The sequence below is a fragment of the Mchenga conophoros genome, linkage group LG14 (assembly GCF_057382185.1).
Source record: "Mchenga conophoros isolate Kocher_MC1m ecotype Shallow Benthic linkage group LG14, M_conophoros_male_GT1.1, whole genome shotgun sequence".
Classification (NCBI taxonomy): domain Eukaryota; kingdom Metazoa; phylum Chordata; class Actinopteri; order Cichliformes; family Cichlidae; genus Mchenga; species Mchenga conophoros.
In genome coordinates this window covers 1,419,770-1,563,948 of record NC_140539.1, presented here as the reverse complement: position 1 = coordinate 1,563,948, position 144,179 = coordinate 1,419,770, and the positions used below count along the sequence as shown (strand labels likewise).

The window sequence follows — 144,179 nt, the reverse complement described above, 5'->3', positions numbered from 1 at the left end:
GGATGCTGTCGGAGTAAATGTGCAGTCATATTCGTTGTGTTCCCACTAGTGCTGTCAGCGTTAATCTCGTTGAAATGACGTTAACGCCACAACACGGCAAATCTCCGTTAACGAGCTACCGCCGATCGCTCCGTGCATGGGGCTAGACGGCCAACACGTGAACGAGCTAACTGCGCTGACGCACTAGCTCCCACCCATGTAATTGAGCATTGCGTGGCACATCCAACATACTGTTTTACTTTAGTCCATGACGCGCTTACCTTCAGGGTCATACGTCACATGAAAACCAAAATAATTCCAAACACCAGATCTGAATGAGGGTGGGGGAGGTTCAGTTTGCAATGTTGCAAGGAGAGCTTAACTTCTGTCTGCTAGCTTGCCCTGCGCTCAGTGGATCTGCGCTCGACTACTCCGCCTAGGCTGCACTGTCGAGCGCAAATCCACTGAGCGCTCAACACAGACAGCATAGTCAGAAGGAAAGTTGATAAAATAAATTAAAAATTTTGTATTGTTTGATACATATGCGTACCAAACCGAAAGCACTGTATCGAACGGTTCAATATCGATACGAATATCGTGGCACCCCTAATATATATATATATATTTATTATATATATATAAATTTGATTTTTTTTTCTCCAATTCACCAGGTCTGTAAAGTTCAGTATGACTGTGGCACATGATACAAGAGAATAAATACAGAAGAATAAAAACTTTTTGTGAATAACTTTACTCTTCTTAAATATAACTCAGAAAACAAGTAAAAGTACAAATGTGTACAAGTTAGACTTCCTCAGTAAGTTTACACTCTTTTGGAGTGATTTTAATTGTGTGTTAAAGAGAAAGAGATTAGGAGGTAAAGTAGAGGATGCAGAGTCCATCATCACTGAGGCCGTCTCTCATGCATGAAGTCCAGGGGCCCGTTCTTCGTATGTCGCTTACTACATCCAAGATCAAATGACACATCCAAGACCAAATCATCGCGCTAACTCTGAGCTCGCTAATCCGGTTCTCCGAACACACCTGCTGTTGACGATTAGTACAGCTGGATGAAGTAATGTGAGATCACTGGGTGGCTTAACAGGGGCTACGCATCGATAGTAGAAACATTGATCGGCAACCCTTTGATTGGTCGGCGAAAATGTCGAAGGAGAGCGCTCGGTATTTTTCGGCAGCAGAGCAAGAACTCCTGAGTGAGGGATTTCAGGAGTTTCAGAGTTTAATCAGAACGCAAGGCAACACTGCAAAGGCTGCAAAAGCAAGGAGAGAGGGCTGGCAGGAAGTTGCTGACAAATTAAACTTGTAAGTGATTTAATAATAACAATAATAATGGAGTGGATTTATATAGCGCTTTTCAAGGCACCCAAAGCGCTTTACAATGCCACTATTCAGTCACTCTCACATTCACACACTGGTGGAGGCAGCTACGGTTGTAGCCACAGCTGCCCTGGGGCAGACTGACAGAAGCCAGGCTGCCATATCGCGCCATCGGCCCCTCTGGCCAACACCAGTAGGCGGTAGGGTAAATTTACTGTATTACACTATATTATCCAATATTATATTATATTATAATATGTTATATCATATCCCCTTTCACATTAGAGCCACAACAGGACCCACTAGAACATGGGAACAAGTAAAAGTGAAATATAAGAATATGCTACAGAATGGTAATATTTATCACTTATATTGCTTTTCGTCTCTTGGAAAGAGACCCTGAAATAATCTGTTTATTTTTTTCATAACAGCAACCAAGAAAAGGGCAGAGCAACAAAAGACAGGTGGTGGTCCTGCACCCCCTCGTCAACAAGTTGGTTAAGTGAATAATACCCTCACGGGAAAATCGATATCTCTCTATGAGCACACTGTCGCGCTGAGCTAAAGGATCCTGTCTATCCCGCAATATACGCTGAATTCTGAGGACTCTCCTTATCAATCTTGCACCTTCCGCAATGGGTGGCTCACGTAAACGGACAGGACATGGCTGCGACAGGCTTCCCAAATCCACCTTCGCTTTTATAGCCGTGGTCTCTCATCTTGATTACACAAAGTAATTTACAATTACTACTCTGAAATATGGATTACATCTGTAATAATCACATACATGTAATAGAATGTTAATAGTACATTTCCCTTTTTTAGGAAATGACCTGTATGTATCTGTGTGAAATCAATAAAAGGATCAAGTGCTGCATTATCTTTAGTTACATTGATGTTATTTATTTATGGTGACACAGTGGTGGAATATCGCTGTTGCTTTCGTATAAATGAAGCGGACATACCTGCGTGGCCGCGATCTAATCCTGTTTACATAAAGTAAACCTGCTCCCACACATTTGCCACACAGGTGTAGATACTGTAGGTTCAGTGAATGCTGAAATTGCACTGATTAGAATATACTGGACATTCAAAGCTAAGAGTCAGCGCACTGTGTTAGAGGCTGGGATTGGATGAATACATCATATATACAACCTTTGATCATCATTTATGTCCAGTTGAGAATGAATCAGTGCACTCACATATTAAATGAACCGAAATCAGTAGTGTGATCTCCAGTCTTCATATATTGAATGAGAGAACTGACAGCTGTTATTTTAATCAGCCTGTCTCAGTTGTTTTAACTCTTAAGTATCACAAAGTAATGTAACATCTGGACTGACGAGTTTACTGTCAGCATTTTAATCGCTAGTTTAAAGGCTGTAGGTTGCAGCCGTCGCTCTAACACTGTATGAATGTAACAGGCCTCAGTGCTGGTTCTAATAGTCTGAGCTGCTTCCAGCTTTATTTGTGAAGAGCACAGCAGCTTACAAAACACGTAGCTAGCTCGTACAGCCGCGACGTAAAACTTTCATAAGCTAAGATGACCTTAAAATAACGGGGCTACGTGCGGTGATGCTAGCGTTAGCCATGTTAGCGTGTTACCTTCAACAGGTGGTCAGACTGTATAAACAGGCACTCAGTCAGAGGTTGGCTCTCCGTTTTGCTGCAGGGTCCCTTCATTCTTCACATATCCGTGTCGAGCCGAGTGTAAATCCCGAGGCTGAACGGCCTCACTATAACCCCCCTCCGTCAAACTCTACACTTAGTGCAATCAGGCTAGTACTGTTCACCTGGCAACCGTCAAACCCAGATTCACTGATTGGACTGCCAGATGGATAAGTTGCTCTACAGAACATCTCTTGACTGCTATATATTCCAGAGGCAGTGTGCTTCTCACGACTGCCCTTTGCATTGCATGGTCCATGGAAACCCAGTGCATTAAGCTTCTGGAGCTAATCTGAAGGCCACATCAAGTTTGGAGGTCTGTAGCAATTGAATCTGCAGAAAGTTGGTGACCTCTGTGCACTTATGTGCCTCTCTCTGATTTTAAGTGATCGACCACTTCTCAGCTGAGTTTCTGCCATTTACAGTCACTTCTATGTAACGATAAAAGTTGACTGTGGAATATTTAGTAGTGAGGAAATTTCACAGCTGGATTTGTTTCACAGATGATATCCTATCATGGTACCACACTGCACTACAGTGAGCTCCTAAGAGCGACCCATTCTTTCACAAACGTATGTAGAAGCAGCCTGCTTGCCTTGATTTTATGCAGCTGTGCCCAGCACAGTCATTGGAACACTTGATTACAGGGATTTGGACGGGCGAGTCAATGTGTGTAGGTACCAACACACCACCTGTACAACAGGAGTACAGTCACATGCGGCTTTCCTTCCTCTGCTGCTTGTAATTGAATGATTGTGAATAAGAGATGTTTTCCTCAGTAATAACACCTCTGTCCTTATCACAGACAAGATAAACTTTGTTTCTTTTTAGGTAAGCTTATTAAAAGTCACTTCATTGGTATGTTTGTTAAAACCCTCCTTAAATCCAGATTAAGCTGTTCAAGATTCAACACAAGCATGGAGATCTTTGTGAATAGGGTTATTTGCAAAGATTAATTTGACTAATATTTCCACTTGCATGGTTGGATGGTAGGTCACAGTTGATCTTTCATAGCATAACTTTACAGAGAATTAGCGAACTGACTTTAATTGATGGTTGTTTAATTTATTTAATTGTAGGATGAGTGCAATGAGTTCAAATATCTCTTGTTTATTTAGTTGTATAGAGATTAGTAATTGTTAATTAATGGAAGGTGTTTTTGTTGTTATACAGATGCTCATAGTTATTTATTTGTTAGTATATGAAAAATATATAAAAGGAGACTTAACTGAGCTTATGCTGTGTAAACTAGCTCTTCATTCTGTTGATGCAGCAGAAGGCAATTTCTTTTCAAACAACTAGATTGAAAAAAACAACACAAAATATTGCAACATTTTTAAACTGGCCTGTAGATACTCGCACAGAGCTTTCTTCAGATCCAAACCAAAGTGGCAACGAGCACAATCCAAGCCAGACGGCATAAATCAATAATTTGAACTGAACAAAGAAAAATCCCTGTGATCCTTTAACGTTCCACACTGTTCAGTTCAAAGTGGAGGAAATAATTGTTTGATCCACTGCTAGGGTTTAGGTTTGCTCACTTACAAAGAAATGAACATTCCAATAACATTACATGAAAATTATTAATTGACTTACATGTCACTGAGCAAAATAAGTATTTGATCCCCAACCAAAACATGGCTTTTGGTGGAGAAAGCACGGTGGTAAGAGGGTTGTTGTAGCTGGTCACCGGGTATGCACACACCTTAGGAGGGATTTTGGTCCACTCTTCTTTACTGGAACTCTGAATCCTTTCATTGTCTTGTTGCTGCTTTGTACTTCAAACTTTCAGCTTCCTCCATGTATTTTCTATAGGACTGAGGTCTGCAGACTGGCTAGGCCACCCAATGACTGGAAAGTGCATGCCACTACTTTGCTGCCTTGGTGGTGGTTATAGAAGAAAGAGTTTCTTTTAAAAGTTAAAGTTATGGATCCTTATTTTAAAGGGAAAGAGTCCACATAGGGAAACATGATCCTTCTCATTTCCGGCCATTTTAATTACCAACCCTTCTCTAAATCCAGCCAAGACTTTGTCCCTAACCCGACTTGTAGAGACAAAGGACGGTGGTTCTACACCAGCGGTCTCCAACCTTTTTTGCACCACAGACTGGTTTATGCTCGACAATATTTTCACGGACCGGCCTTTAAGGTGTCGCGGATAAATACAACAAAATAAAACCGGTACCGAAAAAAAGAAGATTTTTTTCATAACACACTTGAAAAGATCAAGGAAAACCGAGTTAATGATAAAAACGATAACAAAATAACGCTGAAAACCGATAAAAACCCTGAAAACTATACATTTCACACCTGAGCCTCAACTCTCGCGGCCCGGTACCAAACGACTCATGGACCGCTACCGGTCCGAGGCCCGGGGGTTGGGGACCGCTGATCTAAAGTGCACTGACAAATCACGTACTGGTATTTGATTTGAAATTACTGCTAAATGTGTAGTATTTAACCTACCTGGTACACATTGTACACACTCCTTCATTACTGAGGGGAAAGGAGACAACTGAGGAACAGATAGCGCTGTCTTATGACGAGCTAAGAAATCATCCAGCTTTGCTCTCTGGACAACTGTTTTTTCTTTTTTTTCTTGCAAGGTTGAAGTTTGGTAGAAAATACATTCATGATCACACATATTTCCAAAATGTTGTCAGAGCAATGTGCAGACTTTCCTGATTACCCACTGACTGAACACAAATACAGCTAAAAACTTTAAAAAAAAGAAAGACCCTGTTTTTTTTTAAATTTTTGAGTAGATTTAATAAGAAATGGTGAAATATGCAGGTCATCCATCAAAAGCTGTCAGAATGGGCCTCTCTTCTTCTCCCTGTCCTACCTGCAGCTAGCACGATGAATGGAGCTGGAAGCTGTTAGGAAAACACCCTCGTCACGCCCACACTTCTTTATCTCTGCTCCTCGTAGCATCATCATGCTTTCTGTCGTTAAAGTCTTTAAAGCTGGGTCACACTGGCTTTTTCTTTGTACTGTTTAAACTTTGCGTTTTACGTTTGCTGATATTTGGATGAACATGGCTACACTTTAAAAGCCTGTAAAAGTCACTGTAAAATCTATAACATCCAGAAGCAGGAACAGCTGGTGTTAACAGTAAGTTAACATGACTGTCACACACTAATGTTTTACACATTTTGGTTTCTTTAATATTTGCACACCCTGAAAGGACAAATTCTGGTATTATTTTAACGCACTGGATACCCGACATAGTCCGAGGTCATCATCGTAGCTTCCTCTGACTGATTTGTTTGAAAATAAAGTTGCAGGTATTTAGTACTTTGATAGTCTTACTGACCATTCAATGAACTTTATGTGCAAAGCAACATATTAAAAGAGCACTCTGTTGTGTACATTATAAGCACTTTATCCATCCCACTTTGGATGGAGCAGCTCTCATTTCTAGAAATATGGACAAATTTATTAAACCCCCCAAACTATGACTATCCAGAGTTGGGACCAGGAAGCAGAGTTGCAGTCTTACACGCCTCTCTGCAGCTTCTCTCTTCCTGCTACCCCCCCAAAAACTCTTCTCCATAGAGACTGTGTCAGCTCCCAAACAGACAAAAAACAAACTAAAAACCAGCAACAAACAACTTAAACATAAACAATTACAAAGAAAGAACAATACAGTATCCACATCTGAACCAAAGAGTAAAACAGTGAAATGTGGATTATTAAATATTAGGTCTCTCTCCTCCAAGTCTCTGTTAGTACATGACTTAATAATTGATCAACAAATTGATTTACTCTGCCTTACAGAAACCTGGTTGCAGCAGGATGATTATGTTAGTTTAAATGAATCAACACCCCCGAGTCATTCTAACTACCAGAAATCTCGAAGCACAGGCCGAGGGGGCGGTGTGGCAGCAATTTCTCACACCAGCCTATTAATTAATGAAAGACCAAGACAGACTTTTAATTCATTTGAAAGCCTGATGCTTAGCCTCGTCCACGTGAAACTCTTATCTTACTTGTTATCATCTATCGTCCACCTGGGCCTTACACAGAGTTTCTGTCTGATTTCTCAGACTTTATATCTGATTTAGTTCTCAGCTCAGATAAAATAATTATTGTGGGTGATTTTAACATCCATGTAGATGCTAAAAATGACAGCCTCAACATGGCATTTAATCTGTTATTAGACTCAATTGGCTTCTCTCAAAATGTAAAAGAACCCACCCACCACTTTAATCACACTCTAGATCTTGTTTTAACATATGGCATAGAAACTGAACATTTAACAGTGTTTCCTGAAAACCCTCTCCTGTCTGATCATTTCCTGATAACATTTACATTTACAATAATTGATTACACAGCGGTGAAGAGTAGACTTTATCAAAGTAGATGTCTTTCTGAAAGCACTGTAACTAAATTTAAGAATATAATCCACCCACTGTTATCATCTTCAATGCCCTGTACCAACATAGAGCAGAACAGCTATCTGAACGCTACCCCAACAGAGGTCGATTATCTTGTTAATAATTTCACCTCCTCACTACGTACGACTCTGGATACTGTAGCTCCTGTGAAAACTAAGGTCTCTAATCAGAAGTACCTGACTCCGTGGTATAATTCTCAAGCACGTAGCCTAAAGCAGATGACTCGTAATCTGGAGAGGAAATGGCGTGTCACAAATTTAGAGGATCATCATTTAGCCTGGAGAAAAAGTTTGCTGCTTTATAAGAAAGCCCTCCACAAAGCCAGAACATCTTACTATTCATCACTGATTGAAGTAAATAAGAACAACCCCAGGTTTCTCTTCAGCTCTGTAGCCAGGCTGACAAACAGTCAGAGCTCTTCTGAGCCAACAATCCCTTTAACGTTAACTAGTAATGACTTCATGAACTTCTTCACAAATAAAATTTTTATCATTAGAGAAAAAATTACCAGTAATCATCCCACAGATGTAATATTATCTACAGCTACTCTTAGTACCATTGATGTTAAGTTAGACTCTTTTTCTCTAATTGATCTTTCTGAGTTAACTTCAATAATTACTTCCTCCAAACCATCAACGTGTCTTTTAGACCCCATTCCTACAAAACTGCTCAAAGAAGTCCTGCCATTAATTAATTCTTCGATCTTAAATATGATCAACCTATCTCTAATGATCGGCTATGTACCACAGGCCTTCAAGCTGGCTGTAGTTAAACCTTTACTCAAAAAGCATCTCTAGACCCAGCAGTCTTAGCTAATTATAGGCCAATCTCCAACCTTCCTTTATATCAAACATCCTTGAAAGAGTAGTTGTCAAACAGCTAACAGATCATCTGCAGAGGCTTATTTGAAGAGTTTCAGTCAGGTTTCAGAGCTCATCACAGCACAGAAACAGCTTTAGTGAAGGTTACAAATGATCTTCTTATGGCCTCTGACAGTGGACTCATCTCTGTGCTTGTCCTGCTAGACCTCAGTGCAGCGTTCGATACTGTCGACCATAATATCCTATTAGAGCGATTAGAACATGCTGTAGGTATTACAAGTACTGCGCTGCAGTGGTTTGTATCATATCTATCTAATAGACTCCAATTTGTGCATGTAAATGGAGAGTCCTCTTCACACACTGAGGTTAATTATGGAGTTCCACAGGGTTCAGTGCTAGGACCAATTCTGTTTACATTATACATGCTTCCCTTAGGCAGTATCATTAGAAGACATAGCATACATTTACACTGCTATGCAGATGACACCCAGCTCTATCTGTCCATGAAGCCAGATAACACACACCAATGAGTTAAACTGCAGGAATGTCTTAAAGACATAAAGACCTGGATGGCCGCTAACTTTCTGCTTCTTCATTCAGATCAAACTGAGGTTATTGTACTCGGCCCTGAAAATCTTAGAAATATGGTATCTAAGCAGATTCTTACTCTGGATGGCATTACCTTGGCCTCCAGTAACACTGTGAGGAACCTTGGAGTCATTTTTGACCAGGACATGTCCTTCAATGCACATATTAAACAAATATGTAAGACTGCGTTCTTCCATTTGTGCAACATCTCTAAAATTAGAAATATCCTGTCTCAGAGTGACGCTGAAAAACTAGTTCATGCATTTATTACTTCCAGGCTGGACGACTGCAATTCATTATTATCAGGAAGTCCTAAAAACTCACTGAAAAGCCTTCAGCTAATCCAAAATGCTGCAGCAAGAGTCCTGACAGGGACTAGAAAGAGAGAGCAGATTTCTCCTGTTTTGGCTTCCTGTTAAATCCAGAATTCAAAATCCTGCTCCTCACATACAAGGTCTTAAATAATCAGGCCCCATCTTATCTTAATGACCTTGTAGTACCATATCACCCTATTAGAGCACTTCGCTCTCGCTCTGCAGGCCTACTTGTTGTACCTAGAGTATTTAAAAGTAGAATGGGAGGCAGAGCCTTCAGTTTTCAGGCCCCTCTTCTGTGGAACCAGCTTCCAGTTTGGATTCGGGAGACAGACACTATCTCTACTTTCAAGATTAGGCTTCAAACTTTCCTTTTTGCTAAAGCATATAGTTAGGGCTGGACCAGGTGACCCTGAATCCTCCCTTAGTTATGCTGCAATAGACGTAGGCTGCCGGGGGATTCCCATGATGCATTGAGTTTTTCCTTTCCAGTCACCTTTCTCACTCACTATGTATTAATAGACCTCTCTGCATGAATCATATCTGTTATTAACCTCTGTCTCTCTTCCACAGCATGTCTTTATCCTGTTTCTTTCTCTCACCCCAACCAATCACAGCAGATGGCCCCGCCCCTCCCTGAGCCTGGTTCTGCCGGAGGTTTCTTCCTGTTAAAAGGGAGTTTTTCCTTCCCACTGTCGCCAAAGTGCTGCTCATAGGGGGTCATATGATTGTTGGGTTTTCTCTGTATGTATTATTGTGCAATCTACTGTACAATATAAAGCGCCTTGACGCGACGTTTGTTGTGATTTGGCGCTGTATAAATAAATTTGAATTGAATTGAATCTCCTATCTACCACTGTTACCAATTTAGACCAATCAGTCTAATATGTGTCTATGTTAGCTGGGGGGAACCAAACAGGCACAGGAAGAATATGCAGTTCAATGTCTTGTCATGGTATGTTTCAGTGTGCTCAACATCCCACAAATTTCACCTCTGGGGCAGTTTCTGACAGACCAGTTTGTACAAAAAGCCTCGTGGATCTCTGCAGGTTTGCATCATAGTTTCTGTGGATGATTCTCACCAGCTTTTTAAACAAAGTAGGAGCCTGAGAAACTCGAATCAGAGGGAAAGGACGTTTTAAGCAGTTCACATTGAGCACCGCGGTTCATGCAGCACTTTAAACATCTGCAACAATGGCTTTTAGGACGTCGCCAAATAAAACGTGTCCATGTAACGATGTATGGAAAAAACAAACACACCTGAAAGGGAGAGCCATTAACACTCCTTACATCTTACTGTGTGCAACTATCAAATAACTCCAAACAAAACAAACAGTTCAACAGTTATTATTTCATTTTGATTTCTTTAAATTCAGTTTTATTTATTTCTTGCGTTTTGTAAATGTTTACTTTTAATTTCATTTTATTCATTTCAGGCTGGTTTATGTGGCTGATGTTTCTCAAGCACAACATTAACTATCAAAGAGCCGTCCCTGTGTTCATAACGATCTGCGTCAGAGTTCATTTATGTTTGCGTTGACCACACTGACAAAGATGTTTTCTGTGTATTTTTTATTTTATTTTAGTTTGTATGCAACATCATTTCATTCGTTTTTTTTTTCTTTTTTCTATTATGATTATTTTATTTCAGTTCATTGCATTTCTCTAACATGTATGACTAAGATGCCATAGGCTTTGTTAAATCACAGTATTTAATGGTCTGAGAAGGAGAGAAGGTTGAGCGTCAGCTGATAAAGACATTATAGGCACATTGTTTGTAAAAATAAAACACTAAATATACTTGAGTAAGGACAGATCATTAGAAAGACTGAACCTGAGTTATTGATGAACAGATACAGATTGATGTTTGGCGGTTAGCCCATCCTGGCTGTGAAAGGGATTAGAGCCCCTGGAGCCTCGACGCTGGTGGTGGAGATAAAGGAGGCTTGAATGGAGCTTGAGTGATGAGAGGTGGAGATGGGGAGGAGGTGGGTTGCACAATGGCATCTGCGAGGACAAAGACAGATGCACACTGATATTTAAAGTACGTGGCATGAACGCTGATTGGCCTGGAGAAGGCCGGGTGAAGGTGATTGGACTAGACCAGTGATGTCACAAAGAACTTGACGGCGTATAAAGTTTAGATTTAGCTGGAAGCACCTGGGAGCGGACACATGTGAGACCATAGATCCTCCTCTTGAATTTAAGTCGCCCTAAATAAGAGCAGCTTTTTCTTTCTGCACTAAAATTCCGTTTTCAGTCATTAAAGCAAAAAAAAAAAAAAAAGAATTCCCATTGCTATTAATATTATAACTTGCCTGTTACTATGAGACAGCCTTTACAAGAATAATGTAAGATTACTCTTTCCAGTTTCTCCATGCATGCTTGAACCATAGCGTTCAGGAGATCCTTCCAGTGTACAGTCCATGAAAAAGGAGGGTGAGGGTGGTCTGATAGAACGGCGTCCTTCAAGTAAGGTCCAAGTCTGGAAAATGCAAATGGGTCAGCCATAATGATCTAGAATCAATAATGACTGGTGAGGTGTGAGTATTGCAGCTGATAGTCAGAGGATTGATGAATGCTCTTAACACTGGAAACTGGATATAATCAGGAAAATCAAGAGGAAACTTCCAATGCTGAAGTGTTAAAAAACTGCAGTTTTTCTAACAGCCATTTGAGGGTCCTCCAAAAAAACCCTCACGTACTAAAATGCTATGGTAGCATCACAGCAAATCCAGCATGTCCAAATTAACACTGCCAGATTTGATTTCAACACTATTAAAGTGTCTATATGGGTCCACACCAGAGAGTGTTAATTTAACTCTTTTTGGAGAGTTGGTACGTTAACTCTGATTTAGTGTTAAACACCAAATCTGTCTGGAGTTGATAATTTAACACTTGGTGTTAAGAGTTTATATATTAACTCTCAAAGAGTATTTTAGTTTAACTACGTAAGAGTTATCTTCTAATTCATTCTAAAAAGCGGAAATTTTCCTGTTCTGAACTTCTAGAAATTTCTTTTGGAAATAAACATTTACTAAAAAGATGCAATGGTTTTTGAAAAACATTTATTCTGAACTGTGCACCACAATTTCAAAACATTTTCTGAAAGATGTAACAGTATACATGTTCTCACTTTCATTAGAATTTTGTTTATCAAAAGGTCTGACATGGTAAATGCAAATAACAGCATTCTCATCACTTATTTCTTCAATACAATATGCATGTCCTTCATTCATCCCTTTGTGGAACTTCAACGCACTTCTGCTCTCCCCCATATTCCATCTTCACAAGCATATCCTTTGTGGAGATTGAATAAAAATTAGTTGACACTAATTAATGGCACAAATAATCCAGTAAACAATTGCAGCACAGTAAAAAAAAAGAAAAAGGAATCCTCTTTGAGCCATTACTTGTGTAAAGTATTTTCCCAAAAGACAAGGACACAGGCAACAGGTAATACTGAACTAAATGTAAAACCTCAACCTTTTTCATTTTTACCTAAACCGTGTGCACAAAACTCTGGAGGGATCTATGCTAACGTAGAATCCAGTCAGGACGTCAGCTACTGCTGTTTGCTCGTTTTTTTTTTTATGGGCGATCGTTTTCAGGCTTCAAGCAGCACCATTATACCAACATTTCACATTCTACACATTGTTTTAGGTGTATTTGACCAAAAGTTTGACTGAAAATTCACATGCAAGCTTTTTTTCAAGGCAAACAATACCTTTCAGCTAGCTAAAACAGAATATTGTGCTATCAGCGAGCAACATGGCTAATGCCTTTCACACAGCTTTGTCTCAACTCCAAAGAGCCACAGAAGTAAAAGCTCATAATAATAATTGAAACAATCTTTGAAAACATGACTTACCAAGCATGGCAAACAACTCAAATATGTAGAGCAAAATGTTCTGAAACGGCTTCACTTCAGCTTCGATTGGAGCCGTGCTGGGGGCGGAGTCTGTGAATTTACTCTGTTGGTGTCATAGCCCCTGTAGGAGTTCAGAGTTAAGAGGTCAAGAGTTAATGTTTCCATTGTAACACCTCCAGATTTGACAGAGAAACACTCATTTTTAACACTCGATTTTAACTACTATCATTTTACACCTCAGAGTTACATTAAAAGAATGTGACTCTGCTTAGAGTAAAATTAACTCTACTTTTGCAAGAAGACTATTAACACCAAAACATTTAACACTTTTGAATTTGCTGTGATGGTACAAAAAAATAATATTTTGCTTTTAAATTGATGGACTAGCGTAAAAGTAGCACAGTGGTCAGCACTGTTGCCTCACACCAATAAGGTCCTGAGTTCAATTCCAGCATCAGGGTCATTCGTGTTCTCTCTGGGTACTCTGGCTTCCTCCCATAGAGGGGTTGGGTTAACTAGCAAGGCTAAGCAGAAGAGAACAGATGGTTTTTATAATATTATCCCCTGTTAAAACTTTCCTTTTTGATAAAGTGACCCTGAATCCTTAGTTATGCTGCAATAGGTGTAAGCTACTGGGGGATTCCCATGATGCATTGAGTGTTTCTGTCTTCCTTCTCTCACCTCAACCAATCACAGCAGATGGCCCCGCCCCTCCCTGAGCCTGGTTCCGCCGGAGGTTTCTTCCTGTTTTTCCTTCCCACTGTCGCCAAAGTGCTTGCTCATAGGGGGTCATGTGATTGTTGTGTTTTCTCTGTATGTATTATTGTAGGATCTACCTTACAATATAAAGCGCCTTGAGGCGACTGTTGTTGTGATTTGGCGCTGTGTAAATAAAATTGACATGAATTGTTATCCCAGCTGTGCAGATGATGATTTCTTTCATGCATTCGGATTCTTCTTTAAAGTTAGAAAGAAGATGGCGCCGGTGAGGTCGGCTGCTGTCACGACTGCTCCGACCACTTTTTCTTTGTCTTTGTTTTTTAAGTTAGTTTTCAGCGTTTCTAAATCGACAAAATCATCACCATTGGGTACATTAGGTATGACAGTGACACTCTTGTTTCTATTGGTATACAATGTACTCACAATTCGAAGTTTTTAACTCCGGATCCGAGCTGGCCGAGTGAGATCTCGAGGGAGAACAAAGGGAAGCGGCGGCGGCCTAGAGGGAAGCGAGCCGGCGTCAGGAACAGGCTGAGAGCTCGTGCACACCGCACACCTCTGCCTAGCATCCTGCTCGCCAACGTCCAGTCACTGGAGAACAAGCTTGACGACCTCAGGGCCAGGATAAAGTTCCAGAGAGACATTCGGGACTGCAATCTCCTCTGCTTCACCGAGACATGGCTGAACCCAGCGGTGCCGGACCACGCCATCCAGCCGGCCGAGTTCTTCTCGGTTCACCGCATGGACAGGACACGGGACTCGGGGAAGTCAAGGGGAGGCGGCGTGTGTTTAATGGTGAACAACAACTGGTGCAACAGTGCGAACGTTGTTCCTCTCACACGCTCCTGCACACCAAATCTGGAACTACTGTCCATCATGTGTCGTCCTTTTTATCTACCTCGGGAATTTACATCGGTCATTGTAAGTGCCGTTTATATTCCACCACAAGCGGACACGGTCACCGCCTTATGCGAGCTGCATGAGGCACTCACACAGCACCAGACACAACACCGGGACGCTGCGCTTATTGTGACGGGGGACTTTAATAGCGCCAACCTCAAACGCGCAGCGCCGAACTTTTATCAACACATCACCTGCCCCACCAGGGGTGAAAGGACACTGGACCACTGCTACACTACGGTCAAGGACGGCTACAAGGCACAATCCCGCCCTCCGTTTGGCAAATCTGATCACACTGCCATCTTCCTCATGCCAAAATACAAACAAAGGCTGAAACAGGAAGTTCCGGTTCAGAGGAAGGTCGCGCGCTGGACGGATCAATCGGTGGCCGTGTTACAGGACGCACTCGATGACGCAGACTGGGGCATGTTCAGAAACAGCTCCGATGATGATGTCAACGTGTTTACGGAAGCGGTTGTGGGATTCATCGGGAAACTAGCGGATGATACCGTGGAGACAAAGACTATCACAACGTTTCCCAACCAGAAGCCGTGGGTGGATAAAACCATCCGCGACGCTCTGAGATCCCGCACCGCTGCCTACAACACGGGACTCACGACGGGGGACATGGACCCGTACAAAGCCGCGTCATATAACGTGCGGAGGGCGGTGAAAGAGGCGAAGCAGCGCTACGGGAGGAAACTAGAGTCACAACTCCAACAGAGTGACTCTAGGAGCCTGTGGCGGGGACTAAGGACAATAACGGACTATAAAGCACCAACAACCGGTATGACGAACGCGGCCGTGACTCTGGCAGACGAGCTGAACACTTTCTATGCTCGCTTCGAGGCTGCAGCTAAGGTCTCCAACAATGCTAGTGTTAGCGGCGCTAACGGCTGCAGACAGGAAGATACTGCCAGCACCGGAAACGTGCTCGTCATCTCCGAGCATGAAGTAAGCAGAGCCTTCAAGAGAGTGAACACCAGGAAAGCAGCAGGACCAGACGGCATCCCAGGTCGTATCCTCAGAGACTGCGCATGTCATGTTTCGGCCGTGTGGCAGGCAGGATGAGGACCCAAATTGCAAACTCACAGACACGGGGGATAAACTCAAAATGCAGCTTTATTGCTGACAAGTGATAAACAATAACGATGATACAAAAGCAATGCAAAACTACACTAAACTGGGAAAAGCTAAAGTAACATATACCGGAAGACACGGGGAGAACCACACACGGCATGAGGGAGAACGCGACGCCGAACAGAGGGAGACTCAGACAGAAATACACAGAGGGTAAACGAGGAAAGTGGGCACACACGGGGAACACAGGTGACACTGATAATCATAACGAGACAGGGCGGGGTGAACTGAACATGACATGTACAGGCACAGAGGTTCAGACAGGAGGAGAGAGAGCACGGGGAAAACACAGACATAACGGGCTGGGGAAACATGAAACAACCACAAAGGGAGACGAGGGCTCATAAATACATAGAGGGCACACAGGGGGGAGAGAGCCATGAAGGGAAAACACTTAGGGAACAACACAACAGGGCAACTCAGAAAACATGGCCTAAATAAGGAACGAAATACAAAAATACAAGGAACTAAGAATACTGGGCCCACATGGCCCAGGACCATGACAGCGCATACCAGCTAGCTCCTGTGTTCACTGAGATATTCAACATCTCTTTATCTCAGTCGGTGATCCCCACATGCTTCAAAGAGTCCATCATTGTTCCTGTCCCGAAGAAACCCCACCCTGCTTCTCTCAATGACTATCGCCCTGTAGCCCTCACCTCAGTAGTGATGAAGTGCTTTGAACGCCTGGTCAGAGACTTCATCATTTCTTCACTACCAGACACACTGGACCCACTACAGTTCGCTTACCGTCCAAATCGTTCCACAGACGATGCCATCTCTCATCTCCTCCACACATCACTCACTCACTTGGACACTAGAAGGGGGAATTATGTTAAAATGCTCTTCATAGACTACAGCTCTGCATTTAACACCATAATTCCCTCCACACTCACCACCAAGCTGGAGCATCTGGGACTCAGCTCATCTATGTGTCAGTGGATCTCCAACTTCCTAACTGGCAGACCACAGGCAGTAAGGATGGGCGGACATGTCTCAGCCTCCACCACTCTCAGCACTGGAGCCCCCCAGGGGTGTGTTCTGAGCCCCCTGCTGTACTCTTTGTACACATATGACTGTGTGGCCACTACCAGCTCCACCACCATCATCAAGTTTGCTGACGACACCGTCGTGGTGGGCCTGATCTCTGATAACAACGAGACGGCCTACCTGAAGGAGATTAGGAATCTGGAGAACTGGTGCCAGAGGAACAACCTCCTTCTAAACGTCAGTAAGACAAAGGAGCTGATAGTGGACTTCAGCACTAAGCAGGAGAGGAACTACCAGACCCCCGTCATCAACGAGTGCCCAGTGGAGAGAGTGGACAGCTTCAAATACCTCGGAGTTCACATCACGCAGGACCTGTCATGGTCCTGTCACATCAACACCGTGGTGAAAAAGGCCCGACAGCGTCTCTACCACCTCAGACGCTTGAGAGACTTCCAACTGCCCTCCAAGGTGCTCAGGAACCTTTACTCCTGCACCATAGAGAGCATCCTGGCGGGAAACATCTTAACCTGGTTCGGGAACAGCACCATGCAGGACAGACGAGCTCTACAGAGGGTTGTGCGGTCAGCTGAGCGCACCATCCGCTCCGAGCTCCCTGACCTGCACTCAATCTACAGCAGGCGGTGCTGGACCAAGGCCAGGAAGATGGTGAAGGACCTCAGCCATCCCAACAACAGACTGTTCTCTCTGTTGAGGTCAGGAAAGCGATTCCGCTCCCTGAAGACCAACACAGAGAGACTGAGGAGGAGCTTCTTCCCGCAGGCGATACAGTCTCTCAATCACATCACCACACAGTACTGACCCACACATATACAGGGAGTGCAGAATTATTAGGCAAGTTGTATTTTTGAGGAATAATGTTATTATTGAACAACAACCATGTTCTCAATGAACCCAAAAAACTCATTAATATCAAAGCTGAATGTTTTTGGAAGTAGTTTTTAGTTTGTTTTTAGTTTTAGCTATTTTAGGGGGATATCTGTGTGTGCAGGTGACTATTACTGTGCATAATTATTAGGCAACCTAACAAAAAACAATATATACCCATTTCAATTATTTATTTTTACCAGTGAAACCAATATAACATCTCCACATTCACAAATATACATTTCTGACATTCAAAAACAAAACAAAAACAAATCAGCGACCAATATAGCCACCTTTCTTTGCAAGGACACTCAAAAGCCTGCCATCCATGGATTCTGTCAGTGTTTTGATCTGTTCACCATCAACATTGCGTGCAGCAGCAACCACAGCCTCCCAGACACTGTTCAGAGAGGTGTACTGTTTTCCCTCCTTGTAAATCTCACATTTGATGATGGACCACAGGTTCTCAATGGGGTTCAGATCAGGTGAACAAGGAGGCCATGTCATTAGTTTTTCTTCTTTTATACCCTTTCTTGCCAGCCACGCTGTGGAGTACTTGGACGCGTGTGATGGAGCATTGTCCTGCATGAAAATCATGTTTTTCTTGAAGGATGCAGACTTCTTCCTGTACCACTGCTTGAAGAAGGTGTCTTCCAGAAACTGGCAGTAGGACTGGGAGTTGAGCTTGACTCCATCCTCAACCCGAAAAGGCCCCACAAGCTCATCTTTGATGATACCAGCCCAAACCAGTACTCCACCTCCACCTTGCTGGCGTCTGAGTGGGACTGGAGCTCTCTGCCCTTTACCAATCCAGCCACGGGCCCATCCATCTGGCCCATCAAGACTCACTCTCATTTCATCAGTCCATAAAACCTTAGAAAAACCAGTCTTGGGATATTTCTTGGCCCAGTCTTGACGTTTCAGCTTGTGTGTCTTGTTCAGTGGTGGTCGTCTTTCAGCCTTTCTTACCTTGGCCATGTCTCTGAGTATTGCACACCTTGTGCTTTTGGGCACTCCAGTGATGTTGCAGCTCTGAAATATGGCCAAACTGGTGGCAAGTGGCATCTTGGCAGCTGCACGCTTGACTTTTCTCAGTTCATGGGCAGTTATTTGGCGCCTTGGTTTTTCCACACGCTTCTTGCGACCCTGTTGACTATTTTGAATGAAACGCTTGATTGTTCGATGATCACGCTTCAGAAGCTTTGCAATTTTGAGACTGCTGCATCCCTCTGCAAGATATCTCACTATTTTTGACTTTTCTGAGCCTGTCAAGTCCTTCTTTTGACCCATTTTGCCAAAGGAAAGGACGTTGCCTAATAATTATGCACACCTGATATAGGGTGTTAATGTCATTAGACCACACCCCTTCTCATTACAGGGATGCACATCACCTAATATGCTTAATTGGTAGTAGGCTTTCGAGCCTATACAGCTTGGAGTAAGACAACATGCATGAAGAGGATGATGTGGACAACATACTCATTTGCCTAATAATTCTGCACTCCCTGTAGTTCTTACACACACACTGGACATTCTGGACTTTGTTTTCACTTCATCACTTAAATCACTTTAAGCATATTTGCACTGCACAAGACATAATGTGGATTGCACAACACTGGTCACTACATTCTTCATTTCCAGTTAATACTTGTACAGCTGCTGTTATTGTGTATATATTTATTTATATTTCTTCATACATTCTTATATAGTTCTATATTGTGTATTTTGTTGTACAGTTATTTTATTTTCAACTTTAATTTATATATTTTATCTTATTCTTTCCCAGTTAAATTTACCCTTCATTCTAATTTGTGTTGTACAGTTATTTCATTTTTAACCTTAATTTATATTTTATTCCTTCCTAGTTAAATTTACCCTTTTTAATTTTTCATATTTATTTCCTATCTTATTCATAGCCTTTTCCTTTTTTGTTTTCTTTAGGTCACGAGCAGTTGTCCAAGCATTTCACTGCATATCGTACTGTGTATGACTGTGTACGTGACAAATAAAATTTGAATTTGAATTTGATGGATATTTGACAGGTGTGCCGACGCTGGCTGAGCAGAAAATGAGGCTTCATTAAACTCCACAAACATGAGTCACCGCCCATGTCAATCTCTCCATTGTATTTGGGGTGTCGGTGTGTTTTCTAACATATTTCATTGAAATATCTGATAAATAATATGGTGGTGCGGTCATACCATGTCACACTTCATCAAACAGCATTATTTTCACAAAACACTGGTAGGGAAGGTTTGAGTGCAGAGTTATCACAAGATCATCCAAGGTTAAATCTGATTCAGAAATACAGAGCGAAAACGTTTGTCGTGTTTTTACCACTGAAAGTTTATAAACTGTGTTATTGTCTTTGACATAAAAAACAGAGTTTGTTGTTTAAAGAACTGTTGGTGAAACCTTGTCGTGTCAGAGACGGACAGCAGTCAAATATTACCTGGTGTTTCTATTTCTGAGCCACGCTCGGATTTTTAGTTTCCTGCTGAAAACTGCACTGGGTGTTTGTGGGTGGACTGTGAAGTTTATGTGTCCTGTATCTGTGCCGGCCTTTCTGAGCCGAGCTTATTGTCCTTCCTATTCAGAGACTGTTGTGCTGCTGATTTGACTCCCCAAGGACTGAACTGTATGTTCCCAAGCTAACCTACTCTGACTGTAACTCTGCCCAAAGACTGAGCTGGAGGTCCTCGTTCGCTCTGGTCCCTCAGATAATTCGGAGCTGAAACAGCGGCAGTCCCTATCTCCTGTAAAGTTGGCAGGGCGATCTGCTGAGCAGCTCCAGCTTCCAGCATCTGCTGTGAATTCTGCATATTCGAGTTACTGGATGCCACCAGCAGGCTCCGTTATGTAGGATCGTTACCATTTCATCCTTTTTGTGCCTCACATTGAATGTAATGGTCTTAGTTAGCTAACGACCTGTGGCTGTGTCGTGTGGCTTTATTTTGGTCTGTTTTTTCATTAGGTACAGGATAGAAAAGGGTCATTTTCTGGCACTCTGTCACACGTTGGAAATGATGCTGCAAACCTGTAAACAAAATGAACCACTGTTGGAAAAAGCAGCCACTGTAGATGATGTTTTGGTGCACGTATCCTGTCGAAGAGAGGCCCAGTGACTCATGCCTTTGTTAATGAGCTGTGCTACATTTTGTTGTTGCCTGCCTTTTTAACAGGGCTGTGTGGGTTTTTTCTTATGTGGATGACTGGTGGATGATATCATAAAGCAGGCTGCAGCAGATGTTTCACATGGCATTTGGACAGGCATTTCTGTGGCTTACTTCACACAGAACAAATAATGGACCAGGTCTGGCTTTTGTCCTGAGTGCTGAGGCGGGTGAGAGGTGGCTTTTTAAAATCCCCATCCCATCTCTGCCTTTTCACAGGCATCAAAGCGTAGGTCACTTTTGCCATTTACCTGTATGGCAGTACTCCAGAGACTTGTTCTAATATCCTCTAATATCCTCTCCTTTTTATTTCTCAGATAATTCAGCGGCTCGATCATCGATTTTAGCATGACAGAGGGTGTTTCATTTCTGTTGGCAGACCCCATTTTGTAAAGAATTCACTCACAGATCTGTGAGGTATTTTGGATGAAAGCCCTGAGAAACACTTCATGCTCTAACCCTTTTTTCTTCTTTTTTGTTTTCTTACTTGGGTAGTTGAGCACAAAGTCTAACATGTTTATATTAAGCATTTCAACACCGTCTTTAATAAAACTGACATTTATGGCACAGATTGGTGAACAGTATACAATGATGGACGAAGTGTCAGGATCTGGGTGTGAAAGATATTTTCAGACCGTGTCCTCTCCCTTTTTTGCTGACTGGAGGAAGTTTGATTCTCATGGTTTGTTCCAAAGACATTAGGCTTCTCATAACTGAGAGGCAGATGAGAAAAGTGTTAATGTCCAAATCCATCTGTGACGTGTGACAGCCAAGAGAAAGCTGACAGGAGAAAAAAATGGGGAAATATGGGGAAAGGCTGTTATATTGAACTAAAGGTTAGCTGGCATAATGGATTTCATGTGACTTTAAATGGTTAAACTAGGCCACTTTAAATTGCATATATTCAAACTAGTCATTATTGCATTGATTGCTGAGAAACTGTCAGTCTGAAACTGGAAACACTCCTACAAACCTGCATAGGTGGGGATTGAGGGAGGTCTCACAGCGCAGGTTATGTGGGGAGAGGAACCATGGTGCACATTTTGGAGCAGGATGGAAGACTGCTCTTAGACAGGGAAGATACGAATGGTGTCATGACAAGGTCCCAAAGTGTTGGCCGACATTTTGGAGCAGCAGCAATGGAGGAAACATCAAGTTTGGGCAAGACCAATGCTATCCATCCAGTTCATCAGGGAGGGCGAGAAGCCTTCATCCTCCAAGCAGACCAGGAAGGGTCAGCAACATCATGGGAGATGAGGTCCGATCTGGGAATGAAACTTCACCTTCCTCAGGTCATGCACTCTGTGCAGGCCAGTCAAGTTCTTCCACACCAAACTCGCTCATCCATGTCTTTATGGGCTTTGTGCACTGGTGTGCAGTCATGCTGGAACAGGAAGGTCTATCTATTGTGAAAGTAATCAGTGAATTTGATGATTTGAACAGGTGAATGAATACTTTAGCAGTGCAGTGTGTGTGAATACCAAACTTTATTATAAATTGTCCAAAATTTACAGGCATTCTTGGTATCGAGTGGTTGCGCATTTGTGACTTTAATGATCCCACCAGTGTTCCTCTACCACCACCAGCAGGACAGACCATTCTGTTTAACAGCTACTGTTTAGACTGCCACAGAACTGTGAACAGAAATTCAAAGGCAGGTAATGCAACCAGTTTGACCAGTGCTGGGTCTCCAAAGCAAAGCACATCTCTCCAAGCTCCCTCTAGAGACGGCTGAGCTCCACACAGATCGTCTCTTTTGGCTTCACAGTTCAGTTTCCGATTCTGGACACAGCTAAGTGTCTGCTCTTTTTTACCCACAGGCAAATGGACAGACAACAAATCAGTGCAATATGTGGTGCACTCCAGTCCACCGGGAGTTCACAGCTCTGCCACTGGCCTCTCACCTTGCTATCTGCTCCTCCCAGCCCAAGAGAGCGAGCTGACCTGTCCAGCATCACCTCCAATGCTGTCGTCACCTCTGTAGGATCACTAGGGCTGCCCTACTAAGAACCCAGGAACAGAATAAAAAGCCTCACCACCACTGACTCCCAACTGCTCATTAAGTTAGAAAGTTAACTGTTTTCCAAAAATATTTCCTTGAGAAGTGAGTCCATGAAACTAACCCCTAATTTCATTGGTCTGCTTGAAATTAAGGCACTCGTTAATTCCGTCACTGTCCATCTGAAGCAAACCTAGAAACATCCACAAGTCCTGCCACAACACCCGGTTGAAGCATCTCTGAAAGAAAGAAAGCTTTCAAAAATATAAGTTGACAGATTTATCAGTATCATATCTCTATCACTGAGATACTTTAGCGGCTGCAGCCCCTGTGGTGTTTAACAGTCTGAGAACAAGTAAAGTTAAAAACAAATATGATCCAAGGTCAGGGAGTAAAAATAGCTGCTCTGTCATATCCAGTGTTCTTGAAAAAAGTAATGCCTTAAAGCAATGGAGTATGTTACTTAATTACTCAGCAGAGAAAGTAATTTGTTACATTATGTATTGTCTCATAATTACCATTTAACAACATAAACCTGAGGCTAACACATGCGCACTCAGTTTTACCATCACTCTGCTTTGCTAGCTTGGTGTTAGCATGCTGCCTGCAAAGAGTCAACGTTGTGTTAGCAGTATTGCACAGTCCTTTCTGTCCTGGAAGCAGTTTGCACATCACACTCTTCTCTTTTTTGCATCAAAAATAAAAGTGTTGTCCAAAATGCCCGACTGTAAGTAATCTCCACTGCAGAGCCTTTATTGTCTACGAACTTGTTGATCTTTACTCTGGCACATAACCTCATCCAAACCAAGTTAGGTTCACAGCGTGATTTACCATGGCTTTGTAAGTGAAGCACCTTTGTAGTACAAAAAGTATGAATACACATGTACGGATCAGCTCAGCATGCAATGATGATTCAGGGTTGTGTAGAACAGCTCAAGAGTCAAGAATGTTAACTCAAGTAAGACGATACCGAGGTGTGTGAAGCAGGCTGCAGTTATATATGAGTTGATTATTGTCCAAAATTACCTCCCTGGAATTTTAAGTAAATGTTGGACAGCTCAGGGGTCAAGCAGTCAGCTGACTCCCATCGATGATGAGACAATGCCTAAGATGGAACGCAAACAGGGGTCGCTGTTAGTAAAATATGAAGACCAAAAAAGTTGCCAAGCCAAATACAGACCTGTGGGATAATTTGAGAATTCAAGCTTGCTATGAAAGTGTACGCAACACCCCATTTTGCAGTTTTTGCAGTAATAATTGTTTAGGTTGGATGAAATAGTGCAGGACATACTGCTCGCAGTTTTGTTATGAAAATGTGCAGCAGCAGCTGTTCATTGGAAATGCATTAGTCATTACTGGCCACAGTTACATGTTGCATTAGTGTATGTGTCTGTTAATGTTATCCACAAAAATAAATCATATATATTGATATTAGAGTGATGTGATTTATTGCTGATACAAAAGTCTAAAACATGCAGAGGAATTAAAACTTTAAGAAACAACAAACATCTAGCTTTGAAACAGAAAAAACCCACATTTTCTACATATGCATTTCAACAGTGGAGCTCTCAGCGTGGAAAGCTTAAGTGTGTTACACACAGGTTCATGCTATCACCTCCAAGTGGGTCCTGTCAGACTAAACTATTTGGAATGGGGCAACATGACAGTGATGCATTACAGAATGCGATGGAATGATGAGGAGGGAAACCTGAGACGGGCTGTGCGTTCCTGTGCACAGTATTTTCACATACACCCATATAAACTCCTGGACTACCTCCATGTTTAATGCCAGGAAGTTTGGGTTATTTTGTATGCCAGGCAGGCTTGTTCTGTTCTGTTAATACTGCTGGGCAGGAACCGGGGCTGGGACTGACATGTAGTGATGAACTGTGCTGAAGTGGGGGGGAGGGGCTCTTATCATAATCTCATCCTTTCCCAGTACACAGACTGTTGCCCAATGTCACTGGGATGGTAATATATGAATTATCTACAGTGATGAGTGTTATGTGACTCATTACCAGTGATGGGAATAACGCCGTTACTTTTTTCAGGAACAAGTAATCTAATATTGTTACAATGCCGTTACAGGTACTAACAGGAAAATGTGGTCCGTTACTATTTTTCAACAGACGGTTGAAGCTGTCTTCAGTTTACCGCATCTTATATCAGCTGCACGGAAGTAGCTGTAAGTAATCTGGATGCTACAGCTCTAAGCAGCTGTGCGCGCACCCGCGGATGGCAGTCACTTTCTTATGGCGTTATTTTTGTGCCGCTATTCTGAGCTCACGTAAAAAAAATTTGAGTGCACGTAAAAAAAAGTTTGCAGGTGCAAGTGTTGTATTTTGAGAAGAAATTTATTTTGAGCGAAGAAAAGCTGAATTTGAGTGAACAAAATTCATTCCTGCGTGCAAAAAATGTATTTCAGTGTTTGCTATCATCCACGCACACACACACAATCACACACACACACACACACACACACACACACACACACACACACAACAGCCCCTCTCACTCTGTTTTTGCATTTGCGCTCGCTCGCAATGTGTTACTCGCGCTCTCAACATTTCTGCCCGTGCGCGCTCAACTCTTTCTCTACACCGTTATATTTGTGCCACAAAGCCAGCCAATCACAGACTTGGATGCAAAAATATCTGATTGGCTGTTTTGGTCTCCAATCAGCTCGAAATGATGAAATGCAATATCCCAGAATGCATTTCATCCAAAACTCAAACGAGGCAGTGGCGGAGGAACGCAGAGGGGCGGAGTTTGAAATATTACTCTGTCTGGGTCCCAAAATAAACTTTTAAGATATTTTCATGCGAGAATGTTTCTGTGTAAACTTCAAATATCTGCTCGATTCATCAGGACATCACATATTTGCATAAGTGCTCTGACGTTTTCGGAGATAAAATAAACCAATTTTGAATACAAAGATTGCTTTAGAAGCAGAAATGTTGCTACTACATGTGTATCCTAAAAATCTTAAACTAAGAGCCCATCAAATTAAGTTTATGGATTATTGTACATTACAGGCAAAATGTACAGTTGCATTAAAATGGAAAAAATCAGATCCTCCTGCTATTGGTGCTTGGATAAATCCTTTGGCACAGTGTATGGCAATTCTCAAAGACAAGTTAACATATTTTGATGAGATCTGGAAGCCATTTAAAAACTTTGTAAAAGAAGTAAACATCGGACAACTGCTGCAGGAGTCTGGATGAGGGGAAAATTGTTTAGTCTGTGCTAGCTATTTCTATTTCTTTTCCCTTTTTGTTTCATTCAATATCTATAAATGCCACATATTGTACTACTGTATGCATATTTCATGTGTTTCTATTTGATGTAGGTTTGGGAGAGAGCAGAGATGGGAGGTGAGGCGGGAGTGTTCTTATTACTGTGGCATATTACTGTGAAAACAAACCTTTGTATGCTGTTGCAAAAAGCAATAAAAACATTGTTTAATAAAACTATGCTGAAGTCACAAAGTCTGGTGCTGATTATTAGAAGCTCAAAAAGCACAGATTGATAAATACTTTGGATTTTTGAGTAATGCAGTCGAAGGAAAGACAAAAATACAACAAACACTGTCTTTCCATTTTTAAAATTGAGAACCTGAACTCTCAAAGGGCCTGAAAGTGGATTTCCCCAAACTTCAAAACCTACTAACTCAAAGATTATTGCTGTAAGAATCCTTCATATGAAATCTGATCCCTGCAGTGGGCACAGGATTGGTTTCTATGATTTGGACCCCCAACTGTTCGTTCCTCCTTCACTGCCAGAACCACTTGTTTCAGGGTTATTTGCCTCAGAAGTTGCCTTAGTGGCTTGCCACAATCCCTAACCACAAATCCATGACTACATCAATCAAACCACTGCTGAAATTTGTTGTCAGTATGCTAAAAATCCACAAAACGTGTCCATATTGAGCTGTGCCCAAGATCACACGAGCTTTCCTCTAAAGCTTCATTTTGCAATTATTCTGAGAATTCAAATGTTCTTATATGACATAAGCGCCTCTGATTATTTGGCTTTGATCAGTTATTTGTTGATCATAGGGGAGTGGATCCAGATGCTTTTCAACCTTCCTGTTTTTTCACACATGAACACTCAGCGCTCACTCTCCTGATACAGTCTGGCAGTTCACATGTGCAGTGTAGGCTGAAATACTGGGTAGAGTCCCAAGAGCCAAGAACCTTTAAACAGACAAGCCCACATAAAAGAAAGACCCTACTTATTGGTTCCAGTACCTGTGGGCCCAAAAACAGGTTGCAGCTCTCAAGGTCTTCGTGTTCCTAAAGTGTTTGCACATTTTACCACAAAATATGGTAAAAAAAAGAAAGAAAGACGTTTTATTCATAAAATACGACCTTAAATGGTTGAACAACATAGTCCACTGAAATGTTCCCACCAATATTAGCAATGCAAATCAAAGAATCAGCTTTCATCGACATATGTGCCACAAACATCACATCATCTGTATTCATGTGTAGAAATAAAAACACAGTTGTGTTGTTGTTAAAGAGGGAGAAGTTTAGAAAAGAACTACTTTGACATATTGTGATTATTGTGGGTCTCATAACTTTGGACAGATGCTTTGCTATTCCTGGTTTTTATTATGAAGTGGAAGACTTTTGCATTTTGTGTGTGATCTGTAAACTTTAATGGAAAATCTAACACATACTATTGATAACAGAGAATTTAAAACATTGTTTATATTTAAAAATGGGGTGTTTGATAAAAGACGCTGGATTACTTGGAGAGGACATTGCGCGACTGTCTTATCGCATTTACTTCACAATAAAATGAGTTGACGCACACTCTGGATTTTGTTAATGCAGTTACATGATTGCTGTTTCTTTCTTTGTACGAGACGCTTTGACCAGACCACAATGTCAGACTCTCTCCTCAGGGCAGGTTTTTGACATAAGAGCAATGTGTGATGGGAAGCGACAAAGAAAAGAACACATATGTTTGAGTGGCTGGGAAGTACAGCAAGTCATCCACCAATCATATGGTTGAACCAGGGGTTGCTCTCTGAAAGGTTTCCTGATTTGGACAGAGAGCACTTAGATATGGGGATGAGACATGTAGTATAAAGTGCTTTGAGTAGAGTAGAAAAGTGTTGTATAAGAACGAGTCTATATGCAACATTCAATACAAGAATAAAGTCCAGAAATTTCACATTTTATTTTTTCTAAACTCTTAGCAGCAGAAATAGATTTTATTGATCCAACTGTTCTTTAAATTATTGTGATTAGCAAATGGACAAAGACTCTTTGGTGGAACATTTGTAAAGCATTAAACCTCCACACAGCATCACAGGTCAAAGACAGAAAGGTCTCCACTGAGGGTGCACAGGGGCTGACCGGCCCGGTGGTACCCCCAGGTGGGCGTGGCTGTGCTGAATGCAGGGTTTCCTCTCACAGGTTTATTTCAGCTCATGCATCAGAAACTGCACAATAAGACTGTGCATGACATTCAAACAACACGAATAAGCCAACAGTGCTGTATATGGTTTTACTTTGGACCACCTTCAGTTCCCATCAGTGGAACTAAAGTGGTCCAGTGTGTGGTGTTAGACTGCTTTGAAGACATCAGTGATTAATGTCTGTGTGAAAGTGTTCTGCTGTGCTGTTATGTCACTCCCTGCGTCTCTCTTGCTCTCTTCAGCGTGACACCTGATACCTTCCAGACTATGAGGATCGTGTCACTGGCATCATCGTGTGATGTTTCATTTGTTATAATGCGACGGTCTTTGATCCTGTGCTGTCGCATTGAAAACAGACGCATGAATAGCAGCGGTAGTGAAAGGAGCCTTTTTACTGCCTATGTGTATGTGCGCTCGACTGCATGTTTTCCTTACAGCACTGTGTTGTTAAAATGCTGTGACACACACACACACACAGTTTCATGGTATGAGTGTACTATACATGCACAGTTCCTGCAGGTGAAAAAAATGGAAGCTTTATGTAATATAAGTCAACCCTGTGATTTAGATAGAGGTGCACGGCCGAGATCAAACCAGTGACTCATATGAAAATGTCATTTTGGCACAGCGTGGCAGGGGCAGTCACTGTAAAGATGACCTGAAACTACAGCTAGCTGTTAGCTCACATGTGACGCTTTTTGAAGTAGAGATTTAGACCCGGATAAAACAAAACACATCTGGTGTTTGGGTTGATGGACCAGGCCGCTGTATAAGTTCAGCACAGGTAGCATGTATGAAAACTGTTTAATTAAACTATATACCATAATTACTGAGACTAGTAGCAACGCATTCATAGCCAGTTTGTATCGAACTATGTTAGTTAGGCATGGATTAGGAAAGCAGGTTCTCTAAACCAGGTGTGGGGAACTCCAGGCCTCGAGGGTCGATGTCCTGCAGGTTTTAGAGATCACCTGGGGCAACACACCTGAATCCTGAACAATTAGTTCATTACCAGGCCTCTGGAGAACATTTTAATTTACCCATTTAAACGAGCTGTGTTGGATCAAGGACACATCTAAAACCTGCAGAACACCTCGAGGCCTGGAGCCCCGCTCTAAATAAAAGCGTTCATTGAAAACTTACAAACAGTCAACTTACCTTAAACAGTGTTAGCTGTATTAGTGCACCAGTGACCAGTGTTGGGGAGTAACGGAATACATGTACCGGCGTTACGTATTTAAAATACAAATATGAGTAACTGTATTCTGTTACAGTTACCGTTTAAAAAGGTGGTATTCAGAATACAGTTACTTTGTTGAAATAAATGGATTACACGGCGGTCTTTTCCTGTTCCATACGTTAGGCTGCCCCCTCTCTATTTTTGGTAAAACCCAAACAAAACACGGGAGGCTCTAATGTCTGTGTCTCAATCTAACGGCCCAATGTCAAGTCTACTTGCGGCCGCATAATGACGTGAAGAAATATTTTTAAAAATTACTGTTCAAAGATTTTTTTAATATGAAGGCAACAGGCAGAGTGTTACAGCCCAGTTGTAAGTAAGCTGTTAAGACTCGACTGTACTCTGTGTTCGTGTTTCCTCTGAAACAATAAGTTCTGCAGGAGCAGCCTTTCAACGCCTCTCTCTGTCTCTGCTAGCAAAGTCGACCCAGACAACAAAATGGTAAATGGCCTGTATTTGTTTAGCACTTTACTCGTCCCTCAGGACCCCAAAGCACTTTACATATCCAGTCATCCACCCATTCACACACTGGTGATGGCAGCTACATTGTAGCCACAGCCACCCTGGGGCGCACTGACAGAGGCGAGGCTGCCGGACACTGGCGCCACCGGGCCCTCTGACCACCACCAGTAGGCAACGGGTGAAGTGTCTTGCCCAAGGACACAACGACCGAGACTGTCGACTGTTCTCTGGCTGACTGAGTCACTGTGGAACGTTGCCTCCCCTCAGAAAGACTCATCAGCGTGGGCTGAGGTGAACTGCTCTAGTGTAAACTTGTTAAGCAAACACAGCGTGTTATGATTAAACTCATGCTGTCTCAGTGAAGCGCGATATGCGACTTAGAGCATAGCAGCTGGGGAATGTCTCCACTGTCGTCTCCTCTTGTTGTTGTTTTTCCTAATTTCTCCTTTTTTCTTCATTGCAACTTTTCCCTCTGCACAGTTTGTTTCTGTCTGGCCGTCAGCCAGCGTGGAGCAGAGGCCGCTCCGCAGGATCAATGCCCGCTGGCAGCTTCGGCAGATTCTAGCCATCCATCGGTCCCGTCTCCTTCACATCACAAAAGACAGTTTTGTTTTGAGAGGCAAGCAAGCATTTAAAATGTGCAAGGTCTCAGAGTGGAAGTGAATTAGTCGTTGTTGGTGTCTTGAGTGGGACAGCAGGCTGGATCTCAAAGGTGCTGCTCTGTTTTTCATTAACTTGACCTTTTCTGGCTGGTGGAGCATTCAGTTTGTCACTTCTGAGTATACAGCTTTAGCACAATCTGTGCTGTCTGCTTTGGAAAACCTTGTTAAATTCATCAAGTCACGTGATCTGTGCACATGTCAGGGTGCAAACACGTTTGCTAAACTGTTGTTACAGTCATGAAAATGCTCCGGCTAGGATGACAGACACTACAAAGAGCCGGTGACACTCGTTTCTCTCTTTGCTCTCTGCTTTTCGTTACAGCCCAGATGATTGTTGAAACATTGGAGGAGAGGGTAACTAACCCAGCCCTTATTTTGTAACATCTCCATGGCAACGTAAATCTATGTAGGCACTGGAAAAACCCCAATTTAGACCTTACCATTTTTTTTCTTTGAGGGGAACAACAAAGGGGAAGAAGTGAGAGACTAATGCCTCCTTATGTCACTCAGATGTGGTGTTAGATAGTGTGCATGTTGTTTCTGCTAACACTGAGTTACACAGTCTTAATTGTGTGTGTCAGTGTGAGACGCTGGCAGCAGTTGCCAGCTGTCACTTGCGATTAGGAAAGCAGCTGAGTGTAAAACATATGAAAGCGACAGTGTTTGAACAGTTACATGTGTTTTCTTCTTCAGCCTTCACATATTAAGTCTGGTATTAAATAAAAGATTAAAGTACCAAGTCTCACCCAACACAGGACAACTGTACTTGTGCTACATACTAATATACAATATATACAGTACACAAAACAATATGCACTATTGTGTGCTGTTATAAGCAATGACAACAAGTTTGAAACAAAGCCTAAACCTGACCCAGTGAGAATAAGAAAAAAAAAGCCAAAAAGCAGTTCGATTAAATGCAACAGTTTTAACCCAATTAAAATGCCCATTTTAAGAGCAGCGATCAGCATATTTATAGTACGGTAGGAAAACTGCATCTTTTGTTTTTCATAACTCTGGGGTGTGGAGATCCCGGCTGACAGTTGTCCCAGGATAACGAGCTGTCTACTGGGCCTCAACACTAACCACAGAATGTGAGCCAGATGTTACCACATGCTGTGTGACGCAGCACATCCAAGCAGTAAAGTAGAGAAAAATTCTATTATTTTATTAGATTAATAATTAGCGCTATTTGAATGATTTGTCTGGACGTTGGATCTGGACATGTCAAAACAATAAGGACATCATCTTCATCGTTACATCAAGCAGAAATCTCCGGGGCTGAAAAGCTTTTTGTTTGAATTTACTCATTAAATTTATTTATGTAACTCTTTACAAACAACACGTGGCCAAAGTGCCGCACAGCAGAAATATCAGCAATGGGAATAATAAATACAATAAATAAATAACAATAAAATACCCACTGAGTGAAAGGCCAGTGAATAAAAACTGAGCTTTTTACCTGGATTTAAAGAGCACCACTGATGTAGACGGCTTAGTGTGAAGTTCAGCTGTGATTTAGGGACTGAGAGCAAGCTCAGCTGACCGGAGAGAACGAGGGGGCGTAGGGCAAATTTACAGTTGCCAGACCATTTAAGGATTTAAAAACCAGTAAAAGGATTTCAAAATAGATCCTAAATTCAATTGGAAACCAGTGCAAGGAGGGCAGAACAGGAGTAACATGCTCAAATTTTCTTTTACCAGTTAAAAAGCGTGCCGCAGCATTTTGCACCAGTTGCAGGTGTGCCAGAGTGCCCTGGCCAGCCCCTCGGGCCCCCTCGGGCTTGGCAGCTTTTTGATGGACTCTTTATTTGCATCACTGTCTAAAACATTGTGATGTTAACTAACTACTGACTGTTGGCCTATTACAGACATATACTTGGTATTTCATAGATATTTCCAAATGGAACTTTTTGCGGTGACATGATGACATGCTACGTGTCGCTCTGCAATTCTTTCACGATACCTTTTTTATCAATTCAAAGCAAAGGAAACAAACCAAAATAATAAAGTTATATATAAATGTAGACATTGGACGGCTGTGTTTGATGATAGGTTCATAATCAGAGCTGTGCTGAATCACCACCGATGTTGTGGACAAAAATGTTCTAATGTTATTTTGTTTGTGTGGTTTGAGATAACAGGAAAATAACAGTGTTTCATCCGTTTTTGCTGGGATGGAGCGTCTCACTGCAATTATCTGACAGATCAATAAAGTATATGCACTCCTGCATTTATTAGAACTAAAATAAGAATGAGGCACCAATACGCAGAACCTGCTTTGGAGATGACAAGTGATTAATAGACAGTTAACTAATTGTCCATCCTATTAAATAGCCTTTGAAGATCATGAAAAGCCTTTTGTTGAACATTTAACACAACTTGAAAACTGGTGTTGTGTTTGATAAGCGATTGAAGTTGGTCAAAAGTTTCAGCACGTCTGATTTCAAAGACTGCTGGACAGATTTCAGGGCCGACACTGTACATGCTTTTCCACAGAAAAACATTACATCTGAAAATAGTTTGAGTGAAGGATCTGAAAAGATGAGCATTTCTGGATCATCATCTTTATTTGTGCAAACTGGTTAAACAGGATCAAGAGTTTGTTTTAACTATGTTGAAAAACACGAATATAAATACATTCATTGTAAATAAGTGCTGCTGAATGCATCCTGTAAAGGTTTCATTAAAAACACACAATGCTGAACTCACACATGTGGCTGTGCTCTCGGCTCTACTTCAGCCCTTCAGTGCTTCACTCTGAAACAAGCGAACAAACGAGACCAAAACATTCTTGTGGCTGAAGTCTTCACCGTGAACCCCACAGTCACAGCTCGCATCCTTCAGATTGATGGATTCAAGCCACGCTCTCGCTTCCTTTAGAGGAAGGGCTTCTGTGTAACCCGAAGCGGTACGAAGCAGGCGCCAGTGAATTCAGCTGAAGCTGTTTGTGCTGAGTCAGATGTGAGCTGTCCTGTATCCAAACAGTGCTAATAAGCAGGGATCGATCACAGCAAACTTTCAAACATCGTTACAGGCAGAACGTCCGAGTCATTCAAAGAACAGCTTCAGGTGTGTGAGAGAGCAATCATTAACTGTGAGCTTCTGTGAGCCCATAGGTTACACCTTTAAGGTAAAAAGACACGTGCAGGACTACGTACAGTAAGAAAGAACTACGGCTTTACAAATGAAACCCACAAATGGGTGTTCCTCAGTAAGTTCCTCATAGCTCGTTGGTGAGCTGTTCTTCTTCAAGATGAAATGACAAACAGTATAACAGATGGGTTCTTGAGAGCTGCTTTTCTCACAATCTAGGTTAAAAAACAGATGTGATAAGTTGGGTTGGGTCTGACTGTGAAACTACACGCTTATTAACTAATTACTAATGAGCCAGTGAGCATGTTGCTTCATACCACAGATAATCCCACAGATAAAGGGAAGGACCGATATTTACACACAGACTTTAGTTTGCGTTCAAAACGAGGGACCAAGCCCAGAAACTAAGCAGGAAATTATTGACAGAGGTCAGGACAGAAAGCAGCTTTCCCATCTACAGAACCAGAGGTCAACCACAGCTATTGCCAGATGCAATGCAGGTTTAAAGCACTTCCGCATCGTCCATGCTTCATATATCTACAGAGACAAACAGTGTCCAACACTAGACAGGTATTCTCAGACAGGTGGGCAAAGGTTTGAAGATCTCTGCGTCATCCTGCAGCTGTGCAACTATGTTACTATTTATGGAAGAAAGTCTGTTTTAAGAATATGAGGTTCTGGCTCAATATAAGAAGCCAATGGGAATTTCTGTGTATGTAGACAACAACATGTCTGCAACAGCAACTGAAGTTGTTTATCACAGTTTATTGTCACATTTTGACAAACTTAATCAATTCAGCTGCAAACCAATAGCTGCTGTAATAAGATGGCAAAGACTCGTTTTTATTGACAATTTGTTGCTGTTTTCATGTCCCAAAAGTTGAAGACTCAGCTGTGAGTGGTGCCAGACCTGGTCCTGTTCTTCAAAAACCCTTTTAACAGCAAACAACCTCCAGCAGAGCCAGGCTCAGGGAGTGGCAGCCATCTGCACTTCCACATTATTTTAAGACAAATCAAGCAGATTGAAGATCTGGAGTTGATTCCAAGTGTTGATCTTTAGCTGTCCTCTGGAACTCTGAAGACATGATCTAAAGAGATGATAAAGTAAGATGAATGATATGGTACACTAATTTTTTTGTCAGTTCAAAAGGTCGTCTGTGTCTACAAATATATCATATAGCTTGTATATATAGGTGTGCTGTCTTGTTTTTAAGCACCGGCCTCTGTATCGGACCTGATTCTGTGTTCTGGGAAAAAAGAAGAAGGATCATTTGTTCTCTGGACAGCTGAGACACACACACTCTGTGCGTGTGTGTGTGTGTGTGTGTGTGTGTGTGTGTGTGTGTGTGTGTGTGTGTATTGGAAAAGAACATATGTTAGTGACTGGTCATTAGCTTGGTAAGTGCACTATAGGACTAACCTCACATGTGCTGCACTTTGCAGACTTCCATTCGTCAGAATAACACATTATCTTGAAAGCTCCTGAAAGCACCAAGCATCAAATCATTCCCACAGCATGGAAATGCATGCTTGAAACCTTCGGTGGGGAAAAACAGTGGTCACTGTGTGGACCTGCCATTTCTCTCTGTCTGTGTGTGTGTGTACGGTGCGCTGGGTTTTGTGCAATGCCGGGACCTCACCTAGATTCTTGCCTTCTAGTTTTCGGAAACTGTCGGAGAGCCACGCGTGTCTGTGTGGGAGCCTGGGATCGTCACCGCCGTGTAAGGTCTGATCATCGCACACTGTAAATAAACTGCAGTTAACCTGAGACGTGTTCATGACAACAACAACCAGGCAGAAGTCCCCGAAATCAGGAAAGCCCAAACATCATTTACTCGGACACAACTGACCTCTCACAAGACGTTAATCATAACCATCACAAATTATTAACCCTGTAATATCCACCATGTGACCAGCAACCTGATTTAGGTTCAGGTCTTGACAGCGTGGCAGGAATGATGCTGAAGATGTCGTTAATTAATATTTCAGTTTTAAATGTGACCAGTTCATTTTTTCTATAGGCGGTATATCACAGGCTTCAAAGATCTGCAAATTAAACCATGAGTGAAACATTCCTCACCTTTGGATGCTGCCGGCCTCCTTAAGCCTCTGACAGCTGACTGTCTCTGTGTTTGTGCCTCTCAGCACATCAGTTGGTGAGCACAGCTTTTACTACAGCAACATCATATCACAGAAATAAACTGCAGTGGTGACAGATTCAAGTTCACATAAACAAGGAGTCTTCACATGTCGTGGACAGAGATGGGCAGTAACGCGTTGTAATCCGATTACTTTTTCAAGTAACGAGTAAAGTAAGGGATTACTATTGCAAAATCGGTCATTAGATTACCGTTACTTTCCCGTAGGAACGCTGCGTTACTGCGTTACTAAAACCGTGATTTTTTTGCGAGAATGTCTCACGACAGTGACGTAAGCGAGTGCGACGTTCGTGACAACAGCTGTGTGCAGATCAACAATGGATCATATATCGAGTGCAGAGAGAGTATGAGCGTGCAGCGTTTAAAGCGTGGAAGTACTGACCTTACTTTGAGTTTGATTCCATAAAAAGTGACAAAAACATTAGTGTCCGCTGTGCGTGGGAAGAAAACTTCTTTTTACAGCGAAAACCCCTAAACTTCCAACAAGCACCGAGTAGCTACGACGTAATGGGAAACTCACAGAGAAACTCGTGGATTCTTCCACTGACCGCGGCACACCTGCACCAGGGTAAACCTCCGCCTACCCCACTCCTGCTTTACAGGTGAAAATAGAGCAACAGGACCGCTGAGTCTTTGACTTTATTTATTTTCTGCTGTGTTTTACTTGCATCTATTTGAAAGACTGAGTGTAAACACACAAAATATTTTATTTTATGTGCTGGAATGTGCAGAAAATAGGTTTACATGTTAAACTGATTTCTTCCAGTCAGAGAATGTTGCAGATAATTAAATTTTTGCTTCATGCATAAAATTAAAAGATTAAAACTAATAAAACAAGTTTTAAAAAGAGACTTTTCCATTTGATTACATTTTGTATGATGGATTATGCAGAAAAAGTAGAATTGGGCTGAAAGATCTATTGTTTTATCACCTCTTCAGGTTGTAAATCGTGAAACTGAAGTAACTATTCATCAGTCCATAAAACCTTCTTCCAGTCTTCAGTAGTCCAATGTTTCATGGCCCAGACGAGCCTCTTTTTATCTTATTCTGACGTCTTCTTTCTTGCTGCAGCTCGTCCTGTCAAACCTGCAGCTTGAAGTCTTCTCCTCACAGCTGAAACTGAGACTTGCTCACTACGATCACTGAGCCGCCTATCACCAGAGATGGGCAGGAATGCGCACTAAGTACTGTACTTGTTACAAATTAATTAGATATTAATTTGGGGTTAATATCTTACCCAAGGATATTCGGCATGCAGACTTGGGGAAGCCAGGAATCAAACAACCAACCTTCCGATCAGTAGACGACCTGCTCTACTGCCTGAGCTACAGCCATCCCAACTGGTAGTGTATATCTGAAATTTAAAATCTTTAAGTTTCTGACTCTACTAAATTATACTTCTTTAGCATGTTTTGATAATAAGATAAGATAAGATAACCTTTATTAGTCCCACACGTGGGAAATTTGTTTTGTCACAGCAGGAAGTGGACAGTGCAAAAGTTATGAAGCAAAAATTAGAATACAATAAGAATAAATACAGTACACAACTATGTACAGTAGAGAATAAAATATACAATAGGATAAAAATAGAATACAAATGCTGTATACAACTGAGTAAAAATACAACTTTGTCAGAGGGTTTTGCACTTAGTCTTATTGCACATGTGTGGATGTGTTTGATCAGTTAAAGTCTTTATTATGGAGTCTGACAGCCGTGGGGAGGAAAGACCTGTGAAATCTCTCCGTCCCACACCGTGGGTGCCGCAGTCTCCCACTGAAGGAGCTGCTCAGTGCTGTCACAGTCTGCTGCATGGGGTGGGAGATGTTGTCCATCAGGGATGACAGCTTAGCCGCCGTTCTCCTGTCACTCACCACCTCCACTGGGTCCAGAGGGCAGAACAGAGCTGGGCCTGCAGATCAGCCTGTTCAGTCTGTTCTTGTCCCCAGCAGAGGTGCTGCCGCCCCAGCAGACCACACCGTAAAAGATGGCTGAGGCCACCACAGAGTCATAGAAGGTCTTCAGGAGTGGGCCCTCCACTCCTGAAGACCTGAGTATCTGCAGCAGGTACAGCCTGCTCTGCCCCTTCCTGTAGAGGGCGTCTGGATTATGAGTCCAGTCCAGTTTGTTGTTCAGATGAACAGAAAGGTACCTGTAGCTGTCCACAGCCTCAATGTCCATATCTTGGATGTTCAGTGGTTGCAGTGGAGGATGTTTGTGTCACGATCCTGGGTCTTAGGACCCAGTGTTTTGAGTTTTAGTTCATCTTGATGTTTGTAGTATGTTAAGCTCATTAGGCCTCCTATGTTCATTTGCTTATTAGTTTCCCCTCGTGTTTCCAACCCATGTTAAGTCTCCCCTGCTCTTCATGCGTTTCATGTCTGTGTCTTACGTTGTCAGATGCCCGATTATTTTTACCCTCGTTGCTAGCCTCAATAAACAGCTTGTTTTGTTTATCCACACTACGTTTTGGTCTGCGTTTGAGTCCTCCTCTGCAACACATACGGTCTGCCCCAGCCAGACCGTGACAGTTTGTGCCTGTGGAGGTCTACCAGCAGCTCCTTGGTTTTATCGTTATTATTAATCAGATCTGATCCACCCTGGTGTTAAAAACCAAACAACCATTAGTCTCTGTAGTTTTTGCCACAGTGCCCAAAGTGCGTCTTTTGTGGCAACATTAAAACTGTAATGGGTGCTTATGCAAGCCACTTGTTATTATCCATAGTAAATTTGCAGTTATTGAGACACATAGTTGAACAGGGAGGAACTTAGGCCAGACAACAGAGCTGTGACAGTGACGGTGTTCAACCTTTTTTTCCCAAAAGCATAGTTTTTAAGTTCAAGCGTGTTTGTGCATTAATTACTTATAGGCTGGTCTACTGAAATTCATTAATATCACGTTGCTCTATAGTTCCCTTTCAGCTGAAGCAAGAGAACTAACTGGGACTAGAAACAAGGACAATGTTTGGCACTCTGGTTCCTTCAGCTGGTTCTTCTATTATGGAACCAGCTTGGATTCCAGACTCTTAAGATTAGGACATTTATTTCTAACATTGCAATGTAGCATAAAGATGGTCGTTGTGTTGTTGGAAAATTTATCTGGAACCACTACAGATTGTCTCATATGGGTTTTATGACTTTCTTATGACTGAAGAACTGAGCCTGGGTTATTACATGTCAGCGATTGAGTGAGTGTACAAAGACTCTGTGAAATCAAAGGTGCTCTGCATGCACTTCTTTGATGCCTTGGCTCAGCAAAGGAACTTCACAGCCAGCTGTTTACAGCACTCCACATGCATTTCATTCTGTAACGCTGGTCATTCTGATGTTGTGGTTCAGTCAATGTAAAGAAAGGGCAACTTAAAGCCTCACAGGTTCCCATGAACTGGGAAACATCAGCCCCTCATGCTCATTAGCCACGTGAGTGGGGCCTGAATAGATGGACAGGCCTTCATTTGGAGAAGAGGAGGGGGAAGTTCAATCAAAACCCGCCTGATTCTTGGCTGAGGCCCGCGTCAACTGCTGTGTTGTTGTGTAAAGCAGATAATGTGATTTCCGGACAAGAGTTCTCTTCACACTTCTCTGCAGCAGCGGCCCACTGTGAGGTAAAACTCCTTAAGATGAGCTCCAAGAGGGAGATTTTCTAAATACACTGGACTTAAGCTGACATTCAATAGGATCCTGAGCCATTCAGGATGCTACAGCCGGGTCCATTAAAGTGGCTAAGAACTCACACAGCACTCCTTTATTTTTAAGCACAGGGTGATACGAGGTGATGAAAAGGGCGGAGCTGTGTCAGCCAGTGGAGCGGAAGAGTAATGGCTGATCTAATTTCCACATACACACTCAAATTAGAAATTATGTTATTGCAGTGTCACACAGGAATGTATTCCCAGTCCCTCGTGGTAAACTCGGCCAGCTTGTACAGCAGTTGTTTTTATTATTAATGCTAATTCAAACCACTTGCATGAATCACGGCTCTTTGTATTATGCTGGACCCTGTCGCATCCCATCATTATGTTCTAAATGCTGTTCAGCTCCATGAACCTGTATTTAACATTCAGAAAATGGCAAATAAATAAATAAATAGCCTAAAAATGAATTAAAATGTTTATTAAAATTCATTATTTTTGCACTTCCCCCAGTGTAACGGTGAAACTGGGGGGGGGGAAATCTTTTAAAATATGTTGTGTGCTTGATTGGTGGTGAGTAAAAAAGGCCCAGTTTATACAGGCATGTCTCAGTCTGTTGTCTGCTTTACTCTGATTAATGTAACGATGATGTATGAACATAAACATACGTCACTGTGTCAAAGAAAACTTCAAACTAGCAATTAAGAACTTGAACTCACCGGCAGAATAAAATCCGCCCCCCGACATCTACACTGTCCAACTTCTGCATTTGACCTGAATATAATGTCTGCAGGCCACGACACAGAATGCAAGTTTATTGTTCTGAAAAAGCAAGTTCACAGGACTCTGTGCAGTCTGGGAAAAACTACACGCACCATTACTGCTGCCGTAGGAATCGTGAGGGTAAATAGCATCCAAGTGCACTTGAGCAGGTCTGAACACCTCTATGTAAGCAGATGTTCTGACGGTTTGCCAGTCTTGAACATTCGTGTGTGCATTAACACAATGCCAGTCTTTCCAAGAGTGGCCAGCTGTCACAGTCCTGGGTCATTGGCCCAGAAGTTAGAGTTCAGGGAGCTCACGATCTTTTCTTTTGGATTCTGAGATGCGGTTTATTTTGCAGCTCTGTGTGTGCAGTGTTGTGAAAAAATGTCTGACCGTTCCTGATTTGTCACACTTACATGTTTCAGAGCATCCAACTAATTGTAATATTAGGAAAAGAAAGACTGAGTAAGTAGAAAATAGAAAACGTTTTTAAAAGATGATTTCATTGATTAAGAGACAAAGGTTATCCAAACCTAACTGGCCCTGTGTGAAAAAGCCCCTCTTATTAAATCATGAACTAACTGTGGTTAACCACACGTTTGAAAGCTGAATTCACTAAATACACTCGGGCCTGACGACTAGCAGAGCAGTCCAATCAAGAAATGACTTAAAAACCGACTAAAGATCTGAAAGAGCAGCACATCACGTGGCGATCTAAAGAAACACCCGAGAAACAAGGCCAGTGACATCTATCAGTCTAGAAAGGCTTACAAAGCCACTTCTAAGGCTTGGTGACCAGTGAACCACAGTGAGAGCCATCAGTCAATCAATCCAGAGTCCAGGATTCAACAAAAAGAAAGAGATCGGCATCCATGGGAGAAAACCACTGTTGACTGAAAAGAACACAAAGGCTTGTCTCAAAACATCTTGATGATCCCAAAGAAAAATATTCTTGGTTCAAGCACACTTGGTCCCTGCAGCAGGATAATGGTCCCAAACACACCAGCCAGTCCACCTCGGACAGAAAAACCGACTGAAGACTGTGGAGTGGCGTAGTCCTGACCTGAATCTGATTAAAATGCTGTAGCTTGACCTTAAAAGGTTCATGCTTGAAAACCCTCCAATGTGGCTGAATTACAACAATTCTGCAAAGACGAATGAGCCAAAATTCCTCCACCGTGCTGTAAAAGACTCAGTGCCAGTTATTGCAAATGCTTGATTGCAGTTTTGCTGCTAAGGGTGCTGCAACGCAGCTTGGTCTTTTTCACCCGTAATAATTATAAACTGCATTCAGTGTTTTTTGTGTTAAAAAACAACTGTGCACAACTGTAAAGTGCAGAGAAGCTTTTTGTGTATTTTATGATGTGATAATGTTAAACTATGTGAGTAATACAACCAAAAGAAACAAATTTGGTGTTCTGCTTTAAATAATCTCAGCAGGTATTTGTGTTTAGATATTTGCAGAGATGTTTGGCCTTCATCACACAGCTGCTCAGAACAGTGATGGGAGGATGATGATTTGGGCCATTTTGCAGCCACAGGACTCGATTATCTTAAAATCATTGAGTTGCCCATGCATCTTTGCATGCATCTAGAGTCACATTTGAAGCCATATGTGCAACATCTAAAGCTTGGCCAACACAGTCTGACAGTCCAGTCTCACCTGACTGAAATGCTTTAGTGGGATCTTAAGAGAGCTTTGCAGAAGTGAAAGCCAACAAACTGCAAAGAAGCAACACTGCAAAGAAGAGTGGGCCACAGTCATGCAAGTCAACTCCAAGTTATTACCTGTAAAGATGCTTCTACAAGCTAATGAGTGATGGGCATGCTGCCTCTGTGACTGCACGGCCTCACAGTCAGACTCACAGCAACAGTGTAACCTGAGCGCACAGACGATTGTGTTTCACTCATCAATATTTTAATATTAATCTAATTACTACAGTTAATATGAATGGTGTCAGACAGGAATGCCGAGACAACCATTGCTGGGCTCTGCAGTTGTCCGACGGTATTCAGTGCTGTTCCAACAGGTAGGTATGCAGGCTTTTCAAGAGAAACTAAACCTAAATTACATCAAACTTTATTGCTGGTTCAACCAATCCACTCACATCATCGGGTAACGTAATCTCCCCATCCTGCAGATTCTTTTTATCGCCCAAGCAGAAGTTCCAAGACGTAACATTCAGTCTGCACACGGACGGCCACGCTCACCAACCCAGCCTGTCTGCAACACTCTGCGCCCAAAGTAAAACACATTAGTAATATATTATAATCTCACTACAGTTTGTTTTCTTCTCAAGAACTGAGCTGTGGGTGAAGTGCATCTAGTTTGATCTTTGCAAATCCACATATTTGACTTGGGTGTGATTCAGGCCAACAGTAGATAGTCATGTGGCCTTGTGCAACTTTACAAGTCAACCTTTAGGGAACTGATCTCAGACGATGCTCTGGCACAGACTGAACACTCTTCATCACATCTTATCTATAAAAGCAAAACGAGAAAGAACATCTGGTTTACTGGCTCACAGTTTTACCCATGGAGATCTAGAGGAGTTTGAAGCATATCAGTAACATATTTGGTTTAGCTGCACATTTACAGAGGAAGGACTTTTGGCTGAACAATGCCTGCTTTCGTCCTTTACAGACTGACATGCTGATCGTGAACTTCAGGCATCCAAATGAAGCTAATGCATTTCAGACTGGGAGGTAGATGCTACCCTCAGAAGGAGAGAGGAAACGAGAAGGCTCAGTAAGCATCTCCATTTCCCACACCTGCCACAGGAGGGTGTAGGGCAGGGGTGGGCAATCTCAGTCCACGAGGGCCGGTGTCCTGCAGGTTTTAGATGTGTCCTCGAACCAACACAGCTGATTTAAACGGCTAAATTAGCTCCTCAACATGTCCTGAAGTTCTCCAGATTCCTGGTAATGAACTAATCATGTGATTCAGGTGTGTTGACCCAAGGTGAGATCTAAAACCTGCAGGGACACCGGCCCTCGTGGACTGAGAGTCCCCACCCCTGGTGTAGGGTCTGCAATGGCAACGTCCTGGAGCACCACCAAGTCCAGGGCAAACCTACACATTAGGAAAATGGATGGATAAAAAAATGAAACCCAAACACGATGATAAAGCCAGACAGGATTACCTGGGTACTGGATGCTATATTTAGAAGTGGTTTACAACAAATGTCTCTTTAAGAAGAGGGAAACTTTGTGCTAAAGTCGAGTGTTTCCTTGACATATGCACACACCTGACCTCCTCCAGGTGTGGCTCTGAGGCTCACTACAAGTGAGCCTGACTTTGACCTTAGCATCATAATCAGAGCGCGATGTTTTAGGGTGAATCTGACCCCGTAAACACGTCATTACTGTTGAGAGACCTAAACAAAGGACCACAGCTAGCTGCTCGCTCTTTCCAGTGTTCACTTATGAGGTTGCAACCAAAAATCAAATTGACAAAAGAGATAAATACCCTGTGGGCCAAAAGGACTGCAGTGGGATATTTTACCCACAGCTGGAAACATGGTCAGTTTAAAAAGGATGAAAGCGTCACATTAGTACATTTTTCTCAGTGCCTAAAACAGGACTTTTATTTGTGTTAGGTAATCACAATGCCAAGTTTATTATGTAAGCAGCAAGTTGTGGGTGGGACACACAAATGCACATGTGCTGTGGACCCTACACAGGAGAGCAGCTGAGTGTTTAGCACACGTGTGTTAGGACGATCGTTTTTCTTTGTATGAACTTGTGCTGTCACTGAGTCCAGTACCTGGTTAAGTGTCCATTTCTCTTAAATATTGCCACAAGGAGACACATCGACCTGATTCTAGGTAGAAATGAAATGCACACACCTGTGTGTGATTCCCTGTGACAGCCTGCTTCAGCTAACCACACCTTCTAAAAAATGTTAAATATTATGGCTAATAAGTCCTTAGATGATTGGAATGATGGTGTCTGCCCAACAATGCGTCAGGCTCGCTCGCCAGGCCGGTGTGTTATTACAGCACAGTCGAGACAAGGGAGCTTAAATCAGCAGAATACCAAAGTAGATGAATGAATGTGTTTTTATCTGTAGTCATGCTTCAGTTGAGGAAGGGCTTAAGTATCAAGACTGTCTCGTGTGGTGGAAGACTGCTTGGCACAGCAGAAATATGATGTAACAGATACCAACAGGAGCGCTTCACCAAACATCCAGCCAACAACATGTGAATGTGGAATATCTGAATATCTCAATACTTTATTGTATTCAGCTAGATGAATGTATACATAGTATACAATACAAGGGACAACAGTTAAAACAATATTATATGTGCATGAATAATAAAAATAGCATCACCACCTTTTAGATGGTGTAACTGGTCCCTCTAAACAAACACAAAAAAGGTTTCTGTTAAAGGACAGAGTCGATCAATGCAAACTTCCAATAAACCCAACATTTGATCATCATGCATGAATTTATGATTCAAAGTAGAGCAACAGCTGAACCCGACTTCAGACTAATCTTATACTTTAAATATTTAATTTGAAGACAAAACAGCCAGTTTTGGAAGAAAGACGTGAACAGTCTTTGATGTGAGTCAGTTAAGGTTATTATTTTCCTCCTTATCTGATTGGACAGACCTGTGAGACCAGCGTAATAAAATGAACCTCATTGTCTCAGGTTGGGATTTGGGTTGGAGCTGGGGTCATTACTAACCACCAATCAGACGCCAGAGGGTTAACGTCTTAGCATCTACGTATTTGATTGGAATTTTCACACGTTTAACATGCAGACGTTTCAATTTGTAATAGAAGAACTGCCAAAATGCATGTAAGGAATTAATGTGAAAGGGAAACCATAACCACCCGTAAATGGTTTGCTAGTGGTCTGGTGAATATTGCGAGGATAATGGCGAGTACAGACATACCAGCACGCCGTGGATCAACTCTCTGTTCAACAACACATGTTAACGCTACACCAGGGAGGAAAAACAACAGGAGCTGCTTGGTGATACATGTGATCCGTTTGTTTCCATAAGCTTCATCAGGAAAACACATTTTTCTTTTTGTAAACCACAAAGAATAAAATGTAACACTGGAGGAAACGGTCCAAAATGTTGTGTTATGAATGTAGGCAGATATAATAAATGAGCAAAAACAACAACAAAAAAATCGTTCCCTTCCTGTTGCATGTTTGTCACATGTTGTGTTATATTATTAAACACATTTAATAGCAGACAAAGATGACCGTAAATAGAAAATGCAGTTTAAATAATGATTTGATTTATTACGAGACAACAGGGACAAAAGCCGCCTGGCCTCTGGTGAAAAAGTAAAAACCTAAATATTGGTTGGGCCACACTTGGCTGCAATCAAGTGTTTGCACAAACTAACAACGAGTGTTTGACGTTGTTGTGGAGGGATTTTGGCCCACTCGTCAGTTCTTTCCGAGTTGTTTTAATTCAGCTACACTGGAGAATTTACATCCTGTTTAAGGTCATGCCACAGCATCTCAGCTGGATTCAGGTCCAGACACTAACGTCCTGCGTTTCAGGTCATTTTGGCTCAAGTGGACTTTGAGGGACCATCTGACAGCCGGACAGTCGCCTTCAGGATTTCAGCAGATTTCCTGATTCCATCAGTGTTGGCAAAGCAGACCAGACACACTCCCAACACCAAGACTTTTCCTTTTATCAAAGGTTGTGTTAGTTTGACACCAAATACTGAGACTTGAACTTTCCAAAAAGTTTTTGTCTCACCAGTCCACACTTGGGGCTCATCGAGATGTTTGTGGACAATGTGAGACCATCCTACATGTTCTTTTTGGTCTGCAGAGGTTTTCTCCTTGAACTCTCCTTTGCCTCTTTCATATGTTTGGATCATGACCTCCGAGCTAACTGAGTTCTTTAATGTTGTTCTGAGGTCTTTTGTGACCTGCTGTGTGACTCACTGACACACTCTTAACTTTGGTGAGCTGGCCACTGCTGGGAAGGTTGATCACTGGTCCAGGGTTTCTCCCATCATGGGTAATGGCTCACGCTGTGGTTTTACCAACCTGACACATTGTGGTTAATCAGAGTTAATTCGTGATTTAAAGAGAGTGATTTCTCACACAGCTAAGTTTGGATAACTTTTAAACAACAATTAAAAACTGCAGTTTGTATCTACTGAGGTTTTCTTTGACTATTTCTGCTGCTGGCATTTTACTTTTAATGCTCTGTTCTTTTTAAATTCTCTGGTTGGGAGTCTCATTTATATTTTATCTATATAAATTTATTACAAATATTATTATTGACTTATTTTTTGCGTGCAGTTTTAGTGCTCCATTGTCCTGCCATCGTCTCTGAGCTTACTCATTCTGTGTCCAGTCGAGGATGTGGCTCGTCAGTAGAAATATATCTATCCTGCTAGATTTTCATCCCAGGAATTTTCCCAGGGGACTAAAGACAAATGTATCATGTCCACAGATAAATGTACAGCATGGCCCATCTGTCAGTGTCTGCAGGCGACCTAAAATGTGAAACCTTGGACTGTCTGCACAGCAAACTAAACTGGACACCATGTCGAAAGATGCTTGTGTTATATTCCACATTCTTGGCCCCATGTTGTTAAGCAGTTGCACAAGTGTTTTGTTTTTCATACACAAAGTGCTTTCGGGAGATTCTCACAGTGCATTCAGGTCTTATTTTGACTTGGAGGGATTTCTGCTGCTTTTACCACTGAACCTTTCTGTTGAGTTCAAATTCACTGATCCCTCGAAGAGCAACTGGAAGCAGCAGCTTGAATGGTTCTTCCCACAAAGTCTGTCACTGAAGCATTTCTTAGGCTCCAGTTTACGTCAAAATTACATTGCTGTCATAACTGGTTTAGACGTAGTGATAACATAGCAAGACAGTTATGATTTCTTTTTGCAATAACGGATTAATTTCCATAATCTTTAGAAGCTTTACTGAGGAGGGAAGCAAACTACAAACGTCTATTGTTTGGTCTGTAAAATGCAGGCAAACATAAGGCAGTGGTTTCACGTCACTAGTTTTGTCTGGTAAACCAGTCAAAATGCTAAATTCACTTAGAAAGTGAAGTACATTATTGTACATTTAAAGGTACAGTGGGTACAGCTGATCGTTTCTTTTGTGGTCCCTTGTGGTTTGTGCTTTATGGAGTGTCTAGTCCTAAACCATGTAACTGGAGGGATGCAGCCACAAAGCGACGGGAATAATCTGCAGAAAATGGTCTGCGGCCGATACAAACACAGGCACATTTTCATATGGGTTGTCTGCTTAACCAGGAGAACTATAGCCTTTTATTAGGTGTACATTTAGTGTATGCTAATACTGACTAATTGGGAGGACATGAGTGCATGTACAGAAAAGTCAACTTTGGCCGACCATCACCTTCTGAAATCTGAATGTGTTAAATCTTAAAGAAATAAGGAAACCTGTAAAATAATCATTTTAATCTTAGATTTGAAGGTTTTACTGAATGTGTCTACATACGTGAAGAAGCCGTGCAGCCATGTATGCTTTCATGTATAAGAACATATATGTACTTTAAAAGATACACAAAGTTACCTGGAGGTCCAGGTATTTAGTCCTAGTTTGTATATTCATGCAGGGGTTACCTAAAGGAACACAAATGGAATTTGACTCTATTTCTGAAGGTGAGTGGGGTGAACAGTAGTTCATGAATTTATCAATCCACCATTTCAAGTTTTTACCTGATCTAAAGCCTCCTGGAGGTCAGGGTTTGTCAGTACCAAGCCAGCTTCAGGTTGAGGACAGATATGAAAACCACTCTGCAGAGAGCTGTTTCACTGTGCTAAGGCTTTGTGCCAGCTTACAGGTCTTTGGCAACATAGAAGAAGCAGCTGAACATGTGTTGTTGCTCTTTGCACAAAAGACACACACATTAGAAACAGCATCATACTGACCGACTACATTCACTGTATAGAATATAATTTCAGCTCAGCTCGAAACTTACTAATACTTTGGTCATTAATTCAGGAATTCTTTGATGTTTAGCTAACCTCTCATCATCCACCAGGTCACCTGTGAGCCATCCAGAGTGAAAGGAAAACTTAACGCAAAATTTCACTCTGTGACAGGGCTCGTACAAAGACAGACAAACACACGCGCACGGTCAATTTAGAATCGCCAGTTAATCTGTGTGTCCACCGCACAGACACGGGAGACACACCCGAAATCCACACAGATAGGACCAGACTGGATTTGAACCAATCAGGATCCACCACACCACCATGTCACCCTAACACTTTCTGAGTTTCTGTGCTATTTAAACCCGTCGCTAACCCTAAAGAGTCACTAATGACCTGGATCTGTTTCTTTTTGGAGACATATAAAGCTGGGTTCTGTGTTTCATTTGTCCATATCAGACAACAGCCCATCGCACACACCAGTAACTAAAAGGAAAACGAACATGTAGAAACTGCATGGATCAAGGAGGCCTTAAATGTGACATATACAGTACCATGTTTCACATTTTCATCAGTTCCTCAGTATTGAGAGAAGTCCAGTACACAGGCAAGACATCATCACAGCACAGTAATGCTTTTGAGATCGAATCTCACAAACTTTCATGTCCTTGCTTTGAGATCTCACCCTGTGTAGGTATACCAAGAAGTTTGTGAGCGCTGTGTTTACAAGTCTTTTGAACGTTTCCGACAGCGATTAAAAGTCTTTATGTGCATAACGGAGTCTTTGAGGATGCAGCAGCTCTGCTGCAAACTCTAAGTCTTAGAAGGTCTTTTGTATATGCAGGCATCAGGTCATCGGTCCTGGAAGAGGTAGACAAACCACGAGTCAAACCTCCCGCTGCAGGTTTGACAGTTTGGGAGGGGGCGGTCTCCTTCCTTTCTCTTAGGGAATAAATGTCTGTCCTTCAGACCATGGAAGACGGCCCTCTCTGGTGTAGCCCCTTCAGTCACAGTAACAGTCACCTGACACAGCAAATGAATCATTATCATGCTGATTAGGGCTAAAGGTTCACTTGACTGCTGAAGGTAACCCCCCAGGCTGCGCCTGCTCAGCTCTAGCATTGCCTCAGATTGCACAGGTCCAGCTCCTGAGGCTTCCTTTTCCCAGAGCAGTGCTCTCTGGGCAGATTCAGGCCGTTCTCGGTAATACAGCGCACCAGCCGCCTTTTAAAGCCCCTCCCACATGACTTGGAGCAGTGAGACCAAGTCCCAACATCCCACACGGGACACGGATCCCCGCATGCTCTTACTGACACGGGCCGGTCAGCACCATCACAGTCCACAGCAGGACGTCCATCCACACTCTGGCACTGTACCAGCCTCTTCTGCAGACCACTCCCACAAGTCACTGTGCACGAATCCCATCCACCTGTCACCCAGTGACTCACGGGTCTCTTCCCCATCACCTGCTTCTTAGACTCAATTTTGTTGTTATCAGCCAAGACGCTGTTCTTTGATTTATGACTTTTTTCTTCTTTCCACAGAGTCTTCTCCTCCTTGCTCTCCTTAGCGATGTAGAAGGAGTAGCGTACTCTGGGAGGAGTCATCTTCCCCACAGAGAGCACCTCCACAGTCAGAGGCTCCACCAGGGGTCTGGTGGCCTGAAGGATCTCCACAGATGTGGAGGTACCGCTGTAGCGCAGCAGGCTGCCCTTCACCAGCAGGTCACGCTCAACAGCTGACACCACGTAGTTGCCGTTCAGGAGGTACTTCCCGTGGCGGTTCTTCACGGCTAAGTAGTTTTCATCGCTGACCATTCCTCGGTAGCCCCGTTGACGGATGTCAATGTTGGACGCCCCAACGGGCAGCATCACCACAAAGTTGTAGCCATGGCTGCAAATGAAAAGGTGTCAAACACTGATGATGTCCAACCGAGTGGTTTTAAATTACAAGTGCCAAAATATCATTAATACAAACTAATTAGGTCCCATGTGTTAGTGCACAATGCAAACAACTAAACTTAGCACAATGACAGAATCCAGAATAAGACCATGTGCCATTTCTACCAGAACCAGTCTTACCAGTACATCTTCAGCCAACTACTCTCTAAACACAAGCTTTCATTTCCTGTTTTCGGGTGCCAAGTATAGCAGAACTTCTTTTTTAGGAGGTGAATTGTGTTTGTGTACAGCGAGTCTTTCAGATTAAATATGGGTTGAAATGTAACATTTGCATCTTTGTTTGAAGCTTTTTATCAAAATCGATACTTTATCTTTACGATTTGATTCCACTTTGCTGATGTACTGAATTTAGAAACATTCTGTCACATGGAGCAATGTACTAGGTAAAATTTGTATGTGGGGATTACTTACACTGGCTTGGTGAACAATCCTGAGACCTTCTTGCAGCCTTGGTTGTCCCCACCACATACACCACACTTATCAAACTTCCTGTTAGAGTCCAGCTTGCCGTCACAGCCTGCCTTGATGCATTTTCCCTGAACGCACACAGACGTAGTGTCCGGGGAACAGGGTGTCCCATCCACAACCTGCCACATTCACATCATGCATGAATACACACATCAGAGAGAGCTACCAGCCTTTGCTTTAAATAAAGCAGAGCCATAAATCACTACAAACCAAGAAGCTTCCCCAGACTGATTGCCACAACATGTCAGTGAGACGTTGGCTTGTATTTCTGCTGATTTCATAAAAGGTTGCTGAGAAGCCACAGCTGTGCAGTGATTCTGTCTCTCCATCTTTGACTTTCTCACCACTCTATTGATTCTCTGCTGCCACCAAAACATCACCTGTCACTTTAAAAGTGATGGATGTAACCATCATCTCCCAAAATGTGAATAAGGCCAAGCAGTGACACACCAACCTTTCTAACTCAAAGCTTCAGCGTCCCATCAGGTTTTGACTCCTGACTTCTGAAGTGTTAAACACTGAGGAGTTCAGATTCATTATGAAGCATAATAGTTGATAGGCCGGTGTCATGTCTGAGCTCGTTACACAGATACAAGCGTGGCAGGACTTTCATTTTGAAATTAACTGCAGCATAATGAAAGCTAGCAGTGCTGATCTTTGTACTGTGTACAGCCATCACTTATCTTTCATTTAATGAACATAATTTGCGTTCTTGAACACGTTTTTCAGTGTGTTAAGAAAGAGTTGATAGAAACAGATACAATCAGAATTGTTTCCTGAGTGGAACGGCTGAAAATCAGATGCATACCTTTGGAGCAAGGACGTAGAAGTATCCGGTCCCATTGGCACGGCAGATGAGCTTGCATTTGTCCTTGGGAGAGATGCCTGAATATTTGGGAACCCAAACCACAGACGAGCCCAGCCGATTGGTGTTCAGGTTTAGGCCGTTGAAGGCCTCGCACTGCTCCTCGCGGAAGCTTTTATCTGGAAATGAAGCAACAGCCTCAAATTAGATGTCTGTGAAGGTTCTCAGTCATCCAGGTCATTGTAGTCAAAGGAGCTTGCAAAGAAAAGCGTCTGGACTTCTTTAAGTTACTTGAAGACGTTTCACCTCTCATCCGAGAAGCTTCTTCAGTTCTAAGGTCAAATGGTGGAGAGTCCCAGATATAAACCTAGTGGGAGTTTCCCCCCACAGAGGGACAAAAGGACCCCTGATGATCCTCTAATCGCCTGAGCCAAGGTGTGAAACTGGGCGTGGGTCTCAATCAGCCAGAGTTTCGGGTGTGTTCATTGTGAAACCTGGCCCCACCTTATCATGTGATTTCCTGAGGTCAGATGGCCCAGGATGTGAGTGGGCGTTAAGGCGTCTGGGAAGGATCTCAAAACTGGATTATAGATGGCAGACAGTTGGTGTCGTAAGCCCCGCCTCTGTTCAAAGATGGTCGCTCACAGTGGACATAGATGGCTTCTTTCACTCCTCTTTCAAACCATCAGGCTTAGAGGGAACATGTTCTGCCCGGTGGTGTTCCTGGACTGCGCTGTGCACATTGAAGAGAACGGCAACCTCAACATCGAAGTTTACCGGAAGCCCACACACACGGACCAGTACCTCCTCTTTGACTCCCATCACCCTCTGGAACACAAACTTGGAGTAATTAGGACCCTACACCACCGGGCAGAACATGTTCCCTCTAAGCCTGAAGGAAAAAGAAGGAACACACACATGTAAAGGAAGCACTCAAAACCTGCGGCTATCCTAAATGGGTGTTCTTAAAGTCAGCAAAGAGGCACAGAAAAGAAGACCAGACACCAGCGAGGGAGGATAAGAAGGACAGACGCAACAACATTGTCATCCCCTATGTAGCCGGTGTATCAGAGAAACTCAGGAGGGTTTTCTCCAAGCATGACATCCCAGTGTATTTCAGACCCAGCAACACACTCAGACAGAAACTGGTTCACCCGAAAGACAAAACGCCAAAACACAGACTTAACAATGTGGTGTATGCTGTACAGTGCAGCGAGGAATGCTCAGACCTCTACATCGGAGAGACCAAACAGCCACTTCACAAGCGCATGGCACAACACAGAAGAGCCACCTCCACAGGACAAGACTCAGCACTCCATCTGCATCTTAAGGTCAAAGGTCACTCTTTGAGGATGCCAATGTTCACATTTTGGACAGAGAGGACAGATGGTTTGAAAGAGGAGTGAAAGAAGCATCTATGTCCACTGTGAGCGACCATCTTTGAACAGAGGCGGGGTTTACGACACCAACTCTCTGCCATCTATAATCCAGTTTTGAGATCCTTCCCAGACGCCTTAACGCCCACTCACATCCTGGGCCATCTGACCTCAGGAAATCACATGATAAGGTGGGGCCAGGTTTCACAATGAACACACCCGAAACTCTGGCTGATTGGGACCCACGCCCAGTTTCACACCTTGGCTCAGGCGATTAGAGGATCATCAGGGGTCCTTTTGTCCCTCTGTGGGGGGTCACTCCCACTAGGTTTATATCTGGAACTCTCCACCATTTGACCTTAGAACTGAAGAAGCTTCTCTGATGAGAGGTGAAACGTCTTCAAGCAACTTAAAGAAGTCCAGACGCTTTTCTTTGCAAGCTCCTTTGACTATTCCCCAACTGGTTGGAGGCAGTCATTGGCAGCCTCTGTAAAACTGATTGCTGGAGTCGCAGCCACGCACTACAAAAGGACAGTTAGCATTGCTGGTGTTTGCTGCTGTTGCTGTGTAAAATTGGTTGACCTGTTGGCTAAGCAGCACTGAAACTGTGAAGAGTGGGATACAAATCAGACATTTAATCTGCCTTCAAATTAAAAGTTGACTGTTTTGCTGGATTTAGTGGTAAGGCACTTTTACTTTGAAAGCAAACATTCTCCATTTCCGATTTGTAGCACGTTTTCAAGTTTCATTGCTGCTCTGTGGTTAATATCTGACATCGTGGCATGTTTTATAGAAACTAAAGTTTGGAGGTTGTGTGACTGATTCCACCTGGTGACAGACAGCAACAGGTCCAGAGTAAATGAGGTTGTGAAAGGGTCCTCGACCAGCCTCTAGGCCTGTGTGAATGAGCTCTAAGCTAGCCAGCTGTTAGCTTGCAGCAGTGCCGTTTTACTTAAGAACCAACTAACTTTTCATTAATTAAATAATCTTAATGCTGAGCTGACTTAATTTCTTCGAACACAGAGCAGAAACTGTCGTACCAGGTTAGCACTAGCTAGTCCCATTAATGCTGCTGTTTCTGTGCTTATGAAAACTGTTAGCAAGTAAGCTAACAGGAAAATGACAAAGCAAAGTCTATGAGGTATTTATACACCTCCCTGACTGTTTTTAAATTTTCTGACTAAAACTGAAGAAAATTTTAAAAATACTGAACACATGTTTGCATTTTAATCTAATGCTAATCTAATACTTGGATATAGGCTTAAGGAGCCCTCCTTGGGGGATTTATTGCAGGATTTTGCCACCTTCTGTTTGAATTACTTGCCATCACTGGACAAAAATAGTTATGGTTGCTAAGGTTTATTTTTATGGTGAATGGTCCGAGGATCAGCGTACCTGTGTCAGGACAAGGGCTGAGGTTACAGGAACGGTACTTGACACGAAGGCCGTAGCAGTATTTGCCTCCGTTTTCAGGGACAGGGTTGTTGCACTGTCTTCTTGCCAGCTGAACTCCGCCTCCACAACTTCTGGAACAGTCACCAAATGAACCCCACTTCCCCCACCGACCATCGACCTGAGACAAAAGAACGATCAAAGCTGTTCACTAGTCTGTGACAAAAATGCTGGAGCAGGATGGGATGCTGCTTTCTTTCCACACCCCGTCTCACCTTGATGTGCTCAGTGCTGTTCTTCACAGAGCAAGCCCCCTGGTAGCAAACCTTGCCGTTGCCACAGCTTGTGCCATCGGCCCAGGGGAAATGTCGAGTTTGGCAGACCAGCTGTCCTCGGGCCTTTCCCGTGCACCACAGCTTGGAGCAGGGCTGCATGTAAGGGCAGGGTTTGGAGCCGGGGCCAAATGCAAGCTCACACTGACGGTGCAGGCTGTAGCTGGAGCCGGGCAGGTTGTCGGGCAGTGTCAGCTGCTTCTGAGGCTGGTCCAGCAGACAGTCTCCTAGAAACACACCGAGAGTAACAGCAAAGCTTTATTCGTGGAGTGATCAGTTTCTTTAAATAGCTAATCAATATTATTACAAAAGGAGAAAAGCCTTATTTGCATGTAGGTGATGCTGATTGAGAAAAACCTGTTATGTAGTTTATCTATGCACTAACAAATGTTTGTAGCTGTTCACTGAGCTCACTGTTTCTTACACCCTTGAATGTTTTGGTTCAGTCTCTTTACTCTCATCATTTTGTGCAGCAGGAAATGTGTGCACTACACTACATCACCTACCCAGTACCAAACAAAGTCTGCAGCTAGCATACGAACACTTTGCAGCTAAAAATGGGATGAGGATGTGAGGCGGTGACGAGAGCAAACACAGAACAGATGAAAGAAATGTAAATTGTGCACTTGTGTTTACCAGGTGGAAAGAAGCATGGCTGTCAATAAATTCAAACATTTCAGCACTGAATGTTGCCGGTCCTCTTTTCTCAGAGTCTGGTCATAGTTGAAAAACAGCTGCGACATGAAAGTTGAATGAATGTCACAGAGGATAAGAGTCTGACGTGTTCACTATGTCACTAAAGAAACACAGTTTAAATGTACAGAACTGTATGGGAAGTGTTTAAAAACAGGAAACAGGCTCTGACAAAGCCGGTCTGCCTGCACGGCCACGCTGTTCTTTGGGCTCCTGTTCATTATTATCTGTATTTGTCTTTGCAAAAACCTCGTCTATATTTCTCCCCTTGCAAGTGATGGTCTGACGCGACCTTTATTCTCCGAAACATCGAGTTCAGTTTTTGGCGTCATAACATAGCTGTGGACGGGACATCGGGACTTGGATGATGCTTCCTGTCACCTGAACGTGTGAAAACTCATTCGAGGTCACTGAGCTTCATCAGTCAGTGGAAATTTAATTGAAAATGTAACCAGTGTGCGTTCACCTCACGCATTCATTTTGATTTGTTTTATATGACACTGACGCTGAGGTACATTTAGGTAAGTTAATGTAAGGTCCTGGCAGGGAGATAAACAATGATGCACGTTTAACATTATGTCGGACTTAAACCTGCAGCATCAAAGCCTATGGAAGACAGGCACTGCTTGAACTTATAAATAATGTGTGAACAAGCAGAGTGTGCTCTGCATGAGACGGTGCAGACGCCTGATCGTGTTTAGTTTAAGCTAATGACTCAGCACTGTTAGCTTGTTCAGGTTCATTTGCTTGTTTTAGGAACGGCAGTCGTTGGTAGCTGGAGATTAGGGGTGATATAATAAATTAGTACATTTAATGACTTCACTTACAGTCACCCTCAGGATGGTTAATCACTCTGTTGGTGTATTTATAATCCAGAATAGAACAAATGTGTATTGTCATTATAACAGTGTTACAGTGAAAAAGCGTCCTGCTTCTCTGCTGTACGTCAGGGCGTGTAAAATAAACTGAGAGAAAGGTAAACACAGGTACAAATAATACTGGAAAAGGAAAATAATACATTTTATTCTAAAACAATAACATAATATAGAATCTGTATTTTTAATGTGTGAGCTGTACGTCCTCCAAGAAGGCAGGAGGAAAGAACAGGTGATGTTCACAGTGAGTGGGGTCCTTTGTAAAACAGCTGGAGTCAGTGGGGAGCTGTGACGCCGTCACCACCTGCTGTGGATTCTTGTTGTTCGCTGTGAGCAGCTGGTCAACCTCAGCACACGGCAGCAGGTCAGGAGTGTTGAAGACTGAGGCTACGTCCACACTAATGCGCTTTCGTTTGAAAACGCATCATCTTCTCTGCGTTTTGGCCGCCCGTCCACACTGAGACGCCGTTTTCCCCGAAGGAAAACGCAGTGTTTAGAAAACGCTCTCGAAAACGAATTCATTTGGAGACGGTGCTTTTGCGTCGCAGTGTGGACAGCGAAAACAGAGACTTTCAAAAACGATGATGCACTTTAGTCATGTGATGCAGTCACGTGGCCAATTAACCTAAGATAGCGGAGGACGTTATACAGCAGTTGTTTTGTTTGCTCTCAGTTTTGTCAGCCCTAGTATTCTCACTCGCTTTTGCACCTTTGTACTTTTGTGTTACTCGCAGCAGCAACTCCACCTCGTTGCTAGTCCATTTAAAAAACCCGCTGCTTTTCCTCGACATCTTGCCGACGTTTCAAAGAGCCGGAAAGTAAATAAGACAGAAACGAGGCAGGTCGAATCTTCTTGCGTTTCACGCGTGCGCAGTAATAAAATGTGAGCGTTTTGGGCCGTTTCAATGTGGACGCACAACTCTGTGAAAACGACAGAAAACGATAGTGTGGACGCCGAGTGTTTTCAGACAAAAACGGCGTTTTCAAATCTATCCTGGCCAGCGTGGACGCAGCCTGAGAGAAGTTGAGTCAGCAGGTGCTGATGCAGACGATGGATTTGAATGTGACGATCTGTTGTGAAGATACTCACACCTACCACATATTCCCTCTCTACCTCCTCTCTGTGCAGGCAGAGGACCGACAGCTCAGTGCACTTTGAGTTCCAAACTCCACTGTTTCTTTATTCCCGTTAGGTCCAGGTTATTGTGACAGCACTAGTCTGTCAGATGCTGCTTCACTGTTCAGGAAGGCCTGAGAGAAGGTTAGTCTTATTGGAGCTTGTAGGACTACAATGACCTCAGTCCACTGATGGCACTGGGTGTTTTGGCTGGAGGACAGCCGGCAGCTTGTAGATAGACATAATGTGTTTCCTTATCCAGAGAGCGTAGGAGGAAGTTTATGAAACCGTGTGTGAGGTTACAACTTCAGAATTGAATAGCTGTGCCTGCTGAAGCAAGAATGTCCACCTGTGTTCTCTAATATCAAGTAATATTCCATAATAAATGCATCGATATTATACTTCTCATGTCCTTGGCAGTTATTGCTACATTAAGGTAAACTTGGAACCATCATATATTCCATAACATATGAGAAACGTCCTCGGCTCTCTTGATCCATGGCCTCACCGGAGAAATCTTCATGATGACTTTATGGTCTCAATCACTAATTTAAGGTCTTCAAATGCAACACCTGCATGTTCTCCTCTACCTGCGCGGGTCCTCTCCAGGTGCTCTGGCATCTCCCCACTGTCCAAAGACGTGCACCTAGTGGTGGCACAGGCTGCACCTTTCACCTCATGATTGATAGCTGGCGTATCGTTCAGCACCACATAAGGAGAAGAGGATGGGTGAAGATTGCAGCCCCCAACAACAAACAGGTGATATCATGAGGTCTATGTACATCGTTTACATACAGTCGGTGGTTTTCTCTGATTCTGGCTCAAAACTCTAACATGTAGTAAAAAAACAAACTCTCATCCAAAGAATGAAACATGAAGACCACAGGAAACAGAACCCAGACTGAAAATCAACAGAATCCAGATGGGACGTCCACCATGTCTCTTACTGATGTCTGACCGGCAGATAACACTAATCACTCTGTTAACTTGTCTTTTAGAAATTTGCTCTTGGCTAGAAATGAAGAAACCGAGTGATCCGTCAGAAAAACAAGATTTCTGGACGAGGATCCAGAATTTTCATTTCACGTACACCAGTTAAGTACAACTTTTTTATCAAATCTGAACTGATGACAACTTAACGTCATATATGAATGAAATGCTGTGGCCTTGCCTCGGCTGTTCACCAGTCATGTAAAACAACTGTGTGACCAGTTGGTCCACATCAAGCCTCAGCATCCGCGTTCTGCCTGACGACAGGTGAGTTTCGTTTTCACCTCGATCACATTAGGGGGGCGTGCTAAGCCGTCAACAACCACTAAAATGTTGCCCCTGCAATGACAAACAGTATTTATATAAAATTCTCTATAACCAACATCTTTATAGTTTGTAAAGTCATTTGACTAATTACTACGTGTGCACCTTTTAAAAGTGGCCTGGTTCTAACTAAACACTCCAGTGATAAACTTGCTTTAGATAAATTGCTCCGACTTTTTAAAATAAAACAATATGATTGTGAGGCACAGTTCAATAACTGAATCCAAATGATTGAAAACATGTTAAACAGAAATATCATTTGGCATGAAATCAAGCAGAAATTACAGGCAAAAAAACCATTTTGTGGGTACAGTCAGATTGCTACCAGCTGAGAGCTGGATGACGACGCCTGGACATAATTAGATGTTAATCAGAGTCCAGAAACATAAGCAGGAAGTGTTTACTAACCGTGACCTCTGTCCAGGAACTCGGTAACGATGGCTGCACTGCACACAGACCAGGGTCGGCTCCTGTCTATCTGAATCAGCGTGGGAGACATCATGTGGTTGTCCTTTAGTTTCCCAAATACCTCCTCACATGCCTTCACATTGTCATGGGGCATGTTGAAAACGTGGCCTGAGGGAAAACAGTGGGAAGAGGAGGACTCATTTTGGTTCTGTTTTCAGTAAAACACGAGCACAATGAGTTCGTGCGGAGATAAAGAGAAATGCGAACATATTAATGCAAAGACAAATCGTTTACATACACACAGCAGCTCTACTCAGTCATCTGAAGCTGATGTCAGGAACAGAGCACTTTATTTCCAAAGGAAATCATTACGTTCCCTAAATACAAGCAGTGCCTTCCAAAATAAAAAAGAAACATAAACTGTGGTTTTAATGCGGTCGTTCATGAGACCGGATTATTTCGAGGGGGAACTTGTGTAATTACTTAACATATATGAGGACAGTGTAAACCAATGCCTCTCCTGGGCCTCTCGGGTTACTCGTGCATCTGGTTTCAGGCTAAAGCCCTCTGTTTTTCAGCAGGTTTCTCAGCGGTCACTCAGTCTCAGGAGTTTTTACAAGTTTGTGCAGTTTAATGCTATCTATTACTAAACATTAAGGCAGCAGGCGGAGAAGAATTACCTATTTATGTTTTCATTAGGAGTCACAGATTTATGCTGGTAATTTAGCTAGCTAATAGGCTCTTCACAAATTCTGGAAGAATTTTACAAAATGAATTTATTATGGTGCACAATCACCGTAATACATTGAAACTAGGATTTCATATAACCTGGTAACTGTCATGTCAGAATAAAAACATTATCCAGAGTATGTCATGGTTCTGGGTCTGTGAGCCAGTGTTGTGTGTATTTTAGTTTTATTTAATCGATTACTGTATTTTTCTCCATGTTTCCTGTCTTATTTTGAAAGAGTGTTGTGGTCTTTGGTCATTGTATTTAGTTTCACTTCCCAGTAGCGTCATTAGGTTCATGTGTATCAGCTGTGTCCTCGTGTGTTTTCATTACCCTAATCACCCTTGTGTGTATTTCGCCTGTGCTTTTCTGTTTAGTTATTGTCAGGTCGTCTGTCATCCCCCCCATAGTCACAGTCACGGTGTTTCTCAGTGTTTCTGTTCGTTTAGTTTTTATGTCTAACTCCTGCCACCAGGCAAATAAAGGCTCGCTTTTCATTAAAACCCAATCAGCATCTGCTTTTGGGTCTTATTTCCAAATACACCGGCGCACCCCGCCGCGACAGAGTAAAAACGAAGTGATGTTTGTGGGTTGCGTAAGAGGCTAAGCTAATGAGGCTAACCTGGCTACAGCCAGCCTAACAAAGAAAAGCACTGGGGGCAGGGCTAAGAGCTAGCTGTTTGTGCCAAAGTGTACTTTGTAACAGTACTCAGTAGAGCTTGGATGAAGCAGGCGAGCCATTCCCAGTATCTTCAGACCTTTATGCTAAATTGCTTGCTGTAGCTAATAGCTAACTCACAGACACAACATTAGTATGAATCTGCTCGTGTCACTCACTTCCACCCCAAATGTTCGGAGATGAACAATAGTTTATGTATGTAGTTTACAATTAGCAGCCACTGCTGGACATACCAGTAATATTTCCTGTGCTTTCGTTGCCCCTTTCCTTTCCACAGACTGGCTGGACTGTTAAAGATATTGCTTTATGATATCAAATGAAATAGTTGAGATTTTTCACAGCAGCCATTTGCAGCTGCCAGAATACAAAGTTACATGGTGTGGCTGCTCGGTGAAACACTGAGCGCTGCTTTTGATTGTAATGATACTGATTTTCAAACACAGCATCAGATGAAGGCAATTAAATCATTTGACAGATTGAAACCCACCAGTCCCCCAGGATCAAGACCAAGAACCGCAACCATACAATTCACCATGAAAATAATAAGTCCCACAGGCCGGGCTAGTCTGCGCACTGATTATGCACATACAAGTTTGTCAAGCCCCAAATAAAAAGTCATTCTGTGGTCGTGTTGGTTTAGCATGAGGTGCATAATGTGAGAAAACTTCTGACCGAGTTCATGAGCAGTCGTGAAAGCCGAGGGTAAGCCGTCATCCTCGATGACGGAGCAGCTCCTCTTCGGGTCGCACATGGTCCCAACATCAGCCATCCCCAGCGTATCGCAGGTCGTGGCTCCACAAAGATCCTGGTGACACAGAGACAAATGTGTGCTTCTTTATTCTCATTGGAAGCCTGAAAAATCAGATTGGACTCGGGCCATGTTCCAAACATGCTATGTGTGGCTGGGCCCTGAGCAACACATTGAACAGACCATGAAAGGAACTAATTCAAAGCATGTGGGAGTGTGGTTTGCTTATTCCCTGTTCTTAAAATATATTGAAGCAGAGGGTCGGGGGAGATGGGCTGCCACAGATTTCCTCTTTGTGTTTCTGTACAGAGGTAAGAATATACCTCCAGCGCAGCGCAGAGTGGAATAAATCCACAGGAATCTATCTGACTGTGTTCATCGCAAAGTCTGTTCCCATCTACTCTCTGCTTACATTCACCCATTCTTAATTTACAGAACAGTTCAAAGTAAATTGTTGGTTTTATGTGAACATCTGATGTTTTTATATTGATAAGAATCAGTCTGTTGTTTTATTTGTTGTCTGAGCACCTTTATTAAATATATATTTGTCCTGATATGTCCTGTTGTACCCTCTGTACAACATTTTAGAGAAAACCTGTAGTTTCGGAGCACCCAGATGCCACCAAATGCAGGTTTCCCCCCGAAATGCAGACAGTACTTTAACCTACACTTGATGTAAACTTCACAGCACTCCTTCAAAGTGGTATTCAGAGTAAAACTCCACAGTCTGCTGCACCAGAACTGAACACAGTCGTGTGCCTTTATGGTGGCTGCTGGTTCTAGAAAAGTAATTTGATTGAATTGCAAAAGTGTCATGATTGAAGTAAGTTGTACAGAGGAGTCGTCTGTACTCAAAACAAAACTTCAAGACAAAAACTTCAAGACAAAACTTCCAAAACCAGGATGATCCCCACACCTGTGCCCACATTTACAGCTGTGGTGTTATCTTCTAGCTATGCTGTTAATGTGGTTTGAGAACAAGGAGGACAGATCACTGGTGGTTTTGTCCAAACTGAAACATTTCAACAAGTGTTGGGTTGGTTTCCATGTGTGACACTGAGGGTCCCCAGAGGAGCTCTCCTTTGGATTTCAGTCGTCTCCTAAATCAGCACCAATGTGCAAAGATTCAACATCGAGTATCAGAGGTGTTTATGTTCCTTCCAGAAGAACACTGATGTGTTGCTTCATGAGGTGCTGGCCTTGCTGTAACCACCAGTGGATCAAATTTTGAAAATGGTCGTTGCTTTAATTTATGGCTGTGTTTATATAAAACTGGCGTTCCCATCAGCCTCAGGTGTATACTGCGCTTGTTGTTAACAAATGTCAGCGTTACAAAGTGATGAGTTATATAGTGTGGTTTTTCAAGCGATCGGCTGAAGGAAAAGGAAAGGCCCTTAAGGATCTTTCTCCCTCTGCCTCAGTGGGATGCAGCTGCTGAGCAGGATGCATCCAAACTTACAGCTGTGTCAGCGAGCATGTTGAAGTTAGCTAGCGAGACAGCCGACAGGTTGGACTGTGCATTTCGGAGTGATTTGCGTGAATCTTCGCGGGCTGATAATTGCGGTCTGGCATGTGCTTCCGATTTTGTGATAATGACACCTTTTGATGGCAGTGCTGCTTGTTCTTCTGGCTGCTCTCTGTAGGGGTCACCATGGTAGATCATATCCCAGCATCCTCCTCTCTCACACCAACCCTTTGCATGTCCTCCTTCACTATTTCTATAAAACTCTTCTTTTTCTTTTACTCAAAATGTGGAGCTTCCTTGCAGCTCTACAATCAACACGCTTTGTTGAACATACCTGCGATCCGTCCTCTGCACTTGTCCATCTCAGCTTTGCCTCTCTTTGCCTACAAACACTTCTGTCACACATCACAAAGTCTCACGAGCATAATGTAAACCTTCCCTTTACAAATCAACCCTGACACTCGCCCCACCGACTCCACCCTGCCAGCACTGCTTTACTTCTGCTTTCATCTTCTCTCCATAGCATTTCCCCATGCTATCTTCCATCTGCTTCCTTTTCTCACTACAGATTCCAGCGTCGTCCGCAAACATCATAATCCACAGAGATTCCTAGCTGACCTCATCCGTTAGCTGGTCTTGCTGCCAGCAAAGCGAGCCTCAGAGTCAGTAGTGTACCACAGTTCTGGCCCCTTGGCTGGGCCACCACCACCACAGCTCAGAAACCACACTAGCGAGGTTTCAACTCAAACTGTCACTCTGAGAGACATTACCAAGCTTGTTGCTGGTTATTTGTTGTGGCTATGGTGTCGTGGTTAACCACACTTACCTAATACAAACCTGATGGCGATAGAGCTAGCACAGCCAGAGCTACATTAGCCAATAGGCTAACACTCTCTGTGCAGTCTAACCAACGTGTCCACGCTAACACTGTTTATTTTTGATAACTTAGTAACATGACAAGTCACAGATTGTAATGTAACAACTCACTATGAACACTAAGTGACACTAACAAATACAAATTGGTGAATGAGTACGACGTTTCCACTGCTTACGTCCACATTAGTCTGTGACTTTAGCTTAGAGCATCGCTGCACACGCTGCACCTGCTTGGTGTTCAACATTACAGCAAACTGTATTTTCCCACTGAACAACTTCTTGGAATAATGGCCACAATTCAACGATTATCAGTAATTTTGTAGCAAAGTTCTGTCACGAGGCTCACTGAAAAGGTTTCTTTGTGTCTCTGCTTCATTATGTCAAGTCAGGAATGATTTTGTGGCCAAGTGGCTTTCATGTACCTGTGTGTTCCAAGTAAATATGAAGACAGCTGAAAATGAACTTGTTAACCCAGTGTTGGCCCAGTAAGGCTGTAACACACACTGCCAACCATGTGTACTCCACACATCTTAGACTTCATAACCTATTGCATTATTTTTTCCAATGCAGCAGCTGGAGTCACTGTGCCCTACAAGGACAACAGCACTGGACCTGGACTTTCCTATATATAACAGTGTGATTAAGGGATGGTTCCCAACACTGGAACAATTTTTCATTCTTTTTGACGTAAATGTTTCTGTATGTTGCTACGTGTTAAGCAAAGGAGGCCGACGTGTATCAGACCGTCAGCCAAAGTGGACCTAATGGAAAAATGACCCCCGATAATGAGCAGGCATTGAAGAGGGGGAGACGGAGAAGTAAGAATCAGCCAGTGTTTACAGCTCTGGTGACCACATGGGATTATCTGACAGCTGTGAACAGGCTGAACTCTTCAGACGGTGCCAGCTTACATCAGCTTGAATAAATGAGGGAGTCGTTGGAATTCTAGCTGGATTCTTACAGAGTTTTTGATAGTATGAAGATGGCCACTACAGGCAGATAGTAATCCAGTTCTTATTCGGCTGAGGCAGATAGAGGTGAGGTCTTTCATGGAAAGAACTGGCTCAGCTGGTCTTTTCCACTGACGCACTGCAGCAGCCAACAGAAAAGGGGACTCGCAGAGCTGTGCAAGTCCTGGGATGTAGCTGCACCTATACTGAGCCTACTGATCACTAGTGATGGGTAAATGTGGCAGCTGTGCAGGAATCATAACAAGTCTCCACAGTGACACTGGCCATTTGTGTTATCATCACATCTTGATAACGATAGCCTGTGACACAGAGTCACAGACAAGCACTGTTGCCGCCACTACTGCTGCTGCTGAGGATTACTCTTAAGGTCTCTGGGAGTTTGCATCGTCGTCAGGCTTGCTCTACACTCTAACAATCAAACCTAGAAGCAACAAGTAAGCCACCTTTTAAAACTGGGGTGATAAACACGACAACCTTAATTAGCTGTGGTCGTGTGAAATGGGTGTTTGAAACCCTGCAATGCTGGAAAGTCAGTATCAAACTACTGGTTACAAACTCAGGGCCCCTAGTCTATTTATACCACCCACTAAAGACATACTAATCAAATAGTTATAAAAACACGAAACAACCACAGAAATGCAAAACAGCTCAAAAAAGCTGTGAAACAATTACAAGGAGGTGGAGAAACACTAAATCCCTGCAAAGAGACAGTTTCAAACAGCAATGCAAAGAAAAAAGACACAGAGACGTAGTGTCGAGATGAAGAGACGTGAAGTAAAAGCAAAACAAACAGAGACACGAAACGACCTCAAGCAATCAGCAACAACTGCAAAGGGGAGCAAAGTACTACGAAAGATACTACGAAACACAAACCCACATGATGCCCAAAAGAACAGCGATGAGGCCCAACAAAGACGTGTAAATGACTACAGAGATGCAAACGACCCCAACAAAAACTCACTGTGTGACGTAAACAGACGCAAACATACAAAGAGACAATCAAAACATCAAACAACCTGAGACAGACACACAATGATTACATCAATGGTCTCAAACTTACATGAGCTGTGGGCCACTGCTGGCACTGTCGTCTCATTGGACGGACACTTTATGTTCAAGTAGTACAAAAACAAACAAATAAACAAGAAAACACCCACAAATATTTCCTAAAATGTTTTGTTTGTTTGTTTTTAAAATTTCAAATACTGTATAAAAAGAGCAAACTGCAAACGTGAGCACAGATTTTAACTAACTGGATCCTTTCATTGAACACACACACTGGTGCTGTCTGTGCACACGTGGCAGCACTGCTGCTGTCGTTGTGTCCGTGTTTAACAAATCAAACTGCAGACATGTGTGTGAGTCTGTCACTGAGTAACGCAGCCTCAGCGTGTTTGTGCTCTCTGCTCATGTCGCCTTCATGTTAAATCATTTTGGGCTTCTTAAAGAACTTATTTTAACATTGCACTCGACAACAAGGGACAAACTGCGTTATTTCTTCATGTCAGCAAGTAGGGCTGACGTGGTCCACAAGTGGCCCCCGGGCCACAGGTTTGAGACCCCTGGATGACACAATGCATCTACTTCAGCTACAGCTGTGTTTTAGTCTTGGTGTCTAAGTGAACAGGGGGCCCTGTATGTGTTTGTGCCCCAGACTCCAGGATCTGACCATCCATCCATGAGTGCAGTAGTTCTGTTCTCTGCAGCAGCCACATCTCTAATGCAGCTCTGGCTCTTTGACCTACCTGTTTGGTGAACAGAATGGCTGTGTCCCAGTACTCGGGGTGCTTGTCACTGTGTTTATTTAACTTCTTCTGCCAGGAGCAGAAGTTGCGCAGAGTCAGAGCAGCATTACTGGAAACCTTCGGTCCCTTGTCATCGTCGTTTATCACCATGAAGCCCACCACCACTATGTTTATGGAGTTGAGGATGCTGGGGTGCTTGTAAAGCCTGGCTGCTACTGACATGAGGGTCAGCACGTAATGCTTTAGGCCATCCCCGTGAAATTTAGCCATAGATTCATCTGCCACAACCAGCACCTCCACAAACCTGGGGACGGCGGCGAACCTCTTAGACCTCCCCAAGGAATTGAGCACAGTCTCGGTCAAGCCGTCCGTCTCCAGTTCTCTCATGTACTTGTATCTCTCCAGGGAGACGGTGAAGTTGGTGTCAGGTGGAACTTCACACCTGCTGGTGAAGTTTCCAGCTGAGTGCGCTGGGCGTCTGCGGCGGCGAATGATATGCGTCCTGTCGAAGGAGTTTCCACGCACAGAAGCGGCCCCTGCGTCTTCAGTCTCGGTCTGGCTAATAAAATATTCCACGCCGTTATAGAAGAATCCCCCCTGCAGGCCTTTGCACAGGCTCAGCGCGGCAAAGGAGTCGGGGTCTGCGTTGACATAGCCGGAGTAGAAGCATTCCCTGAATTCAGAGCCTGCAAAGGTGTCGGGTGCTGAAACACTCCCAGCTGCAATGAAACTGGAATCTGGAGACAGATGGAGGTAAAAATCCTCTCTGAATGCACGAAGTCTAAACACGATCTCATCTTCATTCATCTGCTCGGCGCGCCGGTGCAAATACACTCCGGGCTTTTTCTGACTCAGGCGAACAGGTCTGCAGAAATCGACCTCCATGCAATGTGTCACCTTCAAATAAAGCAAGAACTGCGTAAAAAGAACGAAAGAACTGCTCGGCATCGCCATCTCTGCTCCCACTCGGGACAGTCCGCCGTTCAAGAAGTTGTGCGCAATGGCACCAAGCTCAGCCCATGCGTCTTTAAAAAGCCTATGCACTCGCGCGTCCTCCCTGCTGCTTTCCCATCTTGCACCGTTTCCTGTCTGCACGCGAACTTCTCTGAGCTGCTCAGTTTTAAAGTCGCGCTAAACTCGAGCATCGCTGTCAAACAGAAATCTGAGTGCGTGTGCAGGACGGAGCTCATTGGCCAGGCTGCGCGCTTTGTGCTGCAGAGCGCAGCCACTTGTAGCTCTCCAAATATTATTGTTGCCGTACAGCATGAGCGACATGAGCATCATCACCACGCAGTCTGCTCAGACAACTCTGAATCAGACATGTTTCAGAAGAGCACACAGAGCATCACTTGATCAGAAATAGATACACTGATAAACGTTGGTCATGAATTTCAATCTCATCAAAACATCAAGCAGAATCATTTACATGATATCATTGGATTAGGTAATAACGTGTATGTCACTTTAATGTTGCAGCTGGAGGTGATTTGAGTGACTTCAGCACTGCTGGATCAGTACAAGGGCATTAAATCTGTAATTTAATAAAGTACAGCAGTGAATGTACAAAGTTGGGGGTAGGGAGGATGGGCTCCAGCAAAAAAGGATGAAAAACGTATCTAACAGAGATCGATTGATTTGGGAACAAGACCAAAACCCTCCTAGAATCAAGTGTTGCCACTGAGGAGGGCATCATGACAGTAACGACTCTAATATTATTGAATGGTACCACACGTCTCCAGCTTCTACTAAAGAAAACGGGGAACAAGTGAAAACAGAAACTTGATTTTTGGGCAAACAGCGACACCTAGTGTCTAACGAAGAGTGAGCACAAACGCTCGGTCCTTGTGCTTTGGCGCCATCTGCTGGTACATGTCGTGATCTGTACATCTGTTTGGGGTGCAGGAATTTTTTGGCATTTGTTTTTGATTATTTGATGAGTTTAACATTCAGTTCAAATGCAGTTTTTTATTCACTGTGTGTAAAATCTTGCTTTATTTTAGTATTTAAAAAGAAGCTTCTTCAAACGTCACATATTGGAGATATGAGAAGAATAACGTTCATCCAAAATCATCACTAACGCGATTAGACGTTTCCCAGTGTTCGGGGTCAGTTCCAAGAAAACTCGGCGCCTTTCTTCGTCTTGCTCTTTTGTGCGGAGGATGAAGCAGGCCGGATTTGGAGAGGGGCGGGGTGGGGGGCTCCGGGCCCTGTGGGGGCCTGCCACTCACACACCTCCGAAATAACTCGCGTAGCGGACTCCCAGCTATGCGTAGTATAGATGTCCTGTCGCTGCCATACAGCACGCTGGGTTAATAATAGGAGCGCGGTTGTCAAGCTGTTTCAGAAGGGGGGAGTGTCGGCCCATTCTTATTGGACCCGTTTTATCCTCGAGTTTCTCATGAAGTGTGAGTGGGAGGAGAATTTCCAGCAACGGAGGATATCAAAAATAAGCCCCCTCGTGTCCAGAGAAGAAGGGAAAGTATAAATACCCCCGATATGTCCAGACTGCAGCGGTGCTGGTGAGCGGCAGAACAGGGAATGATAGCTGGTCGAAGCTGAGTGGGACTGGGAGCTCACTTTCATTTCAGTAGAGACGTTATTGCGACTGCAGAAGAGAAAGGACATCATCTTTGTTAGAGTCTTTATTTTTGATCCACTCTTCAGCGCGTTTCTGTCTGCAGACGATGTGTGCCACTGCGTGTTTGCTCTTTTCGCTCCTGTGCGTGGTCAACGCGGCACTTGCCTCTTCGTTTGAATCAGAGGATGTTGTACCTGTTCGGATAAACGCAAGAACCAGCGGGCGCTTCTGGAAGAGAAGCGAGGAGCAGCCGAGGTTTGTCCTCAGTGCGTTTGGCAAAGACTTTACTCTAAACCTCGTCCCGGACACCAGCTTCATCGCGCCTTCCTTCACCATCCAGCGCGTCAAAGCCAGAGACGTTGAAACTTTACGCAGCGCTCCAGGTGCCCGAGCCGTCCCCCAGAAGCTTATGAACAGGTCAGAGGAGAGCGAGGGCCACCTGAGGAGCTGCTTTTACTCCGGGAACGTGGATCAAGATCAGAACTCACTCGTGGCTGTCAGTCTGTGCTCGGGCATCTTTGGCTCCTTTGTAACGGAGGGCAAAGAGTATTTGATTGAGCCCAAACTCCACGGCGGCCCGGGGCCAGCCTCTGCCGAGGAGCCGCACGTCATCAGGAGGAGAACATTCAACGACAGCAACGGTGTTTCCCTCCCGTCTGATCACGCGGCCGTGGAGCAGCACAATGGGGAAAGTTTTACGCACGGCGACGGTGACGCAAGGAGGGAACCACGCCGGAGACGCTTTGTCTCCGCGCCACGGTTCATAGAGACCCTGGTGGTAGCAGACTCAACCATGACCCACTTCTATGGAGATGAAATAAAGGTCAGACGCCATGAACTCATTCTTTCCTGCACGCACACACTTACTCGGCGCCCAAACAAAGCTTTCTTTAATTTCTTGGCTTAGACTCTTCCATAAACAGGCCGCTGTTGTAGACGTCATTCCATTACCCCCCCCCCCCCCCCTTTTTTTTTTATTTTCCCATCCTGTCTGCAAAGTCAGGATTCACACACTCGAAAATATAAAGGCAGGCATATGTTTTTCTCTCCGGCTGCATAAAACATGTTTTGTCAGTGAGGGACCTTGGGCGGAAATCGATGAGCTCCCTGTTTTTCACAGAAAGATGTCAGGCCAAAGAAATGCAAGAAATGCTAGAGCACATTCCTAGGGACTAGGTCACCATTTGGCAGCAAAGCCTCAGCATCACCAGGAAGACTCACAGCGCTTTTCCATTCTGCCTTTACTCCGTGATTCTTTAAATCAGCCCTTCTCTCCCGCATAAAACCTTCAGTGTTTAAAGTGCACTAAATGTTTATTACGTCCTCCTTCCAATCTAAAATCAGTCCTGGTTCCAAACAAAGCTGAACCAGTAATAAGTAGGACTGTGCCAAAGTCCGCACCAGCCAAATTCTAATCTGTTTGTGTTTAAGTCACTCCTCAGCTGCCAAAGTCTCCATAGTATTCCCCAGGCAACCAGACACAAGGTGAGGAGAAAGGTTGCACTGATAAACTTGGCTCACAGTGGATTTTCCATCCCAAATCACACATTCCTTTATTTCTATGCAGTTTTCTACAAATAGGGGCCGTTTCAGTGATTTGGTTTCCGCAGGCAAAAATCAACATGTGGTTCCGTGGGTGTGCTCACAGCACATGTGGAAAAACTTTCAATGTGGGACTATCAACCCACCCTAGAAAAAATGATTTCACTGAGAATACACATCACGGCAAAGCCGCTCACACTGTCTGTGATTTGGCAGCTCTGAAACACGGTGACACAGCAGCTCAGTGGAAATCCCTGACGCGTCTCCTTTAATGATAATAATAATTCCAGGCAAAGCACTTTACAATTCCACTATTCATTCACACACTGGTGGAGGCAGCTACAGTTGTAGCCATATTGCGCCATCGGCCCCTCTGGCCAACACCGGTAGGGTAAAGTGTCTTGCCCAAAGGGCACAACGACCAGGACAGAGAGAGCAGGGGGATCGAACCGGTTACAGATGAGCTTCCCGATCCCCTGAGCCACAGTTGCCCCATGATTGTGTCATGGGACAAGTAACTTTGGGGAAAATGATTTCAGGCCACAGGTGCAAATACATGTCGGTTTGTCTGCCTACAGCTCTGGCCATCTTGTATGATGTTGGCATCCGTTCCTTTTCTTTGTTTGCTGCAGCAGTAACATACAGTCCAGGACAGCTCCACATATCAGCCAGTTTAATTTCCATTGTAGAACACACATGTGCTCAGTGAGTAGTACTTCATAGTGTTTATGCTTTTATTTTTGTGCAATTACTGCATTTGGAAAAAGTCTCTTTTCCATTTGAAGGCATCAAACGAGGCTCGGCACGTTAGAGCCGAGCTAACCAACACACTGGCCCCTCTACACGATTACACATGCACATCTAGTAAGTAAGAAAAGGCAAAAATGTGTTTGCAATCTGTTCAAAATTTTATAATGAAGCTTGTCCCGCAGACACAAAACATCATTAAAGTCTCCTGGAGTAATATACCGCACACACGCACACGCTTTCTTGTCAAGATTTCATAAAAAAATTCTCATTACCATCACGTGTATGTTTATTATAATCCCACACTTGTGAGGGACAGCCAGCCTGGCTCCAAACACATCTGTAGGCTGAATCATAAATATCCTCTCCTCCACAGCACTACATCCTCACCCTCATGTCCATGGCCGCCCAGCTTTATAAGCACCCCAGCATAAAGAACTCTGTGAACATGGTGGTGGTGGAGATGCTGGTGGTGGAAGATGAGGAAATTGGACCGGAGGTCTCCAGCAATGGAGGTGTGGCTCTGAGGAACTTCTGCTCCTGGCAGCAGCGCTTCAATCCACCAAGCCAGAGGCATCCCGAGCACTACGACACTGCCATGCTGTTCACTAGAGAGGTGAGGAACCAGCAGACGAGCATACATCTGATTTTGTTATTTTTCTCATTTTTTGTTTTATTTGAAGCTGTTTAGGTCTTTGAAATAAAACACAGCATCATCTGCAAATAAGGCTTTAAACATTTATCTTTTAAACAAGATGAACATCTTAACAAGAAGTCATTAACTACACTATTTATAGCTTTTAACTGCACAAGTTCAGAGAAATGCCATCATTATCCCTGAATAAAGGCATTGTTTAATATCGTGCAATTGAAATTCTAAGATCGCGCGACGACATCTGGACTGTGCAAACGAGTACTCAGCCATTTAGTAACTGAGACACAATTAAAACCTACAGGCAAAATTAAGAGTTACTGTGAAGTGTTCATTAAGTCATAATTTGCAAACGGCAGTGGCCTGAGAACTGATCCTTGAGGAACACCGGAGTATTTCAGGTTTCATTGAAAGGTTTAACAATGGGAAGTGATTTAGTCATGAAGCAAAAATGTAAATGCCATCCATCCATTCGCTTCCGCTGATCCTTTTCAGGGTCGCGGGAGCCTATCCCAGCTGTCATAGGGCGAGAGGCGGGGTACACCCTGGACAGGTCGCCAGTATGTCAGGGCCAACACACAGGGACAGACAACCATTCACACTCACATTCACACCAAGTGGCAATTTGGATTATCCAATTAACCTATCCCCACAAGCTGCATGTCTTTGGACGGTGGGAGGAAGCCGGAGTACCCGGAGGGAGCCCATGCAAACACGGGGAGAACATGCAAACTCCACACAGAAAGACCCCGGCCTGATGGTGGAATTGAACTCAGGACCTTCTTGCTGTGCGGCAACAGTGCTAACCACCGTGCCACCGTGCTGCCCAAAATGTAAATGCTAACAAATAAATTCTATTTTTTTAATGTTTTATTGAACAAATCCCTGTGTGTCCTGTAAAAGGTACATGTATTTCTCTCACTGCTGAAGGTGGATTCTCATGTTCACATAAACTCAATGTGTGCCACCTGCTAGCAACCAAAGCAATAAAGGAAGTTAAAGAAGGAGAATTAATGTATGATTCTCTAAAACAGAGCTAAGGCTAATGCTTTTAAAGGGGATTTATTACAGCTACGTTATATTATTAAAGCAGTTCTTTACGTCGTAATGGGACTCTGTGCGACGCTTTTTCACCGACTAAATGAACTACAAGTTTATGGCAGCCATCCCAGCGACCCTCTCCCTCCTTTTAAGCCAAGTTTCTTCTGATTGGCTGCTCTTCATAAATAAAACCCACCAAGTGGGTGGGGCTTGTACACTCACAGCAACAGATGGTAACAGAGATGAGTGTATTAGGGATCTCTGCTCACAGTGACATCATACAGATCCAAAAGTAGAAAAAAAATAGTTTGAAGTAAGAAAGTCAGATTTGACCTCACACGGATTATTTGTTACTATTTGAAACGTTCATCATGTTTAATGTTAGGATCCTCTGAAGTAACACGTGTGTGATACAAAGTAGGTTGTGTGCCCTCAGCTGGACGTGTTTAGCAGTTCATGCAGTGTGTGTGTGTGTGCGTGCTAGTAAAAAACACCTTGACACAGAGTCAGTCACCACGATAGGTTACAGCAGTCAAGCTTTTTCTTCAAAGTGCGGTTTTGCCGTGCTTCACGGAGGATGGACGGTCCTCTCACCATCACGTTCTGGCAGATTTAGTTTCCCGTTCAGAAGACAACCAGCAAGAATGAGTCCGAAAATAATCTCTGGTGGAATTCAGTGCCCCGCCAGCTGTGGGAGCATAACGCGGTTTCACAGGCAGCAAAGCCAACCGCCCAGCAATTATCTAAGCCAAAGTGCCACACAGTGGCACAGGTGCGCTTTAGAGCAGCTGTAGTGACACTTGGAGGTCTCCCAGCTGAAACAGCGCCCATAGAAAAGAAAAACAACCCATAGAAAAGAAAAACTTTCGAGCTGTCAATTAAAGATGCTGAAACCAGAGATGGAATAATCTTTTCCAAGCTGGGGAAATGTCAAAGCAAAGCAAACAAACTGTTCTTTATGGATGCTTCGACAGGAAATAAGTTCACAAGTCCTCGGGGTTTGAGTTGCGATTGGCTTGTTCTGCTGCATTTGGCTGCCTTCTTCCATCTGGTATGTGCGTGTTGACAAGGTGTTAGCAGACAATACATTAGGCGAGGAACTTCTCTATTATTACATTTTTATAGCTAAGTGCCCTGGTTTGCGGCTCGATTTGATGACAGGCTTGGCATTTATCCGCCTACAGAATGACGTTAGCGTGTAAATCTGACCCCGGCTCTGAGAAATAATGGAGAGAACATATGGCTTTGTGCTGTCTTGTGCTGGATTGTTGAAGCGGCTTTTCTCTGGGGGAAACCATCATTCACGCCAACCCGGGTTTCTGTTTGTTTTTCCATTTCCGCAGAAATACGCTTTGAAATGCAGAGGACAGAAGGCTCCTCGTGGATGAGCTAACTTTAGTGCCCCTACAAACGGTCGAGCTTTAGTATGTGGCCTGCTCGGGGTTGCAAATGCGTGCTGTGCAAGCCGCAGTCAAAAGAGAAGACTGACGCTGCGTAAAACGCAAAGCTCGCGGCGGGTTGCATGCATTGGAAACATGTCACTCGTGCATCTTTGCGGTCTCACCGCGTGTGTGTTTGTACAACATTGCGGTTTGAGCTCTGACCCATACGTCGAGTCTTGCATCTGCATGAAAGGCATGGTTTGCTGTTGTGGAATAAGGTGAGCAAACACAGACTGAGCTGCACTCAGTCCCTGTTTCCAAGTCCAGATGTCTTTCCAATCACAGAAGGTCCTGCCTCGTGTTTTTTAGAGAAGGCGAGGCCGTGGATGCATCTGTCCATGCTACACAGAAATAAGGAAAGATGTCTGATATAACACACGGCTGCGGATATTTATTTGCTTTTGCTTAATGATGGAAACACTGAGTAACATGCTTTTGCTTGTTTTAATAGATGGTGAAGGTTATATAACAGTCATCAAGGGTTGCTAATATATTTACTGTATTTGACAGAATAATGGCTTTAAGTCTTTAACAGTCCAGCCTGCAGTGCCATATATCCACAAGCTGTCACGCAAATATTTGGGATGTATAAAATATTCGGACGTTGCCTGTTTCAGTTTGAATCTTTCAATTTAGTTTGAGTGAAACGCAGTTTTAGCAGCAGTGCAGCTGTCCCATTACCTTTGCTGGCCACTGCCACTTCCCTCCAGTGTATACTGGTTCTTGTCACATACTGTACATAGCGCTCCAACTTTATGCAAAGCTGCACTCGCTGAGTTAATATGCAGCTAGCCACCAAACTATATCCACACAGGAGGTGGTTGTAACACCTCAGGCTGCTACTGAGTGTGCATGAAAACTAGTCAGAGTCCAAGCAGGTCAACACAATCAGGCTTTTTACTGCACAGAGGACGAAACTCGGTTCCCAGCTCCACGTCACACTCACGCTTTGTAACAATCTTAAAATTGCTGCTTCGTTTACTTTGGCATAATGCACATTATATAGAGATCTCTGTACATACCTTTACTGTAAGAGGACTGATTGTGCTAGCTTCACTCTCCAGAGGCTCATTCTAAAAACCGAATATTGTAACAAGCAGCCACTGATGAAAAGTTGAACCAGTGATTAATTATAAACAGACTAGAATAAATAAGCAATTTAGCAAAAACGAAAAAGTTGGTTCAAAGTAGAACGGAAAGTTTAAAGTGACCAAACAGCTGACCTAGAAACGAAAGGCAACTGTGCTCACGGGACACTTTGTTTGAATTTGGACCCTTTTTGTCTGTTTTAATTCTTCGTGGCACAAACACGAAACGTTCCTGGAAACATTCCTCAGCGATTTTGTTGTTACTGACACAATAACATCACACAAGTGCTGCAGGTTTGTCTGCTACACTTCCGTGATGTGAGTCTGCGATTCGAGAACATGCCAAAGGTACAGTGAACTCATTGTTGTGTTCAACAAAGCAGTTTGATATAACTGAAGCTTTGTGGTGTGCCGTCATCAGAAGACGTGCACATAAAGGGCTGCACGTGGTCAGAAAAATACCCAGGTCATTAATGCTCACCGGTCCGGTGATGTAATAGGACAAACTGCTAACACAAGGCAGGACGGATCCATTCTTCCATGTTGTTTACATCAAATTCTGAACGTTGCAGCAGAAACCGGAGTGGCACCGAGCGTCCTTTTTATTCTTTCTTCCTGCTGGAGTTTGAAGTTTATGGAGCTTCACTGAATTCCAGCTTTATCTGGAGAACCCGTTCCCCTCCTGTATTTGAAAAGCCCAGAAGGAGAAGCCACCAAAGTGAAACTACGAACATGTAATCGTGGAGAAACAAAGTAGCTCTTTTTTTCAGTTTATTCAAATCTGACATTTTTGTTCTGTGTTTGTGTTCCAGAACATCTGCGGTCAGAAGAGCTGCGACACGCTGGGCGTGGCCGATGTCGGGACGATGTGCGATCCCAAGAGAAGCTGCTCGGTTATCGAGGACAACGGCCTGCAAGCTGCCTTCACAGCTGCACACGAGCTCGGTGAGGTCGCATTGGGGGGGCTGACGCGATCCTCGGCTTTATGGAAAAGCTTCTTAGATCGAGTTTTCAGTCATTCCTAAACACTCAAGCACCTTCAAAAACTGTCACCTCCTGCAGGTCATGTGTTGAGCATGCCTCATGATGACTCCAAGACGTGTGAGAGACTCTTTGGGGATTTGGGAGGTCATCACCTGATGGCGCCTGTGTTCGTCAGCCTCAACAAAACCATGCCTTGGTCGCCCTGCAGCGCGCTCTACGTTACCGAATTCTTTGACAACGGGCACGGTGAGGCACACTGCAGCTTGTTGCTCTACAGCAGACATTAATGTCTTGTGCCAGTGTGGCTGCCTGCCACGCTGTGACTCTGTTATTAGGGCTGACTCAGAGATGTATAAAACATACGCTTCCTCTCATCCTCTCGTGAACCGAGGCTTTCCTGCTTAAACGTGCCGCTCCCCTTAAATTACGGGTTGGACGCTCAATTTATTTCGCCCGAGGTTTCCACATCCTGCTCTCTTTCTTTTGCCTTACCTCTGTTGCTCCCTCTCCCCCTGCCTTGTTGTGCATCTTGTATTGTTTGTATCCTTGCTAGATCTGTCAATGAACCTTCTTTTCCACTGAGTCATAATATGGACTTCTTCCTGTTCCCCACCTCCTCGGCCAAAAGCAACAGCTGGTGTCAGCAAAATATGTTCTTTATCAGTTGGAAAATGTTTCCAACAAAAACTCATGTGGCTGAGAATGTTCATTCCGAACCGCAGATGTCATTGACAGCTCCAGACAAAAGCTTATTGAATGCAATAAAGATCATTAGAGGAATAATGGAAAATAATCAGATTTGGATTACCTGTCAGACGTCCAGATTCAGAGCATTAGGCTGCCTATAAACATGCACTACATCAGTTAAAGTGAAATTATTCCGTTTTATAGTCAGGACACAGCTTGCACTGAATACTTTCCCACTGTTGTCATGCCACACGCAGCATATTTACGATTGTCACTGTGCCGCGAGAACCACAGTCTCCACAAACCCCGATATAATCGGCCTCATACGGACTTGTTTTGTGCTGTAACCACAGGGGACTGCCTGCTCGATGTCCCAGAGAGCGCCATGCCTCTACCAAAGGAGCTGCCAGGCTCCAAGTACAGCGTGGACCAGCAGTGCCAGCAGATTTTTGGAGAGGAGTTCGTCCACTGCCCCAACACCTCCGACAGCGATATCTGCAGCCAGCTGTGGTGTCAGGAGGAGGGGACGCTGGAATGCTCTACCAAGAAGAGCCTGCCCTGGGCTGATGGCACCCCCTGCAGTGCCAATGGAAGCTGCCTTCATGGCGTCTGCGTGCCAGTCTATGAGGCGATGAAGCCACTGGTAAGCCTGAGTCTTTTTCCCTGTTTTTTAAAAGACACCTTACTAAGTTACATTTGATGGCAGTAAAATCCTTTGCTTTCATGAACAGGGACCGGAAGTATCTCAGCTACCAGCTATGAACACCAGCATTAGCTCGCGGTATCAGCTGTGTAATTCTCACTACTGAGTCAGTGCCCCTCCCACACAACCTCTTTTATTTTAAAGTTTGACCTTTTTATTGTATTATTGGTCAAATATTTTAAGTATTGCTAGCAGGAATTTTATCTCACAACACAAATACTGCATCCAAACTTGCCGACTTAGCAGCTCTTATTGAGTGCTCACACATGATCAGTGTGTACATTGAAAGATATGCTTGCAGAGTACTGTGGAGAAGCCTTAGAAATAAGTTCACCGTGACACACAACTAAGAAAGGGACACAGTGTGTAGGTAGATGTGCAGAAATGCACCTCCTGCATGCCTGTTTCACATCAGTGCACCTGCTGCCTTTGTGCCGCCGTGCTAGTGAGCCTGATTTTTGTTTTTTCCTCGGCAGTCGGTAAAAAACAAAAAGTGAGGCTGACGTTTGTTCATTCAGCTGTTTCCCAACACATGAGCCACACCATCCTTGTAAGGCCATGAGGTGATTAGGCTTGTAGTGGCCATGGCGACAACATAAGGTCACGATTGCTTTTGGAAGAAAAGAAATATCAGTGCAGCTTTGAGACCAAAGATTTTCACACGAGGGTCAGAATTAGGGCTGGGTATCGCCACTGATTTCTAGAATCGATTCGATTCGATTTGAATCTGGGAAATTTTGCCTCACACAGTCAGAAATATTATAATTCAGATCTGTACATTTACATATTTTTGTATCTATAAAAAGGAAGCTGACACTTTCCAGACTTTACCAAAGGTGTGAGCATCACAGCGAGGCCTTTGTGTCAAAGTAGCTGAGGATAAACACAGAAACACATGAAGGAGATTTTCCTGTTCTGGGATTTTATAAAAATATTCTGCAGTAGATCAAAAACAAATGAAAATCATTAACCAGCATATGAACATCACCTCTGAAGTTACAGCAGTTTTATTAGAGACACGGCGTTTTGTATTTTGCATCATTTTAAAAAGTTTACATTTGTTTAGAAGCCTGTTGAACAGCAGAAATGAGGTTTTCTTTTCGGAAGTAAGTAAAAGAAAAAAAACAGCGGCTGACAGCCTGTAAACAACGGCAGACTTGTGCGTAACAAGCAAGCGAATAATGAAGAAAACAGATTTTTAGACGGGAAACTGTTCGAGAGAGAGAGGGAGAGAGCTGTGCATGAAGTGAGATTTTATCCTGGTGGAAGCAAAACAGTAAAAGTCAGAGTGAATCCATGACGATGTTTATGTGAAGCGTAGTTTGGATCTTCTTTGGCTGCTGGTTCGGTCAATATTGTTTGGAGCGACATCAAACTAACAGCTTTAGAATCAGTGAAAAAAGGGCGTGAACACAAAGCTCGACCCGCCGACACATCAGAGTCAGCGAGCTGTCGGCTTTCAGCCCCGACCGTGCCCGTGCCGTCGGTGAGAAAGTCACATCTCACTGATTCTGATCCGCAGGTCCGAGCTTTGTGTTTACGTCTCTGTGCAGAGTCTGTGCTCCTGCTCTCATTTACTGTTTTAGCTGTTTGGTGGTTGTTGAAATTTTGTGAGGTTTAACCTGAGATTCTGGCGTTTTGGGCAAAATACATTTATATAAAAAAATCGATTCAGGAATTTAATGAATCGATATCATGTTATCCAAGCCGGAATCCATTTTAATCGATGAATCGATTATTAAAACCCAGCCTAGTCAAAATCCTTGGTTTTCCAAGCTTTTTTCTGAAGCACGTGTTTTTTCAGTAACCCTTACAGTCTTTGGACCCTGTTCCCATCTTCTTGCATGTTGCATGCTGACGTTGTTTATTTCACTGGCTCACCACCAAAGAATGTTCACAGTGTCTGATGAGTCACTTCCTTTCAACAGAGTAATCAGGTTTGTAGTCATAAAGCTCTAATGAGGCCAGCATCCTCAGCACATTTTGGAGGTTTTGCTCATGCTGCGTTAGATAAGCTGTGGATAATGCACGAGTTGTCTCACAGTTTATTCTTAATCTGATGTTCCAATGAACATAAATGCACTAACTGCATGTCTTTGGCGTGTGGGCGGAAGCTGGAATACCCACAGAGAGCCCACGCAAATATGGTAAGAACCATCAAGCTCCGCCCCAAACTGTGGATTCAAACCCACAATGATAGCAGAGAGATGACAGCAGATAGCAAAGCTAATACGCTAACAACAGACAAGTGATGAGAGTCAGCAAGGCCAAAATATTCCCTGTGGTGGAGAATCTCACTGCTTCCATAATACAAAACTCTGCATGTTTGTACAAAGTGTTGCATTAGCTGAGACCTGACTCGTTTTCATAAATGCTGCCATTTCAAGTTGAAGTACAGACATTAAAGGGCTCAGAGAACGCATTATAAACTGAGCTGTGTCTGACTTTGGCGAGTTGAAATGCAGATCCTTCACGATACCTTTTTAGATTTCCTCAAAGAACATCTCAGCATCTTATTTAAGGTCGGTCGCCTTGATACCTTCTCCTTATGTTCTGAATACACATCTGTTTATGAATCCAGACATGCTGGCCGTTGGGATGTGGTTCAAGCTTATAAAACTTCTGGAAAGAACAACCTTGCTAGCAAACACACATGCACACGCGCACATACTCACTCAACGTACAAACTTGGAGCATGGCAGGTTCTACTAGCAGTGAGTGACACATGTGGCAGGAATGTGGGTAGAGTCAGACAGCAGGCGCGTGCCGAACTTCAACACAGATTTAGCCTCGAGTCGCGGCATGCCAACACGCTGTGCGGCCTCAAACCCAGAAGCCCAGACTGTGGTTTAGGCTGCACAGCTGACATTGCCTTTGGCTCAGAGCACTAACCAACTACTCTGCTCTTTTTTTCCTGTGTGTTTTACCGCAGATGGTTGTGGACGGCGGCTGGAGCTCGTGGGGACCGTGGCAGCAGTGCTCTAGGACGTGTGGAGGTGGGGTGGAGTTCTCCTACAGGGAGTGCACTAACCCAGTGCCTCAGAATGGAGGGAAGTACTGTGAAGGGCAGAGGGTCCAGTACCAGTCCTGCAACATACAGCCATGTGACAACAATGAAGGTAAGGGTCAACGTAATACAGCTCTCAGCTTTCAAATGAACAAAGAAACAGCTTCTTATATCGCTTGTTCCCAACAAATGTTTGTCCCACATCTGCACTTTCCATTGTCCTACATTTGGCCTTGACTGGCAGCATTGACCCGGGGTGAGTCTGGCTGCCACAGACCTACTGTAGATCCGCTTTATGCAGGCCAGATGTTAGGTGTGTTGGCATATTTGGGCGAGGGTTGGCCCCACCGCACGTTGACCCCACCTTATGATGTTTTGGCCACAGTTTCCAAACCCAACCCTCACCATAAGCCACAGGAACATTAGGCCACAGGATGTGATCCCCGAGTGCCTCTGCCAAAGCCCAAGATCTACATCGCAACCTTAAGAAAAACTCTCTAAACCTGCTCTGAAATGTGCTGTGTTCTTCCCCAGGCTCCACCGTGTCTTTAGAAATGAAAATTAAGCTTTGCAACAGATGGACATTTTTATGAAGAAAAAAACAAAACAAAAAACTATGTACCAGCTCGTGTTCAAACCACTCCACAAACTCTGGAAGAAACTGTGTAATTTAAACACATTAAGCTTGGTTCTATCTAGAACCTCTTTTCTGCCAAAGTGCTGCCAGTGTTGTTGACCACACTGCAAATCATGAGCAGGAGAACAAAACAGGTGCTTATAGACATCTACCGACCACTGATGTCAGCAGATCCAACTTTGTAGTTTTGCAGTTTTGACTTGTTCCAGCTTTTTGCGACATTCAACTGTCTTTTCTCTACAGAGTTGTAGATAAAAGACAATTCATTGTAGATAATGAGCGGGGACAGCAGAGCAGGCTTGGATTAAAACTTGTGATATTCCGACTTGAGCAGCAGAGCTCGGTTGGGGCCGGGGTAACACAGGGATGGAAACAAATGACGAGCTGGAAGCTAAAAGTCTGACGCTGCAGACATTACAGATGGAGCTGCAGGCGAGAGGAGACGAGGGTCGGGATTCTGTAACGAGTAACAACAAAATAAGAAGTTGCATAAGCACGCAGCAGGCTGGTGGTGGCAGAGTTGGATATTTGTAGAGAGCTTGATTGTTGTGATGAGGCACAGCTGGCACAGATCTGCTCGGACTCTAGAACAGCTGTTTGCACTCAGATGATCACAGGCCGACAGGGAGACGGCACTGGAGGCAACAGGGGGACGCTCAATCGAAAAACAGCATTTTCTAGACTGACCCACAGCCTGCATATAAAAGACAGATGTAGGTGCTGTGATTTGAGCCATCTTGTAAGCAGGGATGGGGGGATGGGAGTGCGGAAATGACCACCCATGCAGCAGGGACATGTCAGCGACACTAGTGTGGACACTAATTTACAAATTAAGACTCATGTTGTAGACATGAAACTAAAGACTCCAATGAAACATCTTCACTGAGGGCAGACCAGAGGAGTCACTAATGTATCACTGTAACCAATAAAAGAACTGCAAAAACACACCATATGGCCACGCCTCCTAATCTTTGAGTCAGAGTGTTTTACAGTCACGCACTGAACTGTGTGGCCTGCCTTTAGAAACATTAGCAGAAGAATGGGTCGTTGTAAAGAGCTCGCTGAATTCCAGTGTGGTGCTGTAACAGGATGGCACCACTGCAACAAGTCAGTTCATGAAATGTCCTCCCTTCTAGATATCATGAGATTCACTGTGAGCGTGAATATTGCAAAGGGGAAGCTTGTAGAAATCTCCCCAACTCGGCCGTGAAGCATCCTCCATCGCCACAAAAACTGCACGCTTCAAGCATGGCTGAGCTCCTGTAGGTGCGATGTGCAGCTGGCCCAGTACGTTTGTCCATATAGTGTTTTCTAATCAGGTTTTATGTTTTGATGCTACATAATTAATTGTTGTCCACCAGCCTGATCCAGACTCTGCTGGTGTTCATCTATTTTTCTGCGTTGCTCTAATGAATATAAACATACAGTTGATCAGGTGTTCGGATTATACAAATAATATTGTTTTGGTAGAGTATCTTAATTTATTGTTTCTTCATGTTAGGTAAAAGTTTCAGGGAGGAGCAGTGTGAGAAGTACAGCAGCCCCAACTACCTGGACCACAACGGGAACGTGAAACAGTGGATACCAAAGTACGCTGGTGTTTCTCCCAGAGACAGGTGCAAGCTGTTCTGCAGGGCCCGGGGCAGCAGTGAATTCAAGGTGTTTGAATCCAAGGTACAATAACGTCACTCGACAGCAAATCTCAATGAAAGGAAAGCCAGTAGTCTGAAGCACTGGTTCAGTTTTTTAAATCAGAATAGTGGTTTTAGAAAAGCGTCACTCATTCCTGAAGTCCCAGCTCTGCTTCATAGCCAGTGTCATAACCAGCTCCAACATCATGACCGTGACCTCCATCCACTGATGAACACCCTGACATGATGTTGAACTGTATTCAAAATATAGTTGAATGGGACATGTGTAGTGACCCACCGATGCTTGCTCCATCCCTGCAGGTGATTGACGGGACCCCCTGTGGCCCTGACACCACATCTGTGTGTGTCCAAGGACAGTGTGTGAAGGCAGGCTGCGACCAGGTGATAGGATCCAACAAGAGAGTGGACAAGTGTGGAGTGTGTGGAGGAAGTGGGCTGACCTGTAGAAAGATCACAGGCTCGAGCAACAAAGCAACGTAAGCCGATCAGATCAACGATAATGCAACCGTTCTCCGACTTGTATCCCCATGTGATGTCTGTGTTGTATGTGTAAGGTCGGGGGGCGGGTTCATTCCACTGCAGGGCGACCTGCCACTACATGTGGCGAATAAACTTTGAACTTGAACGTGATAATAAAAATGATAAAGCACTAAAAGGCTTAGACAAATATATTGATGTCTTTCCTTCTACTGTAGTTAATTAGTAGATTAATTGATTGTGTTGTTAGATCATATTTCGCCCACTATAATACAAATCTTTTTTTAAATTCTACTTGCTTATGTTGTACTTGAGGCCCATTCACAAGAATTTATTCACCCCAAATATCAATTTAGGTCCTTCATAACGTTTGGCCCAGCCATTTGTGGTATTCTGATTATCTGTCTCATTTTATTTATGCTTTTTCTGATCTACTCAACATAGTTTAGATAAGATTAGTAGTTTCATACATGTTGGTAGGTTGATTATAGTTTCACGCTTCTTCTGTTTCAAACCAAGTTCATCTCCTTTCACCTGGAAGTTCTAATTAATGCACAGATAAGATATTCTATAGTAAACTGTTATCTGTTCTTTTTCTTCTCCATCAGCTATGGATACAGTGACATTGTCACAGTTCCCACTGGCGCTACTAACATTGACATCAAGCAGCGGAGCCACCGAGGAATCAAGCACGATGGCTACTACCTGGCTGTAAAGAGAGAGAGTGGCGGTTACATCCTTAATGGTAACTTCTCCGTGTCCACGGTTGAGCAGGACATTCCGGTGCTGGGCGCAGTACTGAAGTACAGCGGCTCTTCCACGACGCTAGAGAGGATCCAGAGCTTCAGGCAGCTCAAGGAGGCCATCACCATCCAGCTCCTCGCCACTGCAGGAGATGGTAGCCCTCCCAAGGTCAAATATACTTTTTTCATCCCTAAAGATGTGACTTTGAACAAACCCAAGGAGAAGAAGGGCTCGTCCCTGTCTTTGCATATGATTCGTCCGTTTGGCGTGCCTGAATGGGTGCTGGGCGAGTGGTCTCTGTGCTCCAAGACCTGTGGATCCGGGTGGTCCAGGAGAAACGTTGAATGCATGGACGACGAAGGCTTCCTCTCCAGTCAGTGTGACAAAGACCTAAAGCCCATAGACATCAGGCCCTGTGCAGATCTGCCCTGTCCCATATGGCAGATGGGACCTTGGTCTGCCTGCTCACGAACTTGTGGTCAGGGGGAGCGCCACCGCAGCATTTTCTGCATAGACTACACTGGCAAGACTGTTGAAGCAGAACAGTGCGATCCAAGAAAGATCCCAGAGCCGGTGTCTGGGGAATGTTTCAACCAGGACTGCTTGTGAAGAACACGAGTACAGCGGACTCATGGTCATAGTGCACTTATGAACAATGGATGGATTACTGAACAGGTGGACGCACCAAGAATAATGCTGGGGTCCATTAGATCAGGGACAGTATGACTACAAACACACACAGAGCGATCCACAAAACCAAAGAAATGATAATTATGACCATTCTTTTTCACCTGCAAGATGTTTTATGCCTTTCAATCTGGAGGGTCCTGTTGTTACGCAGGAGTGGCAGTAGTGGCAGTGGTGGTGGGTGGGGGTTAAACGTCTACATCCCAGGGCCCATTGCCTCATAATCCATCCATCTTATCGACTGGTTGCATCAAATCACATCAAAGGCTTTTAGCTGAATATTGCTATGTCATTCTGTTGACATCATTTGACAACCACTATTGAAACAATGGAAATCTACCTCAGGATGTACATGTGATGCTATGCATAGTTGCTAAGAGAAGGTGCAGTGTGTGTGTTTCCTCCAGAATGACAGATTTAGTCCAGCTTAAAAGATTGTTTTTGGAGGCCGTCTGCTATTAACAGCAGTTCGGTGGGGCTAGAACAATGAAACCTGCTGTCAGACACCAGCACAGTGTAAATATACCTCGTCCAGCTGTAATCCACAGAATCAAGCCCCTATAGAGCTTTGATCGAGCCACTTGCCCTTAAATAAGGTACGGACGTACGATCGAGGCACTTGTGTGTGATTGCTTCGTCTTTTCAAACACACATTAATGTAATTTGTGTTAAATTCGTGTGACGAGGACGTCATGGTTTTATCTGGAGAGTTAGTATTGTTGAGCCAAACCCATAGCTCTCACTATATTTACTGGCTGCTGGAGCCAACATCAAAAGCTAGGCATTTCCCACACTTTGTACATGTATTAGCCTCGATCATGTCTGGTCTTTCTGATCGGACAACCCAACGACAGACCACTCGACCCCGTAACGTAACTGTAGCCTTGTTCCATGTCCACGTGCATCACAGTGTAGTTGAGCAACAGCAGTACAACCAGTCTGCAATATTTTATTTTGGAGGTGTTATTACTAAGTTAAGTGATAAGCATATTATCTATCATGTATATGAAAAAATAACAGTAATTTTATTCATTTTCCCTTTAGTTCATGCATCATATGCAAATGTTTGCAGATGTTTCAGACTCATGTGTGTATATTTGATTTCTTCATTCCTGTTGTTAATTTACAGTATGTTATAAAAGAGATGGAGGATTAGGCCTGTATCCCTTCAGTGAAGGAATATGCTATTATTACAGCTTCCTTTTTAAGCTATTTATTTTTGTAAAGTTTTTACCTTGGACATGTAAGTAACATGGCAGACGCTGCTGTCTTTGAGATAATTGTCTATAAAATGGTCAAATAAACACATTTATGTCGATGTGTTGTTCTCTTGTACTGTGAGTGACCCTCCACAAAACATCACTAAAAACATATTAACATATTGGCATTATTAACTACGCATAGAAATTTCGAGTGAACATTAGCGATAAGGACTCATAAATTTCACAAAATATTTCACGTAAGATCTCCAGTATGGAAGCCCGTTTCCGCCACTAAAAGAACAAACAAAAAAACAAGTATCCATAACTCGAAATTTCAAGTTATTAACTCAAAATTTTGAGAAAAGTATTTGAGTTATTTTCTCAAAATGTCGAGTTAATAGGTCTAAATTTCGAGAAAATAACTTGAAATTTCGAGTTATGGATCCTTTTTTTTTTTTGTGGGCTTCCATACTCCAGGGTTCATTTTTAGGCTGAACGACACTAAAACTCGCCACAGATGTGTGGAATTCTTTTAGGTGCCTGGTAGCTTTTAAAAGTTGGGTGAGGCAAGTTTTACAAACCGAAACCTTTTCCAAAGTTCTGTAAAAATCCTCCCACGCTGGAATAACTTCTCCGCTCAAATATTTCAAAGACAGCCATATAAGAATATATTCAGTAGCTGTGGTTAGGGAGGAACCCAGCCACTTAACAACATCCTGTTTTAACGCCTGTTATTCTATATTCTGAGCTTGGTTGATGTTAAAATCATAATAGTTCAAAAATACCAGCATGACCATAATCACGTTATCCACAGTTCAGTTTGACTTTCAGTTGGTATGCAATGTTTCAGCAGACCGTAGAGCTTTATCACGCTGAAGAAATTCAAAGTCTGAAATGAAAGCTATTTAAAAGAAATAACGAGAAACTCTTTTGAATGTCAGTCAAATGATGACCAAAAAATAACTGTTCAATCTTTCTCCTGTGTAGGAGTGTTGGGGGCTGTTCATATGTTACAGTCCATCCATAATGATGGTTGTCGTCATCTTGTTTAGTTAATCATTTAATTATCTTCTTACACCAGTTCAAATGATTTATTATTATTATTATTTCTGCTTTTTTTCTGGCATTACTGGGAAAATGGACCTCAGCCAAAATGCTATATTGCATTGCAGAAGGTGGTCAGGATTATCCTCTTCACCAGAGCTCAGATGATCCAGTGCTCTTCACCAGCTTCCCCCCAGCAAAGTATACTGAACTAGCCACAAGTGACTGATAGAAAATCTCCTGTACTGTGCTGCACAGACCGAAGCACCTCAGCTTCCTCGGAGTTTAGCCTGTTGTCGGTCTATGTACTCTTCCACCACATCAACATCCTGTCCCAAGATATTCACCAGTTGTGCAGCTGTCCTCTTACTTCATCTCTAGTCTTATTCAGATACAGAAGACTTTTCTCCGACTCCATAAAATCACCCACTGTAATACTCCTGCCCATCACTAATGTCCAACCACTGCAGATTCATTAAGAGTATTTCTGCAGGTGGCATGACCCCGAGTTATACTGAAAGTCAGAGGTTTACATGGTTAACAGGAGCTCCTGAACTGCACACCATCATTTTATTTAAAAGTTACAATAAATAGAGGCATCAAGAAACACAGGATGTTGTAATATAAAAGGATTTAGAAGAGTTAAAATCACAGATTGTAAGTAAAAGATTATCAAATTACTTTAAATAATAGATGTGATAATATAAAGACGAGAAAATGTACAAATACAGCAGATTTGCACATGCTGTGATTCTATGAACATCTCTATAGAGAAAATATAAACTTCACACAAATGCATACAAACAGTGGGGACCCCCAAGCTGCCCCGAGGTGTGCGTACACAGCTTAATGTGAGACTTCCTGTTTCTGACAGTACTGTACAGTACAGTGGGAGATGCGCGTTGCATTGTGGGGGTACAAATACAGCGCAGAAAGGACAGCGGGGAGCACAAAGGGGTAAAAACTGCACCTCGGCAACTTTTAACACCAGCCTGCTGTAATGTGAATTCATGTGAGCCTTAATTAAAGCGCGACTTTTGGCGGCTGGCAGGCTGACAACTGCTGGAAGAGCGAGGAATGTGAAGGGAGCGGAGAAGAGCGGCAGGGCACACCGCTGTCTCCAACTGCTTTGTCAGCTGAGCTGTTTGCGACCCGAGGCCCATCCGTTATCACAGGCCTCACCCGAGAAGGTAAACTACCTTCGTCCGCTGTGCCTGATAACGCTAACCGTGGTGTGTATATTCCTGTCTGGTTGTGTTGCTTTCTCGACACTGAAAACGACAGACAAACCAACTAAGAGCGCCGTGTTGTCTCAGCTATCGCTAGCTTGGCAGCTAATGCCAGTTAGCTCCCGTGGAGCAGCTGCGTCAAAGTGCAGCGGCTAGTCTGCGGTCAAAACGGAAATGGGAATACGTCGGCTTCAAAATAAATGAAGTCAATTAAAAATGTTCTCTTATTTTGTATATTTCTGTCTTAGTATTTATGCAGATTGGTAAAATCTCAGACTGCAGTGCAGTTCAGAAAGCTAACTTAAAAAAACACCACAGGTCTACCAGCAATAGTTGTGAATAACACATGAATATAAATGATGACTAGTATAAATGGCTATTATAGTCATATAATAGAAATAATCACTTTACGTCGTGCAAGTTGTAGGTAACAACTGTGTTTTAAACCCGTTGAACGACACCAGTAACTGTCACACATTAACGTGCCCCATTTGCTTCAAATGATTTGTCAGGTTCGTTTGGCTTTTATTTTGAAAATTCAAATCGCCTCCTGGCAAACTCGGCGTCTGTTTGACACCGTTAGCTAGTGTTTGCTAAACTGTGATTGTTGTTGCAATCATGTTCACGGAGCATCTTGTCCACTTGAAACTGAGATGCACACACACTCGAAACACACACACACAGTCGTTCTTTGTTTGTTTGTTTTATTCACATTCTCAGCTTTCTGCTGTTATAGTCCTGCACTTTGCTCACTTTGGCTTCATGCAATGCAATTAGTATAAGTACAGGATGAAGGCCACGCCCCCTCGACCCTGTCGTCTGTCATATAGTCATTATTTAATCAGTTGCATGCAAGCTTATTTGTCTTATTATTCACCTGCTAATAAACTAATAAACAGCATCAAAACAAATCCAGAGTCTAATGTGGGAAACAATCATGCTCACTTTTAAGTAGCTGTTACAAAGAAGTATATTTATGCATTTTTCCTCCAGAATTTGTGTTAAAAATAAAAATCTCTTTCAGAGTGTCAAACCTAATGTTTGAACTTAACATGAGGATCAACGTTATTGTGGGGTGTTCAACAAGTCATTTTGAAATGTTCTCTAAATTAACTTTAGAGTGCCTCCATAGTAGGGCTGCACGATTAATCGTTAGAAAATCGCGATCTCGATTCATACTTATGTGCGATCTCATTTCCAAATGACAACGATTTTAAAAAAAAGACGACGACGACTGTACCGCATTTTGATCCGGGACGTACTCTGCATGAAAACAAGCGCTCAGGCTTCCTGCTCAACAAATGACGAGGGCGGAGCCTTATACCACGATACAGAAGCTGTGCTGTGTGATGCTAAAATTAGCAGGAAAAAACAACGGAGAGCACGTCAGGGATGACGAGAAAGTGACAGGAGAAAATCCGTCCCGGTCAAGCGCTTCCCTATACACGTCGAACTCCCGCAGGCACAAAGAACTTACGGAGGCTATCACTTATCACCTGACCAAAGATATGGCTCCATCAACACTGTGCAAAACGAGGGATTTAGGAAAATGATCAACACCCTAGACAAACGCTACACAGTGCCGTCCCGCAACTATTTTTCTATTGTTGCACTACCTGCTCTGTACACGCAGCGTCGAGCAACGGTGGAGACGGAATTTCAAGCAGTACAACATTTTACGGCAACGACAAAATGTGAGACATTTGTTGTTTTTATGTTTATTTATTGTTTTTATGTTCAGTCTCAACTGTTACGAAGTTGATGTGGAGTTACTAAGTGCAATAAATATTTATACTGGAAAAGAGAATCGTGAGAGAATCGTGATCTCAATTCTAAGCCAAAAAATCGTGATTCTCATTTTATGCAAAATCGTGCAGCCCTACTCCATAGTGATTTAAATAGTCCTCTAATGAGTGAAAGGGCCTTGGTCTGATCACAGGAGGACACAAAGTGAGGAAGAGCTCCTGGTGTTAAGAAAAAAAATCTCTTGTGAATAAGCGAGCAGCCAGAAGTTTACCAAGTGCCCGTGCACTTTAAAAGGCTTTGTTCCTCTGGACGTTACAGGATTCTCCCATGAATTTCACTTCAAAATTCTTTCAGTGTCTCTGTCAGAGGAAAGTTTGACGAGGCGGGTAATATCATGAGTTAGCACACCGGGCAGATGCTGCATATGTGGAGGAATAACATTTGTTATTGATTTTTCTGCACACGTTTTGGAATAACTTGGGCGTGGAAAGTTGAATAGTCGATGCAATTATTTCTTTTCTTCAAATACATCTTCTCTCTTGTTTTTTATCTAGACGGTAAGAAAGATGGACATAGCTTCCACCATCCTGCAATCTGAAGGCCACCAGGTGGCAACAGGTGTGATTGTTAAGAGACTCCCAGTCTTACAGAAGTGTGTCGGGGTGAAAAGGCTTTCTTATGTTCGTCACCCATTATGAGTGACATCACACTAAATAAAAAATTAAGCCTGTTTTATAAACGTTGGTCAGCTGTGGTGTTTTCCACTTGATCATTGGCTAATGACTTACAGTCACAGGCCTGTCCTGTGAATCCACGGGCTCTGCCTCACGTTCTACTTTTAGAAACAACTGAGAGCGTAGTGCTCTATTGAGAAACCAGAGAAGCTTTTAAGACAGGACGGGGCCTGATTGTTCATAAATTTGAGAGAAGAAGGATTTTACCCTGAATTCTGGATTGAACCAACCTGGCTGCAGCATTTTGGATCAAGTCAAGACTTTCAGGGAGTTTTTAGAAGAACCTGAAAATCTGAAACAGGATATTTCTCATTTTAGCAACATTGCACAGATTTAAGACATGCCTGTTGTGAAACCTGACCAATTTATTGCTGACATTATTTGCCAATTATTTGCATTTACAACAACAGTTGAATGAAGAATTTAAAATGTAGAGACACCCTTCAACCATGTTGTGGGTGTCCAAATTGCCTAGTTTGCCCACCAAAGAGGATTGTGCAGCGTCGCTGTTGAAAACACGTACTGTGAATGCTGCAAAGAGAACAGCCAGCGGATTCAAGCAGAGTCACGCAGACTGTAAATAAATAAGAGTGCGTAACAAACGTTTTATGTTTCTGCGTCTGAATGAAAAAAATATTGTCTGGTATTTTGAATTCACTCTTGAAAAGGATTTGTGTCGTCTGACTTCATAGGTAAATGCACAGCAATGCAAATATAAATATATAAAGAAGAAGTAGAGGTCCTTGCACTCCGGAGCTCCATGATTCCCTCGAATCAGCCTTTTTTCTTGTGAAATGTCTGTTTGCCATCTCAGCTTCATGTTAAAGAACATTGATTTGAACAGGTTAACAGAAATCTCTTCTTCGGACAGGAGTCTAACCTCGTGGTGGAATTAAAGCTCGTTTTCTAATATGCTCTGTGTGCTGGTTCAGACTCCTGTTGCACCACCGCAGCCCAAATCTATAATTCACTTTGCCTTTACTGGGCCAACATGGCCCAAGAGTATTTTCCTTTGGTGAGGCCGTGTGAAGGAGAGTGCGCTCTCCCTGTGAGAGCCCCTTCACTCGAGCTTTTGTTTGATGGAAAATCTCATGCCTCAGAGAATCCACGTCTCGCAGACAGCTGCTCGAGCGTCCTGCAGTGCGCTGGCCTCCACATGGGTCTGGCTCGCATCGCCGCGCATCTGCTTTGATTGTTGTTACATAACTTGGCATTTGGTCCTCTGCGTTCCTACCCCTGCCTGCTTTCAGCCCCCCTTCACCTTCCCCTCAGAAAGCACCTCGTTGTATTCCTCTCTACCTTTATCCACTGTCCTCTGAACATCGAGCACTTGCCTGTCCCCCTCTGTCTCTGCTCTCGACGTCATGTCTTGCAGGGTAATATTTGACCCCTCGTTTTGTTTCTGTACTTCTGATTGTTGAGTAAGTCAGTGATTCCACACCCGAGTCTTTGACAGCTCGGCCTGGATTTGACACATTGACAATGATTTAAAGAATAATCATGTAAAGTTTGGGTCAGTAGAAAAGTCTCAAACTAAAATAAAGACAAAACAGGCTCTTAAAATGTCTTCAATGTCCTGTTGCTTCTTGGTGTTCAAATTGAAGTGCGATTACTTTTTGAAGTTGTCACATTATTCATTCTGCATCGTTCTTCTTTGGTCGTCACACACACTGTCATTTTAAGACATAGTGATGTGGTGTGACACACTAATGTGTCATCTTCTACTGGTCCTCTGTAGGGCTGGGTATCGCCACTGATTTCTAGAATCGATTCAATTCGATTTGAATCTGGGAAATTTTGCCTCACACAGTCAGAAATATTATAATTCAGATCTGTACATTTACATATTTTTGTATCTATAAGAAGGAAGCTGACACTTTCCAGACTTTATCAAAGGTGTGAGCATCACAGCGAGGCCTTTGTGTCAAAGTAGCTGAAGATAAACACAGAAACACATGAAGGAGATTTTCCTGTTCTGGGATTTTATAAAAATATTCTGCAGTAGATCAAAAACGAAAGAAAACCATTAATCAACATATGAACATCACCTCTGAAGTTACAGCAGTTTTATTACAGACACAGCGTTTTGCATTTTGCATCATTTTAAAAAGTATAAATTTGTTCAGTATTGAACGGCAGAAATGAGGTTTTCTTTTCGGAAGTAAGTAAAAGAAAAAAAACAGCGGCTGACAGCCTGTAAACAACGGCAGACTTGTGCGTAACAAGCAAGCGAATAATGAAGAAAACAGATTTTTAGACGGGAAACTGTTCGAGAGAGAGAGAGAGAGAGAGAGCTGTGCATGAAGTGAGATTTTATCCTGGTGGAAGCAAAACAGTAAAAGTCAGAGTGAATCCATGACGATGTTTATGTGAAGCGTAGTTTGGATCTTCTTTGGCTGCTGGTTCGGTCAATATTGTTTGGAGAGACATCAAACTAACAGCTTTAGAATCAGTGAAAAAAGGGCGTGAACACAAAGCTCGGACCCGCCGACACATCAGAGTCAGCGAGCTGTCAGCTTTCAGCCCCGACCGTGCCCGTGCCGTCGGTGAGAAAGTCACATCTCACTGATTCTGATGCGTCGGCGGGTCCGAGCTTTGTGTTTACGTCTCTGTGCAGAGTCTGTGCTCCTGCTCTCATTTACTGTTACTGTCGATTATTAAAACCCAGCCTAGTCCTTTGGAAGTGTAACAGCAGCAGAGACAGCCTGATGACTACATATAAAACAACTATTCAGTAGTCATCATAGCCATGAGTAATGACATACTGCTGCAACTATCAAAAGTATAGTTTATAGTATAACAGCAACTACATGAGGATGGTGATATTTTGGTTGGTGCTGTAATCTAACCTCATTCATTTCATTGAGGTCATGCACTTCCTCAGCTCCTAAAATGTGTCTGTTTACAGTGTTTTTCTGTTGATTGCTGATTTAAGTGAAGTGAAAACCAGATACGTGTCAGAAAGTTGGGGAGGAGGGCAGTGAACACGAAGGCGAGATAAGCCCTGACTCTCGCTGTTTCTGATCTGTGTTGGAAGGAAAGCTAATCCTTGCACACCTACAGAACTGAACCTCCACCAAAGGATGTCTGTGAATACAGAGCAGGCGAAGACACTCCCGGGCGGCAGCGAGCTCACGGCTACACCTGCTGAAGCTAACAGCCAACAGAAGAGCCTAACTGGTCTCCGACCCGGACCAAATGCAACAGCTTGTAGAAAGAAAATCAGTTTTAGCGGTCTTGGCCTGAGCTGAACTGAACAGTGATTTAATTTGAGCTGCTGTGAGGGAATGTGGTGTGATTGACTTATAACTGATTTATAATAAACAACAGCTTTGTGTCATAAAGTGAATACAAGAAAGGAAAATCTTTTCATGAGTGTTTTTCTATTTTCTCTGTGGCTCAGGAGGCCGGTGGTTTGATCCCTGACCCTCCCAGTCTGCTTGTCAGTGTCCTCGTGCTGATACAGAACCAGAGTTTCTCCTCATGCGTTGCCTGGAGTGTGTGAATATGTGAGAAACTGGTACCTGTAGACTCAGAGCTCCTGAAGTAGCAGCCCTTTAACCAGATTCCTTGTTTTATCTGTCAAAAGTCTAAAATCCACAGACATGTGTAATTAGTCGTGCACCTGACCAGCAGCTATACGGTATATCATTTTTACATTGTTTGGTTAAGGTTTAAAAAGGATCTTGGAGAATATCCAAAGTATATGTTCATTCACAGCGATCTGTTTCTTTTACCGGTAGAAAGGACTGGCGCGGTAACACTACTCTTTTCCAAACGGAGGCATTTATTTATGGCTTTTTGTCTCTGCAGGACACGCATCCTTGGGATAAAGAGGAATTCCAACATGGGGGTGAAAACCTTCACCCACAGCTCGACCTCGCACAGCCAGGAGATGCTCGAGAAGCTCAACGCTTTGCGCAACGAGGGTCATTTATGCGATGTCACCATCCGAGTCCAAGACAAGCTCTTCCTGGCCCACAAAGTGGTTCTGGCCTGCTGCAGTGAATTCTTCCGCTCCAAACTGGTGGGCCGGCCAGAGGAGGAGGACAAGTTTGTGTTGGACCTTCACCACGTGACGGTTAGCGGTTTCGCTCCCCTGCTGGAGTACGCCTACACGTCGACTCTTTCCATCAGCACGGAGAATATCATCGACGTCCTGGCAGCTGCCAGTTACATGCAGATGTTTGCTGTGGCTAGTACGTGTTCGGAGTTCATGAAGTCAAGTATTCTGTGGACTCCGGGTAACAACAATAACAACAACAACATGGGAGCGGATAAACCTCACGAATCGGCACCGGAGAGCGCCTCGTCAAACTGTGCCCTGACACCGCTGGATGGCAGCGTGTCGCCGGTGTCTTCCGATTGCAGCGTGATGGAAAGAAATGTTCCCATCTGCCGCGAATCGCGAAGGAAACGCAAAAGCTTTGTGTCGATGGCTTCCCCCGAGAGTCCGCTCAAATGCACTACACAGATGGTCACCACCTCCCCTCAGATCCCCAACCCATCGCCCTCGTTCTCAGACAGCGCAGCCCAGCCCGTGGAGTCCTCCCTGGCCTTCCCCTGGACTTTCCCTTTCGGTATCGACCGGAGGTTTCACTCGGACAAATCGAAGCTGCCGGAGAGCCCTCGCTGTTTGGAGCAGGGAACCCCGGGGACCTCGGAGGTAGTGGTTGGCCGTCGGCTCAGCGACTTCCTAACGTGCGAGAGCTCAAAGACGGTGTCTTCACCTGTCGCAGCGGAGGAGGAAGATGTAAGGGTGAAGGTGGAGCGTCTCAGTGACGAAGAGGTCCAGGAAGCATCGTCACAGCCAGTCAGTGCCTCTCAGAGCTCGCTGAGTGACCAGCAGACGGTGCCGGGGAGCGAACAGGTCCAAGAGGAGCTCCTCATCAGTCCACAGTCCTCCTCCATAGGTGACCGTCTTCGTCCTACCTTCACGGTGCATTGTTGTATCATATGTGCGCCGATTATATTTGGTTAAAACGTTCGGCTTAGATAAAACTTCGATGTGCATATTGTGTTTCTCACTGGTGTAACAGGGCTGTGTCCTGACCCACTTAAGACGGCGCTGCTTTGCAAAGTGTGCAGTCAAACCTGCCTCGCCCTGCTCCCAGAGCTGCCTCCCCACCCACTGGATTTTTATTTGTATTGTCTCAGTGGAAAGTTTTATTGTCCACTGGTCCAAATTCAGCTTGAAAGGCTTTTCTGCCTTTCCATAAATAAAAAGAGGAAATGGAAACATTCGTCATTTTTTCCTAAACTGTTTAGTGGCACAGTGCTTTGTTATCCAGCAGCATCAATCCCGAAGCAGGGGATTAGCCTTCAAAGAGTGTATTAGTCTAACCGTGTCCAAGATGTCATGCTTTAGGCTTTATTTTCAGTCGACAGCTACCGTGAGTCATTTTCTTCCCTCCGTCTTCCCAGGCTCGATGGATGAGGGCGTGTCAGAGGGCTTACCGTCAATGCAGAGCACCTCTAACGCTGGAGGACATGCGGAAGATGATGAGAGGTATCGTGATTTGTTGAAACTCGCTGTGAACCAATCATAAAGTAGGAAAGAACATATAGACGCGGCTCTCGCGACTGAACGTCTGGGCCACACCTGGTTAGATAATAAAGACGTCGTGTTTGCACGGTAATCTAAAGAATGGTCGTTGTGTGATGCGTGTTAGCACGCTCCTCAGTGTGGCGCACATCGCTGTCGTCACTAATCACACGACACATATAAACACATATATACTTGGTTAGGGTCGTGCTTTCTGTTAACTCCTTATATTATAACCAGCAGATGCAACAACGGTACTTGTAGGTGCACGCACGTGCTTGTTCATGCTCACACTTATGCTACGTCGTGCATGTCGAGTTGTTACCCTGATCCGCTGTCAACACTGTTAAAATAGAAGAAGGGCATTTTGATGACAGATTAGAGCTCTATACTGTAGACTGGGACTGGACTGCATCAATGACTAGTCCTCTGTTTGTGTTTCAGGTTGGAAGGTATTCAGTATCCGTACCATCTCTACATCAGTCCTTCAACACGGCCTGGCACCAACGGCCCTGACCGGCCCTTTCAGTGTCCGACCTGCGGAGTCCGGTTCACACGCATTCAAAACCTGAAACAGCACATGCTCATACACTCCGGTAGGTGAGATATGAAAGCAGGTGCATCACAAGATTCTTCATATATGACTGCGCAGCACCACGCCCCTCTGAAGTAAACAAAAATGTTGCAGCCTTTGTTTTCTGAGACATTTTTTGAGACGTTGTCTTTTTACTTGGAGACAAGAAGAACAACTGGGTTAATACATTTCTCGGTTGTGAAGTTGCTAATGAAGATTTTAATAAAAAGGTTAAACGATACAAGTTGCTGCTCTTGTAAATGCCTCAGGAAACAAAGGAGACTTTCAAGGAGACTCTGATCTAAAAAACCTTAGCAAAGGCTTTTTGTGATCTCACACGCGTGGACACAAACACTTGTGTAATGCTAATGTACAGATCAGCAAGCGTGGTTTTGTCTCTTTTTCCAGGCATTAAACCTTTCCAGTGTGACCGCTGTGGGAAAAAGTTCACACGGGCCTACTCCCTAAAGATGCATCGGCTGAAGCACGAAGGTAAACGCTGTTTCCGGTGCCAGATTTGTAGCGCCACATTCACGTCCTTCGGTGAATATAAGCACCACATGAGGGTCTCCCGACACATAATCCGCAAGCCGCGGATTTATGAGTGCAAAACGTGCGGCGCCATGTTCACCAACTCTGGCAATTTAATTGTACACCTGAGGAGTCTGAACCATGAGGCATCCGAACTAGCAAACTACTTCCAGAGCAGGTGAGGAGTCCGGGGGCGCCGCCCCCATCTTTACTCAGATCTCACCTGGATGAGAAAAAAGTTGAGTTTAGATTCTAACAGAAGGCTCGTTGTCGTGACTTTGGCTTTGTACAACTGTTTTTCAGATGATTTGAATGCTTAGATCAAGGGTGTCTGTATTTACTGGGGAACTTTAACTGCTTTGACACAATTGTTTTATATTTTGGGAATAAGGATTATCTGATGAGTTGAATGAAAACGTCATGACCGCTCTGATAACTGTGGTGTAAATGTGAATACTGATAATGAGGCCTTGTCCACAGCACTTTGGCCTCTGTTTGTTTCGGTCACTGCTGTGAGCACTGTGTGCTGTGGCAGGTGTGGAAACCCTTTTCCACATGATTCAAAACATGGGAAAACTGGGAGTCGTGCCCCGTAACTGGTCCCATGAAATAAAACAGAGAATATCATTTCAAGTTTCTCTTTGAATAAACAACAGTCATTCAATTACATGCATATGCTTGTAGATGGGGCTGCCACAAATTATTATTCTGATACTCAACTAATCAGATCCATTGGACGTAAAACGTCCAGCTGACTGCACCAGCAGCATCTGCTCTATCATTAGCTTACAGCTGGAAGTGTTTAAGGTGCTCACTAAAAATGAAAACAGATGATAGTTTATTACATTTTAATGAAATTTGCAGATTGTTTCAGTGAAGTTTAATAAACTCCTTGCTATCTAAAATATAACAGGACACTGGAGTAAAGTCTCGACCGTCTCACACTTCTGATGATCAGCTGTCTGCTGATGTTTATTCAGCTGTGTGAAAACTTTAATCTCAGCCAAACCGATTTACTCAGGAACAAATAAAACACTGAAAAAGCCAAACAACAACATTCATAATAAGAGTAATATTAAAACTAAGTAGCTGCCGCCATTGTTGGAAACTGGAACTGGCTGAGCTGCGCTGTGAATTCTGCCATTTGTCGGCCGCATTTGGAGGAGTCTTTGAATTTGGACATCCTTTGTCGCGTCGCTGTGGCATCATTGGCTTACAAATGCAGCCGCAGGAGGATGTGTCCTCTGAATTTGGACACAGCTACGATACCAGACACAGCTTCTTCTTCTTCTTTGGTGTTTAACGGCAGCTGGCGTCCTTGTAGATGCAGTGCTGCCATCTTCTGTTTCAGTCCGTTATTACACTCTTAAATCAACGATTTTGATAGTCGACATAATTGTGACTAGTCGACTAATCGTGGCAGCCCTAGGTGGGATGCTAATAATAGTAGCCTTGTGAGCTGGGTGTAGCAGCAGAGGAACCAGTCCCCCAGCTGCTGCAGGCTCCGGTTGGAGTTCATCACCAGCTCACTTTGGAAAACGCTGCTGGTAGTTTAGTTACCGTTCGACTGGCCCAGCTTATGCCACACTAAGCAAACAATTCCTGGCTGTAGCGTTGCATTTACTGCACACGAATGGTCTCAAGCTTTTCATTTAAGTGTCAGTAAAGAAAGTGAGTGGAGACATTTCCCAAAATGTCAAACTGTTTCTTTAACATTCACCACTGAGAGGAAATTACAAATTAGGGCTGAACGATTATGGAAAATAATCTAATTGCGATTTTTTGCCCCAATATTGCGATTGCGATGCGATATGCGATTATTTTTAAGGTCTTTGTCTTCTGTATTATTAAACAAAGACAAGCAATACATCATATAGTATGGCCAATACTATATTACATTAATTTTAAACTGTTCTTTCCTGGAAGACAGACCTCTGTTATGATGACATGAGGTGATGCATGAATTGATGACTGACATTTTTATTTAACTTCTTCAATCACAACAGTATATTTGAACATACACAATAGTTTATTTTTAGCTTACAAACATCTGAGCATAAAGTGCTGACAAGGAACCCTGGTGTAAACATTAAAATGAAAGTCAGTACAATGTGCAGATTGCAGAAATATACATAAACAAAATCAGTGGCTTTACCACACTCAGTTTTTCGACATCTGTGAACTACTAGACAGTCATTCAATTAAAAAATAATATTAAATAAATAAAACTAATAAATAAAAAATACACACATCTTACTGATCTCTGCAGTCAGTAACATTACACATAAAGTGCAAACATAATAGCAATTGTATAAACACACACACAAACACGCCTTTAAAGTTGCGTGAAATTGGATGGTCTAGTTCTGATTAGCGTCACCGCTGTCTCGGTGGAGTTTAATAAACTCGGCCGTCTGCTTCTTGCTATCTAAAATATAACCAGACACTGGTGTAAATTCTCTACTGTCTCATACTTCTGTTTAATAAGTTTTCTGTTTGACGTTTAGTCAGCTGTGTGAAAACCAAGGAGGAACCCACCCGGGGGATTAATAAAGTTTTATTTTATCTAATCTAATAACTTTAATCTCAGCCAAACCGATTTACTCACGAACAAACAAAACACTGAAAAAAGCCCAACAATAACATTTTTAGGTTGTCTAAGTGACTTATATATTACGTTTAACCCGAGCAGCGAAACTCCGCGGTGATCTGAAAATGATGTGCCGGGAGTTGTGCCGTTCTCGGCCGCATCAGTAACCCTCGAGCTCCCGGCTAGCTGTCGAGCTGGTGGGTAGCAGACGCCTCTGAAAACGTCGAAGCACTTTTGCAAATATGGGATATCTTGATAAACCGAGCAGATATTTGATGTTTACACAACTACTTTCTCGCCTGAAAATATGTTAAAAGTTTATTTTGTGACCCAGAAAGATTAGTATGAGTAATTTTAAAACTCAGTAGCGGCCGCCATTGCTGGAAACTGGAGTTTGGCTGGGCCGCGCTATGAATTCTGGGATATGGTAGTAATTTGGACAGCCTTCGGCGCGTCGCTGTGACGTAATCGGTCTACAAATGCGGCCTCAGGAGGATGCAGCCCATGAATTTGGACATGTCCAGAGTATAATCGCAGCCTTTGCGGTTAGAAAATTGCACTTGATCATGTCGCGATATTATCGCAAATGCGATATATCGTTCAGCCCTATTACAAATACCTCAAATTTGTTTCAGCTCTGACTGAAAGATTTCCAGAAGTAAGAGGATGAAGTGAAGTATCGAGAGTACAAACAAGAACTTACTGAGTTTCCTTAACACACAGAGTAACTGTCCAAATTATAACTCGTAGTAATAAGCACGCCTGAGAAACTATAGCGTACTGTAGCAGGTACTGTGTGTGGTGCCTTTGTCATCTCTGCTTCTTTAACCAAATCTAGGAGGTTATTTGTTTTCATCATCAGCTAGTTAGCTTTAATATTACTCTTATTAATCTTTCTGGGTCACAAAATAAACTTTTAACATATTTTCAGGCGAGAGTGTAGCTGTGTAAACCTCAAATATCTGCTCGATTTATCGAGACATCGCATATTTGCAAAAGTGCTCCAACGTTTTCGGAGACGTCTGTTACCCACCAGCTCGAAAGCTAGCCGAGAGGTCGAGGGTCACTCGAGCCGGCGAGAACGGCAAATTTAAGATAACTTAAAAATGTTACTGTTTGGCTTTTTCAGTGTTTTATTTGTTCCTGAGTAAATCGGTTTGGCTGAGATTAAAGTTTTCACACAGCTGAATAAACATCAAACTGACAACAGTGTGAGACGGTCGAGACTTTACTCCAGTGTCCTGATATATTTTAGATAGCAAGGAGTTTATCCAACTTCACCGAAACAATCTGCAAACTTCATTAAAAGTTAATAAACTATCATCTGTTTTTATTTTTAGTGAGCACCTTAAACACTTCCAGCTGTAAGCTAATGATAGAGCAGATGCTGCTGGTGCAGTCAGCTGTAATTTTAACATCCAATGGATGCACGATCTGATTAGTCGACTATCAAAATAATAATTTGCGGCAGCCGTAGTTTGACAGTCTGCACATGTGCAGCTGCAAGATCGACGGCACTGACACGTTTGAAAGAACATCCATGGAAACCATGTGATGAAAGCTCGGTGTCACTTTGGCTCAGGCAGCACCAGTTTCTGTATCTCGTATGTTTGCCTGTACCAAACGTTCATGTAAAGGATGAGTCCACCAATCCCACACACTGAATCAGTGCTGTTATTACACCAATGGCTGAGTCAGATGAAGGTGCATCACAAAGATGATGAATTTATTAACAAATTTAAACTATGCTGTAACTACAGAAAAACACTCTAAACATGTTTCCTTATTTACGATAGAGCGTGCTGTCATAGAAGGCCTGTTATCCCTGTTTTACTGTCTGCGTTATATTTACTGTACAGTGATTGTGCAATTAAGCTGAAGCCTCAGGCTTTGGGTTGCTCTAAACATTTAGTTTCTGACAGTTTTTCCACTTTTGGCTCAGTATGATGTCAGTAAATATGGTCGTCTCAGGCACGCCGTCGCTGTTTAAACCCAGTGTTTATGAGGGAGAGCCAATCACGCCAACGTTTACCTAAAGAGAGGGCGATGACGCCGTCTGTTTCCAAACGCTCAGGAGCTGCAACAGTTTACGATGTTTTTCTTTCAGTTGTAAAATACTGAAAGTTACCCCTGAAGACGTTTTCAATCTGCTACCATGTGAAAGAAATACAAGCAACAGACCTTACACGTGTGACCCTGATGATGGAACATGTGGAGTAGCTTTTAGCTTTTAGCGGCCCGATTATGAGTTTCCTGGTTATCTGGATGCTGAAGGTGGACAAAGTTTCAAAGGAGTTTGATGTACTGTGCAAAAGTCTTGAGCAGATTTCTTTATATATCTTTTCTGCTAGGAAAATAGGAGATTGTTACAGTGACTTGCTGAGCTTCAGGAACATTTCTCCATTCTTCTGGAAGGACATCCCAAAGCTCTTATTTTGACTGCATTTCGTTCCCTGCTCTCTGAAGATGATCCCACACTGCTTCACGGAGCTCTGGGCTCCCACTGGTCCTCGGTGTGGTTTGTCTAAGCTTTTACTGCATTGGCAGGATCTTTGTCACGCTGAAGAACGACGCTGCTGCCGAGCAGAGGCTTTCCACATGGTGGATAAAATCTGATGGTGCTTTTCTGCATTTATGGTTCCATCAATTATGGCAAACTCCTCAACACCACTGACTCAAACATGTTTCACTGATAGGCTCTAGCAGCCTATCTATAAGTGCCTAAACTGGTCCCTGGGTGTTAGCACTGATTCATCTGTTGAGTTTGGGCCTTTTAACGCTGGAATGATTCAGCTCAATAATAACCAAAAGAAGCGGCACAGAAAAAAGTCAGCCTGAGGGTGGCTCAAGACTTCTGCACAGTACTCCAAAGCTCAGGCTTCGGACCATCACGGACAGGTTTTAAACCGAGCTGTTTGTGCTGTTGCACAGACAATCCCTAACCCTAACGTGGTCGTCTCAGGCACACGGCTCTCTCTTCAAATCGTCTGTTTCCGAGCAGCCACCAATCAGAAGAGGGAGAGTGGTCTTGTTCCACATAGAGGACTAACGGCAGCACAGTGGGATAAATCTTTAACTTAAATATTAATAGAACTTGTTGGAGATTAGTTTCAGGTTTTTCAGCTCTGTTGGCTACAGACCCACTGCCCCTCGATAGTCTCCTCCGTTGGCTCGGTGTTACCATCGGGATAAAGTCTATAAATACCCAGACCTCATCCCGAAAGTAGCCGCAGTGTCATCGGTACATTTTTGGTCTACTGGTGGTCACAGTGACAGAGAGCTCATCTCCATGGGGAGACACGTGGACATATGTTCTGTGTATTACAGTATATGTATATACAAGTATTTTACAGTGTGTTTTTGTGAAAATCACATGTGCAGTTATTGTCGGGTGACGGGGAACTTAACGTGTTCTCTTGGTCCACGCAGTGATTTCCTCGTGCCCGACTACCTGAGCCAGGTACAGGAGGAGGAGGAGGCGCTGGGAGTCCAGTACGAGCTGGAGGAGACCCAGCATCATCCGGTCTACCCGGGCAGCACCTCCGCTTCCACCACCACCCCCGCCTCGTCCTCCTCCTCAGTGCAGATGCCCGTCATCTCCCAGGTCTCCTCCTCCACCCAGAATTGTGAGAGTTCCTCTGGCTTCCTGTCACCTGAGCCCCTGGATCCCCTGGAAGCCCCAGCCTCCCCGAAGATGGACGCCGATGACACGGCGCCCATGACAGAGGAGACCAAGATGGACAACAGCGTTGGTGGCAGTTCCCCAGAGGTGTTTGAAGAAGAGCAGCAGCAGCAGCAACATGCTCGGGCCAAGGAGGTGGCTTCCATTACCATAAAGTGATTCGAGTCTTCTACTTGCCCATTATGTCTTATTTTGCAGTCATGTCATATGGGAATATCGGTTGGGACGACTGGATGTTGCCGCCTCATCGTGTGAAACTGTCAGGACGCTGCGATTGAAGTTTTCTGATACTTCGACTGACTGGCGTTTCTCTACGCAGATGCTGAACACCTCACCAAACCCAGCAACTCAATGTCAGCTGTTGTTGTTGTTGTGGGGTTGTTTTTGTTTCAAATATAATATTTCATAAACCTTCACTGTTGATGTGAGATTTCAGTGGGTCAGAAGATCTCGCTCGAAATCCAAGTTTTTTTTACGAGTCACTTAAAGGAGGAAGGTTGTTTTTCCCATATGACGTGAATGCAGCACAAGCTAAAGTCATTTCTGTCTTAGCCAATTCGAGGTCTGTTAAATCGAAGCCTTGCTGTACTTTTGGAAAGTGCCTGAGAGTTCCCATTTTAACAAAGTACCGTGTAGAGAAAGAAAAGCTCTTTGCTTTGCCAACAGTGACAAATCAAGTCTTTGGAAAAAATGTTTGTATTCATTTGTAGTGCTGATGCTAGTTTGTATTGGCAGAGACTGTGTTATTCCTTTAGTGCCGTTGCTATAGGCAAACTGTTAAATGTCAATATTATCTATATTGCAATAGCTTGTACTGTAGTTTTACTATTTGAATGCTGTGAATGTTGGTTGTTGTGAAATGATATGTCAGGTGTGTGTATGTGCATTTCTTTGATCAGTATGAACACATTTCATTTTTTGAAATTACTTGACAAAGTATTCCCGAACACATCTGTGCAGTATACGATTTTCCTGTTTAGACTTCGTGACGTCAAATATCTCAAGATTGGATCGGCACTAGAGCGACTTTTATTTTGTAATCCAACGAAATGGATACAAATCGAGACTGAAAAAATCACATTGTTACTTTGTCGTCAACGACTGCAGTATTATATATTCCCAAATGTGATATGGCAATGTAGCATCCCAGCCTTCTTTCCAAAGGCAGTTCATTGGATAGATGTTCACGTGGCTCAGCAGGTGCGTTGGACACTGCATCCTGACTATTGGAGCGATGTTACACTGACAGCGTGATTTTCTTTGCAGCTCTGTGGGACTCTGAGCTCAACCAGGATTTAGTTTTTTTTCTTTCTAGTTGTTACAAAGGGGACGATTCCCTGACTACCATTAACACTCACTGAGCAGTTTACTGGGAACACGTAAACAGTGGCACACATCCGCTACATCCCCTGTAACAACGACCACTGTATAAGCTTTGTAACAACAGCTTATGGATACACGTGGCAGTGAATTACACCGAGCGGTGACCTGCAGGTGGCAATGCTAAAAACTGCAGTTCCTCTAACGGCCACTGGGGGCCGACTGTGGAAGCTTGTTAATACGCAGCAACTCACATATATGGGTGTTGACCTTGGTGCATTCAATTCATTTGTATGTGACCAACATGACAGGCTGTGTGCCAGAGCCACAAAGAAGCTCGTGTTTCAGAGTTTTATCAGAAACATCAAACTTTGCTCCTGTTGATGATTAGCTCTCCACCCTTTCATCAGTAACGTTGTGCTGGCTAACGTCGAGACTCTGAACTCTAAAACTAATATGTGACGTCACAGTAACGAGGAGTATTTTTACATTAACTGTTAAACTGCTCAGTGAGTGTACAGTTACTGTAGCCCAGGAAGCAGGAGTGACCCAGTGTGATCACGAGGCTGTCGAGTGTTAATGTGATAATGTTGTTTTGAAGTAACCCGTCTGCTAACCGTGAGTTGAACCTTTGGAAATGTTACCCACGCAGGCCGTTCTTCGTGTTACTGATTATTTTAAATGTGGATTTTCGGGTCAGACTTTCTGTTACCCGCATTGTGCCAACGGGCTTGTGATTCTGTTGCGCCTGAACTTTGAGTCGAATGCTACTGACGGCAGCTGGGTTCTGTGCTTACGTTCACACGCGCCCCCAAAAGTCGTACAAACAGCTCACTCCAGCAGGGTGCACGAGCTCGATTGTAAACGTGAGGATGAATACTGCTGAGAATCCAATCAGAGCCGTCTTAAGAAGCAGCGGTGTCGCCCCGTGCCATCCGTTCAGCCCTTTTTTAAATGTCGTGCCATTTGCCCTTTTTCTCTGGGTGCAAACCGAGCTTTTTCCTCTAGGACCAAATGTTCTCTCTCTTATTGGGGATTTGCCGTGGCAATCAGTACTTGCACATATTAAAAGAAAGAGATAATCATTCAAGCGGTCCATGTTATTTAGCTGAGGGGTCCTGCTGTTCTGCCCTTTACAACACTGTATGATGTTGTGCGTTGAAGAGGCTAGCCTTAGTAAGTGGACCTATTAACTCTAGTTGCACAATTTCAGAATTGAAAAAAAAAGACAGAGTTTTCTATTCTCCACGTGTGTGTCACGCTTTTCATCTGTTGTGTTGGTGTGTGTATTCAGATCACCTTTTTTATAATGAAATGCTGCTGTTTGTCGAAACGCAAAGTGCCCAAAATATTTTTGTGAACCAATGGTGTGCAATAAATGGACCGGTGTTGTTTTAAAGGTTTTCGTTTTTAAAAATATACATATATATATATATATATATAAAATATAAATATAAGAAAAAGAAAATAAGAATGTATCATTTTGTTTCAATCTAATGTGACTGAATGAAAGCGAGCCCGTTTGATCTGTGAACATCTGTAAGCTTTGACATGAAACGACTGGCTGTGTCCAGCTCCTCTGTGTTTGTTTGGGAAGGCTGCATGTTCGTGTCGTTCCGTGACGTGAAAGAGAGCATGTGCTGAGTTGGTGGTATGTTCTGTCAAGGCCTTATTTTGTAGCCGACTCTTCATCCGATCTGTTGTTCAGCATGCCCTCTTCTTCTTTTCTGTACGTTATCCCTTTTTTATGTGCAATGTTTCAAAAGATATCTTGATTATACGAGTACACTTGATGTTGTATATGTTTTCCAGTCCATACCATTTATTTAAAAGTATGAAAATAATAAAAAACAAAAAGTACCCCCCGAACTGGTAGCTCTTCATAATGGCATATATATATATTTTTGGTGATTTTTCTATTCTGGTTGCTGTTTCATGGCATCTTTGGATATTCTTGTTAAATGTGAATAGAACAGCTTAGCCTGGGAGTGGGCGGGGCCTTGGTAGTCTTCACTTTGTGACTGTCTGCAATGTGTGTGTATATATATAAATATCCAGTATATACACTCATACTATGTTGCATATTCTTTATACTGTAGGCAGCCTGATTACAACCTGCTTTGAGACAGATTGTTGTACTTTGTGTCTTTGATATTGTATTTAAACTGTAGTTTGGAGAACCTGTACAAAAACATCCCAGATAGTAATGCAACCTGCACACACTGTATCTGGGGAACTGACGTTTGTGGTGGTGTTGAGTGTTTTAACTGGATCATATTCCACAGTTGGCTGTTAAAAACTGACGAGACCACTCTGTATTTAAGAGTTTATGGTTGTTCTCAATCTTTGCTAGTGTTCTGGCTTTGCAGTCCTGTTGTTCTTAAAAATAGTTGTTTTGTAAAAGTTTAAAATGTAAATAAAAAAATCAAAGTCAGAAAGATTGTCACTGAACTTTGAGGATTTATTTCGGAGTGTGTGGAGTAACACGCCAGGGTTGTTGGCCCTGCCGTTGTCAGGCTCTGTCCACTTAACCTGGACCCCGTCAAGACAAGTCGAACATATACGGACATTTTTGTGTTATCAAGCAGTCACAGATACAGACAAGTACAGATAAGACAGTATTAGGAAAATATAGCGACAGCTTCTACAGACAACGAAACCACTTCATGTTTTTAAAGTTGAAGCCACTTAAAAGCTCCCAAAGAAAACACACCAGCAAAAACACGGTGCTTGTAAATCAAGACAATCTGACTGATTACAATGTTTCTTCCATTCATTTCATCTTTTTTATGTGACAGTTTTAGCATTTGTTCTCTTAGCTGCGGCTGTGCTTAACAGTCTCATAGTGAAGAACCGATAAAGCCTGAACTGAGACAGAGGCTTAGTCTAACTACAGATTTGACAATTCGGTTCAACTCAGTTTTATTTTGCGCCAAATCACAACAGCAGTCACTTCAATGTTCTTTACATTATAAGCCGCTGCAATAATACAGAGAAAATCCCAACAGTCAGATGAAGAAGCGGGAAGGAAGAAACCTCCAGCAGACCCAGGCTCAGGGAGGAGCACACCTGCTGCTACTCGATGGGCGGAGGGGAGGAAGAGAGCCAGAGGTTAATGATAACTAATGATTAAATGCAGAGTGGTGTATAAACACTTATTGAGTGAAAAGAGGTGGAGAAGTGAAGAAGAAACAGTGTGTGCATCAGTGCATCATGGGAGGCCCCCAGCAGAGCACTTCGCTCTAATAGGGGTCAAACCACTAACCTTGTAAATAGCAGGTGCTGCTCTGCCTCCTGCTCAGGGTAACACTGCCGGTGGTATGAAGTTACCTCGATAAGCTCAGACCCTGTTTGTGGTGCTTCTGGTCGGGCATTTGCAAATCTGCCCATACAAATATCAACCAGTACCTAAGAATACTTACAAAACTGAAATGAAACCAGCCTATGAAACAATCTGCTATTGCGAAACATATAAACAAACAAACTTCCCACTTCAGAGGACCCCACAGAAGTCATCGTGCGCTGTCACAGTGAGCAGCCTGCGAGCCATTCAGCTGCTATTTCATTCTTTTGATTGTGTTGATGAAATGCGAGATCTTCCACTGTCTGCCTGGAGGACGGCTGCCACCAGAGCTAAGTGCTGTGTTTTTGTTTCATTTATAACAAAAAGCCACAGCTGCCGTCAAAGCCAACAACTGTGGGAGGCGGCGTTCTCTGTGTGGCAGACGAGATGCTGCAAAATGAAAAGACTTCAGTGGATTGTTGTTCCACCTTGTCAGCTCCATCTGGCCAGTGTGCACGCGTCGCAGGCCGTCTGCAGTAACCTTTAGGGTAGAAGTGATCGACTGGCTTCAAACCCACGGTGCTCCGGGTTTACACACCTGTGCAGAAGAACGCACCACTTGTTTATGTGGACCTATACTGAAGCATAATGGATGTTTACTGCTGTGGGAGACGAGAATGTGAAACAGTCAAAATGTCCACCTTTAACCAAACGTGCTGCCTGAACCTTGAACAAAGAATTTCAGTGGAAAGTTTCATTTGTGACGGGCTGCAAACTTAAACCTGCTCCGTTTACAAGCTGCTTTCATGAAGTCGAATTAAAACTGAAGAACCAACAAACAGCAGCCAAACCACGAAGAGGTGGGAGAGGTCCGGGGTTTCAATCTTATTTCATACGTTTTATATTTCATAACATCAGCATCGTAGACAGTCATAGTAGAACTCATGATGGCATCAGGACTGCTGTACTGGTACTGGGTGGGAAAACTGAGTCATTAATTTTTTGTTTTTAAAGCTAAGAACCTTTTCTTTAACGGAAATGAATATATATTAATATCAACCCCTGGTTCTGGTAACAAGTTGCCTTTCATAGTCATTCCCAGAAATATTTAGCGGAGCAGAAATGACCAGTGGATGAAAATTTGGCTAAGCTGGAGTCATTTGGGAACGTCTGGCTGATCGTAGACCCATCGCAGGAAGTCCTTCTCTTCGCACGGCTCATGTTGGATGAATCTTTAAAATGTTTTACACACAATTGTTTGTTTTTCTAAAGATGCACATTGGATGATTTAACCTCCTAGGACCTGGTGTCCACATGTGTGGACGTCACATTTTCGGTTATTTAGACCAAAATACTCAATCTTGCTCTACATGGGCCTGATATCCACTTACGAGGACGTTATGCTGCTACTGTCCTATCAAAATGTTAAACGAATGTCCTCATGTGGCTCTGATTTTTCTTAGAAACAAAAATTAGAATAAAAAAAAATTCTTTGTTTTCACATTCATCGTGTCCCAATCAGCCCAAATATCAAAGAGAAATGAAAAATGCTGCAGTGGAAGAGTTCAGGTCTCAGGAGGTTAGAGTAGATGATCCTTCTCTCTTTGCCATTAAAGGCCAAATAAACTACAGCTCGTTTGGATTACGCAGGTGGATGAATATGAATGAATGAGTGACGGAGCAGTTGTTCACTCCCACCCCTGCATTGCTTCCAGTACAACTCCATTGCATAATACTGGGCTCAGACCTGTAAAGGTTTACTGCAGATGCATTTATGACTTGTTTACATTCTGGGCTTATCTGCAGGTCGTGAACGTCCCAAGGCGAGTTCTTAGACACACGGGATACTGCAGTTTTCTGAGCGATAATGCTGTGGCGCGCATCAATGCCAGGAAAAATAAAACACACTGCATGACTAATACACATGTCATACATTCCCAATCAATGGAGGAGTTGGATTCAATGGAATATTCCACAAATCCCGACCTTGCCAGATTCATTAGCCCTTTGTATCCACAGAAAATAATAACTCCGTCTTTCAAGCGACCCGAGGATCTGGGTAATGTTACCGGTGATCATTGCAGTTGACATCTTGCAGTTATGCAAAAGGTTTGTTCCATTACGTTCAAAGATTCAGGGACCATGATGACAGCTGTCTGAGAAGGATTGACCGCAATGATTTCTCCCTTTTCCACAGCTGCACTCGTGTCTGTCCACCAGTAGCTCTACTGCACTAAATACCTGCTAATAGAAGCAATAAGAAAATCGCTTCATCTGCCCACTGTATTATGTCAATTTCCATTCATTTCTAATGAGCTTCTCAGAGGCTCACTCAGTGTCTGATTCTTTCCACTACAGCTCAGAATTTATTGTGCTCTCTAGTGTTGGAAAAACCTCATTAAAGCCAGACACGGAACACCCGGCACCTCATTCCAGTGTAAATTCCTTCAGCTCACGTGATGTCGCACACAGTGCTGTGGCTAGACGAAGAACGGGAGGTAAACATGGCCACCTAAAGGGCCTGTTGCAGTGAACCGATGGATCTATCCTGTAGTAATAGGAGAGATAACCTCTAAAGGCCACTGTGATCATGGTTTAGGAGGCTGTGCACGCTTTGTCCTTCACTTGTGTTAATATAATAATATAACACTGATCAAAATAAGTTGCCTTGTCTTCCAGTCCCAGCAACACCTCATAGGATCCAAATTAAAGCTAATTTCATGCTGTGTGTACAGAAAGTGACTCGGACTCTTTGTGTGATGCCCCCACATGCCTCTCTGCCAATGATCCTAACTGATAGATGTTAGCAAAGTTCATCAGCACGTCTTTAGTGTGACTTCTCCCATGGCTCATGCAGTTGCCATCAGAGATGGGCAGTAACACGTTACTTGATAACTTTTTTCAAGTAACGAGTAAAGTAAGGGACTACTATTGCAAAATCGGTCATTAGATTACCGTTACTTTCCCGTAGGAACGCTGCGTTACTGCGTTACTAAAACCGTGATTTTTCTGCGAGAATGTCTCACGACAGTGACGTAAGCGAGTGCGACGTTAGTGACAACAGCTGTGTGCAGATCAACAGTGGATCATATATCGATTGTTGGAGAGAGTATGAGCGTGCAGCGTTTAAAGCGTGGAAGTACTGACCTTACTTTGAGTTTGATTCCATAAAAAGTGACAAAAACATTAGTGTCCGCTGTGCGTGGGAAGAAAACTTCTTTTTACAGCGAAAAAACCCCTAAACTTCCAACAAGCACCGAGTAGCTACGACGTAATGGGAAACTCACAGAGAAACTCGCGGATTCTTCCACTGACCGCGGCACACCTGCACCAGGGTAAACCTCCGCCTACCGCACTCCTGCTTTACAGGTGAAAATAGAGCAACAGGACCGCTGAGTCTTTGACTTTATTTATTTTCTGCTGTGTTTTACTTGCATCTATTTGAAAGACTGAGTGTAAACACAAAAAATATTTTATTTTATGTGCTGGAATGTGCAGAAAATAGGTTTAAATGTTAAACTAATTTCTTCCAGTCAGAGAATGTTGCAGATAATTAAATGTTTGCTTGATGCATAAAGTTAAAAGATTAAAACTGATAAAACAAGTTTTAAAAAGAGACTTTTCCATTTGATTACATTTTGTATGATGGATTATGTAGAAAAAGTAGAATTGGGCTGAAAGATCTATCACTTTATCACCTCTTCAGGTTGTAAATCGTGTTTTTAAAAAGTAACTAAGTAACTAAGTAATTAATTACTTTTGAAAATAAGTAATCAGTAGAGTAACAGGATTACTTTTTTGGGGAAGTTGTCACGGCGGGGTGCGCCGATGTGTGCGGAAACAGGACCCAAAAGCAGATGATGACGAGGAATAGTAATGATTAACAGAAAAGTGAACCTTTATTGCGATGACGACAGGAAATGAACCAAGAGACCAAAGCAAACAGGCAAAACACTAAGAAACAAAACACTAAGCTGGCAAAACACTAAGAAACAAAACACTAAAGGTACTAAGACCAAAAACTATAACTATGATTGAGGTGGAAAATAAACAGGCTAAGACTATGACTATGACTATGACTGTAACTCTGGTGAGATAAACAGACGAACTGACAATGGCATGAAGAAAACAAAAGGCTTAAATACAGACATGAGGTGATCAGGGGAAGTGGCGACACATGGGGGAAAACAGCTGACAGACATAAACCTAATGACAGGACCAGGAGAGGAAAGCTAAATACAATGAACAAAGAACACATGACATTGTCAGAATAAAACAGGAAATGACAACACAACTTAACAGACCTAATACGTGATGAAATAAATAGAAAACCCCAAAACATAGAAAACCCAGGAACAATAACTGCCTAAACTAAAGGCAAATAGGAAATAACACAAACTAATAACATATCAAAAAATACAAAGAAAACTCAGAGTGCTGGGTCGGAGACCCAGCCTGTGACAGAGCCCCCCCCTTAAGGGCGGATTCCAGACGCCCTAAAACCTCGAAAAACAAAACCAAAAACAACCCACCAAGGGCGGGCGGTGGGGGTCCAGGACGGAGGGCCAGAAACAAGGCCAAAAAAAAAAACCCAAAATGTCCATCAAAAATCACAGGAGCGCAGGGAACAGTTCATGACTCCTCAGGGGGCCGGCCCGGGGGGTGACGGTCCAGAAAGCCACAGTTCATGTGATCAGGGGGCCGTCCGTGCGGACGGCAACGGCGGCGACACGGAAACGGTTCAGGGGGCCGACCTCGACGGCGGTGACGTGGAAACGGTTCAGGGGGCCGGCCGTGCGGAAGGCGACGGCGTGGAAACAGTTCAGGGGGCCGGCCGTGCGGAAGGCGGCGGCGGCGCCCAAGTGTCAGGCGTACCGGCCGAGGCTTGGAGGGCACAGGACCAGGTGACGCTGAAGCAGAGGCCGGCCCAGGCGACGCTGAAGCAGAGGCTGAGGCCGGACCAGGCGTAGCAGAAGCACAGGCAGAGGCCGGACCCGGCGTAGCAGAAGCACAGGCAGAGGCCGGACCCGACGAGGCTGAAGACTCTGAGGCTGGAGCTGCAGCAGACGAAGACTCGGAGGCTGGAGCTGCAGCAGACGAAGACTCGGAGGCTGGAGCTGCAGCAGACGAAGACTCGGAGGCTGGAGCTGCAGCAGACGAAGACTCGGAGGCTGGAGCTGCAGCAGACGAAGCACAGGCTGGAGCTGCAGCAGACGAAGCACAGGATGGAGCTGCAGCAGACGAAGCACAGGCTGGAGCTGCAGCAGACGAAGCACAGGCTGGAGCTGCAGCAGACGAAGCACAGGCTGGAGCTGCAGCAGACGAAGCAGAGGCTGAAGCTGGACCGGGCGAAGCACAGACCGGAGCTGGTCCTGGCGTAGCAGAGGCAGAACCAGGTGACAGTGAGGCAGCCACAGGTAGTGGCCGGACGGGCTCCTCAGGCCCCCCAGCCGACATGGCAGGAGGCTGCGGAAGTTGCAGCAACACACAGTCTATATTGGGTGAAATGAGTTTATATGTGTTCTCAGACTGAGGTGTGGCAGAACCAGGCGAGGCGTCGTCCTCAGGCTGAGGCGTAGAAGCAGCAAGCAGTAGTGCAGCAGGTGGTGGTCCTGCAGGTGGCGGCACGGGAGCCGCAGGAGGTGGCGCTGCAGCCACAGGTGGTGAAGCAGAAGGTGGCCAGACGGGCTCCTCAGGCCCTCCAGCTGACGAAGCATGAGGCTGAACGGGCTCCTCGGGCCCGCCAGCTGACGTGGCGTGAGGCTGGACGGGCTCCTCGGGCCCCCCAGCTGACGTGGCGTGGTGCTGGACGGGCTCCTCGGGCCCCCAGCTGACGTGGCTTGAGGCCGGAAGGGCTCCTCGGGCCCCCCAGCAGACGTGGCATGAGGCCGGAAGGGCTCCTCGGGCCCTCCAGCAGACGTGGCATGAGGCTGGTGCGGTTCTCCTGAACCCCCAGCTGACGTGGCATGAGGCTGGATGGGCTCCTCGGGCCCTCCAGCTGACGAGGCATGAGGCTGGATGGGCTCCTCGGGCCCTCCAGCTGACGAGGCATGAGGCTGGATGGGCTCCTCGGGCCCTCCAGCTGACGAGGCATGAGGCTGGATGGGCTCCCCGGGCCCTCCAGCTGACGAGGCATGAGGCTGGTGTGGTTCTCCTGAACCTTCAGCAGACGAAGCATGAAGCTGGCTGGATTCTCCTGAACCTCCAGCAGACGAAGCCTGAAGCTGGCTGGATTCTTCTGAACCTCCAGCAGACGAAGCATGAAGCTGGCTGGGTTCTCCTGAACCTCCAGCAAACGAAACATGAGGCTGGCTGGGTTCTCCTGAACCTCCAGCAGACGAAACATGAGGCTGGCTGGGTTCTCCTGAACCTCCAGCAAACGAAGCATGAAGCTGGCTGGGTTCTCCTGAACCTCCAGCAGACGAAACATGAAGCTGGCTGGGTTCTCCTGAACCTCCAGCAGACGAAACATGAGGCTGGCTGGGTTCTCCTGAACCTCCAGCAGACGAAGCATGAAGCTGGCTGGGTTCTCCTGAACCTCCAGCAGACGAAACATGAGGCCGGACGGGCTCCCCGGGCCCTCCGGCTGACACTGAAATTGGCTGCACCAGCTGTACCTCCGTCTCCGGCTCCAAACCGGCCTGGATAGCAGTCCCACAGCAGCTTAGCTGAGCCTGATGGCTAGCTTTTCCAGGGCAAACAGTCTCTGTATAGCCGGGCTCATTAACCGGAAAAGTAGTGTCAATTTCAACAACTTCCTGAGAGAAAACATGAGGAGCCAAAATGTAATCACTCACTTGCGTTTGTGATACGGAGCGTCGGTGGCACGCACGCCGCTTTTTCTTAGGAGTGGAAGACGGCGGAGCGATGGGTGGAAGTCCCTGGTAACTCCGAGGTCCCCCGAGAGCCAGTCGAGTTCCCCGGAAAGAGTGCTCGTGCTCCGGAATGAGCCACGGCTTCCACCGGAGCTCCTCCTCCAAGAGAGCGCAGAATATAGACTGGCGCTCGTCGTCGTCCAAGTCTATGGTGTGCGGCGCTTCCTCGCGCTGAACTGTGACAGGAGTATGGCGAGACTGTGATGAGGGCGTGGAAACTGGTGAGCTGAGAGGTGGTGACGCTGCGGCGAATCTCAGCGAACCGACACGAACACACTCAGGTTCCGGAGGCAGCAATGGAGATGACTGATTGTGGGGTTGTTGTGACTGGTGGGTGCTGGAAGCCATTTCCTGACTCGACAGTCCCTGGGCCTGCAGTCCGGGAGCTGGAGAAGGCGGGGATCCCTCTCCATAATAGCTTCAGCAACGTTAATCATTACCAGCTTGCTCTTCAAATCGGGCGCTGTAAAGAAGCGGTCGAGGATCGCTTGGATCCGAGCAGTCTCCTCCAGACACTCGGTGAGAGCAGAATCCGCTGGGTCCATGACTGGTCAGTTCGTTCTGTCACGGCGGGGTGCGCCGATGTGTGCGGAAACAGGACCCAAAAGCAGATGATGACGAGGAATAGTAATGATTAACAGAAAAGTGAACCTTTATTGCGATGACGACAGGAAATGAACCAAGAGACCAAAGCAAACAGGCAAAACACTAAGAAACAAAACACTAAGAAACAAAACACTAAAGGTACTAAGACCAAAAACTATAACTATGATTGAGGTGGAAAATAAACAGGCTAAGACTATGACTATGACTGTAACTCTGGTGAGATAAACAGACGAACTGACAATGGCATGAAGAAAACAAAAGGCTTAAATACAGACATGAGGTGATCAGGGGAAGTGGCGACACATGGGGGAAAACAGCTGACAGACATAAACCTAATGACAGGACCAGGAGAGGAAAGCTAAATACAATGAACAAAGAACACATTGTCATGAATCGCCGTGCGGCAGGCAGGAGTAGGACCCAAAATGCAGGACTCGCAGGCACGAGGGAATGAACTCAAAACTCAGCTTTATTCGCTGGCAGAACAAATATACAAACTAAACTAAACTGGGAAACCACAAACTAGAGAGACACAGGGAGATCCACACACGGCATGAGGGACGACGTCACAGAGAGCACAGGAAAACACAGGGCTTAAGTACACGGGGAGTAATCAGGGAATGGGCCACAGGAGGGAGACACAGCTGGGAGCAATAAGGCTAACGAGACAGGGGAGAGGTAAAACTGAACACACTGACATGAGACATGAACTTTCAGAATAAAACAGGAAACTGACACAGAGAATCAGACAGGACACTGAACATGACAGGCAGACTCATGAGCAGACACAATAACACCATGGACAGACAGAGGGAACACAGAGAAGTGGGAGCAGGCAGGCAAAGAACAAACCTAACAAATGGCAAAATCACAACAGAATACACACTCGGAATGAACAAAAGCATAAGGAAACACAAAACACTGAGTCCTCAGACTCAGGACCATGACACACATGACATTGTCAGAATAAAACAGGAAATGACAACACAACTTAACAGACCTAATACGTGATGAAATAAATAGAAAACCCCAAAACATAGAAAACCCAGGAACAATAACTGCTTAAACTAAAGGCAAATAGGAAATAACACAAACTAATAACATATCAAAAAATACAAAGAAAACTCAGAGTGCTGGGTCGGAGACCCAGCCTGTGACAGAAGTAATCAGTTACCGATTACTTTTTTCAAGTAACTTGACCAACACTGGTTGCCATACAATAAGATGAGACATTAAGAGTTCCCAGAGAGTGAATGGACCAACTGGGAGTTTTTGGCGTTCGAAGCGTGAAACTACTTGATTACTTTTTCACTCCAAGCCTCTCTCCTATGACTCTGGGAAGTTGTGGCAGATTTGTGGCAGATTTGTGGCATGCTAGGTTTACCTGGAGAAGGTCACAGTGGTGTTGTGCAGGAGAGCGTTTTGCTTTATAAAGCAAAGGGGGGGGATAGCAACAAACTCTTTGATTCTTTGATAAAGTCGTGGATCTGGGTCATTTTGACCCAGCATTTTCAGTTTCATATATTTGTCTGTATTATGGGAGGTATTCTGATTCTCTTGTTATGCTTCGTTGATTATTATTATAATTCTGTGTTTCAGTTGATTCTGGTTTAGGGTTTTGTTCTTGTGCCCTCGTGTTTAGTGTAGGTTTAGTTCAGTGTCAAGTCTTTGTGACTTGTTTGTTTCCTGTTTTACTTTGAAGGTCCTTGTCTTATGTCAGTGTGTTCAGTTTTGCTTCCCCCGTCTCGTCAGGCTCATCAGGTCCAGCTGTGTGTAATCTCCCAGTCTCCTTCAGGAAGTATTTAAGTCATGTGAACTCGTGTTCTGATCGCTGCTCTGTGTGTGAATGCACTGTGTGTTCACCCTGCTGTCATATGACAGATAATGTATTTGAGTGGGTGAATTTTGTGACCCTTCCTCAGCGGCACTGAAGTGGCCGAGGGATTTCTAAAGAGGGGTGGACATGGAGTAGCGCCAGCTACTTCAACACTTACTTTAAAGGTGATTAAATGTTTCCTGTTGATCCACCTGTTTCACTCTTGGCCTCCCCTCAGTCACCTCTGCGAATGATCTTGGTCTATTCCACCAGTATGACACGATTTTAATATTTTGACAAATAATTTAACGTCTTGTGATGAAACTAGCTGCTTTGGTTTGTAGATGCAGTGTTGATGATCGGGGAGCTTCAAGCTTAAAGAAATTAAATAGCAGTGCAGTAATGAATCACAGTTCATATTGTTGATGTGATCAGCTAGCTAGCAGGGCTGCACGTTATCTATCATATGTTTCTGTGAGCCTGGAAGCATCTCAAACACGGGCTGTGTTTCTTTGTATCCACGAGTCCATACGTTTATAAGGCCGTAGCATGTGTTCATGGAGGTATATAACTGGAAGAAGTATCCTTACCTCTCCCTGTCTCCTGTCTGTGTCACTGCCCAGTTAGCATTATAGTGCATGGATACTCCATTAATGCAGCACAGCTCTGTGCAGCACTCCCTTGCCTACTGTGCTGCTAGTAAACGTTTCAGGATGAAGTGTTTTGCAGGTAGTGCTCTCGCGCTGTGAACTGTAACACATGCTCATGCAAACTGCTCACGTTCTTCTCTGTTTGTTCTAGCAGAAGCACACAGGAGCAGGGTAAGAGAAGATGGCTTGGATTTGCAGCCGTCACTTTGAAAGCTTTTGCTGACTGCTGAGCGATAGTAAGTAGTAAAACACATTTATTCATATGAACATGTGCCAGACGGTGACTGTTTCCAAACATTATCCACCCACCTGTCTATCTTCAGGCTAGGAGCACATTTTCCAGCAGCAAACCATCCAGTGGGTTACATAATAAAGTCAAGATTTACTGTACGGCTGGTCAGCCTAGTGGCAGTCCTGACTTCCTATCCAAGCTCTGGGAAGGTGGCATCCTGCCCACCTGGGACTCGTATGGTTTCTAAGAACCATCTCCCATTCTGAAGCCGAGCTGTCCAAGCTGCTGCTGCTGCCTGTAGCCATGCTACATACTTCTGTTTGAGGTTATGTGAAATAGATTTATTGCTTTAGAAGAATCAGTGTGAAACTGCTCTGCATGGACACTTTGGGGTAATTGAGTTATACGATGGCCTGAGAGTCTTTGTGTGGCTCTCCGGATTTTCAGGAAAATGGTTCCATGTGTTTGGGTGTGTTTACATCAGTCTTTGTAGACAGGAGCAGTTAGTCTTCACCTTTAGCTCTGCTAAAGACACTGGGTAATGCCTGCCTGCGCTCGGAGCAGCGTCATTCACACCAACTGTGTGTCCCAGCTGATAACAGCAGAGCTGATGCACAGGAGTCCTTTCACCGACACTTACGGTTGGATGTGGTGACAGAAAATAACTTCCATCTGTAGGAGTAACAGGAGCCTTTTAAATCTGTCTGCCTGTTGTTACTAATGGTTTACTGATTTAGAGAGAGCACAAGAAACACTGACATACAACAGATTTAGTGATTGGCACATCCAGCAGACACTTACGTAATGAAAACAGTATATTTGGACAATAAAAAATAAAAACATTTCTACACAGATCCTCAGAGGCTCAAATGTAAAACAAACTGTCACGGCGGGGCGAGCTACGCACAGTAGCTCGGCGTGCCGGTGTAGCGTGCTGACTAGACCCAAGCGCGGCTACGGCTAGCGGTGGGTTTGGAGCAGACACGCAGTTATTCTAGTAACGATCAGTGCACGAAGCGTGGCTTCGGAACTGTCGTTACAGACAGAGAGCGAGCGGAGCCGGGAAGAGAAAAAGGATTGAAGGGAAAAACACTCACGGTTGCTGAATCAGGCGGAGACTGACGTCGGCAGAGTTTCGGAGCTCCTGACACGAAGAGAATGATGTCTGAGCGGCGAACAGGTGGGTGGCTTTTAACCCCGGCCCCGTGATCAGCTGATCACCAGCTGACACAAACGTTTAAAGAAATGAGCGTTAAATTAAATATGCTAATTTCAGCTCCATTTTTTAAATTCTTGGGTAGCAGCTTGATTTACGACTAATTTCTTCTGATTGGCTGTGCCTCAGAGACAGAAGCTTTTTGCTGCTGGTGGGAGGGGCTTTACAGCCGAGGCTGTGCTCCTCTCTTTAACACCGTAGACCCAAGAGTAGGAAACAACATGTTGAAAGCTGAATGCTAAGAGCAGGGAGATGGCGTGAGCGACATTAGAAAATATGCACACCAAACTAAAGGATTTCAAAAGCACGTATTTATGACATAAACTTTAAGATTCCTGAGTTCAGTGGTTGTTGTTGGTGCCACATAAGCTAGTCTGAGATTTTCCTTCATCTCCAGGGTTTCCAGAGAACGGTCTGAAGAAGGGAAAACTGTTCTCCGGGGGAAATGCTTTGTTGGTGTCAGAACAGACCAGACTGCTTCAAGCTGACGGAAACGCAACACCAACCAAGCTACGCAGACAAGCATCTCTGAACGCACAACACGTCAAACCGTGAAACAGGAGGGCCACACACTGAAGAAGAACCACACCAAACACGTTTCGAGAAAGAACAGGAAACTCAGGTGACAACTCGGTTTCACGACAGTAAGGAGAGTGGCCGGCATCGCCTGGTTCGATGAGTAGTTGATGTGGTAGACGGTAATTTGGTGTAAACAGCATGAAAGCATGAAGCCATCCTTCCTTGTGTCAGTAGTTCACAATAATGGTGGCGTGTGGAAAATAACGAGTTCACCGTACTCAAAAGACCTCAACAGTCACCAGATCTCAGTGCAGTGGAGCAGCTTTGGGATGCGGTGGAGAACGCCGCGGATGTGCAGCCAACAAATCTGCAGTGACTCTGCGAGGCTTTCACGTCATTGTGGACCAAAATCTGGAGGAAATGTTTCCAGGTCCTTGTTTAAGCTGCGCCACGGTTCTGAAAGCAAAAGGGGTCCAAACTTAAAAAAGGACCGGTGAGTGTATGACCTACCACACATTATCAGCCGTGTACATGTAAAAATATACTTACTGCGTGTCCTGAGGTAGAGAATCTGGAAGTCAGGTTTCATTACTTCCTGTGCCCTGATATTAGGACATGTGGGTAGATTAAATCTGTGTGATGTGACAAAGTGCTGACACTGGCCCGTGTGCCAGATGTTTAGTGCAGTCTGAACCTTGAGCTACAGTACTGGCTCACAGCATTTACTTGCACACACACGCCGACTTCATTCCTTAAAAATGAGTTCATGTTTAGTGTGAACATCCACGACTGGAATGGAAGATACATGACAAAATACGGAAAAGCAGAAGCAGTCGTCTTTAAATTACACTGGATATGTGATGGGTGACATAGTGGTGATGAAGACGTGGGAGGCGAGACACTGAATCTGGGCTGCTTCATTTAGTAGAGCTGTGAACAGCAGTAGCTGTCCAAATGTATAGTTTAAGTCTTATTTTACCAGAAGTTTATAAAGCACATAATTATGGAATAGGAAACAATAACCTGGTTTTAGTCTTTTAATAAATAGTCCATCTTATCTTAATGACCTTGTAGTACCATATCACCCAAGGCTGGACTGGGACAAAAACTCGGCCCGGGCATTTTGACTAGAGACCGGCCCACCAGGATAAAGATTGAAAATGTGACGTCATTCAGGGGTAAAACCGCAAAGGATTCTGGGAACTTGTGGCAAGAGGTACTAGCGCACGCAGGCTTTCAATTGAAATCAGTCACACAGCGATAAAAAGAAACACAAAAATGTCAAGAAGCCGTTGTATTATTAACTGCAATAGCCGGTCGCATGACAGCCACGGGAAGCCGACGGGTAAAGAGATCGGGTTTTTTTTTTTATCGGATTACGTCGTTGAAGAGAAATTTTTTAAGCCATGTTTCCGAAGTAAGAGGCGACGGATGGTCTGGATATACCAAATATAACGTCCCAGAACACTCCAGCTCACAGGTTACTCTGCTCCAAGCATTCCCACAAAGGTCAGTCTTCTGTTGTAGTTAATGCTTCATTTTTCTTAACATAATTGGTGATATAGGTTACAAGCAAGTCTGGCGCTGAACAGAAATGGTCGCGCTATGCTCCTCCCTCGTCATGCTCTGTCGATATATTACCTCACTCTGTCCTGTCTGGGTCTATCACCAGCATTGGTCCCACATTACTATCCATCATCAACAGTTCACTGAGGCAAGGCTATGTTCCATCTTATTTTAAACATGCTGAGGTAACTCCTCTGTTAAAAAAAACAATCTCGATCCTAGCTCTGCTAGTAATTACTGACCTATTTCAAAATTGCCATTTGTCAGTAAATTACTTGAAAAAATTGTTGAAAATCAGTTCAGGTCTCTATTATGTCAATTACAGATTCTTGACCCTTTTCAGTCTGGCTTTCAAAAGCAGCACTCTACAGAGACCGCTCTCTTAAGAGTCTATAATGATCTGTTAATGGCATCTGACGCAGGGAACTGTTCTGTGATCATTTTGCTTGATCTTAGTGCAGCTTTTGACACCATCGACCACAAAATCCTACTTAACAGGCTGAAGGTTTTGGCTGGTGTATCTGGCTCTGCCCTAGACTGGTTTTCTTCCTACTTATCAGACAGGACCTTCTCTGTTAGGACTGATAGGTTCTCCTCTAACACTGCTGCCCTGACCTGTGGTGTCCCACAGGGCTCAGTTTTAGGTCCATTACTATTTTCTTTTTATATGCTTCCTTTAGCTAGTATCATTCAATCTTTTAGCAACCTGTCTTATCATTTTTATGCTGATGACATTCAGCTCCATATGTCCTTTAAGCCTCATCAGCTGGATAGGCTGTCCACCCTAGTCCAGTGCTTAACCCAGGTTTCTGATTGGCTTTCAAGCAACTACCTCGTTCTAAATACTAACAAGACCGAGACCATGATCATAGCTCCTCCTGAGCTACATTCTAAAATCAGGTTCTTGCCTCTTTCTGTCCATCTGTCAAGTCAAATATTCGAAATCTTGGAGTAATATTTGACTCTTCTCTGGGCCTTGACTCTCATGTAAAATCTTTGTCTCGTTCCTGTTTCTATCATTTAAGAAACATATCTAAACTGCGACATATGGTTTCCTCAGCTGAACTGGAAAAACTCATTCATGCATTTGTGTCATCACGCTTAGATTACTGTAATTCCCTGTTTACTAGCTTGGATAAATCATCTCTCTCTCGCCTCCAGACAATATAAAACGCAGCAGCCAGATTACTAACTCGCTCTACCAAGCGTGTTCACATCACTCCCATCTTATATTCTTTACATTGGCTCCCAATAGAGTTTAGAATTCGCTTTAAAATTCTTGTTTTAACATACAGAGCACTAAATGGCCAGGCTCCAGATTACTTATCCAAGCTTCTTTTAAAATACACTGCTGCTCGTCATCTCCGCTCACAGACTCAGAGTCTCTTAGTTGTTCCCCGTACACGACTGAAGACAAAAGGGGGCGGAGCCTTTCAGTCTGTTGCACCAAGGCTGTGGAACAGTTTACCACTACAATTACGTTTGCTTGACTCTGTGGATTCTTTTAAAAAACAGTTAAAAACTCTTCTGTTCAAACAAGCCTTTTGTTGATCTACATATTTTATTTTATTTTTTTTTACATTATTTACATTTGATCTTTTACATTGTATATAATGTCTATTGATTTTATTGTTTATTTTAATATTTTAATATTTGTGTACAGCACTTTGTGATTGCCTGTCTGCGAAAAGCGCTTAATAAATAAAGTTTACTTACTTACTAAAGTTTACTTTGTTTATTGTGCATAAATAGTGAATTGTCCTGACACAATATTGCGTTTCGCTTCTGTTATTATGGTACATTGACAAAAACATATACTTTTATTCACAGGAGAAAACAGTTGTTCTGTATCACTAATTGTCCAGTACGATTACAGCATACAATATTATTGTCACTGCTACATTTCTGTGATGGGTACCAGAAATTATTTCCACTACTAATTAATTACCGTTGAGCTCAAAGGTCCTATTAATAAACGGTTAACGAATGTGTATTTATGACGACGATTTGTGAGACTGGTAAACTTACCTTTGTTCGTACCATGGTCTTTGATTTTTTCCTCGTATCTTTTCTTTGTCTTTTCGTCGAGTCTGTCTTTGTACGGACCGGCATTGTTCTCCTTTTGTTTTGTACATTCCTTTTTTTGCGGCAAAGAAAAAACAAGAAGGTATTGGAACCGAAGAATGAACGTTTTGCGGTGCTGCAAATGCTTGCATTTGATGCGGTACTTGGATTGTTTTGCCACGAGTTCCCGGCATGCAATGCGCGAAAGTCACATGATTGCTAAAGAAGGGGGCGGGTGCATTTGGCCTCCTCGGCTGTAATTGGTCCAGCCCAGAGTCGATCATGACCAATTGGCCAATCCAACACCTTTCATTGTATATACCCTTCCTAAAAAAAAAAAAAAAAAAATCCATCGGCCCATAAAAACAAAAAATCGCCAGCGGCCCACCGCCGCCCGGTATGCCCGATGGCCAGTCCAGCTATGATATCACCCTATTGCCGTACATTTTGGGAGGAACACCCTTCAACTGGTGCGGGAGTATGAAAGGGAATCAAGGAAACTAGCGGATTATAGGAACCATCTCCGTTTCAACCTAAGATGCAGACAAAGCAGAGTTGTTCCTACGAGCCTGCGCCTTGGATCCACTGTCAGGGGATACAGAGCAGACTTGATTCTACAGAGAGCACAAAATCACCTTTTAAGTGAAAGGATAAGACAGGTCCATTTCACTATAGATGCCCTCCAGATCAAGATCAGCCAGACCCTGCAGGAACTGGAAACCCTTCTACCCTCTCCAATCTTAGAAGAGGTTTACAAGTTTGTGGACAAGGCTCAGCGGGCCCAACACTCTAAAGGAAAAGAAAGACAACGCAGGAAATTCCACACCTTGCTTTCAAAAACACACACACTCCTCATCCTGAACCTACAAAACCCAGAGAAGAAAACACACCTGAAGACAGTCAGGAGAAATGGGTGAAGAACTTTTCAGACAGGAATCTCACTGAACCTGAAAAGAGAGTATTAGCCAAAGGACTCAATTTTGCCATTTCTCCACAACAGCTGCCCATAGTGGACCTCATCACAGCCACAGAAACCGCCATACGGATTAATAAATTATCACAGACAGAAGCAGAGCAAATCAGGATGAAAGTCTCAGCCACGCTCTCCAGTGCCAAAGTCCCTCCGTCCAACCTCACAATACAGGAAAAGAAGGCCGTCGCTTCCCTGAGCAAAGACCACAACATCACTGTTTTACCAGCTGATAAGGGAGGATGCACCGTGGTCCTAAACACTACAGATTACCACACAAAGATCACAACTCTCCTCAGTGACAACAATACCTACGGAGCCTTAAAGCGAGACCACAAGCAGCTACAAAAAGAAAGTTATAGCTTGCCTTCAAGACTTTGAAAAGGACAAAATTATTGACCGCCTTACATATCACCGCCTTTACCCAGGGGATGCCATACCCTGCATCTATGGACTTCCTAAGATCCACAAAGAAGCTGTCCCACTCAGACCCATAGTCCCATAGTCAGTAGCATAAACTCAGCCACTTATAACATTGCTAAACACCTTGCTACCATCCTTGCTCCTCTCGTGGGGAACACCCCACACCACATCAAGAACTCCACCGACTTCACCGACAAGGTCCAGAAACTTCCCCTGGATCCAGATGAAACCATGGTGTCCTTTGATGTAGTCTCTCTCTTCACCTGCATACCCACCACGGAGGCCGTGGAGACTGTTAGAAAACGACTACAAGAAGACAGCTCCTTGGAGGACAGGACCAACTTCACACCTGATCAGATCTGCACACTGTTAGACCTCTGCCTCACCACTACATACTTCAAATACAACGAAGTCTTCTACAGACAAACACATGGCTGTGCCATGGGCTCCCCCGTGTCACCTATTGTAGCCAACCTTTACAGTGGGGCAAAAAAGTATTTAGTCAGCCACCGATTGTGCAAGTTCCCCCACTTAAAATGATGCCAGAGGTCAGTAATTTGCACCAGAGGTACACTTCAACTGTGAGAGACAGAATGTGAAAAAAAAATCCATGAATCCACATGGTAGGATTTGTAAAGAATTTATTCGTAAATCAGGGTGGAAAATAAGTATTTGGTCACCTCAAACAAGGAAAATCTCTGGCTCTCACAGACCTGTAACGTCTTCTGTAAGAAGCTTTTCTGTCCCCCACTCGTTACCTGTATGAATGGCACCTGTTTGAACTCATCATCTGTATAAAAGACACCTGTCCACAGCCTCAAACAGTCAGACTCCAAACTCCGCCATGGCCAAGACCAAAGAGCTTTCGAAGGACACCAGGAAAAGTATTGTAGACCTGCACCAGACTGGGAAGAGTGAATCTACAATAGGCAAGCAGCTTGGTGTGAAAAAATCAACTGTGGGAGCAATCATCAGAAAATGGAAGACATACAAGACCACTGATAATCTCCCTCGATCTGGGGCTCCACGCAAGATCTCATCCCGTGGGGTCAAAATGATCATGAGAACGGTGAGCAAAGATCCCAGAACCACACGGGGGGACCTGGTGAATGACCTGCAGAGAGCTGGGACCAAAGTAACAAAGGTCACCATCAGTAACACACTACAACGGCAGGGAATCAAATCCCGCAGTGCCAGACGTGTTCCGCTGCTGAAGCCAGTGCATGTCCAGGCCCGTCTGAAGTTTGCCAGAGAGCACATGGATGATACAGCAGAGGATTGGGAGAATGTCATGTGGTCAGATGAAACCAAAGTAGAACTTTTTGGTATAAACTCAACTCGTTGTGTTTGGAGGAAGAAGAATACTGAGTTGCATCCCAAGAACACCATACCTACTGTGAAGCATGGGGGTGGAAACATCATGCTATGGGGCTGTTTTTCTGCCAAGGGGACAGGACGACTGATCCGAGTTAAGGACAGAATGAATGGGGCCATGTATCGTGAGATTTTGAGCCAAAACCTCCTTCCATCAGTGAGAACTTTGAAGATGAAACGAGGCTCTGGAGCCACCTCCACAGGACAAGACTCAGCAGTCCATCTGCATCTAAAGGTCAAAGGTCACTCATTCGAGGATGCCAATGTTCACATTTTGGACAGAGAGGACAGATGGTTTGAAAGAGGAGTGAAAGAAGCCATCTATGTCCACTGTGAGCGACCATCTTTGAACAGAGGCGGGGGTTTACGACACCAACTCTCTGCCATCTATAATCCAGTTTTGAGATCCCTTCCCAGACGCCTTAACGCCCACTCACATCCTGGGCCATCTGACCTCAGGAAATCACATGATAAGGTGGGGCCAGGTTTCACAATGAACACACCCGAAACTCTGGCTGATTGGGACCCACACCCAGTTTCACACCTTGGCTCAGGCGATTAGAGGATCATCAGGGGGTCCTTTTGTCCCTCTGTGGGGGGAAACTCCCACTAGGTTTATATCTGGGACTCTCCACCATTTGACCTTAGAACTGAAGAAGCTTCTCAGATGAGAGGTGAAACGTCTTCAAGCAACTTAAAGAAGTCCAGACGCTTTTCTTTACAAGCTCCTTTGATCGCCCTATTAGAGCACTTCGCTCTCGCTCTGCAGGCCTACTTGTTGTTCCTAGAGTATTTAAAAGTAGAATGGGAGGCAGAGCCTTCAGTTTTCAGGCCCCTCTTCTGTGGAACCAGCTTCCAGTTTGGATTCAGGAGACAGACACTATCTCTACTTTCAAGATTAGGCTTCACACCCCTGTCTCTCTTCCACAGCATGTCCTTATCCTGTCTTACTTCTCTCTCCCCCACCAATCACAGCAGATGGCCCCGCCCCTCCCTCAGCCTGGTTCTGCTGGAGGTTTCTTCCTGTTAAAAGGGAGTTTTTCCTTCCCTCTGTCGCCAAAGTGCTGCTCATAGGGGGTCATATAATTGTTGGGTTTTTCTCTGTACCATCTACTGTACAATATAAAGCGCCTGGAGGCGACTGCGGTTGTGATTTGGTGCTGTGTAAATAAAACTGAATTGAACATAAAAGGAAAAAGAGACCTTTCCCCCTGTATGTGTAGCATACAGTTTAAACATACAGTGACTCCTGTTGGATATCATAATGTAAACTGAGTGCTTGCAAGTGAACAATAAATTACAAAAGTCAGATGTGGTGAAAAAAATGAATAACAATTTCCAGTTCAGAGCGTGACATCATCTGGCAGTATTTCTTGATGTGTTAAAAGAGGACAAACCAGAGATTTAATGTGAGCATCCAGAGTGAAAGCTGCAAAAGTCGCCCCAAGGTTCCTGATAGAAGGTTTAGCAAATGTGTCAGGGGCACCTCGAGTTTCCATGACCTTAGTTACAAATGTGTCAGGGACGTAAACACGGACTTCTGTTTTCTCTTCACAGAGTTAATGGCCTCTCAGGCTGTGTGACTCCTAAATGACAGTGACAGCAGCGCTGCGGTGGTGGTGGAGTGGATTTCATCTTCTGCTGAAGCGCTGTACGTCAGTGGTGCTGCATCACGTCTTTGCTCTGCAGCTGCTGGGCACCTGAAGCTTCTCAAGTATCAGACGTCTTTGGAACATTGCAGTGATGTTCTTGCATCTTGGAGTCAGACATGCTTTATGAGGTTGTCTAATGGCATTCATACGTACTTACATAAGCTTAATTTATCAATGAGGTATTTGGCCTCGCACTCCGTTTGCCCATGTAGCAGTCTGCTGTCACGCTGTATGATTTGGTTAGCAGGAGTACGCTTGAAATCAAACCTCTTTTATCCGAGTAGTGCCAGCAGCGTTATCGGAAAAGTGTGTAAGTGTGAATCCTGGGGTAAGGCTTCCTGTCTGATTATTCACTTTGTGCTCAAAACCATCAGCATCACAGCAAAACTGGGAGCGACTGCATGCTGCAGCACTATCTATCAGTTATTTCCAGAAGTCTGCACACAATCAGCTCGGAAACGCTGAACTGGAGACGACGCTCTGTTTTGATGACTCAGGCTGTTCATTTGCAAAAGTGTCACCAGGCATTTGTCAGAGCGTCTCCTCACGAGGATGTGCAACAATGATTCTGCGGGTATGAGTTAACCTGGGCAAACTTTACTAGTGTTCACATGTGCACCTGCTATAAAGGGTGTGAGCAAAAAGAGGGGCTGTGCCGAGGGTGAGTCTCTGAATAGCAGGTCGTGGTCAGTAACTTTGCTTGAAAGCTTTACCCTTCAAAGCCGCATCCTCACACCGTGACATACAGCGCTATAGAAAGCACACTGAACTTTTCACGTCACAGAATCTCCCACATCGACAAACGCGGCGACGATCCAGTCACTAACCTTTGTGCTGGTGCACGGCCCCTCTGGCCCCCGAGCCGAAGCCACCATAATAGGGCTCATATGATTGTTGGGTTTTTCTCTGTGTCATGAAGCGCCTTGAGGCGACTTTTGTTGTGATTTGGCGCTATATAAATAAAATTGAACTGAATAAAAACAAAGTGGACTCCTGTTCTGGATTTCAGATGACATGTTGGGGTTTGGGATAAGATGAAAGCAATGAAATACAGTTCTGTCTCTGTGCTGTGGTTCATTTCTATTTCAAACAGCAATCGATTGTCTGGCAACAATCTTTTCTAAAACCCTGGCGAGAAATGGAAGTCTGGAAAAGGTTCTAAAATTATCCAAGGACTTAATATCCAGAGAATATGTTTTCAGAAGAGAATCGTACACTTGTTTTTATTTGAAATAAACCGGGACAGTCAGGAGTGAGGAATTCATTACAGACAGAATGTGCAGCTTCTTTTAGGAATCTCACGGGGAGCTTATCCAGAGCACATCAGGGCCTCATTGTATTAATCATCTCAGCGAGAGCCTCCATAGAAACAGAGTGTTTGACTGAAGTTCAGATGACTAACGACAGGTCAAATTGTGTTAAAACCCTGCTAACACACACACATGCCAAATATCTCTTGGATGCATCAATCGCACTGTGACTGTGTGTGGATGTTATATAGAAAGCAGTTATGTCAAAAAGCATATAAAAAGGTGCTTCTGTGACTGAGGCAGGTTCTGTAAGGCAGCGGTCTCCAACCTTTTTTGTGCCACGGACCGGTTTATGCCCGACAATATTTTCACGGACCGGCCTTTAAGGTGTCGAGGATAAATACAACAAAATAAAACTAGTACCGGTACCGAAAAAAAGATTTATTCATAACACACTGAAAAGACCCAGGAAAACCGAGTTAACGATAAAAACGATAACAAAATCACGCTGAAAACCGATAAAAACCCTGAAAACTACACATTTCACACCTGAGCCTCAACTCTCGCAGCCCGGTACCAAACGACTCACGGACCGGTACCGGTCCGAGGCCCGGGGGTTGGGGACCGCTGCTGTAAAGCACTCTAAATGCTCAGCTAGAGTAGAAAAACGCTGTATAAGAACCAGGCCATTTATCATATGGATAGAAAGGGTTCATGCATGTCGTCCTGTTAAATGAGACTCGTGGGCAGGTTGGGGCAGCGACTGCTGTGCCGATGGCTCGTTATAAAAGTACGGGCTCAGGTGTGGTAAAGGAAAGCTGACCTGTGGCTATAAGCTGTGGATACTGGCCAGTGGAACAAGATCACAGACATGACCTTTGTGTGAAGAGACTGGGTGAAGAGCTCAATCATGCAGAACGTCCTAGCATAGATACACTGGATCTTATGTAGCACTTCTCTGCTATAACATAGCACTCGAAGCACTTTGTATGTAGCTTAATCCCTTTGCATCAAAAGGAGACAGCTGAATGGGTTCAGGCATCAGACTGGGACCCCTGTTGGAAATTTTCTTTAGGCATGTCCAACTGAGACAAACATAGGACATTCTGGACAACTGTCTCTCAGTTTGCTTGGGAACCAGTTTGGTCTTCTCTGCTTGGACCAATTTATTTTGTGACCTGGACGAAGGTAAGTGTTGGATGATGGATTGTGGCCTGTGAACATGGTTGTTACTGTTTATTGTGCAATACAAACTGCACTTTTTTAACAATCATAATTGTGACGTGTAGGAGAAGATACATTTCTAATAAATGGTTTGGTTTTACAGGTGTGCTGTCATGTGTGCATACTCCCAGCATGGTGTTGATATCCACCATGTAAGAGGAGCCTTTCCCAGTAAATCTCCCCCAGGCTACTCTGCAGTATCACTTAGATTAAAGTGCAGAGTTTAGACATTTATGAAGAGTCATTTTATGACCTACTGCTCAGTATCACAGCAGTGAACTCCATTAGTGCTAAAACTCTTTATAAAAGAGGTGTCTGAAAGTAAGGCTGAAGGGAGCCAGTCTGTTCTGTGTGTACTTGGCCTATGTGCACCACCTGTGGAATTCCCATAGTCTTTACCAACACAGGTACAGACATTCATTCTTAGAGAATTCCTTCACAACATTCCTGTTTGTTTGGTTGTTGGGAAACATGAATGTGTTTCAGAGTACGCACGATCTGATATCCTCGTGTTGGTGTTGTTCCCAGATCAACATACTAAATGTTGTTCCAGGATCAACATTGCAAGTGACCAATCAGAATGTAGTGACGTCATACTTTTGCAACTTCGGGAAAAACCGCCGTAAAACAAAAAACTGTACTTAAGCTGCGAGAAACTGCCTCTGTCCGCTGATCAACGGACCCTGACCCTGACCGTTTAATAAACGCTAAGCAGAACTGATATTGTCCTTGCAACATTGGAATTTCATAAATGCACGAATGGCTTGGTGCGCAAAAGAATAACGTGACAACAATGTGATTGGTCACTTGCAATGTTGAACCTGGAACAACTTTTGCTATGTTGTTCCAGGATCAACACGACGATATCAGATCATCCTTCAGGCTACAGCGCTCCCTCGCTATGACGCGGTTCACCTTTCGCGGCCTCGCTGTTTCGCAGATTGTTTTGTGTGCAGTTTTCCATGGCTTTTTTTGTTCGTTTGTTTTTACAGCGTATTGTGTTCTGACTGGCTGTAGACCATTGTCAACCAATCTCGTGCTGTGTCTCCTGTACAGTACAGAATGCGTTCAGCTTGTCAAATTTACATAAATCTTCGATCCCTATCAATCAATCAATCTTTATTTATAAAGCACTTTTCATACAGAAAAAATGTAGCACAAAGTGCTTTACATAGTTAAAAGCAGCCCACCCCACCCTCCAACTCACTCCCCACACTCTCAATACACATATATCCCCCCACCCACACACACATACACACACGCGCACACTTAAAGAGTAAAAATTGGGCTGGGCTCGCATGAGCCAAGTGAGGAAACATTATAACAGAGAGCCGTCTGCACCGGGAGCCGGTCACAGACCGCAGCCTCCGGGCTGGGCACACAGCAGGAGGGAGGCCAAGGAGCCCCCCAACCAGGCTGAGAGGACCCCAGAGACCCAGCAGCCACGGTCAATAACAGCCCCGGTGCAGAGAGCGCCCTCCAAGGAAACACTGGAGATATGACGCAATACGATATATATAGGGTAAAATGATAAAATAAATAAGAACAGGATACAATATAAATATAAATATAAATAGAGTAAGAAGATTAAAAAATGAATAAGAATAAAATCAATAACTATTAGGTAAAGTCTAAATTAATAATAGAATAACAGGATAGAATAAATAAGCATAAAATAAATAAACGCTAAGTAAAAGCTAAATTAAAAAGGTGGGTCTTGAGCCTGTTCTTAAAAACATGTACGTTCTCTGCGGCCCTGAGCTCCTCCGGCAGGCTGTTCCACAGACGAGGACCATACCACTGAAAAGCTGCCTCTCCGTGAGTATGTGTCCTGACTTTAGGGACAATCAAAAGGCCAGTACCAGAGGACCTCAGGGTCCGCGAGGGTTCGTATGGTAAAAGCAGATCTGAGAGATAAGAAGGCCCACGACCATTAAGACATTTAAAAACCAATAAAAGAACTTTAAAATCCTCCTTTGTTTACATATTTATGTAGAACTGCATCTACATGTATGTCAGACATAGATTTTGTATGGTTGGGTAGTCTAGGTATAATAATAATGGATTTAAAATCGATCCTGAAACACACGGGGAGCCAGTGCAGCGATTCTAAAACCGGTGTAATGTGGGCGTAATGTCAGCGTGACTCTGAAGTGCTGGACTGTATGTTTGTAAGTTTTCTCCCCAACAAACACGACAATGCCGATGAAACATTTTGCACTGTCAAAGGCTCCTGCAGTTGCCTTTGGTTTCATTCTATAATACTGGACTTATTTTTCTACGAAGGTTTGAACTTTAGAGTGTTTAAACAAGAGAAAAAAGTCTGAGAAAAGTGTATAAAGTGTGTGGTGAAGGGTTTACGGCCTTAAAACATCTAAAATAATTGTAAAAAATAAAGTTGGCGGATTTCACCTGTTGCGGGTCATTTTTAGAAAGTAACTCCTGCGATAAACAAGGGACCGCTGTACTTTAATTTTAATTCCATTAGTTTGTGTAATAAAGCTACTGATCAGAAAACTTTGTTTGTTTTTCATTCACTAAGTTGTGAATAGTGGTGGATCATGAGCCACATGAGTTCTTGTTAAATTTCTTTATGCATTTTGAGCTCTTTTCAAATTTGCAACTGCAGGCTAATAGCTAGCCAAACAGCTAGCTATTAGCCTGCAGTTCATGCATTCAGAAAACACCCGCAGTCAGCTTAGGTCATATGGTGGTGTCAGCCCTGGCGTGGACATATTTGTGTCTGACAAATGATGAATTAGTTTGTTTGTTACCCATTTAATCATCTGGTTACTCCACAGATTTGTCTCAAGTGGAAAAATGTGGAAAGATTGAGGTCACATTTTCAATCTAATTTGATCTCTCATTCTCGCTTACTGATGTTCCTGAATGCACCGAGGAGTCGAGTAAGTTTAAGCCATAGGAGAGATTAAAACTCTTTGTCATGGAAAAAATGCGTGAATGCAATAAACAGCAGTGCAGTTATCAAGGCTGAGCGTACATCAGATGTGTTTGATAAATAGATAGGCTGGATGAAGAAAACCCACGTGAAAGGAGACAGGCATACACATGTGCAACTTTTATTTGACTTTGGCTACTACAAACACTCAACCGTAACAGTGAATTTTGGAGAAAATGAATCAGATGTTTTCACTACGGGGGATAGCTGGCATGTGTCTCTCCTACAACACAATTGATTTGGAGATGCTCAGCATTTGAAGGGCTAATTCTGTAACTGGGAGAAAGCGCTGACCCTTTGTTTTTGTTGGTCTGTCATGAGTCGTGGCTCCAGATACAAAATTAAATTAAGGGCTTAAAATAAAAATCAAATCTTAAGGAAATGAAAGTGTTCATCCAGTTTTGGATCTTGTTAGACCCAGTGAGGGGAGACAATTTTCCAAAGGGAGTGAGTAGGTAGCAAATAACATAAAATTACATAAGCTGCAGAGGAAAGGCTGTAGGCAATGGAGGGGTATAAAAGTTTCAGTGTTCAGCTTGGTGCCCTTTCAAGCTGTCTGCTCATGTGGAAACATATGAACATGTCAAATTCCAGCCTCTTGTTGTGAACAGAGAGGCTGTTTTCAGCACAAACAGTGCAACAGTGCACCACTCAATTTGCATTGCCGTTTCACCAGCTGGGATGGTCTCTAAGTGGCAATAAGTCCCACATTCCTGCTGTGTAGCATTTCTGCTGAGGGTTTCTGATCTGGACACCAGGGACTCGGTGCTGGCTTGGCTAGGTGTTAAGATTTGCAGCTCTCAAAACTTTCTGTTTCAGGAGAAAATATCCCCATTACGCTGCACTGATAAATATAAAGTACAAATTTGCAGTCATTATAAGTAATGCTATTACCTCATCCTGAAGGTTTGCAGCCACTACAAGCTGTAAAGTTATTTTCTACTTTGCATCATTCTGCGGTAGGTCAGATGAGATGTGGCCGAGGGACAAGCTGTCTGTCACGGCTGTTATCTCAGATCCTTTAGTGGCTCAGTCGGTCACGAGAATACACCACGCAAGAGACGTAAAACCTTGTAGCAGGGACCGAAGGCTCGATGGACCAGCTGAGGCTTCGGTGAGCTTTCCCCGACATATATTGAATTGTTATGCTGAGAGCTGGCACGACAGAAAATGATCATTTTTTTCAATTCAGCATACCGAGCGCCTGGATGGCTACAGGGAGATTTTATATCTGACTTTATTGTATTGTGTTAATCGAGTTCTAACTAAGTGGCAACTCTGGCCACTTTAACAAAGCATTAACACGTTACTAGACCTGCAAATAGAAGCTGTGTCTGCCTCAGAGTTTGAGCTGCTGTGTTTGTAGTTTTGGTGGCTTTTGGAGGAATTTCATTGAACTATTGGACACATACCGTGCTTTGCTGTGAGGTAAAGAAAGTTTACCTCAAGAGACACATGACCAATTCAGTTCAGTGCAAAATCACAACAACAGTCACCTCAAGGCACTTTTCACTGTAAGTAGATCCTACAATAACACATACAGAGAAAAAGCCAACAATCATATGACCCCCTATGAGCAGCTCTTTGGTGACAGTGGGAAGGAAAAACTCCCTTTTAACAGGAAGAAACCTCAGGCAAAACCAGGCTGAGGGAGGGGCGGGGCCATCTGCTGTGATTGGTTGGGGATAGACAAATAGGATAGAAGTCCGTTCACACCCATTATCATAACTATTATAACCGTAAGCCCACAGAAGCCCCAGTGTCCAGAGAAACATGCAGACTCAGAGGGTGGATTTAAACCCAAGGCCTGCTTGCTGTACGGGAACAGCTACAATCAGCACACCGCTGTGCGGCTGATTTCGATAAGTGTGTATGACTGAGGCTGTTGTTATTTGTAACAGCATGTTTGCCTTTAACATTATAGGCACAGGGTGTCAGACTAAACCAGGAGCACAAACATATCGACCATGAATGTGTTCACATTTAAAACCTTTCACTCACACATCTGCTCATTTTGCATCATGTTGCCCTCTCGAGTTTCACACTCTCTGATAGTCTGAGCAACACTTATGATGCAGTTTAAGCTAGCTAGCAAACTAAAGTGGTAGGCACTTAAAAATGGACTCCGTTTACCTGCAGCTCAGTATTCACATAATGTGCCCAGATACAACTGACAGCTGGTAAACAGGGCGCTGTATGAGAAAATGCTGCCACGGTTGTTTCTGAAGAAAAATGTGTTCAAGTTTTGGGAAAAGGGTCAATGAGACAGATGTACTGCGTTTGGTATTTGTGACATTCTGTTGTTTTGTTGATCAAATGAGTTAATCATGAAATCAGACTTTTATTAAGTTGCATCACATGATTCTTCCACCAAATCCAGAGGAGATTATGTCAGTAGGCTGGAGTGTATTAGAAAGATCAGCAGCAGAGGTTACACTTGGTGTGTGTGTGTGTTGATGATTCACAGCCGAGCTATTCAAAGTCATTTCCAAGTATGTGTTATTCCTGTAACAATGCTGGGATGAGACTCCCGGCTGCTGTCAGAGTTACATTTGTGATGCATTGTTTTCAGGCGTTACTAAGGACACTATCTCTACTTCACAGGAAGCCTGACGTCAAACAGCGCTCTCATCTTCTTAAATAATCTTCCCAGAGATCTAGAAGGTGCTGCCTGGACAGTGTGTTCAGCGCGAGCTCGTATGAGAAAGCCAGGGCCTGGGATTTTTTTACACTCTCATCATTTCAGCCACGTTCTGCGACCCGAGCTGTGTTTCCACCTCCTCACGTACGTGTTGCAAAGAGGCTCTTAAGATGACAGATTTGCGACACGGGGCATGTGCTGCAGGCTTTAAACGCACACTTTCACTTTTTCCTCATTAGCCATTGTCTGCGACAACTCTGTTTCATTTTGAGATGAAGGGTGAAATTTATATCAGACAATTAGGACCAGTTTTTGGAGCACATGAGGGATTTCTGAAGCGATGCAGCGATGTCCAACCCACCAACCAACCATCAGAAACGGGTCTCAGCACTTTTTTCCATTCGGTCATGACAGAGTCTTTCCATCGCATTTCAGGGAAATCGTGGAAAAGCCGACCTGACAGCGGTGACAGTAAAGCGCCTACGACACCGCTGACATTTTCCAGCAGTCCTGTTGTCAGCCAGCACATCTGGCCAAGTTTAGGATGGCAGAACCTGCATATGAACATGGAGGAAATTAGTTTTAATCATAATATGTTAGTAAGAATGTGCGACATGTGGCCACGCATACTGAAGGCATTTTTATTTTGTAGATTAGCATCATTCATCACTCTGATAAGTTTAAATAGAGTAACCTCAGAACAAGGAGTCACTCATATCGTTAGTTCAGACTCAAACACTCAAACCGTAACCCTGCTGCACGCTTGAGAGCGTAGGCTTCATGCATGGGTGATATGTGAGTCCTATGCTGGTGCTGCTGGGGCGGCAGCATCTCTGCTGGGGACAGGAAGAGACTGAACAGGCTGATCTGCAGGCCCAGCTCTGTTCTAGGATGCCCTCTGGACCCAGTGGAGGTGGTGAGTGACAGGAGAACGGTGGCTAAGCTGTCATCCCTGTTGGACAACATCTCCCACCCCATGCAGCAGACTGTGACAGCACTGAGCAGCTCCTCCAGTGGCTGCGGCACCCACGGTGTGGGACGGAGAGATTTCACAGGTCTTTCCTCCCCACTGCTGTCAGACTCCACAACAAAGCCTCCAACTGATCAAACACATCCACACATGTGCAATAAGACTAAGTGCAATACTCTTTCCTGGCACCATTGTATTATACTCATATTGTATATAGCATTTGTATTCCATTTTATTTGATTGTATACAGTATTTTATTTTATTCTATTGTGTACAGTATCTTATTGATATCTTATTCCAGTGTTTTTCTCTGCAACTTTGCACTCTCCACTGCTGTAACAAAACTAATTTCCCACGCGTGGGACTAACAAAGGTTATCTCATCTTATTCCAACCATAATAAACTAATTTATTAGCCAATGATTAGCCGCCCTAAATTAACAGTGTTGGTAATAACCACTGTCATGTCTTATATTCCTGTAATGGTTAATCTGCCAGCGTGGATCAAGATGGTCTTTGTGTTGCTTCAGTGCTAAAAAGCAATTATGGTAATTATACACTTTTACAAAAAAAAAAAGCTGACAAAATAATAAAGCTGTCATTAAGAAGTCAAATTACAGTTATTTACATGCTAAACTGCTTTCTTAAACAAGTCCAGTGTGCCGGCTCACATTTGGGTATAAAATGTCAATTCAGTTTATTTGGCTTGTTTAAAACAGGCAGTGGGAGAGTTTTAGAAATAGGTGGTTAAACATAATTCATTTTCATTATTTGTGTATCACAGTAAGGCACATATGTACACGCCGGAGCTGGGCTGTTCTTTCTGGGGTTATGAACTTGATTGCAGAAGTATAGAGCTTTTACAGCAGAGGTCCTCAACCTTTTTTGCACCACGGACCAGCTAACGTCTTACAATATTTTCACAGACCGGCCTTTAAGGTGTTAACGATTAAAAACCCTGAAAATCATCGGTTTCACACCCGAGCCTCGACTCTCGTGGCCTGGTACCAAACTACTCACGGACCGGTACCGGTCTGTGGCCCGGGGCTTGGGGACCGCTGGAGTACACAGCTTTTTTTCTACATTTTTAGGGCAGAATATAACACACATACGCTGGATGAGTAGCAGAGGACGGACACACACACACTTGTACTCACATCACAATATAATACCAATACCAATATAAGCTCAGTTAGCTGCAAACTGTTGCATGGTGTAACTTTATAGGATAAACTGTTATTCTTGCATAAGGTGAGATACACAACTGGTGAAAGGTGCACCTGAAGCAACATGCTCAGACTGAGTCACCATGTCTGTTTCTTACTAACAGCTCCAGGACTGAGTACAAACAGTGCACACTCTCAATGATGGCTGATGAGGTCAGAAGTCTTGCAAGAACACACTCTGGATACTGAAGCTCCTGTGAAAAATAGAGCCTCAAATCAGAAGTAAAGTCAAATTTCATTTGTATCTGCAGGGAGGCTGACACACCTGAGCCCCGCCTGCCTATAAGAGCGAACTAAGTCCGGACTATGATGATGTTGTTGGTGTGTACTGGTGCAGCCATGACAGTGTGAACAGCAACCGTGAGGAAAGGACTTAATAAAGACGCTGAACAGTATAAACATGTAGTCGGGTCTGCCGCGTGATGTTTACAATGGACTTATGTAGCAAAGAAAAAAATGATAAATAACTCTAAATATGTTTTGTATTTTAGATTCCTCAAAGTATGGCACCTTTTCTTTGTTGACAGCGCTGCAAACCCTCGACTTTCTTTCAGTGATGTAGTCACCTGAGATGGTTTCACCTCACAGGTGTGCCTGCCAGGGTTCATTGGTGGAGTTTCTTGCCTTCTAAATGAGGTTGGGACCGTCAGTTGTGTTGTGTAGAAGTCAGGTTGGTTCACAGCTGACAGCCCTGTTTGACAACTGCTGGAATTATATCATTGGTTCATATTATGGCAGTCAGAAAAACCATCAAGCCCTACGATGAAACTGGCTCACATGAGGACGCCCCAGGAAAGGAAGACCAAGAGTCCCTCTGCTGCTGAGGATACATTCATCCGAGTCACCAGCCTCAGAAATCGTTAACAGCAGCTCAGATCAGAGCCCAGATAGATGCCGCACAGAGCTCCAGTATCAGTCTGTGTGTCTGATACTTTATGGTCAAATAGCTGCTAAGAAACCACGACTGAGGAAAAGCAACGATCCTGATTATTCAGAGCTGCTTTCAGGAGTGTGGCCATACCAGATGTAGGAGTCTCGAAGATCTTGAGCTAGACTCTTCTGATTTTTAGATTCCAGCACAGTAAATAGAGTTTGCAATTCAGACCTACAAACCTGAATCAGGTTGCACACAACACAACCCAGCAGGTCAATGAGGAATCTTTCTTTTACTTATCAAGGAAAATGCTAAATATGCCTCAAATTAAAAGAACACCATTACAATGATCTATTCTGACAGCACACCTAATTAAATCAAAACTAAAGCATATCATCAAAAGGTAACTGCCACAGGAATCACAACTGTCAGTGAAAACACCCACGAACTATGTCTGCTGCTTCTCTCAGGGCATCATATTCATATTGATAAGAACAAAAATCCCACAAATAAAGATGCTCCATCTTCTGGTAATTCAGCACTTGGAAGGCGGTGCCTGCTGCTTGTTACTGCTGGTGGAGAAGCTTGTTGTTCTTATTGTTGTTGTTTGTGTTAAAGTTTTCTAAAATGGGAGCTCCAGATGATGAATACTACTACTTGTTCAAAGTTGTACTCATTGGAGACTCTGGAGTGGGGAAGAGTGATCTGCTGTCGCGTTTCACAAGAAATGAGTTCAACTCGGAGAGCAAGAGCACCATCGGGGTGGAGTTCGCAACCCACAGCATTCAGGTGGATGGCAAGACGATAAAAGTTCAAATCTGGGACACAGCTGGGCAGGAGTGCTGCAGAGCCATCACCTCAGCGTATTATCGGGGTGCAGTCGGGGCTCTCCTAGTTTACGATATTGCAAAGCACCTGACATACGAGGATGTGGACCGCTGGTTGAAGGACCTGAGGGACCACGCTGACAACAACATCGTCATCATGCTGGTTGGAAACAAGAGCGACCTTCGACATCTCAGGGCCGTGCCCACTGACGAGGCCCGAGCATCTGCAGAAAAGAACAGTCTTTCATTTATTGAAACTTCAGCCTCGGACTCCACTAACGAAGAAGAAGCATTCAAGAGCATTCTCACAGAAACCTACCGTATCATATCTCAGAAGCAAATATCAGACAGATCTGCACACAAAGATTCCCCAGGCAACAATGTAGTGGACATAAGTGTCCCCAACACTGGATGGGCAGAGGGGCAACAAACTCCTCTACTGCCAAAGCCTGTGACCCCGACCTCCTTTCCCAGAGTCACGTGAGTCTGAATACATAGAATCATGTTTCAGTAATCAAAATGTGAAACCTGTAACAATAGACCCAACGATGTTTGCATGTTTTTCAGCATAGTCATTATTTTGCACTGAACACACACCTCACGGCTGCAGCTTTCCAGCTCAGCCACACACACTACCAACAACACACACACACAGACAGCCTGGTATGGTGGCGAGGCGTGATTGCAGATACCGTGCAGGTGCATCCATCTCCCCTGCAGCGGCACCACACCCACGCCAGACCACGCCCCGCCACACTACCCTTACCTTGTGGAATATTTTGCAAAGCACACTGTGCATGTTGTGCTCTTTCATTTTATCCCATGGCACACACTGCAGTGTAAGCATATCTATGTTCCATCCCTTCTTTGCTGATCCACAAGCATAAAGCTTTGCTGGGATCAAACTTCGTCATGGAAACTTGTAAATGGAATTATAGAGAGTGCTGAAATTTGGAGTAACAGGGGAAGACTATCACATGTACAGATAGTGTATCAGTGTCACAGCAAACAGCCCACTAGCCTGGTTAACCAGGTTGGCACAACATGCTGTTCATGAAGACGCTTATTGTTCACCAAAGCAGAAAGCTGCCCTAATCTAGTTCCCAGCTCCTCACTTGATCTACACCTGAATCAGCACATGGATGCAACTTTTACATGCACCTTGGTGATGGTGGAATTAACACCCACACAAAATCAAATCTGACATGAGACACATTATTCTTGGCGCTATACCTGTAAAGGACGCATTCACTGATAATATATGCATGAATCAATAAAAAGAAAAAGCTGGAAATGGAAAACAAAAGAAAACAGAAAAGAAAACGCTTCATTAGTCGTCATATTTCTTGGCAGCTGAGCAAATGCTCCCAAAAATGTGGTTATTTGACCATCTGTCAGAGTCATTGTTTTTAATGGCCAATGAATACAAATAAAGTTTTTTAAAAAGACGAGAGACCCACGCTCAGCCATGTTATCAGTGTTGATGTTATGTAGTTTTACCACCAGAGGGCACTGTTGGCAACGTGTTTGAGCTACAAATGCGACAGCTAGCTGTTGGGATGTTTTTGTCTGTTTGTTTAGTGCATGTTTATGTCCTTTATGGGTAAGGCCTCGGCTCAGGTTGGAGTGCAGTAGCCTGGGGCTGAGTCTGACCTGGGTCCCTGCTGTGCGTCCTTTGGTGTCAGTGTTCACTGTCAAAAGAAAATGTTTATGTCCTTCATAAAGGACAGGACATGTTCTGTGCACCTAGCATTGCGAGCATTGGTGTTTTTAAGCGAACAACACAGTGACTTTTTTCCCTTTGTGTCAATGCAGAAGCCTTCCAGTGATTTGTGGAGGAAAGGTGGAAGAAAAGCGCTCCACAAATACATCAAGGCTAAAAACAGCAAGTAAAGATGGATGATACATGAAAAAAAGGACTTTTCTTGCCAGGACAGCTGTCTTACAGGCATACTCAGCGCAAAGGTTTTACATAATTTTCACATATAAGTTTGGTTAAACTGATCGATCAATCAGCCTGCCTGCAGAGGACTCAGCTCGCTGTCACAGCTGATTACAGAGGAGGGGCGTGGGTGGATGGGGGGTGAGGGCCGAGGTGTGGATCTCCACTCATCTCAGGAATGTGTGCAGGTTCCTCTCCAAAAGCGCTGACGTCAGGAGTAGCCTTGGATTAGAAACAGGCAGGTTATAATAAAATGGTTGTGCTGTACAGCTGAACGGTTCCTTATAAGAAGACTCCCAGTGCCAGTGAACTGTACACCAATGAGACACTGAATGACAAGAAGATTCATCTATACACCCCTAATGTTTATGTGTGTTTGTGGATAATGTGGTTTATTGTAAACGTGGTGTTTTACTGTCCACACTTTCTTTTCCATCCAAAGAAAATGATTTTCAGCTGTTTCTGGTCTAGTTCCCTTTTCCATGGTTCTTTAGGACCCTGGAGGCCGCCATGGGCTGTGCTAACACTAACAATGATGATCTTTCTGTTCTCCAACAATTAGCCTAATATATTGATAATTAATCAACATTTACAAGTCAAAGGCCTTAAAACTTCTGAAATGGTCTTAAATTTGGTTTGAATGTGTGACCTTATACATGGTGATGTGTTGCATTTAAAACTGTTGTCCTTGAAACTGAAGGAAAGTCAGTAAAGTTTATTTAATAGGAGTTTTTCATAGACAAACAAGTGGTGTACACAAAAAAATAATAGGCAATATAAATAAATAAAAACAATAATAATAATTCAATAAAACTCTCAACAGAAGCCTTTTTAAATGAAATGTTCTTAAAAGAGTTCAGCATTAAAAGAGGCCTTCTGTAACACCAGGACATGTCCTTCAATGCACATATTAAACAAATATGTAAGACTGCGTTCTTCCATTTGTGCAACATCTCTAAAGTTAGAAATATCCTGTCTCAGAGTGACGCTGAAAAACTAGTTCATGCATTTATTACTTCCAGGCTGGACGACTGTAATTCATTATTATCAGGAAGTCCTAAAAACTCCATGAAAAGCCTTCAGCTGATCCAAAATGCTGCAGCAAGAGTCCTGACAGGGACTAGAAAGAGAGAGCAGATTTCTCCTGTTTTGGCTTCCCTTCATTGGTCTTAAATAATCAGGCCCCATCTTATCTTAATGACCTTGTAGTACCATATCACCCTATTAGAGCGCTTCGCTCTCGCTCTGCAGGCCTACTTGTTGTTCCTAGAGTATTTAAAAGTAGAATGGGAGGCAGAGCCTTCAGTTTTCAGGCCCCTCTTCTGTGGAACCAGCTTCCAGTTTGGATTCAGGAGACAGACACTATCTCTACTTTCAAGATTAGGCTTCAAACTTTCCTTTTTGCTAAAGCATATAGTTAGGGCTGGACCAGGTGACCCTGAATCCCCCCTTAGTTATGCTGCACACGGTGTAGCTGCCGGGGGATTCCCATGATGCACTGGGTGTTTCTTCTTCACTCACTATGTGTTAACAGACCTCTCTGCACTCAATCGTATTTGTTAATAATCTCTGGCTCTATTCCACAGCATGTCTCTATCCTGTCTTCCTCCAATCACCTCCTTAGCAGATGTGAGCCTGGTTCTGCTGGAGGTTTCTTCCTGTTAAGAGGAGTTTTTCCTTCCCACTGTCACCAAGCGATTGCGTGTAGGTGCCTGTTTGATTGTTGGTGTTTTTGCTGTTTTACTGTAGGGTCTACCTTACAATATAAAGCTTCTTGAGGCAGCTGTGATTGGACATTGTGTCAATAAAACTGTCAGTAATTTTCATTCAGTGAGTTTTTCCACTCACAAAGTCAACAACATGTAATTTTTAATGCACAGTTAATTCCCATTTGCTCAGTCAGAATTTGAAGAAGGTATCGTCTCTTCTAATCTCAGCTACGCACCAGTGATGTCATCTCTGAGAGCTGAGGTGCCAAGGAGCTACACCCGATTAACACACACTGTTATTAAAGTAAACAGCCGTATACACAACCACAACCCTGGACCAGAGAAGCACCTG

At 43.7% G+C, this 144,179-nt stretch overlaps 3 protein-coding genes and 1 pseudogene across 4 annotated transcripts; 3 read left to right on the top strand and 1 right to left on the bottom strand.

Annotated features, from left to right (window-relative positions):
* Positions 1-44,447: 44,447 nt before the first annotated feature.
* adamts15b (ADAM metallopeptidase with thrombospondin type 1 motif, 15b) lies at positions 44,448-67,178 on the bottom strand. Its single transcript, XM_085244675.1, has 8 exons — positions 66,096-67,178; positions 60,963-61,095; positions 58,882-59,049; positions 54,418-54,701; positions 54,146-54,323; positions 51,378-51,553; positions 50,513-50,688; positions 44,448-50,033 (listed from the first exon to the last, which is right to left on the bottom strand). Exons 1-8 carry the CDS (start codon positions 67,047-67,049, stop codon positions 49,256-49,258), a joined length of 2,847 nt encoding a protein of 948 aa, XP_085100801.1. The 5' UTR covers positions 67,050-67,178; the 3' UTR covers positions 44,448-49,255.
* A 1,230-nt stretch (positions 67,179-68,408) lies between these two features.
* Positions 68,409-86,081, top strand: LOC146559051 (A disintegrin and metalloproteinase with thrombospondin motifs 8). The gene is made up of 9 exons (XM_085244676.1): positions 68,409-69,496; positions 71,339-71,578; positions 75,998-76,130; positions 76,248-76,415; positions 77,210-77,499; positions 80,492-80,678; positions 82,705-82,877; positions 83,156-83,331; positions 83,941-86,081. Exons 1-9 carry the CDS (start codon positions 68,780-68,782, stop codon positions 84,683-84,685), a joined length of 2,829 nt encoding a protein of 942 aa, XP_085100802.1. The 5' UTR covers positions 68,409-68,779; the 3' UTR covers positions 84,686-86,081.
* A 1,829-nt stretch (positions 86,082-87,910) lies between these two features.
* zbtb44 (zinc finger and BTB domain containing 44) lies at positions 87,911-107,398 on the top strand. Of its 2 annotated transcripts, XM_085244707.1 has the most exons (7): positions 87,923-87,966; positions 88,061-88,199; positions 94,532-95,631; positions 96,143-96,227; positions 96,708-96,859; positions 97,246-97,546; positions 103,388-107,398. In XM_085244707.1, the coding sequence occupies exons 3-7, from the start codon at positions 94,566-94,568 to the stop codon at positions 103,797-103,799; spliced, it is 2,016 nt and encodes a 671-aa protein (XP_085100833.1). In that variant the 5' UTR covers positions 87,923-87,966; positions 88,061-88,199; positions 94,532-94,565; the 3' UTR covers positions 103,800-107,398. The 2 variants fall into 2 exon arrangements, with proteins under 2 accessions (XP_085100832.1, XP_085100833.1); XM_085244706.1 differs by having other exon boundaries at positions 87,911-88,199.
* A 32,578-nt stretch (positions 107,399-139,976) lies between these two features.
* On the top strand, positions 139,977-140,631 carry LOC146559049 (ras-related protein Rab-11B pseudogene; annotated as a pseudogene).
* The last annotated feature ends 3,548 nt before the right edge of the window (positions 140,632-144,179 follow it).

Coding starts and splice junctions, on each gene's coding strand:
- LOC146559051 (XM_085244676.1), top strand. CDS start 68,780: ATGTGTGCCACTGCGTGTTTGCTCTTTTCGCTCCTGTGCGTGGTCAAC. Junction 71,579..75,997: donor CCATGCTGTTCACTAGAGAG/GTGAGGAACCAG, acceptor TTTGTGTTCCAG/AACATCTGCGGTCAGAAGAG. Junction 82,878..83,155: donor TCAAGGTGTTTGAATCCAAG/GTACAATAACGT, acceptor CCATCCCTGCAG/GTGATTGACGGGACCCCCTG.
- zbtb44 (XM_085244706.1), top strand. CDS start 94,566: ATGGGGGTGAAAACCTTCACCCACAGCTCGACCTCGCACAGCCAGGAG. Junction 95,632..96,142: donor TCCACAGTCCTCCTCCATAG/GTGACCGTCTTC, acceptor CCGTCTTCCCAG/GCTCGATGGATGAGGGCGTG. Junction 96,228..96,707: donor CATGCGGAAGATGATGAGAG/GTATCGTGATTT, acceptor TTTGTGTTTCAG/GTTGGAAGGTATTCAGTATC.
- adamts15b (XM_085244675.1), bottom strand. CDS start 67,049: ATGGCGATGCCGAGCAGTTCTTTCGTTCTTTTTACGCAGTTCTTGCTT. Junction 61,096..66,095: donor CCATTCTGTTCACCAAACAG/GTAGGTCAAAGA, acceptor CTGTGTCACCAG/GATCTTTGTGGAGCCACGAC. Junction 50,034..50,512: donor GGATTGTTCACCAAGCCAGT/GTAAGTAATCCC, acceptor TTTCATTTGCAG/CCATGGCTACAACTTTGTGG.